The sequence below is a fragment of the Falco rusticolus genome, chromosome 3 (genome assembly GCF_015220075.1).
Source record: "Falco rusticolus isolate bFalRus1 chromosome 3, bFalRus1.pri, whole genome shotgun sequence".
Lineage (NCBI taxonomy): Eukaryota > Metazoa > Chordata > Aves > Falconiformes > Falconidae > Falco > Falco rusticolus.
This window is the reverse complement of record NC_051189.1, coordinates 1,596,613-1,740,791: the sequence shown is the minus strand read 5'-3', so window position 1 is coordinate 1,740,791 and position 144,179 is coordinate 1,596,613. Positions and strand designations below refer to the sequence as shown.

The following is a 144,179-nucleotide window of genomic DNA, read 5'->3' as shown; positions in this document are numbered from 1 at the left end:
TTTCTACTATTTTATGAGATGCTGATTTGGAAAAGGTCAGGAGAAGGGGTTCTTATGTTTATTATGAGTAACTGAAGATGTTATTTTTCAGCTTCTTTCCCTCCTTTTGCAGTTTTTGCCTTCAGGTTAAGGCACCTACTTTGGGAGGTCATCAGCTGTATGAATTATAACCCAGCTTTGAGAAGGAGGTTTAAGTACACAATGTGAATCACTTGATTGATGGCCCATTTGATCAATTGTGCAGTTAGGGTCCTTGCTCTGCTGAAAACCTGACTGCGCAGCCAATACTACAGCATCCCTGGCTGGCAGAAGGATTCAGGGTCAGTAGCTGTACTACAATAAAATCTGCATCACTATATAGCTGGCATCTTGCCTAGCCTTCCCCCCCAGCTGCCTTTCCTTGCTCACGTAAAAGATTTAGGTCTGGGGTCTTTCTTTTGTCCTCCATCCTTTTGCTGAGGCCAGCCTGTCACTCTGTCAGTTGCAATAATTCCCGTTAACTTTTATATCCAGTTAGTTAACCAATAATAAGGTCCCTGTTGCAATGCTCCACTTTCACAGGAGTGGATCTAACCCTGAGCCTGAACATAAGGGACATTAGAAATACCACCAGCAAGATTTGGTCTACTTTTATTTATTTGTTTGAGTTTTGAATGAAGTAAATTATTTGGAAAATCTGTGTCCTTTCTGCAAAAGTTTTTATTTTTTTAAACGACTAAATAAAGGCATTTTCATTTTTCAAACAGCAAAATTTCCTTTTCAAAAAAGTAACACATGACTTATTGGGAAAATTCAACAATTAAGGAAACCGCAGTGCCTTGTAGGGAAGGAAACACAAATAAGGGCACCAGCCTGAGGAAGAGAGGAAAGTTCCAGACTACTCCTGTGAGCCACCACATCAACTTAGATAGACATCAACCAATGCCAAATATCTCTGAGCAGTAATAATTTGAATCGGCTTAATAAAATGAAATATTTGGATGTGACGTGGCTGGACTTGAAAGGCAATATTGCATTTCTGCTCTGCAACGTTCACTCCAAAGGCCTGTTCTCTGGCCTCCCAGCTCTCTGACCCTACTAGTGAGTGGACTTTGTGGAAAAGCAGCATTGACCTCCCCAGAGGAAGATGTGGTTAGGGAGAACTTAAGCTAGCTGAAAATGTTCAAGTCCATGGACTAGGGTGCTGAGAGCTGGCTGATGTCATTGCCAAGCCACTCATCAACCTCTTTGAAAGGCCATGTAGGCTCAGGGTGGTTCCTGATGCCTAGAAGAATTCAGGAATCGCTCCATCTTCAAGGAAAAGAAAGAAAAAGGATTCAGTGGAACTAAAGGCTGGTCATCCTAACCACAGTCTCTGGAAGGTCATGAAATAAATCCTTCTCGAAGTTTCTAGCCACATGAAGGACAAGAAAGTAATTGGAAATGGCCACCATGGATTTAACAAAGGCAAATTCACCCGATGAAGCAGGTTGCCTTGTATGATGGCACTGGCCGTGTGGACAAGTGGAGAAAAAGCGGGTGTTGATTCTGTGTGTCCGCAGCGGGTCTGGGGGCCTCTGTGAGGCGAGGCCGGGGCTGCCCCGGTCCGGCCCCAGCCGGCCCCAGCGCCCCCCCGCAGGGCACAGCTGAGCCCCTCAGCCAAGCCGGGGGCGCCGGGGAGGGGGGCAACAGGTTTCCGCAAGGGCCACAGGCGGCCCAGGCAGAGGAGGAGGCAGCCGAGGGGGGAGCAGCAGCAGAGGCAGCCCCAGGCCGCAGCAGGAGGAGGGCAGGAGGTGCCGCAGGCCCGGAGCAGGGCTCCCCTGCAGCCCTGGCGAGCCCCCGCCGGGGCAGAGCCCCAGCCTGCAGCCCGGGGAGGGCCCCAGGCCGCAGCTGGGGGCTCTTTCCTGCAGGAGCTGCGGCCCTGGAGAGCCCCGGCGGGAGCAGGGGGTCCCTGAAGGGCTGCAGCCCGGGGCAGGGCCCGCGCTGGAGCAGGGAGACGGGGCAGGAGGCAGGAGCGGGGCTGAGGGGCTCACACGGGCCGGCACACGGCCCAGACCCGCCCCGGCCCGGGGGACAGGGGCCGGGAGCCCGGGGGGCAGCTGGGAGTGGGGAGAGTGGGTGGAAGGAACATGTTGATTTCATTCGCCTTTTTTCTCACTTTTTTATTTGGCTATAAATTAATTTCATTTTCCCCAAGTCAAGTCTGTTTTGCCCATGATGATAACTGGCAAGTGACTGCCCTGTCTGTATCTCGCCCCATGAGCCATCCTGTTTTCTCTCCCTGCCCTGTTGAGGAGGGGTGTGAGTGATACCCAGCTGGGTGGGCATCAGACTGCAGTCCGAGTTCAAGCCACAGCAATGTTGTATATCTTGGATTTAGTAAAGCCTTTAATATGGTCTCCCCACAGTGTTCTTATAGCCAAATGGATAAGCTATGAGCTAGGTAAATGGATGGTAAGGTGGGCAGAAAATTGGCAGGACATTCAGCCTAAATCAACAATGATCACTGGTACAAAGTCCAACTGGCAGCCAGTTACTCCTGACTTTCCTCAGGGATCAATATGGTTAGATTATGTATTCAAAATCTAATCACTATATTCTATGCTATTTCAATCACCATATAAATAATTATCCTTAAAGGACTGGAATTTCTGTTTAGCAGCAATCTCAAAGTAGAACTCAGACTAGACATCACAGCACTGTAAAAAAAAGCAACTCTAGGATGCATGTCTTAAGCGCCAAGAGCTCAAAATTTTATGTCCTTCCATTGCTTTCACTTTTATATCAGCTTGAGAGCTTCTTTAGACCTCTTTTGATCTATTTAGTAGAGCTAGCCACTACCTTTCTGGACTGTCTCTGCTTTTGTAGTTTTTTTTTTTACTTTTTGCTCTTATCTTTATAACATCAAGGATATTATTTCTAAGTTTATTCTTCATATATACCCAAACTGTTAGAGCCATCACTCTATAATACCATTATGTCTTATCCTAGTGTTTTCCTTATTCTTTTTTCTCTGCATTCTTGAATTTCTCTACATACCTTCAGCCAACTAATTTTTAAGTCAATGTGTTTTATCAAGTTTTTCTGTTCCCCAGCATTGCTATCCATATACCAATGTAACATGCTAGTTAGCCCATATATGCTGATTTTATGGTTATTCTTGCAGATACAATGGAGCAGTATTCAGAAAAGGGGAAAAGGAATCCCTTGATGCAGTAGATTAGGGGTGGAGGAGGTTCACAGAACCGTGGGGGCTTAGTTCCCAAGAACAACCTGGGAGCAGGGACCTACAGCAGAGGATGCTTTCATATTTTACGTAGCAAAAATTTACCATAAAAGAAAAATTGCAAACTAAACTACATCCCTCCCGCTCTGCACTTCACACCAGTGATTCCTCCATCCCTTTGAGGGCAAAGGTGTTCTCTACTTATGCGGTCCCTGTCTGGTAAAATTACTTTTGAACTCTGTATAGTTGCTCAGCTTCAACAGAAGACTGGATGGAGTTGATCACTGCCACGTTCCCTTCTCTGGCCTTTCGACACTGAGAGGGCAGATCACACCTGGAAACAGAGAATAGAGACTGGAACACCAGGCGAGGATCTGTTTCACTGATGGATCTTCCAATCACCTGGGGGGAGAGGGTGGTGTGTAGGTTTTATAGTATATTAAAATATATTATATTATATAAATATTGTTCTTTTTATACAGTTACAGAGGAATTTGATATATACTCTTTGTTATGAATGCCTATGTATTGTGTTCTCTCTATATAATGTATGTTACATGAAATTCATAGCAATTTATATGCAGACACTACAGAAAATCCTTTTTATAGACATCTAAAAATGTGTTTATGAAGTTGGCTATTACATAAAACCACCAGCAACAGCTTCTTGAGAAACCCAGTTCTGTCACTGTATGTTAGGTAAGATCTGATACACTGCACCGAGCTCCTCAGGAGACGTTGGCCTTGCACTGCCTCGTTCCTGCTTCCTGACTACATTTAGACAAGAGGCAGGGGCTCAAAGCAGGCTGTTTTGAGCCCGAGGAAATTTGAAGAGGCAGGAGAGTTCAAATGTCCACAGCTTTGAACAGTGCCTGAAAAAGAGATGGGGGAATGCAATTTTGGATCTAGACACATCAGTCTCAGTTAGACCTTGCACAACTTGTCGCATCCATGCCCAGATCAAGCCCCTAGGGTATTCCTAGATCTCTATTCCTAAATCCAAAGATCTGTCCTATGATTTCTTTCAGGGCTGCACACCTCCAGCCACTCAAATATTACTTAACAGGCATGTTTTGAGTCATATCTCAGTTAGCAGCTGCTTGTGTAGCTTGGTGACATCATTGGATGAAGTATCTATCTCTAGAAATAAAGTACTGTTGGTTTGTACCAAACCTCTTTGCAATCACTGGAATCTATCCCACTTGTTAATGCAGAAGAGGGAGGGCTGAGCAACAGGAAAATACTCTTAATATAAAAGATTATTGCTCCATGGGGCAATTTGTCAGAAACAGTTGGGAAGGTTGTGATCCACATTCACTCCTGCAAGATCACAGCAAGGGAGAGGACAAGAGACAGCAATTTCTGGAATGAGGAGCAGGGAAAGGTTGCGAAGATCAGGATAAGCAATTCTCAGAAGCTCTTTGGAAAAATATAAACAATCTGGTAAGGGGGAGGAGGTGTGGGAGCTGAGCAGAAGCAAATTAAAAGGATAATTAGAAGAGAAAAAAAAATGACTTGCTGAGTTCATTTTAGCTGGTGAAGCCACGGATTTCAGATGTATTCACAGCAGACAGATGGTAAAAAAAGGAGAAAAAAACCAACAACCATCAGCACACCCTATAATCAATTCCTTAGCATGAATATTAGGAGGATTTAGTTAGGGATAGGGAATAAGGAGTTAGCAGCCTTTAATACACAATTACTTTGTTTTGTATCATTGCAACAGTGGAAGAGGGATCAGAGCACCCAGAGACAAAAGCCACAGCTCTGGTTTGTTGTGGGGCGTCAGCTGGAACAGTCACATAATCTTCACCATCCACCTAGACCGAAATTTTAACTGTAGTTTTCATATTTCCCTATGCAAGTGGTTGGGACTCCCCTTTTCCTTGGACACAAATGTCTTGGGCACCTGGAGGTGTCATTAATAGTGTTTATATATATATATATGTATGTATATATATATATATATATAAACATATGGTTTAAATAGATAATTCATTTTGCCATATCAATAATCAACGCATCCTAAAGAAAAAAAGAGTAAAAAAAGAGTGGAGATAAAAAAAACAAATAAAAAAGAATCCAAACACTTTATTCCCCCCTCTCTGATAACATCAAATAACAGAAGCTCCAATAAGCAAAACAGGAAAGAAGGAAAACCATCTCCTCAACATGATGAGGAAAGCACATGTCTTCCCAATGCAACAGGTGAAGGACAGAGATTTGCGAACAGCCCTGACTGCAGTGTACCTTCATGGCATGGGGAAAAGACCAATGAGGTGAATTGCTTTGGCTCAGCACCACAAATAGCGTTGTCTTGCCCTGGATGCAGAAATGGTCCATACAAACCAGCTTGGACATCTCTACGCAGTATGCTCCACAGCCTTGGGTATGTCTTAACGCTTTGGGGCCAGGTAAGGTGTCCCTGTAACACACTCTTTGGCAGAGATGCTTCTCTTTCTGAGTTGCTTCTTGGTTTTTAGTGGCTAAACAGAGATACTTCATACAGTATCAGCTTTCTTGAGTGATGTACTTCAAGAGATGACATTTCACCTGTCTAGTCTAAAGCTGAGCTCAACATATAGTCAAGATGAAATGTGTCCTCCTGCAGACTTGGAGATATCCTAAAAATATAAACATTTCACTAAAAAATCCAATTCCCACTGAAATTACTAGCAGAACTCCCATTGATTCAATTAAGAGAAGAACCACAGGGTCTACAGTCCCCAAACCTGCTGATACATACGGAAATCTGACTCATGAGGACAGCAACCAGAGGCAAGCTATTCACACACTTTATTATTGATGGAATCATGACTCTGGACAGCATAGATGAGACCAAACTGATTTTAAATAGAGAAGCATTTTTACAGAAGGCCAAAATTTTCAAATAATTTTGCTGATTTCAACAATACTTGAAATTTTCACTGCCTTGCTAATTGAGGAGATTTACAACAGAAGAATTATTTAATTAAAAAAAAAAAAAAAGAGTAAGGGTTTGGGCTTTTTGATGCTTGCTTTAAATGGAGATGAAAGACAAAAAAAACCCACACAACGTTTATGATTCCTCTAGTGTAGTCCCTCCTATGAAGATGATTAGATTCTGAAGTGTTGCAGCATGCACGTTATTGACTCATGTCTGGAAACACATTGTGGTTTGTGTGGTTTGGTTTGGTTTCTTTTGTTTCTACTGAGGTACTGCAATCTGTACAAAAAAAGAAAAAAGATTTTCCTAAGTGTGTATCTCCCAGACATGTGAGATCAGGAGGGAGGGTTACCCACCCCAACTATGGATCTCCCATATTTCCCCTCACTTCATGCTGTGCTGCTCATGAGCTGTGAGTCTCTGGACACAATCATGGCTACAAAGACCACCAACTCTAGGAGAGAGCTGCAGCCTTCCTGGCCCTGGCCAGGGGGGAGGTAGAGACTGGTCAGACTCTCCCTCCATGGTCTTTGCAAAGTCCATGCTGGGCCATAGCTTTCCCAGGAACCCTCTGGCAGCTCCCCAGTCTCCCCGCTCCCTCCAGGCTAGCTGGAGGAATAACCATAAAACCGGTATGAGTGGTAAAATGAGCTGCATTAAACATCAGCAGCTGTGGAAAGTTTCCTGCAACAGCTCTGATGCAGGTCACGTTTCCTTCAAGCCTCTTACCCTCTTGGCTGATGGACGCCCCAAGCTCCTTTTTTGCGTTGCCTGAAGTACAGAATAAAATGGCCTGGAGGACCTCCCACAGAAAGAAATGTCAGAATATGGTGAATAAGACTGGATACACTGGAGGTACAACCTTCCTTTCAGACAACTTCTGAAATATAAAAGCCTCCATTTCTTCCTGACACCAGGCCTGGCTTTGCAACAGCTATTTCTATACTTCACATGTTTCATCTTGGAGGCTGTGATTCCTTCGTAGACCAGAACTTGCATCACTTCTTCTCCCACTTAACTAATTCGATGAGGAAAATGGAACTGCTGTGGTGGCAATTCAAGTGTACTAAAGAAAAAAAGTTAATGTAAAATTTTGATTCACCAAATTTAAAGTCCATTTCCATTACATTTAATAAGTTCAGCCTCTCTTAGTTCATCTGTACTTATCTTTAAGTCTGCATGGCTGGGTGGCATTAGAAATAAGAAGATTATTCATAGTAGGGTGCTCTGCCTATGAACTTTTTCTTAGCTCTCAGTAGAGATAAAAAATCTTTGCTCAACTGCATATCATTTCATAATCACGAGTGGTCGGCTTTTCTGTTCTTATAAAATCAAATCTCACACCATCAGCCACAGACCTTTCAAAACATACCAAAAGAGGTATAATTAATTCAAACAGAGTAATCATTAAAGTATGAGGACTGTCTGACACATGCTTTTTTATTTCCCTCCAAGCATACATGAATTATGAGATCCAAATCACAGTTCCTGTAAAGGACTAGTTCATGCATTTGGGGGGTGGGGGGGTGGGGGGGGTGGAACTTGCTACATGAATTCTCACCCTTTCGCTGTAAATCCATGCACAAACCCTTTGGGTCTGCAGGCCTGAATCGTGATGTAGTACACCACATCAAAGAGAAGTAGGTGAGGAAGTGAGGCCAAGGAAAAGGCTCTGCAATGACTGATGTTAACATGCTGGGGAGGGACCATGCCAGAAGAGTGCCTCTGGGGTGGCAGCAGGTGCTTAAATTCTGAAAGACTGAAGGAGTGACTGGCGGGGGGGGCGGGGGGAAGGCAAGAGAAAAACTTCTACACAGTCTTGCAGCAGCAGCAGCAGCTGGTGCTTCCCTGTCTGTGGAGTCAAGGAGAGAGAGAGAAGCCCTTGGAGCAGGGAAGGGAGCAGGTGGGAACTGTTATTTGCAGCAGACGTTCCTTAGCAACAACCTTCAGCAGATGGAAGCCCAGGTACCACTGCACAGAGGCTTTCCATCAGCAGCCCCTCGTTCTGCTCAGCCTCTGCCCTGGGCAGGGGGAGGCAAGACAAGACAGCAAAGTCTACCAGAGAGCTTTTCTCTAGATAAAAAGAAAGAGATAAGGAGGTCACCTTTGCTTGTGCTAAGTTGGAGCCCAAAGAGACACAAGGAAATTTCATTAAACAAGTTTCATAAGTACCAACAACATCGTTGTAATTAGATATATAGTAGTGAAAAGTAATTATGGAAGTGTCATACATACACATAAGTACATACATATAAACATATTTTTTTACTGTGCCTAACTTGGATTTCTGAGTATGCTAAGAAATCTTGAAAGCTTAAAGAACATGTATGTGACCAAGAGTATCTTAATGCTATCCTGGACTACACTTTGGGGAAAAAAAAAACAAAAGAAAAGAAAAAGGGAAGATACCAGTTTTAATCTGCATCTGAAGTAAAATATGTAGTGATAAAATATAAGTATATATATAAAAATATAATATGATGGGTATATATATATATAAATCATAAAATATAATATGATGGGTATATATATATAAAAAAATATAAAATGATGGGTAATCCACAGTTAAAAAGGTTATTTGAAAATGGACAATTCACAGATGAAGAGTTCAGAGAAACTCTGCATTGACAGATGGACATATTACCAAATTAAACAAAACAGGAACCTTCTGTGGGATAACTAATTAATCTTGTACATGGAGAATGTGGAGGATCATTAAAGTTGAACACAACTAACAGCAGAGGTGGAGCTGCCTGTGGATAGTGTCCATAAAATTGTAACAAATGCCACCAAGTTGAGCAGGCATCCCTTCTTTCTTCAAAATCAGGTATGCAGCATCTAGTATCCTCTCTTATGCTATTGTATATGTAAACACTGTCTTATTATCATTAAAGGAAAAAAAAAATCTACTGCCTGCATCTGATCTGGCAACATGCCCTTGAGACTTGGTTGTAATCTGCATGTAAAAGCCAGGGGGAATAAAAGCACAAAGGCCATAAAACTTCACAGTCTATAAAGAGCCATAATTGTCTCTAGGGGGAAGGACAAAAGCCCTCTTTTGAGAGTTTCCACATAACAAGGAGTGGTGGGATTTCTTGCACCTTCTCAGGGGCAGGATGCTGTTTGGAACACATCTATGGCCAAATTAGGACTGTATCAACCGTACTTGTGACCTCAATGTCTCTTTTCTATTAATATTACCAGTGACAAAAACCTGATAGATTAATTGATTTATCTTTGCTGATTACATTGATTAATCACGACCTAGGCAAACATCTTAAAGACCAAGGAATAGCTCTGTAGCCAGCAAAAGCAGATAAGCAGTTGATTATGTATTCTGGTGAGTCAAGCTCACCCATATGGGATCTCATCTCCTGTGTCTCCATTTCCCTTCTGCTAATCTAACCTCTTAGCAGCATTTTAGCAATTCCTGTGGGTGATACAAGCAGTGAATAGAAATTGGAAAACTACAGATGCGTCTGAACTTACTTCCATTAAAGCCAATGGAGGCTTTATTCCATTAAGTCAGGGACACCAGTCTGAGTGATAATGGTATTTAATATTATTTCTTTGGCAATGTCTGGACAAAAGGAGAACTCCTTTTTCTTGCTTCTGTAGAGGTATAGACCAAAAACTGTGTAACCAGAGTAAGACTGAAGTTTTCTTTCTTGTCAGAGTTCACTGATTAACCAAAACTGGGCAATTTTGAGGAGATGGTTAGTTTTAGAAGCCTCTTGTGTACCTTACTGGTTTGCCTACTTCAAACCTTTCGGTCCACTTGCTCGTTCACCAGGTTACCAAAGTTTCTGACCATTCCATTTCTTGACAGCTCACCTTTCAGATAGGACAAGATCAGAGCATAGAGCTGCTTCGTGGATCCTCAAGAGCCAAAACTCCCTGTCTGTCAGCTAGCAGACCACTATGCTCAGGGTCTCCAGGGGTTCCACAGCACCTGTTCATCAGCTCCAGAGCCGGGGCTCAACACCCCTTCACATATAATTTTCAATTGCTATTTTTCCTTGGAGGACCAGTTAAATAAAATTTCAAAATATCAGATTTTATGGGAAAGACTTCCCTACCCAGACTCCTTAATCCAAAACCTGGGAGCAGCCTGAACCAGCTTTGGTACACAGGCAAGGTGATATCATTTTGTTAAGGATGTGGCCAGACAAGTGTGATCACGTGGTCTCAGATGTGGCCATTTTTAAATTTCCCAATTACTGTCCTAATCAGGTTCATTTCAATGCCATATGAAGCGAACTGGACTAAACAATGGGGGGTATGCAGTGGGGTGTGTGTGATTATTTATTTGTTTATTTATTTATTCTGCACTGTAACAACCAAGGAGGTTTCACAGAATGAATTGCACATCTCAGCTAAAATGGCAGCAAACTTTAATCAAGAGGCACTACCGTCTTACACTGCTCGGATGTGAGCCCTTGTACAGATCTGGCAACACCTACAAACTGTGCAGAATCTATGTATATCTGCATCGACTTCTCTACTGTACTGCAAAACAGCAGTGTTAGCATTTCACCAGGTACTATTCCTAGCTGCCTTAATGTGAAATAAGTTTGATTCAAGCTGATGTAGGAGTGTCCATGTATGAATTTGCAGTACTTTTGCTGTGTTGCTGGCTATCACTTCTTTACTTAATAGCTACAAGTAGTCCAAGTGGGCAGGTGAAGAAAAGATACAGCAAAAAAGCAGTATTATTATTGTTGTTGTTATTTTAGCACAAAAAAATTTGTGGCTGTTATCTTTCCCGTATCAGTAGCAGCAATTACAACCTACCATCTTCTTAGCCATTATCGGGCAACAGTTCTCAAAATGTAGTAGAGGCAGGGACTAAAGTTAGTGGGCAGTGCCTGTATACAACATCCTTGCCTCACAGCTGCTGCCAGCATGTCCATTTTCCTTTATTTAATTAGGTAATTTAAAATAGTGTCTCCCACCCTTCTTCACACACACAAAGCAAAAGCCACTACTGACATTTCCAGGACAAGAATATGTAGTTTTGTATTCTTTACCATTTTATCCTCGATCAGGGCTGATTCTTTTAAGTGGTAGGAGAGCCATCTTCACGTTTCAAAGAGTATGCCCTTTTTTATGCAAAGCATTAGCTAGAATGACATTTCAGCACTGATCCTGAGAAAAGGACATTGCAAAGTGTCTTTATGGTGAGATAAATCCAATGTAGCATGAATAAAAAAATTTCTAGTGCATTTCCATTCTGATTACATATCTACTTGGAAATCTAGATAGCTTGTTTAAATCATCAATCTACTGGGTTCAATGCCATGGAAATTGCACAGAAGCTCTGCTTTGCAGGACCTCCTGTACTATATCTTGTTGAACAAATTCGAATGTGCCTATGTACAGAGCAGAAGAATTTGATTGTGACATTTCTTTGTATGGATTGTGTCAGTTCTCATACTAAACTGACTTTTTCAGGCTTTAGTTCAGCAGGTTATGTCACTTGACTCCAGAAAAATTATTTTGAAAAGGATTTGTTTTTTCTTTACTTCCATAGTGAATATGTTCTGTTTGGTTTTGGTTTTTTTAAAAGGGTTCATAGGATCCCTTTTGTAAAGGATCCACATATTGTATAACTTACCATAGTCTTATTGTGCAAATATTATTACTTCTATTTTCCACTCATAAAAGTAATAACATGGGAAACAATGCCTTACTTCATTTTGTGAAGGTTCATCCTTTTCTAGAAATTCTGGCTAATCCCTAAAGATAAAAAGGAAATTTTCCTGCCAATGGTATAGGCACCAAATAGCAAGTGAAGTATTTCTAGTGCAGTCATTTTAATTGCCATCAAGCATACAGATGATGACCTATGGGGCAGGGAAGATCTTGCAGATTTCTCTAACCGGCCCTTTGGCTTACAAGTTACTTCTTTGCTTTCAATGTACTTCACTTGTTACATAATGCCACAGTCTTTACAGGATACACAGGTACAATGCTGAGGCTGAAATGAACAATTGCAGAACAAACTTTTATATTTACCTCTGATTTAGAGGGAGGAAGGAATATGATCTCAAAACTGCTATTTAAAAAGAAGCTTTCAAAGAAAGATAAAACCCAAGATGGAAGGGGTCATTCTTGGACACCTTTTCTTTTCTTTTTTCTTTTCTTTTCTTTTCTTTTCTTTTCTTTTCTTTTCTTTTCTTTTCTTTTCTTTTCTTTTCTTTTCTTTTCTTTTCTTTTCTTTTCTTTTCTTTTCTTTTCTTTTCTTTTCTTTTCTTTTCTTTTCTTTTCTTTTCTTTTCTTTTCTTTTCTTTTCTTTTCTTTTCTTTCTTTCTCTCTTTCTCTTTGTCTCTTTCTCTTTCTTTCTTTCTTTCTCTCTTTCTCTCTTTCTCTCTTTCTGTCCTTCTGTCTTTCTGTCTTTCTCTCTCTCTTTCTCTCTTTCTGTCCTTCTGTCTTTCTGTCTTTCTCTCTTTCTTTCTCTCTTTCTTCCTTGCTTTCTTCCTTGCTTCCTTTCTTCCTTTCTTTCTTCCTTCCTTCCTTTCTTTCTTTCTTTCTTTTTTTCAGTTCTGACATTTCATAGTTATTTCATTCCTTTTTGATTTTGACACAGAAAAATCCCATTATATGAAACTCCCTGTATTTCACTTACAGCTAAGGATACTTTAAAATAGTCTTTTTGTGTGTTTTCATGGCATTTCTTTGAATATATCTTCTTCCTTATTTTTAGTTTTAAAAGTTGTCTCACGCTAAATATTTCAGATGTTCTGGCACACTTATTTCAAGCCTCCTGGCACTTCTGCAGAGCCACCTCCTGCAGGAGTGGCTTATGCTTATCCAGGTTTCACGCTGGATTGCCTTACAATTTCTCAGTGACAGCTATCCCTCTCCTTGTTTCCCTTTCTGAAATAATATAATGCCATCTTCATGGTACAGGGGCAGATTAGCAGCTGTGTCCTATGTCCTTGTGTAACAGCATCATCTCTTCTGTGAGGTAGAGACAAGGTCCACCATAAAGGCAGCACACAGAGGGTAGGGGATAAGCCATCTTAATCTCTTCAGTTAGCTTGTGGCATGGCCTGAAAGAAGGTTGCACATAACCAAGGTCTTCTCAAATCCAGCTTGTCTGGGTACCACTGCAGCTGTAGGTCCATTCTGAGCTCTGTTCCGGACAATTTACACATCGAAGAGGAGTCATCCCTCCATATTCTCCACCCAGATATTAGTACACCTTCACTCCTTTTCCTTAGAGCAAAACTCCACACCTGTGTCCAAGCCTCCCACCACCTAGGACCCAGAGCTATGCCCTCATGAACTACTCTCCCAATACTGTCCCAATACTGTCCCAATCTGCACTTGCATCACTAATTTGATGCTTCCTGCCTTATCCTTCCTCACCCGTTGTCTCTCATTAATCCTCTCATATGCTAATGGCCAAGTAGGTATTTAGCCAGAAGTGCACGTGTTCTTACCCCCCAGCTCAGTTATATCTCTTCCAAGAACCCACCAGCTGCCTTGTTCCTTTTGCATTTGCTTGTGCACTATCAATGATATGGGCACAGTGCTTGATCACCTCTGGAATAAACTATTCCAGACTCCTGAGCTGCCTGTCTATCTGTCTCTTCACTAACAATAAGGTCACTTAAAAATAAAGCAAGGAAAATTCTTCTAAATAGAAGGATATGACCTTTATTTGTTGCACATCTAAGTAAACTGCATAAAAATAACATGAAGACTGTGACATGAGATAACCAAAGATGGTAAATTTAGGCTGACACTTTGTCCTTAACTTGAACTGTTCAACAAGAAAGTATACAGTAAAAAAAAAGATATGATCCTAAATCAGATTCCCTCGGAATGTGTCATTGTGCTATATGCTTAGTGTATTTTCAGGTACTTCCTGACCTGTCTGTTGTATGAGACAGAATCACTGGGAAAGCAGGAATGCTGAAAGACCATCACTGGGGTCAGAGTCCTTTTTAGGACCAGATGCTGGAAAGCTAAATCACAACAACAGTCCCTGCCCAGACAACTCAGAAGTTAAATGCCAGAAGGGATGCAACAGGGGAGCCATTCAGACAAACAGAGGGAGGGAAAAGAACAGGAACTAGATGAATTAATCTGATAACAAAAAGAATGAAGGTCAAAAGCAAAAAGCTTGTGAATCTTGACATGGTGGTTTCTCACACATGCAGAAGCTATGGTAGGGAAAGCATCAGTAAGCTTGAAGAAGAGTTCAAGAGAAACATGCATGTGGGGCTATCTTCTGTTAGTCATCTACAACAGTCTTTTGGGTGACTGGGTTTTTTTATGGTCTATCCAGTTTGAAGCTAAGTGTTTTGAGATTAAAAGCATCTTAAAATATAAAATGCGTAATGGGACACTTGGGCAAAAAATTCTGACGCTCTGAGTAGTCAGGCTGCTTTCCAGCCAGGTAGATAATGTAGGTATTTATTTCAGTTCATATTTGGACCCAGCTGAATCCTCATTTCATTTTTTTTTAATATGTAATGGCTACAAATAGTCTATGAAGTTCAAGGGAAAAAAACCCCAAACACCACAAATTTAAGGCACTGAACTGCCTTAATTGGAGGCCACAGTTTTTATTTATATTCTATGTGAAAATATACTCAAGTTATGAATTACAATGTATTGTTAGCTACAGGGTTGTCCCTTGTAATTAATACTCCAATAAGGCTCAGTGCCCCCCAGAAACTGTCTTCCCAACCCTAATAGTTGCATACCTAACTGCTGGCACACTGGTAGCTCCTGAATGATTTGGTTACTGGAACTGATGCTCTTATTTCTGGCCCTGGGAAACAAGGGGAAGACTCGTGGATGATTTCTCAAAAGGCAAAGTCTCACATTGATCACCGGTGAAGCAGTCATTTGTCATCTGATTGTTCCCATCCAGCATGGCAGAAGAAGAATGGGTAGAAGTTATCTATAGAGGCTATGCCAGCTATCTTAGTACCCCAGGGACAAACTGTTGTGGGTCAACACTGGTGGGCAGCTCAGCCCCACACAGCCACTCACTCAAAAGACCAGAAGTTAGGAAATCCCTGGTATACTTGCGCTCACCGTGGCTTTATTGCTGAGTGGTATGGGATATCCCTGTGGTCAGCTGGGGTCAGCTGTCCCAGCTGTGTCCCCTCCCAAATTCTTGCCCACCCCAGCATCCTCACTGGTGGGGTGGGGTGGGGTGGGGTGAGAAGCAGAAAAGCCCTTGGCTCTGTGTCAGCACTGCTCAGCAATAATGGAACATCCCTGTGTCATCCACACTGTTCTTTTCATCACAAATCCAAAACACAGCCCCGTACTAGCTTCTAGAAGAAAACTAACTTAATCCCAGACAAAATCAGTAGACAAACCAAGACTCGTATCTCTGTAGAATTTTGAATCTTCTTATTAGTACAAGTTTTTGAAATTCAAACGTTGATAACAGGACTAGGAATGCAAACTCAGGAGCTAAATGCCAGGAGGTAGTATACTCCCCAGAGATGGTCTTCCTCACCTAGGAGAAAAAAACACAGCAGAAAACATAAACTGGGGGTGAGGGGTGGGGTGGGGACACAACACAAATTTTAATGTAAGAGGTAGTGAAACATTAGCATATTTTACCATGAGAAAATTTTCAGTCAAAATGGTAATTTTTTGTTGAAGTTATACTGCAGATTTGTAATTTTGCACCTCAAGATGCAACACGTGGATCACAAAAGTGATTCTTTCTGGCCTCAAAGTACATAAGAAGTTGTTTATCCCAGGTAAAAGTATGCATAAAGTTCAAAACATTCTTTCTACTTTTTTTTCTGCAGCATCTACTTTTCTCAGATACCATCTTTTCTTCATTGCTATCTTTGTTAGTCCTTGGAAACCCCTACCAGGATGATGTCAGTATCCTGTTACTCCACATACTTCACAGATAAATAGACAACAAAAAGGTATCCTCTACCCCAAACCTCCTCACAGTAGAGCTGAAACTGAACATCTGGGTAGGGGTGGGGAAACCAAGAAAACAAAGGCAAAAAGTCAGGCTGCAGAGGGGGTGGCTGCATAATGTTAAGTTCTTTGCAGGGTTCCTGATGAAGGTGGACTTTAAGGCTATGAATTTTGCCTTTTGTTGTGGGAAATGCACACCAGTAAGGGAGAGGGCAACAACTGGAAGCTGGCAAGTCATGGGTGGAGGCAGAGGCAGGAGCTGACATTGTCATACTTGTCGAAAGAGACTGGGTGGATAGTTCAGTTACAGCAAACAGGTGCTTTGTTTTGGTTTCCTTGTAATAAGAAAAGAGAATCCATAGGGAAGTGACAAAAGATGTCACGAGAGGGGAGACGTGGTCAAAGTAGCAGCCTGGGAGAGCACTCCTGGCAGGAGTGACTGACACAGATTTGAGGAAGGCAAGCTTGTAGATGATGGGGTGACAGAGAAGTATCTTGCTTATCAGAACAAGACCTGACCAAAACCTGGGCAGGAATGTCAGAATGGCTGCAAAAGCTTTTAGTTTAGAAAAGATGAGGACCTAAATTTGAACATAGCTAAGGACCTGCAAGCCCAACAGAACAGCGGGATTAGGTGTAACATATAATTTCAGACAATGATTGGAGACAGTGCCTTTAATAAGAGCAAGAGGGGGACATAAGCTGAAAAGCCAATCAGGTGTTTTTTTCAGGTTTGTTTTTGTTTTTCTTTTTATTTTTTCTTTGAAGATAAGTGAGATAAAGGACCAGATAGGTCAGAGTAGAAATGCTTGCAAGACAGGAGAGATACTGGGGCAAGAAGAGAATGAGTAGAGTGGATTAAATTCTTCTGCCTCTCAGACTGGGGTAAGGAACCTACATCTACACTACCAAATTTGTTCTTGTTTTGTAGAAATACACAAAGACCCAAGTTAGTGTTCTCCCAAGGAATGGTTAACCCCAACCTCAACTACAATTTAAGCACCAGAGAATCCACATGGGAGGGGAATGCTATGAATTCTCCATCCATACAGACACTTAATAAGAGTAATTATCTTGACATGAGAGTTCACAACAGTGGGGACTCCACCATGCCTTTCACTGCTCACAGAAGCACTTATTAGAATAGACTCAATTACTCAAAATCTTCCTTGGTTCCATTTTTGTATTGGTGCCTTTCTGTTAAAGTGAAAGAGAGATATAACACAAACAAACATACAAAAAAACCCTTGCAACTGATGTTTTTAATCACAGTTCTCTGGGAGGCATGACCAGTGATCATGAGTTATTACATGGTTTAACTCCAGCCAGCAACTAAGTACCGTGCAGCTGCTCACTCACTCCCTGCCCTGCTCCCCTCCCTGCCCCCCCACCCCCCCCACTCCACAGTGGGATGGGGAGGAGAATCATGAAAAAGTTGAATAGGTTGAGATGAGAACTATTTAATAATTTAAATAAAGTAAAACAATAATATTACAATAGTAATAATAACAACAACAATTGTAATGAAAAGGAGATAAAGAGAGAGAGGGAAGAAAAAAACCAAACCAAAACCAAGTGATGCACAATAATTGCTCACCACTCACCGACCCATGCCCAGCCAATCCCCAAGCAATGACCAGCATCCCCTGGCCAACTTCCCCCAGTTTATACACCAAGCATGACATTCTATTGTATGGAATATCCCCTTGGCTTGTTCGGGTCAGCTGTCCTGGCTGTGTCCCCTCCCGGCTTCTTGTGCACCTCCTCACTCACAGATCATGGGAACCTGAAAAATCCTGGGTTTGGCTGGAATAGAGTCAATTTTCTTTTCAGTGGCTGGTGCAATGCTGTGTTTTGGATTTAGTGTGAGAATAATGTTGATAACACGCTGATGGTTTTAGTTGTTGCTAAGTAACATTTTACTAAGTCAAGGACTTCTCAGTTTCTCAGGCCCTGCCAGTGAGAAGGCTGGAGGGGTACAAGAAGCTGGGAGGGGACACAGCCAGGGCAGCTGACCCAAACCAGCCAAAGGGATATTCCATAGCATAGAACGTCATGCTGGGTATACACAAACTGGGGGAGCTGGCCGGGCCCTTCTGATTGCTGCTCAGGGACCGGCTGGGAATCAGTCAGCGGGCAGTGAGCAATTGCGTTGTGCATCACTTGTGGGGTTTTGTTGGGTTTTTTTCCCCTTTGGGATCATATTCCTCTCTCCCTCTCTCTCTTTTTCATTACGATTGTTGCTGCTATTATTATTCTTATATTTCATTTTATTTCAATTATTAACTTGTTCTTACCTCAACCCACAAGTTTCACCTTTTTCCTGATTCTCTTCCTCATCCCACCAGGGGAGGTGGGCACTGAATGAGCGGCTGTGTGGTAATTAGTTGTTGGCTGGGGTTAAATCACGATACCCACAAATGAGTTTGCCTTTGTCTGAGGCAGGAATAACCAGACTTTTTTCCTCAGCATATTTCTTATGTGCTACAGGAACTTTATCGCCTTCTACAGTATGTAAAAGCTTTGATTGGGCAGGGCCAGCTTGACTGGCAGATCCTCTAGTGCTGACTAACCATGTGGCTTTTGCTGAATGTGAATCACAATGTTTGAAATTCGCACCACCCACTGCTGTGTAATCTTTAACAGTCTATTGTATCGTTTGGGTTTTTTTCAGAGGCTGGTTTCATGACAGGGGATGTGATATACTCACTCAATGCCATTTCGCCCAGGTGTCTATGAGGTTGCCTCAGAAATTATTCCCACCATCTGACTCAGTTCTTTCTGGGGTGCCATGTTGCCATAAGATTTGCTTTTCAAGGCCCAGGATAGTGTTCCAGGCAGCGGCGTGGGGCACAGGATGTTTCCAGCCATCCGGTGGTTGCTTCCACTGTTTTAAGCACGTGGTGCTTGCCTTGGTGGGTTTGTGGGAGCATGATACAGTCGATCTGCCAGGCCTCCCCATATTTATATTTCATCCATCTTACTCCATACCAAAGAGGCTTTAACCACTTGGCTTGCTTAATTGCAACACGTTTCACATTCATGGATAATCTGTGCAATAGCATCCATGGTCAAGTCTACCCCGCGATCACAAGCCCACCACAAGAGTTGCATCTCTTCCTTAGTGGCCTGAGGTGTCATGGGCCCACCAAGCCCAATAATTCACTCTTATGTTGCCAATCCAGATCCACCTGATTCACTTCAGTCTTAGCAGTCTGATCTACCTGCTGGTTGTTTTGATATTCTTCAGTGGGCTGACTTGGGTGCGTGAGTATCTATGTGACATACCTTCACAGCCAGGTTCTCCACCTGGGCAGCAATGTCTTGCCACAATGCAACAGCCCAAATGTTTTTGCCTCTGTGCTGCCAGTTGCTCTACCTCCATTGCTGCAACCACCCCCACAGGGCATCTGCCACTATTGATGAGTGGTATAGAGACGAAGCATTGGCCGTTTTTCTTGTTCAGCAATGTCTAAAGCCATCCTGATAGCTTTTACTTCTGCAAACTGACGTGATTTACCTTCTTGTTCAGCAGTTTCTGTGACTTGTTGTAGAGGGGCTTCATACAGCTGCTTTCCTTTGGGTTTTCAATGCACTTCATGACTGCATCACAGTGTCACTGGTATGTTACTAACAGAATTGTGCTTGCTTCCTTCAGCAGAATGAGTCCTGACTGAAAAGCCAAACATCTCTGGTGAGAGTTCACAAAACACATCACAGCTTCCTCCCAGCATGAATAAGAAAAAATAATACTGAATGGTCTTCTAAATTGACTGAATTACTTTCCGATCTTATTTGGAACACGGTAGAAATTTTACTTTACTGAGTAGATGGCTTATTAAAGTAATTTTGGTAGATAGTTTTGTACATTTTGACAGTGTAAAAAGCTACTATCAGTTTAAATTTATGAGTTAAAACCAAACCATGCTGTAGATAAATTCCCTTATGAGTACTAACACATAAAGGATTATTCATTTTTTATTTTTATTTTTCCATTTTAACACAAAAGTTTTAATGTTTTTTCCATCCATTTAGGCCCAGCTCCAGTTTCAAAGTAAGATGTTGGAAAATATTGTCACTGTGTAAAAAGTATCAAAACAAAGTGGTAGTTCAGCATGACAAGACAACATATCACTGCCCAGCTGGGATGCCAAGAGGAAAATCAAAGCAAGCACTGGTGTTTGTAGGCTCCTGCACAACATGAAAAATGTTGTGATCTCAAGAGAAAGGAAGATGAGCTCAGGAAGTGTGTAATGAACGGTGCTCTGTCTTTGACAGTCAGCAGCACTAGGAACGACTGTGGTTCCAGTAAAGCTCTGCTACCTAAAACACTTTTATATTGAGCTGTTGTTAATCAATCGCAAGAACTCCTGTTCCTGTATATTCTACAGGAAAGACTCCACACAGACCTCCTACAACAGGTTTATGGCTGATGAGGGTCCTTGAGCCCCTTCCGAGAGCCAGCAAGGAAGGGCAAAACTTTTGGGTCGGATCCATCTTGCCTCATCTGCCAAGGAAAAGCTGTATCTTCTGCAGGCTCATGATAGATGATCCCCCATTTCCAGTGGAGGGAGGCAAGAGATATTTGGTGGGTGGCCAGTCCCATCCTAAGGTGACTCCTAAGGGAGTTGTTCAGAGTCTTGGTGCACTGGTGGGATGTAAGTTTGGTTAAAAAGGGAAGAAAGAAAGGAGAAGAGAAAGGGATGGGGATAGGTATAGGGTGACATGGTTCACTTGTACCATTCCTCCTGGGCTACGCTGGTGCCATTGAGGTCCCTGCCTGTCACAGTGTCCCAGTGCAAACAAGAGGTAGAGGAACTGTCATGCATTCACTACACTGCCCTGTAAAAAGTGTCTCTGATCAACTCAGAGGAAAACATGTACCATGTCACTCAGTTGATCACCAAAACGGCAGAGTGCATGAGGAGATCAGCACTGAGACCAGCCCTGGAAAGGGACAGGGGAAGTGGGGAAGGAGGTCGTACCTGGCAGGTAGCTGACTTTCTCATCCTCATTCTGTGCCGTAGGATGATAATAGCTCCTGTGATTGAAAAGGGGCCTACACATAAATATAAATAAATAAATCAAAATCCCTTGCACAAACATGAAAACTGGGAGTGTTTAATTCAGGCTTGACTGTTACTTTCTTCTCCACACCAGGACTGGACCACTGTGAGATATAAAGAAGCATTGACTCGATTAAGTTTTAGCTATTTACCATATTAATCATAATCCAGCTCACCTTTCAAAAAGTAAATAACATCTTTAAGATTATCAGACTCAGTTTCAAGCAACATTTTTCTTATTAAACAAGCACACAGGACTGGGAAAAATCAATAGCAGAGTTAGACTAGCCTCCACATAGATGGTGTTTGTTATCACCCGTAAGTCACTGTAAAAGATGACAAAGCTGCCACATCATGGAGAAAAGTAATTTTACAGGGCTCAGGTGGGTTCAAGTTTCCATCTTCCCCCCTCCTGTAATTCATTGCATCATGTGTTTCCACCAGCTAAATGAGTCTGCTAGCCTGCCTGACACAGATGGTCACCACAGTGACAAAGCTCCCCGTGTTAATTTCCATTTTATGGGCCATGTTTCCTTACCTTTTCTCTTTAGCAATAAAGAAAGGAATTCTAATTCTTCATGGACAGTGCAAGTTGGTGTGATTGGGTGGGTGTAACAGCCCACAGTTGCAGGTGGCTGGCTGACCACATCCATCTGTGGAAAGGAGGGAATTCTCGTTTCAGCTGGCAGAATGAGTGACCTCCACCACATTCATCACCTGGGTGATCACGGTCTACCTCCCTCTCTGCTCCAGTTACCTCAAAGAGCTGCAAGCAGCAATGTAAAATCAGTGAAACTGGTATAGTTTAGGCTAAAGTTATCAGGTATAAGAGACATTTTAATTTCCAGATGGCCAGATTTTTCTGTGCAGTTTCATAAATATTAAACTTTAAAAATTAATTAGTGATGGTAAGTTGTGGAGGGAAGGGATGGTTTTGTTGGTTTTTTATTTGTTTGTTGTTAAGGGATGAGGTTGTTTTTTACCTAAACGGAAGTTCATCTTAATTTTTTTCTTGGTGTGTAAGAGCTATTATTTATGAGTATTATAAGGCATTAGAGTTTGCAGCTATAGTGGGAAGATCAGTTGGAACAAGATGAGGTAAGTAGCCATTCCAGATAAATGTTTCTAATGCAAAGGAAAGGTGATAAAAGGAAAAACAGAAGCAGAAAAGGATTAATCAAATTGCCTGTGGTTTTAGAGCATATTTGTGTAAGAGAGAGAATCCTTATATTCAACTTCCACTCAGTAAACTACTTGTAGTGGAACTTACTGTACATAGGTGAAAACAAACATATGTGTGTTAGATGTTAAGGACACTGAGAAAAATAATGATAGCATTAAGAAGAAAATATGTAGTTTGCAGTAGTAACCATTGCAGTACCAATCTCAGACATATAAGAAAGATACTACTTTTCCTTTTCCACTCTGTAGTTACTACATGGGTAGAGTAAAACTCTGTTCTACTAGTGACTTTCAATTTCAAATGGGCACTAAGTTTCGCAGTCCACATCTGTTACCTAGATTAATGGGCTATTATTTCCTGTGTTTGTCTCACCACCTTTGTTAATTCTGACTTGAAATGTAGCTACTGATGATCAATAGAGCCTCTAATAGGCACATATTTACATTATTAGAAGTAATAAGTCATGCACAGAACTCTTGGCTGAAAGTTTACTTTGCTAGCTGTGTTTTCCAGACAGTTTCATGACCTTCACCTCTCCTCTGCACATATTTTGATAACTAGTATTGAGTGACTCTCCAAAGTGAACACTGTAACCTGTATCATGAAGGGGAAGGATTGGGCAGGAAGGAGGATCTGGGGAACTACAGGCCTGTCAGCCTGACCTCGGTGCCAGGGAAAGTTATGGAGCAGATCATCCTGAGCACCATCACACGGCACGTGCAGGACAACTGGAGGATCAGGCCCAGCCAGCGTGGGTTTACAAAAGGCAGGTCCTGCTTGACAAACCTGATCTCCTTCTGTGACAAGATGGCCCACTTACTGGATGAAGGAAAGACTGTGGATGTTGTCGACCTGGACCTCAGTAAAGCCTTTGACACCATCTCCCACAGCATCTCCTGGAGACACTGGCAGCTCATGGCTCGGATGGGTGTGCTCTGTGCTGGGTTGAAACCTGGCTGGATGGCCGAGCCCAAAGAGGGGTGGTGGATGGAGTTACATCCAGCTGGTGGCCGGTCACAAGTGGTGTGCCCCAGGGCTCAGTCCTGGGGCCAGTCCTGGTTAATGTCTTTATCAATGATCTGGACAGGGGCATTGAGTGCACCCTCAGGACATTTCCAGACAACACCAAGTTGGGCAGAAGTGTTGATCTGCTTGAGGGTCGGAAGGCTCTGCAGAGGGACCTGGACAGCACTGACTGGTGGGCTGAAGCTGATTGTGTGAAGTCCAACAAGGCTCAGTGCCAGGTCCTGCACTTGGGTCACAAGAACCCCAGGCAACACTACAGGCTGGGGCAGAGCAGCTGGAAAGCTGCCTGAGGGGAAAAGGGTCTGGGGGTGCTGGTTGACAGCCGGCTGAACGTGACCCAGGTGGCAAAATTACCAGTGGCATCCTGGCTTGTATTGAGACCGTGTGGGCAGCAGGACAAGGGCAGTGATTGTCCCCCTGTACTTGGCACTGGTGAGGCCGCACCTCCAATACTGTGTTCACTTTTTGGGCCCCTCACTGCAAGAGGGACACTGAGGTGCTGCAGCGTGTCCAGAGAGGATCAGCGAAGCTGGTGCAGGGTCTGAAGCACAAGTCTTATGAGGAGCAGCGGAGAGAACTGGGGTTGTTTAGTCTGGAGGAAACTCAAAGCGCATCTTATTGCTCTCTAAAACTACCTGAAAGGAGATTGTAGGCAGGTTGGGGCAGGTCTCTTCTTCCAGATAACAAGCAATAGGACAAGAGGAAACAGCCTCAGGCTGTGCCAGGGGAGGTTTGCATCGGATATTAGGAAAGATTTCTTCACCGAATTGGTGGCCAGGCATTGGAACAGGCTGCCCGGGGAGGTGGTGGAATCACCATCTCTAGAGGTGTTTTAAAAATGAGTAGATGTGGTGCCTGGGGACACAGTTTAGTGATTTACTTGGCAGTCCTGGGTTGACAGTTGGACTTGGTGATCTCAAAGGTCTTTTTCTACCTAAATGATTCTATGAAATTAATCAATAACACTTGCTATTCTTGATATTATATTCTGAGGACATTTAATTGTACATCTCTGGAGCACACGGATGTTTTAACAGCATTAATTTTTACATTATTATTATTATTATTAATAATAGTATTAATAACTGCTTGACATTAAAAACAAACATTTTGATCCTTTTTTAATGATAAAAAAATTGGTCCTCATTTAATGTAATAGAACTTCTAATCCATAACTACACATTCCATAAAAATTGAATTATTTGCACAACCTTCCTAATTTTAAACTGAAATTCTAAGTATTTACAGAATTACAGAATGGTCAGGGTTGGAAGGGATCTCTGGAGATCACCTAGCCCAACCCCTGCTCGAGCAGGCTCTCCCAGAGCAGGCTGCACAGAGCCACATCCAGGTGGGTTTGAATGTCTCCAGAGCAGGAGACCCCACAGCCTGTGCCAGGGCTCTGCCACCCTCAAGGCAAAGAACTACTTCTTCACATTTGGAAGGATCTTCCTGTGCTGCAGTTTGTGCCCGTTGCCCCTTGTCCTGCTGCTGGGCGCCACTGGCCCCGTCCTCTTCACACTCACCCTTAAGATACTTGTAGACATCAATAAGATCCCCCCTCAGTCTCCTCCAGGCTAAACAGCCCCAGCTCTCTCAGCCTTTCCTCAGAAGGGAGATGCTCCAGCCCCCTCACCATCTTTGCAGCCCACTGCTGGACCCTCTCCAGTAGCTCCCTGTCTCTTGAACTGGGGAGCCCAGCACTGGGCACAGCACTCCAGATGCGGCCTCACCAGGGCAGAGCAGAGGGGCAGGATCACCTCCCTCAGCCTGCTGGCCACGCTCCTCCTCATGCACCCCAGGGTCCCACTGGCCTTCTTGGCCCCACGGGCACACTGCTGGCCCATGGGCAACCTGCTGCCCCCCAGCACTCCCAGGTCCCTCTCTGCAGAGGTGCCCCCCAGCAGGTCACCCCAGGCTGTACTGGTGCGTGGGGCTGTCCCTCCCCAGGGGCAGGACCCTACACTGGCCTGTGTTGAACTGCACTGGGTTCCTCTCTGCCCAACTGTCCAGCCTGGCCAGGTCTCGCAGAATGGCAGCGCAGCCTCCTGGGGTACCGACCGCTCCTCCCAGTTTTGTATCACCAGCAAAGCTGCTGAGGGTGCCTCTGTCCCTTCCTCCAGGTCACTGGTGAGTAAGCTGGGCAGGACTGGAGCCAGCACTGACCCCTGGGGAACGCCGCTGGCTACAGGCCTCCAGCCAGACTGTGGCATTGGCCACAACTCTCGGAGCTCTGCCTTTAAGCCAGTTTTGCTGCAAATTTCCTGCCAGTGAACTGAAACCAGAGTAGTTTGCAATATTAAGATAATTGTAAACCAACATCTGCATTTGGTGTCAAGGCTAAAACATCCGTATGAAAGTATGGTTGATGCACACTAGGAGCAGGCTTTCATTACAAGCAATTGCTATTCAAGGGTAAATATGTGGTCACCCAGAAAAGCAATAAGTGGAGCTGTGTGCTGGTTTTGACTGGGATAGAGTTAATTTTCTTCATAGTAGCTAGTATGAGGCTATGTTTTGGATTTGTGATGAAAATAGTGCTGATAATCCAGGGATGTTTCGTTATTGCTGAGCAGCGCTGACACAGAGCCCAGGGCTTTTCTGCTCCTCACCCCACCAGCGAGCAGGCTGGGGGTGGGCAAGAAGCTGGGAGGGGACACAGCTGGGACAGCTGACCCCAACTGACCACAGGGATATCCCATACCATATGGCATCGTGCTCAGCATATAAACTGGGGGAAGAAGGAAGCGGGGGACATTCAGCATTATGGTGTTTGTCTTCCCAAGTAACCGTCACGCGTGATGGAGCCCTGCTTCCCTGGGGATGGCTGAGCTGACTGGAATTAGTGAATGAATTCCTTGTTTTGCTTTGCTTGCATGTGTAGCTTTTGCTTTACCTATTAAACTGTCCTTATCTCAACCCACGTGTTTTTTTCTCATTTTTCCTCTTCTTATTCTCTCTCCTGCCCCACTGGAGGGGAGTAAGTGAAAAGCTGTGTGGGGCTTAGTTGCCAGCTGGGGTTAAACCACAGCAAGTCATAAGCATGGGAAGGCTCTCTAGGTCTTCTGAGAGAAGGAAAGGCCTCTGCAGCAAAACATCTGCCATCTGATTAGACATAAAATCCCACTGGGTACAGTCTGCTTGAATACCCAGAAAATCAATCTAGGTAAAGCCATATATGATTGTTTCACAAAGACATAATTTATATCTCCTTCTCCTTTACACCTTTTTATTATGGAGAACAAGTTAAGGTTGCCTTTTTGCAGCCGAGCCTGAATTTGCCTACGACCTGCAGATACACACAATGGGCACTGCTCTGCAGTGCCATAATAACTTAGTAGAAGTTTCCACCTTAGGCTAACCTACTGGCTGAGTCTCTTGTGGAGCATCTCCTGGGAGCTCTGCACTGGGTGGAGGAATAATATCCAGTTCTTCTGTTTGGTATTCAACTAATACAGGCAAGAAATCCTCCCTTCCCTCCCCCTGCTCTCTTTACTTCCTAATTGCTGCAACAAGCAATTTTTCTAGGCAGTGGAACACTTTCACTACACAGTTCTTCATCTGTGGAGCAGGTCCAACATATACATGCAATATGTGCATGTATTTGCATAAAAAATGGCTGGAATATAATATATATTTATGAACAGCACCAATTCAGCTGTCACAGAAAATGATAGTTCTAGTGATTCCCAGTTACACATTCCCAGTGTTACACATGTTAAAAAACAGGTAAGTTTTTTTAATTACTAAGAGTAATCTGGGTTCTTTTAAGGTTAAAAAGGGAAAGGGTAACACTGCTTTTGGGTTACAATATGGTTAGATAGTTAAGCTACATGTGGCTGAGATTATTCTTTGGCACAGGTTTGCTTGTATCTGTACTGTTAAACTCTCCCAGCCTGTGAAACAGGGTGGGCACATCCAAACTGCTAACTGGGAATGGTCCCTGCTCTGCGCTGATTCCCAAACTGTGTCCAGGATGCATTTGGGAGAGTGCCAGCTGGCTGGGGCCAAGATCATAACAGGAACCATCTAACAGGACAGGCGATCAAGTTCCTGTCCATGGGAACATTCCCTGGTGCCATTCAATTAGCGAGGATAGATCTAGTCCAAAAGTCTAAACTAATTACCCTGAAAAGAGACAGTAATTCTGTGGCGGTGTTTCATTGCCACATGCTGGCATCTTTTGGGTCTGGAGAGAAAATAAAAACATCTTAAGGAAAGCTTTGCCAAAGGAAAGCTCTAAAAGACAATTGCAAAGGGAAGAAATTTCAGACATCACTTCTGAGACTGTGAGCAGAGTGAAGATGAGCAAGGGAAGCGCATAGGAACGGAGCATGATAAAACAGCATTTCCATTACTTCCTTCTACGTTATTTCAATAGATGGGAAATACGGTGAAAAGCTGAAGAAGCAAAATAATCAATTATTTAAAAAGATGTGCTGTTTCATTTCAAAAATACTCTTTGAATGCTGTGTTTGCATTACTGGACTACAAAGTTAACCCAAACCTGTTCCATAGGGAGAGCTCAGACCAGCTTTCATTTAAACCACATTTCAAGATCTGGTATCCTGAGACTGTGTCCTGGACACAGTTCTTGTGAGGAATGTTTACAAGAAACAGAAACACTTTGTTAAGAAGTCTTACCAGAGAAGGCAAGTGTGCCATTTACGCGCTGGGGACTTGTAAAATTCAAACTTTCCCAGTGAAATGGCAATTGTAAGTGATAAATCCCTCTTCAGGTTGAACTGAAGAGGTCGAACAAATACATATATATATATATATATATATATATATACACACACACACATTTTAGAAAGATTTATCAACTAGCCCTCCCCCTGGCACAGATTTACAAATGGGGTAAACAAGAAAGTAACCTACTTGCCACTACTGTTTAGGGTAGCACATGTGTTGGATCATGGAAGAAGACTGTACTGTGACACTTCATTTTACTACTGACTTTAGATCCATACCTGCCAGACCTCTAGGGCCAGCAAATGTCTGGATCATGGGAAGCCACTGCATCAGCAATGAGGCCAACAACTAGTGCAAAGGCCATTTCTTGCACTATGGCTCTGCATAGTATCAACTACTGGATGTCCTTTGAATAAAGACTGATCTCCAAAGGGGAGGAAGGAAGGTAAATTCTTTCAGTGTTTACTGGGACACCAGCTGGGGTATGACAAATGTCTCATCCTACTCTTGTTAAACGGAGAATATTTGTTTACTGAACACCTCTAATACAGCCTGACAATGAAAAGAGGACTGCTTATAAACTCTGTCTTGCTGAACAGAAAATGTACATGTAGGACACAATGGACGCAAAAGTAACTTGGTTGCATCTCAACAAGTTCTCCTTTATCTGAATAAATACAAAATTTGCTTGAAACGTCTGCATCTCAGATATGCCCTACTGCCCACTTGTAGCTTGTTATAAGGAGAAGTTGTCACAACATGATGTATATACCCTGTTAGCTTCTACCAACTTCCATTCACTAAATTGCAGGAGATGGATAAAGGTCAATTGGTGGCTGAGAAAATTTAGTTTAATCACAAGCCACCTAAGTGAGGAAAGACATTACCATTTGGCATTATGTAGTACATTAAACTGACTCTTCTCTGGCCTGTAAAGGTCATTGTGCATTGTATAGCAAAGGTTGCACCGTGGAAATGCTAATTGATTTTTAATATTGGCTTCTGGTTTTCCTGTAGAGAGTGTGAAGTGCCTATTGGGAGTACTTACTGACACTCATTCCCAAGTCAATCATAATTGCCACCCCATGCCATCAAAATCAGATGGATTTTTGAGGTCTAGTCCAGCAAAGCTGGAAAAAGACTAAGGATCCAGGTAATAATCATGACTCTGCCACTGAATGACTAGACCAACTCTGTCCAAGTTGGGTAATACACTTGCATCTCTCATCTAGAAAGCAAGACAATCCCCTTCTCTTGCCCATGGGATTCAGAGATGGAGAGGGCAAGTTATTATAATTCACAGAACTGGTCTGAGCACTTGGTGCCAGGTCCACAGGGTTTAAAGTGGTTAGCTCTTACTATATTTCAGCTGACTTAAATGTGAGTTAAATAGCTCAATGCAGAAAATACATCAAGAAACTAGAACAAGTTCAGTGGAGGTCACTGAGATGATCAGGGCTGGACCGCCCCTGAGGAGAGGTTGAGGGATGAGCATTGTCCAGTGTGGAGAAGAGGTGGCTTTAGGGGATCTTACAGCAGACCCCAGTACCCATGGGAAAGTCATTAAGAAGATGGAGTCAGGCTTTTCATGTGGGGCTTGGCGGGAGGATGAGAGACAACAAGGTCAGAAAGTTTCAGATGAGATAGAAGGAGAAACACTTTTCTCAGTGAGGACAGCCAGGCAGTGGAGCAGGTTTCCTGGGTACACTGTGCCTTCTTCATAGCCAAATGGATAAAGTTCTGAGCAATACTAGAGGATCCCATAACTGACCTAGTTTTGAGAAGGTTGAAACGGAGATGTCCTGAAGGCCTCATTTGACCTGAACCTGATGACCCCATGAAATGGGTATGTTGGTGCTGGATACACCCTTTGTGTAAGCTGTCTGGGAGAATGGACAGATGGGATGATCTGTCATTCTCCACATCTAGCACACACACAAATCATTATGAATCAGATGTATTTCCCGCAGTTTCCTAAAACACTGCTGAAGAGGGATACTAGATGGCGATACTTTCCCTTCTGAAAATAAGCCAGTTGATAATCTTGTTTTGCATTTGCATACACATCCAGTCGCCTGCTTCTGATTGTCATCTTCAATGGCATGAAATGCATTTGGATTACATACAGTTACACAGTGTACGTAAAGTGCCTGTTAGAGTCAGATGCATTTCTAGGAAATCCTGAAAGAAGGAAAAATATAAGATTTTTGGAAGGATGTGGCTGACAAGGCCACCTGGCTCATAATGATGGGCTCCAATGACAGAAGAATCCCTAGCATGGAATAGGCAAATTTCTGTATTCATAACTCCCTTAGTGCTAAAATGAATTCTGGAAGGTTAACAATTTGTATTGGATCACTAGTATGTAGAACAGCAATCAACTATGAGAGTAGGTAGACAAGTTAATGATGAAGGCACTTCAAAAAAGAAAAGACCCACAAACAAAATAACAACAACAAGAAGAAAAACAACAAAAACCCACAACAGGAAAAAACGCCACTATTTCAAAACTGTGTATTTCTAGGAAAAAAAAAGCAAAACTGAGACTTCTTTAAATGGCAATTCCAGTAGTTTAGACAACATTACCATTTACATTCAACTTGCCACAGCTTTGCACAAATGCTCAAAATGAGAAAAAAACACACATACTCACACAAGCACAAAAACGAGATGAAAAAGCACTAGCAGGGCTTAAAAGGAACAGAAGAAAACAAAAAACAGCTCACTCCCAGTGCAATCCATGCTCTTTTTTTTGTCAGATTTAAAGAATTTCATCCAATTTCCCCATTAATCAGCTGATAAAGTAGACCTACATTCTGACATGAAGCATAAGATAATGTCAACATTATTTGCAAACTGCTACATTACAGTGACAGCCTAATGTTTATTACTGTCAAATTACTGTCATTTTATTAAAAGGACCAAAAGAGCTGGCTTTACTAAGCACAGCTTTCAGTCCCACTAGAGTAGTGAAGCTGCTCCATCTTCCCCCGTGCTGTTCTCTGTGATGGAGCACAGCATATCCATTCATCTGCACAGACAGCTCTGTGAACATGCTAGCTAACAAACAATGCAGGGAATTTTAAATACCAGGACACCTTTTTATCTGAATCATCCTTTGCTTTTTGATAGTTTTTGATGATATTTTTGTTTGGATTTGGGGGTTATGTTTTTTCCCCTGAAGCCTTCGTATGTATTATCACAACCGTTTATTCTCCAAATAGCTGTTCTTCCTGTAGTGCTTGTGTTGTGAGGGCCAGATTCTGCTAGCCTGACTCGGTTTGAAAAGCTTTCTCTGCCGTGTCATTCCTGGCCCTTGTGAAGTGACACGATATGCAATTTTAGGAAAGATATTGCTATGTCATCCTCTAGATTTGCATCAGCTAGTCAAAGAGAATGCAATATTCTCATCATCTATGCTTTTCCAGTGTAAAATGAAAACACTTGGTATCAGATCTGGGCTAATTCATTCCATGGGTTTGCACACAAACAGCCTAAACTTTAACACTGTTAACAGTTGAATAACAAGAGCTGGAAGCTGGAGACTGCAAAATTCAACCTTAAAATCAGTGATGATTTCCTGGAAACAGTATTGCTGAGAGCTGACACAATGCTTACACAAGGAAAGGAAGAGCAGGCACTGTCTCCTGTAGCCTTTTAAACAAGCTTTGAGATCCCTTTATCCAGCTTTTAGAAAGAATTGCTGAATTTGCATTTTTTAAGGGGGAAAGGACACATGAGCCTCTTCTGCTGAATAGCTACGGGCACTAGTAGCAGGAATGGGATTCTTGTGCTGTCCTCAATGCATTCATAACACAGTAGTTTAGCTAAGGCTTAATAATTTCTTGCAGAAGAACTTAACGTGTCAGATTATCACCTATGAAGGTCAGAAGGATTCAACTACATACATAAAAAAAGAAGGAAAAAATCATCAGAGGTAGATCTACCATGTTCTAGTGGTTCATGGTCACAAAACCACTTTGCTTGGTGTGACCCTTGCCACCACTGTTTGCTTTTAAGGTTAGTAATGAGCAAACTGCAATTAGAGTTGGTTCAAATGAGAGTCAGAACAACCATTTAAACTTCTCAGAACAAATAAAATAAACTCATGACATACCTCTCTACACACAGGTGAATACACTGCAGAAATGCACATTAAATAGCAAGTCTCACAGCAACAAATTTAATACGATAGGTGGAAAATGGAATAAAAGCAAGCTGAAGGTTAAAAGCAATTGGCTTTCATTATCACTAGAAGGCCTGTTAGAAATTCCTGGCTAAAATACTCTCATCCCCAGTCCAGCACAATGCCCAAACCAGGCACCATTCATCTCACTGAATTTTAGTAGCTAATTTCCAGGTAGAAACCCACAGTTTGTGGAATCAACCATTGCAAACCAGAACCCAAAGAAACTTTATTATTAAAAGACACTTGCACAAGAAACGCATGCCTCCTTTCACCACTTCTTATGGCCTGTTCAACTCTGAATCAGAGGGTCTCATATAAAATTTAATTACTTTTAATTAATCTGCTCCAGCACAAGCAAGCTATCAGGCTGCAACAAGGCTTTAACATTGGTCAGATTCTACTGTCTGTGCTGTATCCCCTTCCTCCACAGGCCAGACCACACTGCTCCTCCCCCATCCAACCCCCTCCCCCACACTCCTCAGGGCTATTTAACCACTGAGCAGGAACGAGCTACAGCTGCACATCGTCCATGTCAATCAACCCACTGCCCTGGGGCAAGGCCACAGCTGCATGTTATCAATGCTGATCGACCCACCGCCTTCATTCCCCTACATTAATCTATTCAAATTTATGTCCTTGCTTCATTTTGATCCATTATTTGATGTCCACCGTTCAGGAAAGCGCTTCACTTCGTCCTCCAAGACAGTGATCACCACCCCTTGTCCTGTTCACGAGACGCAACTCTTCTCTCCTGTCAGATATCCATTCCACACTGTGGAGATTCTTCCAACCCCTGTTTACAGCAGCCCTTGCTTTAAACAAGTAAGGTTGCTGAGATGAACAGGGCTGTGGAGACTACAGAGCAGGAAAGAGCATCTCATATGCAGAGAACCTTTGTGTGAAGAGATTATCTTATTATTTTTTTTAGGTGAGCTGTGGGTACACAAAGACCAATCCTGAAGGTCTTGGAAATTAGCATCCCTGAACTCTGGAGAATTTTCTAAGTTGTCTTGGCTAATACTGAAAACCAGAAACAGCTCATGACTGGATTTTTCTCTGGAACAGAAAGGAGCAATCTTGCATACCACACAAGGCTAATTTGGAATTAAATATCTGCAGCAAGGTCACATCTTCATTGTCCTCATTCTGTGTTATGTGCAATTGTCAAAATGGTGTATCTTCCTTTTTGGAAAAATAGGTACTTTGTGTACATTTGTGTTTTGTGGTGGATTTTTTTTAACATCTCATTTGCATCATAGATTATTTAATTTTACCAAAACACTTAGATCAGATCTTCTGGTATAAACTGTGGAAGTCAGCTGGAAAACTACAGTAGGAATAAACACATACTCAAATTAAATATAACTCACTCCAAGAACAGGCACAAAGAACACATCTGGTAGAATCTTAAGGCTTTTTTTTTTTTTCCATTTCAAATACAAATGACCTCCAGTACACTAAAATTTAATTGCAAACATTTAGTCTAATTTAGTAAGCCTGAAAGTCTGTCTCTTCTAGAAGAATTTAGTAAATTATTTTTATGGGTGGGGGGGACGTGAAAAGAACCAGTCCTCTGCAGGGATATAATAATTTAAGGACACAACCCTACCTATATCCAAACCATGGCTCTTAAATCTGCAGAAGTCTGAAAAAGATTTTAAAGTCAAATAAGGCGGAAGATTAAGAGCTCTTCACTCCTAGCTCTTTACTTCACACGCTTGAAGAACAGCATTTGCTTTGTCTTCTGCTGAAATGCAGCTATCTCTGGGGTAAAGAGAAGCAGCTGTGTAACACCACATAGGGATGCCACACAGGAACTTGACAGGGAAGGAAAAATCACACGTGAAAGCACGGTGGCATCAGGAACTTTGCTAGACAAACTCTGCAGTCATTACCCTTTCAGTTTATTGGGATAGATATGGGCTTCCTGTACCACAGGGCATTTAAACACCCTATGTGGCAAAACTTGCAGTTTGATATCTTATTTGAAACCTGGCAACTACCACCTCATAGAGTCCTTTGCTCTGATACTGCTGCTGTGAGTGCTGTTCGAGTGTCATAATGGCAGATACATTTTCATTTAGGAGCAACATTTTGTTACAGACTGAGTATGCTGTTACTAGTATCTTGGGCTGCTTCCAAAAAGGGTTAAAAAAAATGGAAGAAAAAAAAAAAAAAGAAAACAGGAAAGGCAGCGATCCAAATATGAATCAAAAGCTGTGCAACCCACAGAGTCAATGGGGATCTGATCTGAGGTAATAAATACCTGGCTCTGGATGAATGTTAGAAGGCTTAGCAATATGGTTCACCTGCTTCTCAAAGTGGGAAATGAAGGGTGAAAAATTAATGCAGTTTCTGGAAATACAAGAGACAAATACCAGAGGTTTAGGAGGTGGTGATGGGTTTGCCCATAAAGGAACTTTGCTACACCTAATTAAAGCATTGGTAAATGTAAAAGGCATCCAAAGAAGAAATACTGAAGCAGTTCTTGTGAGGCTTACAAATTGCTGCTACAAACAACAGGCTGGTGATCTGTTACTACCTTCCATGGGGTTTAAGGCATCAAAGAGATGCCTGTTTTGCACAGCCAACCTTTGCATGACTTCCTTGAATGGTAGGAGTATGCCACCCTGTCACTAACCTACAGCCTACTCAGGAGAGTAAGAGGTGGCCTTCATACGCACGATTTAGGCTTGAGTGAAGGATTTAGAGACAGGTAAACAGATGCTTTTGAGTCCCACTGGAGGCCTGATCTGTACCAAGAAGAAAACCACCATCTGCAGCAATGAGGGAGTCAGATCCTCTCCTCTAATCCATTGCCTATGGACCCAGGGTCTGGCAGCCTGGAGAACTGATGCATTCCAACTATCCATCCCAAGTTTTGCATAGTAAGTGATGCTTAGATACCTTAATCAGATACCCGTACTGGAGATAGGAGCAGGGGACTTACCCAACCAAACTCCATCTAGAGGTCAATACCCCTAACATTTTTTTTTCACTTTATTTAATCCCCAATATATTATTGCAGTATAGTGTTATGCATTACCATAGCAGTACCATAACTACAGTATTGATCCTGGAGCAGAGCACACTGTTAAATAAAAAGAACTCATGATCAGAAATCATTTCAGAGAGTTATTGCAGAGGACTGAGAAATAATACATGGCCTCTGAGGCAGGGCACTCGTAGGGCTGGTAGGAGGCAGTGACATTTTGGTCCTGATTCCATCTGCCATGTTGGAAACGGAGCAATCAGCTACTGTAGGTTACAAAATGAAAATCACTTAAAGGTGATAATGAAAGACAGAGAATACTATAAATACGTTTCAGACAATGTACTGGGTGTCCCTGTGCAGATATTGGCAGCGGGGCTGGGGGCCTCTGTGAGGCGAGGCCGGGGCTGCCCCGGTCCGGCCCCAGCCGGTCCCAGCCGGCCCCAGCGCCCCCCCGCAGGGCACAGCTGAGCCCCTCAGCCAAGCCGGGGGCGCCGGGGAGGGGGGCAACAGGTTTCCGCAAGGGCCACAGGCGGCCCAGGCAGAGGAGGAGGCAGCCGAGGGGGGAGCAGCAGCAGAGGCAGCCCCAGGCCGCAGCAGGAGGAGGGCAGGAGGTGCCGCAGGCCCGGAGCAGGGCTCCCCTGCAGCCCTGGCGAGCCCCCGCCGGGGCAGAGCCCCAGCCTGCAGCCCGGGGAGGGCCCCAGGCCGCAGCTGGGGGCTCTTTCCTGCAGGAGCTGCGGCCCTGGAGAGCCCCGGCGGGAGCAGGGGGTCCCTGAAGGGCTGCAGCCCGGGGCAGGGCCCGCGCTGGAGCAGGGAGACGGGGCAGGAGGCAGGAGCGGGGCTGAGGGGCTCACACGGGCCGGCACACGGCCCAGACCCGCCCCAGCCCGGGGGACAGGGGCCGGGAGCCCGGGGGGCAGCTGGGAGCGGGGAGAGTGGGTGGACAGCACGTGTTGTTTTCATTCGCCTTTCTTCTCACCCATGCATCTATTTTACCTGGCTATAAATTAATTTCATTTTCCCCAAGTCAAGTCTGTTTTGCCCATGATGATTAATTGATGGCTGTACTGGGTTTATGTGGTAAGGTTTTAGCAGCAGGGGGGCTGCAGGGGCATCTTCTGCAAGAGGCTGCCAGAAGCTTCCCCTGTGTCCGACGACACAGCCAGTGCCAGCTGGCTCCCAGCCAGGCCCACCGCTGGCCAAGGCAGGGCCCACCAGTGATGGTGGTAGTCTCCGTGACAACATATTTAAGAAAAGGAAAAAAAAAAAACCCTGCTGCACAGCAGCAGGGACAGAAGAGTGAGACTGTGTGAAAGCAACAGCTCTGCAGCCCCCGGGCAGCGCCGGAGGGGCCGGAGCTGCTCCAGGCCCGGAGCAGAGATTCCCCCCCAGCCCATGGTGAAGCCCACGGTGGGGCAGGCTGCCCCCCACCCATGGAGATCCTTGGTGGAGCAGAGTGATGGAGCAGATCCCCACCTGCATCTCAGGTAGGACCCACGCCAGAGCAGGTGGGTTTCATGGGGTCACAGCTTCCTTCAAAGAATGACTGTCTCCCATGGGAGGGAACCCATGCTTAAACAGGGAAGAGTGCGAGGAGTCCTCCCACTGAGGAGACAACGTGTGATGAACTGACTTCAACCTATTCCCCATCCCCCTGCACTGCTTCAGTGGGTGGAGGCAGTAGAGAAATCGGGAGCGAAGCTGAGCTTGGGAAGAAGAGAGGGGTGGGGGAAAGGTAATTCTACATTTGTTCTTGTTTCTCATTATCCTACTCTGATTTTGATTGGCAATAAATGAAATTACTTTCCGCAGGTCTAGTCTGTTTTGCCCATGATGGTAATTATTGAGTGATCTCCTTGTCCTCATCTTGACCCATGACCCTTTAATCATATTTTATTCCCCTGTTCCATTGAAGATGGGAAGTGATAGAACAGCTTGGTGTGCACCCAGTGGCCAGACAAGATAAATCCAACACAGCCATATCCCCATCTTTATCTCAACCCATGAGCTTAAGATATCTGCTGCTTCTTTTTTTTTTTTTTTTTCCCCATAAATATGGCAGCCCTGATCTGCAAATATGACAATGGTGAGGGTTGGAAGGGACCTCTGGAGATCACCTAGCCCAACCCCTGCTCGAGCAGGCTCTCCCAGAGCAGGCTGCACAGAGCCGCATCCAGGTGGGTTTGAATGTCTCCAGAGCAGGAGACCCCACAGCCTCTCTGGGCAGCCTGTGCCAGGGCTCTGCCACCCTCAAGGCAAAGAACTACTTCTTCACATTTGGAAGGATCTTCCTGTGCTGCAGTTTGTGCCCGTTGCCCCTTGTCCTGCTGCTGGGCGCCACTGGAAAGAGCCTGGCCCCGTCCTCTTCACACTCACCCTTAAGATACTTGTAGACATCAATAAGATCCCCCCTCAGTCTCCTCCAGGCTAAACAGCCCCAGCTCTCTCAGCCTTTCCTCAGAAGGGAGATGCTCCAGCCCCCTCACCATCTTTGCAGCCCTCTACTGGATCCTCCCCAGCAGCTCCCTGTCTCTGGAACTGGGGAGCCCAGCACTGGGCACAGCACTCCAGGCGCAGCCTCACCAGGGCAGAGCAGAGGGGCAGGATCACCTCCCTCCACCTGCTGGCCACGCTCCTCCTGATGCACCCCAGGGTCCCACTGGCCTTCTTGGCCCCACGGGCACACTGCTGGTCCACGGGCAACCTGCTGTCAAATTAAAGCTGTAAATCTTTTAAGGCTTGCTCCATCCCAATCCAGCTATAATATATTATGGTCAGGCACTTAAAATTCTGACCATTGCTCTTCTGAAAGATACAGATGGACCAGGAGGCCTGTCCTTAAATATAGCTGAGGCTTTTTAAATTTTAAAGGCTCTTAGATGGAGCTAATAGGAACAATACATTCACAGATACATGAACTAATGCAGTGTTGTGTTCTACCCACTAGATATGAAACACTGCAGATGCTTGAAAGAAAGTAACAATAAATTGCAGTTTGCCAGGTTTTTTGGTGTTTTTTTAATACTAAGAAACTCTTTGAAAAATAAATGCCTGTATTTAATTGGAAATGTTGCTTGCTTTCTAGATGTTCCTGTAGTAGAACAAAAGATCTGCAGGGATGATTAATAAGCAGCACTGTTTCTCAAGCACTATCTGATTAACAGCGTTCCCGTTTACACAATCCTCCACTTGAAGTAGCTGAACCGGGTATCGTTGCTGAATGACAATAACGGGTCTGGTGGTGGGGTGGCACAGGGAAGTCAACTCTTCCCTGCTAACATATGCTGATCCCAGGGAAGTTATTTATAATCAGGTCACTGACAGTCTGTGTTTGCGCTGGAAAGAAGACAGAGGAGGGAGCAGACTACATCTTTAGTGTGTTTATTTATTACTAAATTAATTCTATTACTATATTAACAACTGCAATTATTTCAAAAGCTGTTCATGTGGGTCAGTATGGAGGTCTCAGCTGACCTCAGGCAACCAAATGAGGCTTCTAGCATAGACGAGTGTTCTCTTGTTTCTCAGGTGAGCCAGATAATACCCGGCACACCTCTCTCTCCCTGTCTTCAATGTCTTTCTATCACAGCTGCCTGTAAAGGATTCTAGAACATTTACAGTACAGAGTTAAGATCACATTATGTGGGGTCCAGCATAACTGAAACATGTAAGCTTCAATATACACTGGAGACATTTACGCTCCCTAACACGGTAAGTACCTTTGAAAAGCCTGCAGATGCCTACAGCATCCTTCAAGACTGCACTGAACAAGGTTGTTGCAATAGGCCCAAGGCCTGTTGTTTCAGGGAGAAAAAAAAGATATCTAAACATCGCTGTTGTACCATGACCAATTTGAGAAGAAAAGGTAACAACAAAGCATTTAGTATACCTTTAACTTCCTTTTCATGTATTTTTACAGAAAGGAAAGGAGGAAGGACCTCTGTAGGTTCAGGTTCCTCTCAATCACCTTCACTTGAATAAATGCTAACTAACTAGTCCAGTGTACCAGGTAATGAAGAATACAGGAAGATTTGGGAGAAGGTTCATCCCACTTCCCCACCCCTCCCCCCCTCCCCCCCCATGACATATATAAAACTGTATAAAGCAAAAGAATTATGTTCTTGATGCCTGGATGTCATGCCCATCATCAAGGATGAGCATCTGCGGAGCTACAGGCTGGCTGGCCTAACATTGGTCTCTGAGAAGGTTATGGAGCAAATCCACCCAGACTCAAATTTCCAGGCACATGAAGGACAAGAAGGTAACTAGGAACAGCCAACAGGAATTCAACAAGGGCAAATCACACCTGACCAACCTGATTGCCTTCTGCGGTGACTGGCATGGTAGACCTGGAGGAGCGGTCAATGTTGTATACTTTGACAAGTGTGGCAGACTTGCAGTCAATCTAGAGATACAAAGAGTGGTTGGACGGACTTCAAGACATCTGGAAAGCCAGGCTGTATTGAAAAAAATAGCTGGACTCCAAGGGCAGTAGTCACTGTTTTGAAGATTTGGTAGCTTTCAGCTCCTAACAGCATGCCTCATGGATCTATACTGGAGCCAATACTGGACAATAGGATGGAGTGCACCATATGTACACCTGTAGAGACTGGGGGTGGGGGCTGGGAATACATTTAATACATTGCAGGACAGGGCTTTTATTCGGGTAGACCTCTGTCTCAGTGGCATTACTCTGCTATGAAATCACAGAATGGTTGAGGTTGGAAGGGACCTGTTGCGGTCATCATATTCACCCCTGCTCAAGCAAGGCCACCTAGAGCAGGTTGCCCAGGACTATGTTAATACAGAGAACTAAAGTGTGAGAGTTCTTTGTCAGTGTCCTGCTATTCTTGTTTCTACTTTTTTTTGTTGTTGGTTTCCCTCTCAATTGATTTTCTCATGTCTTTTGAGTTGCCTAGCAATACTAGGCATGTCCTGAAAGTCATGCTTTGAAAATATAGTACTTTTTCAAAAAAGGTTTGAAATACTTTATTTTAAAATGAAATAGTAACTCTGTTCTCATTATATGTTTTCCTGCAGACCAGTGTTCTTCTGGGAAAATTTTACTTTCTGAGGAATATTGCACCAATGCTAAATTTCAGTCTTTTTTTTGGCTCTTCTTCTGTATAGTGCAAAATGATCTACCTGTTTCACCTATTCCTTAACACACCCGCACTTCAAAGTTAGTCAATTCCTTAAACGTTAAGAACCATAGAAGTATGAAGTCTTAGACTTCCATTAACAGAAGTGCTGCATATTTTCTGTTTCCTAGTTAAAAGATTTCCTGCAGATATTCTGAAGAAGAGATAATCTTATTTATACAGCTCCGGATAACTGGATAAGTACACTGGAGTTTTTATTTTTCTTCTGCGTAGCATCTAATGGTTATTAGTGAGGTCTGGATACTAATATTTTATACACTAGACTGAAACAGGAAATCTTTTACTTCCTATTGTTCTCAATATTTATGCACAGAAATTTGACTGTTTTTTTCTAGTCTCTAGACTTTCCTTCAGCCAATCCCATTTAAAACTTGCCTTTAAGCAGTGACTAACATAGCATAACCATAAATTCCATCTTGTACAAGTCCTCTCAGCCAATATTCTAGCTAATCCTTAGATTTAAGGTGCTTACAAACAAACAAAAACATGTAGGCATATTTAACAGAAGGCTCTGGAAACAAACACTGAGTATGAAAATGTCCTGATAAATACATATGCTAAGAAGGCTATGTCACAGAAATGTTTGGAGCAGAAGCCATCAAAAGACAGCCTGGCTTTTCTGCTTACAAGCAGCAAGGAAGGATGGAGAGAAGGACAGACAGACAGCAAACATGTTACATACAAATAGGAGTAGGTAAGAGGATGTGTAACAGTCCCCTCTACACTGTGTAGCAAACCTTATCTTCTACACACATTGCTATGAGACCTGTCTTCAGTGACTTTCTCCAAACATTTATCTACTTCCAGACCACACCAACTGCTGCTGTTTTCAAGTTATCACCAAAGCTGGATTTAGGACAGAAATGTCAGTGGGATTCATCACTTTTTTCTTCAGACATCTAAGGTTTAAACTTCCAAGTTAAGTTTAACCACCCTCAAAAGTCAAGGGGGAAGAGCCAGGTGCTTTCAGAGGGCGAGTCACCTGATGTCAATGTACTTCTGTCTCAAAAAGATGAATTATCCTTTGAGCTTGTTTCTCTTGGTTGACTCTAAGGGTAGTGTGGGCAACCAATCAAGAGCTTTTCATCCGAGTTGTAGATACATAAGTTAGAACTCAAATATCCAGCCTGTTTCTGTAACAAAATTCAGACTTCTGTTAACTTCATAAGTAGCTGCTGTTGTTCAAAAGGCAGAATTTGCAAGTTAACAGCAGCAATAGACAAGATTTCTAAATGTTGCTTGCATGAAGAGTAAGAGTTGCGTTGCTATGTTAGCATCAGTAAATATTGATTTGCCAGTATTTTCACTGTTTGTAAAGGCAGTAAGACATGCATAACATATATAAAAAATATATACAGAAATGGAGAATTCATCCTTGTAAATAAAAGGTATTTTGATCATAACTCACAGATTATTAGCCTGCAAATCAGAAAAAGCATTTCCTTGTGATGGGTAGAATTATTATACAACAATCATTGATCCATGACTTTCAAGTTCAGACACAGTTATTAGATCATTCAATCCAGCCTGCGATGTAGGAAAACCAACAGAAGCCCATTCTTCTGTATGTTGCTTGTTGCTGTGGTTAATCACTCTCGTTTGAGCCTAATTTCTCATTTATAACTGCAGGGCTTTTACACACAGCATTAGTTCTTACTTTTTTTCACTACTAGATTAGAGTCATTTAGTACTTGTTATTTTCTCCCTCTGCAAGCAATTATAAACCATAATCAAGCTTTTTAAGTCTCACACAGTAAGATATCTTCTGTCCTTTGAATTATTCTTCTGAAGAGCCCTTACCAAATACTTTAACTTATGTACACATGTATATAAATATTATTCGGGAGTACACAAAGTGACCTTTCAAAGGGGTATTAATTGTGGCATTTACAAAAGTTAGCCGTTTACACCTTTGAAGGCATCACCAAAAATTAATAAGCTATTCCTACTACGTGAGGGATTCCAATGCCAAACTAGCTAGATACAGGGGGAAAAAAATGTTCATTATCATAGACCACGCTTGCGACCTGTTTCTCTCACCCTTCTTAATATTAGGATGCATCACTTCAACTTCCTGGCATCAAAATGTCTAAATCGAGACCGAACCCCTGGGAATAATTGTTAGAATAGTCTATGCATAAAAAATAAAAATAAAAAAAACAAACAAAAAAACCCCCCACAACCAAAAAAAAAACCAACCCCAAACCAAAAAAAACCCCAGAACCCCACAAAAGCAAAAAATGCCATTTTAAAGATTAGCAGCTATTGCACGGCTTCTTAAGCTACCTTAGGGAAGATACACGCTGAAATATGGAGGCTTTCCTCTTCCATTGCAGAATTTGAAATCCCAAATGGCTTTTAGTATTTAGATTGGGTTTTAACAACTTATCTTCCCCACCCCCCATCAAGTTTCCTGTTGTGTAATATGCTTATATTATTTTTCCATTTCCTCAAACATGTAATGAGTGGAAGTGTAACTCATGACCACCACTGTAAAACATACCACAAAACTTTACCACAATCCCTTATGCGTTTATCCCACAGTTCTTTCAAGAGGACTGACTGCCTGAAGGTTATCTCTGCTTTCTTGACTCGTACTTCCTTAATTTTGTCAGTCCAAGAGGAACTCTATTCCTGGATGTAACAATGATACACTCTTTAAGTGAATAACGAAAAGAAGAAACAGTTTTCTTATTCATATGCTATATGAGCAAATCATCACTGGAATATTTGAAATATGTTTGGGCATTTTCTATTCAATTTCAAGTTAGAGCCTCAAATGCTGTAGAAAAGTGAAACATACTAAATGGAATAAGGTTAGTTTTCACATGTGGATAATTCTGATCATAATCATTAGTCAGATGAACTCCATGCTGCACATAGGTAGCATTCACCATACTTTAGTCTTCTCATTTGCTTTCAAGCCTGTCATTAATTATCTTGAAAGGTCTACTGAACTTTTAAAAGTGCTTGTATTACGATATGAACATTTACTAAATCATTTTGCAAAGCCCAAAGTCAGTGAATGTATATTTAGCAGTGTAAATCTGTAGCAGTCTTACTGTCTGAAATAAAAGGATCTTCATCCATGGATTTTTGAACTGGTAATTGCATTATCAGAAGAATGAACTTAAAATACATTTGTGTCTCCTTTTTAAAATATATCCTTAATTACAGTAGTGAATTCTGTGAGATGGAGTCCGCATATTTTCTCTCAGTAAGAAACAGCTACATTCACATTAAGAAACCCCAACTTTTAGTACTAGAATGAAGAAACAAGGCAATTTATCAAGTGAATAAAAAAAGTGTTTGACGAGATGTTTAGGGCATCAGGGTCTTTCACAAACAGAGAAACAGCAACAGCACAAGTTGCCACTTACTCTTCTGCCATAGAAGACAATGGCCTATTGAGTTCATAGGTTGCTGCTTGACTAAGTATTTGGAGCCGCTCACTATGTTTTGTGTAAGAGGGAGAAAAAAAAAAAAAAAATCAGTCTATGGAGGTCCGTAAAAACCCCAACATCACTCATCCTCACAAAGGGGCCAGCATGTCACGTCAGGTGAAAAGTTCCTTTCTTGATTCTAAATTTCAGTAAGATAAGAACATTTAAGCCATGGGTCTAGGCATAAAGGACTGGTTAAGTGTTTAGCTTTGTAAAAGCAGAAACTCGCATCCAAGGACGGATTTACATTTGATTTCTCTCAGGGTAATAAAAGCAGAACCTTGTTTAGTCAGGAATCCTATCTCAGTAGCTTTCCATCTTGAAAGCACACGAGTTATTTTGATTACTGGATATAAAGATTCTCCAGAAACTTTGTCATAAACCTTTATTAAATCTAAATTACTTTAATTTCATAATTTTCAAGTACATCTTTGACTGAAAAGTGGAAGTTTCCATTAAGCCTGTTCTCTAATTTGCTATTTTTAGGAATGTCGACTTTTCATACTTCCTAAATACTTTCCCAGTGAGGAACCCAAAAAAGAACTACACAGCAAAGCAGCTTTATTTCTGCCCTTGGCTACAGTTTCTAAGCATTTTTAAAACCCAAGTTTGCTAGAGATGTTCTCTTGACTTGTTTTTGTAGAGAAAGCCTGCCTGAACACAAGGGTCAATGCACTGCAAACTCATTGAAGTATCTGAGGCTGCACAAACATTTATCATCTTAGTGATATGTGCTTTAACACTAAATACCTTCAATAATTTCCATTACCAAAGGGGTTTTCCTCCCCATTAAACAAATGCAGCTGTCTTGGACAAAACTGCTGAGCTTGTGAAAATAATTCTCTGCCCCTTCATCCAATTAATCTTTTTCATAAACTTAAGTCAAAGATATTCTGATCCTTGGTATAGCATTTACTGAGCTGCAACAGTACTGAGGTTATTGGATGTTGTTAACCTGGAAATTCTACTACAAGCTGGGACTTTTGGCACACAATTGTGAACCTACTACAAAAATCCATCTATAGTGCTAAAACAGTTAAAAGAGACTGCAAAGTTCTGTGTGGAGAAATGGAAGCAGAATCAGCAAGAGCAGATATGATTCTATTTATCGCCAACCATTATATACATTTAACTTCGCATTTTGATCTTTAAATTTTCAGTTCCTTTGCCCAGAAAGATGAAGTTCCAACTTGAAAAGTATGCTCTACAACAACATTTAGAAAGACATGTGGCCTCAAGATTTGTTCCAATTCATAGTCATAAAATAAAATTTCATACCTTTATTATGTACCTAGATGTAAATGTGGTGACATCCCCACAGCAGGATAAACACTATTGGAAAGACTGTGATGCAGACTGGGCAATCCATTTGAAGCAGCAGGCTCATGTCCTTGCTCAAAACTAAGGCAACGTCATATACAACTGGCATCACACAACAGAGCATCATGACTGTCCCACAGCGCACGTTCAAGTCGTCAATGACAGCACAGGCAGGATGCACGTATATGCGTGGTCTCTTGAAGTGAATGACAGAACTATTCCAGCAAGACCCAAATTTCACTCAAAACACAATCACAAGAAATACACAAACCTCTACCTAGTGATAATGAAAACCAGCAGAAACGAAGGCTTCAAAAGACAGAAACAGTCCGTAAATGTTAGTGAAATGAAGCAAAGTACTTGCAAGATGAAGAGCTGGATAGTCTGCAGTCAACCCACTTTGACTGGACCCCAACAGTTCCTGTTTAGAATCTCAGGAAAAATTAGCAGATTTGCTAGATAGTGCTGACAGTCACATATTAAAGTCATGTTTTAGTACTGACATTAAGAAGCTGCTGTTAATGAGTCAAAGGCTTAATACTCCACTCAAATAGTTCATGGCACTCCTCAAATGAGATTGTGTTGGTAATCCTGGTGTCCAGTCCTAATTAGAGCAAGTGAAATTGCATTCTGCCTATCTAAATTCCCCCCACAGTATTTATATACAATTTTTATACTTGCCTAGCATTTAAAATGTTAGGTGCTGTCCCACACCAGAGGTTCCTGCCTGTCATTTTGAAAGGAATCATTATTATACATCTCTTGTGCTTATTCAAAGGCTTCCGTATTTTGCTTTTACTTAATAAATACTTACTATTGCTTGCTGTGGAAAACATTGCAGAAATGCCGTTGTAGTACAGTGAGAGATGACGGCTGGGAAGAACTTTCCAGATTGTGAGATTAACTGATAAATTCACCTTAAATATTTGAAGGTTAAAAATAAATATATATTTTTTTTTTACACTGTCAAAGGTTTTTTCATCTATTAAAAATGCTCTCTTACTCAAGACATTTTGATCAGTGCCAGGGTTAACAGGAATCTTGTTTTTCTCCACATACCCATAAATTTCCATGCCATTCTTCAGTAGTCAGTATACGGTATTAGAAGTTATGAATACATGTCAGAGGAGGCATTCGCAACAGAGGTGTGAAGCTATTAAGTGATATTGCTTATTTTCAAAATAAAATAAACTGAAATTACGCTTTTCTTGGGATGAATATGAAATTCAAAGAAGAAAAATACATCTGATAAACATGTGAGGAATGGGGGACTCAATTTGCAAGCAGGATTTAAGAAAAAGAACACAAGAAATTAAATTATCAGAATTTTATTTCTGTTACAAATTATCACAATCACAATTAATAGAAATCAGCACTGAGGAAACAAGACTTAGATACAAGATTTATCAAGGTGTAAAAGCCTTATCCAAGACTCTAGTACTAGAAAACCTGTGACTATATTACAGAAAACATTTCTATGCATCAAACATCAAGTGAAAGAGAATAAGCAGCATAGTATATTTGACAGGGATTAAAACACCTTCATGTTATACAAGTTTCTGAACAAAATTGGAGTATCATTTCTACCCGAGAATCTTGTTTTGAGTAGACCTGTTCACAATTAGCTATTAAGAAAAGCTTCAGCATAAAACACCAATCTTCATTTTAACTGATCTATGTTGTTCATACATTAGACAAGCTATTTCCAAAAGCATTTACATTCTAGTCATGAGACTCACACACTCTTTACACTTGCTGCATAAGGCTTAAAAAGAGCCACTAAAGGAACATGAGGTTGCATTATTGCTTTGTAACAGGAACTTATATGAAAATTCTTTATTGAGCTCCAAATAAAACATTGTCGCATCACTAAACAATTAACAGTTTAAGTATACAATTATTTTAAAAAGTGTATATTGTTATACACTTTAAGGCTTTAATACAAGAAATACTGAACAGGATTTTCATACTCCGTAGCCTGTCTCGTTGTCTAGGCACACGGATAAGTACAATGCTCTAAGCAGTCCATATTTAACATGGCAGAAGTTCCTGAAAAAGAGCAAAATATCATTTGTATACATCCTGAGACTAGTGACTATTAATTCTCTGAAGACTGTCAAGAGTAGTGGGATCAGGCAATTATGCCTAAAATAAATTTATGTAGATTTATGGAAACCATTGCAGAAACTGCTACCATTGCTATTCAGCGCAAATGTGATAAAGGTTCAATGAAGGCAAATTAATTATATGAGTAATTATAATCATTAACATTACTTGTTTGACCAGTAACATACAGCAATTAACCAGCGTCAGAATACAAAACCCTACTAGAATGGATAAACACTTCTAGGTTAGTTTGTCACAATAAAAGAAAGGCTGCCTTCTACACGGATTTTTTTTTTTTTAAGTTTAGAAGACTTTTTAGATTTCATTCCCCTCTGTTCAAAATCTAATGGATTACATATCAGAGATTACTCCAAAGAAAAAAACCCCACACAAAAACCCAACAAAAAACCCAAACAGAAATTCAATAGCAGAACACAATGCTAGTGCATGTTATTTCAGGAACTGTCAAAAGCAGTTTTGTATTGCAAATGTGTAGTTTCTAAGAATATCTAATACCAGCTGTTTGAACTGATGTAGCTTATTGTACACACGTGTACAGGACATGAGAATTGATACAATCTTTTTTTTTCAAGGACATGAAAACACATTTTCTTAGGGGAAATAAGATGTATCAATGTGGAGCACTGGAAAAGGGAAGACTATGGGTTTAAAATTCATACCACTTATGCTCAATATATGTAGACTTAGATCTTGCAACTCAAAAGAACAAAAATGGACTGAAATGGTTAACTTTTCCATCAAGGTGGGCCACAGCTACTTAACAAGAGCACCATGTGGCTACAGACTACTCCATCTTGTCAGATACACATTGGGCACACGACCAAAACAATCGCTTCTGACCACAGGACGGGTGTGTTCTTAGTCAGGAAGGGGATTTTCTTTTAATGTACTGGTATGACCTTCAACATGCAGTCATTATGCCACCCTGTCACACAATGGTGCACTCAAAACCTGAAACAATTTAAGGGTTTCCAGGACTTCAGGGCAGAGCAGCAGACGTGGCACAAATGCATGATGATTCACCCTCCATATAGGGGGCACCAAGGAAAGATGGCACACCAAAAAAAACCACCACCACCACCACCCCCCCCAAACCCCGGAGTTGGATAGATACAGAAGACTGAATTCACTTCTGATTCACTTTTTTGTCTACTAGCCATCCTTCCTACTAGATATTTTAGTTTCAACCAATCAAGTCTCATTGTATACAGTTAATATAAAAGTTTGTATTTGCAAATGAAAAGTTGTTATGCAACTCATTATGTGATTTAAGATGTGAAGAGAAATGAGATTTAGCCAATACATGATTTTTTTTAAAGGTATTTATATACCCAGTTTTGCCATAGTGATTCTAACAGCTGGTATCAAACCTTTGCCCTTTGAGCCCCAGAGGGAAGAAATCTTCTCCAAGCTCTCCTAATCTTAAAAGGGTCCTTTGCTTTAAATCTCTAGAATACTCTCAGAATTGTTGTAAAGCCATTTCGTATGTATAAAAAGTTACAAAAAGTTTAGCCTGTGACAGCAGTCTTTTAAATTTACCATGGTATACAAAGGCAGTACAACGTATTCAATATTTCAAAGTATAGAGCTCTGTTTATCTAAATCTTGGCAACTAAAAGCACCGAGATCACGAGGTCAGTAGGAAGAATTACCATTCCAACTAGGAAATAAAAACCAAAACCCTGTTCTATTTAAAATATACACAATGTGAACATAACTTTAGATCCTGAATTCACCAGAAACAGTAAAGCTAACTACTCATGTTCCTCTATGGACTTGTTCTTCATTTGTGCCAAAAAAAAAAATCAGTCTGCTCCTTGGGCAGAAATGCTTGACTTAGAAAGCCATCCTACAAAATGCTTTCTTCAGTTTTGGAAAACCATTTTAGACATGTTTGCTGACCAGATTAAGAGTTTTAAATTCCTATTTGAACACTACAAGCATAAAACCACCTTTTCTTTCACCTTCCTCTGCCCAATGAAATACTTAATTAGCTGAAATGTCAAAGCTATGTATAACTTTCAATAAGCAAACAGCCAGAGGACAGTGTCCACACACTGGCACAGTTTAATGATCATTTAAAACTATGACTTTTCCCACCAGAATTGAACACAGCCAATGATTTTTGCTGGTCTTCAGCTCAGTACCTGTGATCATTATGCAAATTAAAGCCTTGTGTATAAAGAATTAAGGACGTGATTGATGGCTCCATTGTTTATCTAATAATTTCACAGAAGAGTAAAGATACCTACCAAAGCATGGGAAGATTAAGGTTTTTGTTCTCTTGGCTGTCCAAGGAGTTGGGTCTCCTGACAAGAGAAAAAAAAGATATTTTTACTAAATTTCAAAGACTTTCAAATATAAAGAAAACAATGTAAATCAAACTATAATAAATACAAACTTAATGATTAACAAAAAGCTTTAGATAACATTTGTAATGTTTAATTTACTAGCATTTATGGAAAAATAATATATTACAAACTATTGGTTATGAGGTTTTACTGTTGTTTAATAGGGAATAGTTTGTCCAAATTTAACTAGCTAAACTAAGGCTTTTTAGATTACTAACACAAATTAAACGTTTTAAAATGAGAATTTAGGTGTCCTCAAAGTCTTTCCTACATTCTAAAAATGAAACTTTCTAAAGTTGTAACCTCCCTGTTTTTATTGGTTATATTAAGATAAATTAAGTGAGATTAAAATCTTATTTGATTTATTTACCTTTGCAAATGAAGACCGTTTTAAGGGTTACAGATCCTCTGCCTCTGAAGAAAGCGACCTCAATTAGTCAAGTCAGAAAGTCTTTAAAAGCTTTGTGTTTATTGCTTCCAGCACGGAGCGAGGTGGTCATTAACGTACCAAAATTCTCATAAAAAATCCAAAGTTGCACTAGTGAAAAAATGCTCAACAAGATGAAACTAGTCACATCTTTTTCAGAAAATTCATTAGCTATTTTAAACCACTTTTAACAGAAATATTTTGATTTAATGTGGCACTCGAGCAGATCCATACCATTTGGATACTTTAAACAGCATTTATATCTACTGTGAATATATATATGTATATACATTTAGGTTTATACCATTTTTTAAATAAGTCGCGCAATGTTTAATATGAGCCTTTTATGCTGATCACTGTTAAACATTTCTCCCTGTTTACTACTATTTATGAAGTTTTATTATAAGATAAAGCATAAAATTAATCTCACACACACTGATTTTCTTTCAAAAGTTTATTTAGTATCAAGCAAGGGTAAAACTTTGCTTAACACTACAGAACATTTCAAGACTTGAGTTACAAAATACCACATTATTTGCATTTGTAATTTGCTTCCCTTTTTACGCATGTTTGCAAAGAGAAAATCTAGCAAATGGCTGAAAATAAAAACTAAAAACTAAATTGTTGAAAACCTTTAAAATAAAAGGTTACGCTTATGTTAAAAGAATGAACTAACATATTTAGTAAACCTATTTTTTGTTTAACACTAGTTAATCAAAGGTTATTTTTTTGATCACCTATTTTTTCAAATACAGTTTGGAAATAACAAAGTTCCTTGTTTTACATATCTTTCTGTCCAGGTTGTTCTTTCAACAAAGTATTTTAAGTTCAGTCCATCCGTTCAGATTTTTATGCGCTTTGATTTAATAAAAAGGGATTGTTCATAGAAAAAATTACTTTGAACAGTATACAGGACTGGTGGAGATTGGATATTTCACAACATCAGACAGTACAATCAGTATCTGGCATATGGCTGGTCTCTGTAGACTCCTTTTGTTGTCCTTGCAGAAGGTGCCTTGTGTCGTGAGTTGGTCCATTCTTCTTGCCCTACAAGAAGGGAAAATATAGTTAGACCCCTTCCAAAGTTCTCAGACACTGTACTGATTTTTTCCTTATTTAACTGGGAAATAGACAGTGACATTTTATGTACTGAAACCAAGGTATGCCAAGTTAAGTCGAACACTTGGAACTACAAAATCTGGGCACAACACACCTATATGAGCTACCCAACAGTGCTTTTTCAGCACATAATAGCAAGGAGTGTGACAGGCTAATATGGCAAAAATATGTAGGGCTCTGGCATTCTGGCATTAAACTGGACCTGCAGAAATGGAAGCTACAGTAGCAGACTTACAAATAATGATGCTAGGATGAATTGAATGAAGGATATGAATTATCTACAAACAACTAAACTACCCTCTGAAATGAGCTTCTTTGCATCAGTACCGATTTAGGCTTAATTCAAATATGCAATCAAACAGTTAAAAACCTCAAGTATCACTACAAACACCTACAGCTTCTAACAATCTAGGCGCACTATTTAACTTCACTGTAAACATACACTTCCCTCTTAAAAGGACAAGGGAAATTGCTGCTTTGAATTTTGACTGTAAGTTTGTGAAAGCCTTGTGCTATATTTGATGCCTCCTAATCCTACCACATTTACGTGCTTCCATATCTGCTTTTGGAGAATTGCCCTGCCCTAAGCAGACAGATGTCCAAGTGAACCCAATGCAATCCAGAAACTAAAGGGTGGAATCCAAATATACAGTAACCTAAAATGTTGGCAGCACTTTGTCTTTTCTAGTCCATTGAAAACAAATAAATAGATGTCAACAGTCAAAGAACCCTTGCACTTTGAATGTTAAGGTCACTTGCTCCGACAGTAGATATCTGAAATTAGGTGTCAAGAATCCTTTTAAGTTAAGGGTCCATTTTCACAATTTCTTCATAAGAGTCTCATTCTAGCTACTTTATTTTTTAAAATTTAGGTGGTTGCCTGCAGAGTCTGGGTTATATATTATACCTAGGTAGTCAGAACATTTGCCTAGGAGGTAAAAGGAACCAGTTCAAATTTGGTGTCAGGCTGAAAGAATTAAACTTGTACCTCAGGCAAGTGCCACAGGAATCTGATAAAAGAACAACATACATGAGAAGCAACCTCTTGGGCTTCTTCATTGCACAGAAAGCAAGGCTTCTATTAAGCAAGGAAAAGAACCCTAACCTGACAGTAAAGGCAGCTGGCAGAGGGGTAAGAATTAAAAATATCTAGCTTTTAAGCACCACTGCAAAGACTGCTTAAATGTAAAAAGCAGTCTTAAGAGTTTAAGGGGAATACTTGCTCCTCTTCAAGCAACTGGTCAAATTGGTAGAGTAAGAGTCACTTTACTTTTTATCAGTTCATTTTGGTGCCACTCAGGGCTCTAAATCCTAAAAAATACTGATATTCTTCCTACATCCTCTGGACTGGCAACTGAGCTTCTCAGGGAAGGAAAAGTTCAGGTCCTTCCTGGGAATCTGTTTCCTCCTGGCCAACACTAGGCAACCAACTGCTCACTATACAGTCTTACAGACTTTAGTTTGATACACCTAACGTTCCTTACACACTCTAAGGGTGATTATTAGCATCTAACTGCATTTAGGGATGTACTGGAGGGTCAGCTAGTTAAGAAATGAAGTGTATAACTCTTTATTTGTATGTGCAAAAACTTCAGTGGCTGCAACCCATAATCATCCCTCAAGGTATTTATAGTCTTCCTCTCAACTTGAGCAAGTACATTACTTAATATTCTGAGTGGCTGTGCTTTGATAAATAGAAAACCAATTTGAAATCCAAAAGCAATGAAAAATCTGTACTTTCAACGTTAAATACTGCAATCCACGTTTTTCCCCTATCAGTCTATCTAAATTAAGCAGTTTCATACTTTCCCCTCCCCCCACCAATTCTACATTCATGGAATAGTCTTAGAAGTATCAGGTTTATAATGGCAGTTTATTTTAATGCTGAAATAAAGTTTTAAGTGATATATCTATCAACACCAATTGGAAGTGCTGTGGGGCAGAGGAATTTCAAGTGACCTCTTTTGATAAACTGACTTTCCCCTTAAGCAAAATGATTAGTTTAAGCAGATAACATTAAGGCATTTATCACAACTTAGTTGAGATCCTTTTGGTTTTCAGCAAAAGAAGCACTTCCAAATGGAGTTCAAGAAACACACCATGGACAATTTCACATACAGCTTTAAAATCATTTAAGCACTCATTACCCAGAATCACAACTCTATTACACAAGTTACTAACAATCCTCGAATGTTTGAGATTTGAGTGATTTAGATTACATTTCTCTGATCTCTAGCCAGAGATTTAACATTTTTCCCTTAATCAAAGGTGCCTTTTAACATGCTTTATGCTTCTAATCCGTAACAGATTTCTTTAATTAAACCTGTCACTACCATACTTCTAACTTAAAAAAATGTGATCTTCACCACTGGCATATGTTTTTTTGCTTCATTACACATTGTTTTGTCTCTGTGTGAGTCACCCAGTGCCCTCATGTCTATTAGCTACCTGAAGTACTTTCATAACCTTTACATAATGACTCCCTGCTTGATTTCCCCAAGACTGATGTATGAAAATGAACTAATAGAAAAAAACATACAAGACTAAAATGCACTCAATTAGGCCCTGATCCAACTGAGAACTTCAGCATATTCTTACGTTGTACCAAGCTTCAGTGCCAGTTGTGTCACACAAAGCATTTGCTTTCAGCTCCAAACAGCTCCTGAAAAAAGGTCCTACACCCCCATTTTTCCCCTTAAATCTCATTGAATGTGACATCAAAAGGGTACCTGAAACATGATTTAGATTTTTTTTTTCTTTGATTTTAGTTTATGGTAGCTAACAGACCACAGAAACTTTCTTCAGTAGTTTTCTCAAACACATCAGGAGCTCTGCGACAGCGCAGGAATCCCTGAACAGCTGTTATCCACTGTAGAACTTAAGCTTGCCTTATGGAAATTCTTCTTTCATATTTTTTCAAGAGTCTACTACTGCAGTAATTCAGCTGAAAGCTACTCACCATAAGAGTCGTACGTTTCTTCACTCAGTCCATGGCCATAGTCATAGTAATCTGCTCCACTGTATGGGAGAAGGGAAGTAGGAAGAAGAACAAGAAATAAAGCAATTACATTTTAAATAGCAATGCCTATCATTACATGTTCTTTGAAAAGAAGAAAGCTTGAAGGATACAGACATGCCCTTAGGTAAGAAAGGTAAAGCATCCATGTGACAGTGACAGCTTAGGTCTTGTTTGTTCATTGATTATAAAAGAGAAAAGAAACCATATTAACTTTCGTTTAGGATTCTTTTTCATCACTGAGCCACTGGTCCACAGTGTATATGTGGATGTGGGCATTTTGTATTTAAAATCATACTTATAGTTGGCAAGGCTTAAGATCTTACAAGTGCCAATGAAAGAAGAGCAGGAGGTGTTGGTACTGAACCAATTCATTTGTTGTATGAAAACCACTTTTCATTACCTACTGTTGTCTAGTAGTTTGCTTTTGCATCTTTGAATTCACTGATAAAAATGCAATAAAGGAGAAGCAACTTGCTGATCAGAAGACTATATAGTTGCTATACTTGTACAAGTTCCAGTGTCTTCAAAACAAGACAAATGTGCATGTATGTAAATGCTATCACTTTAATAGGCAGACAAGAAATGACACCAGGAAGGAAAAGCAGAAATCTGCAGTCATTAGGATTCAAAAGTATGTAAGAACCCCGTAGCCATGGCCTAGAACAGTCTTCTGTTTCCTAACTGCATTTCTATTTGTATTAAGACCACTGAATGGAAACTGAAGAACAAGCCTTATTACATACTACTTTTCCATTATGCTTTCCTATTTCATGTCGGTAAGGCTAAGTATAGTCTTTCACATAGCTGACAGCACAAACGTCTATTAGACATGCTTGTAGGACATCAAAAGCAACTTTTAATTGTTTCTTTCCTTTTCTTTCTAACCACAGCCAGACTCGGGGCTGACTATATCTGGAAAATACTCCACAAACTGATGCTACCAGTCACGACCTTCTGAGTAGAGAAGAAAATCGCTAATGTATGATCATTAGAAAGTAATTACTAATATTGACAAAATGTTTCTAACATTTGATTGCTAATAAAATAAAAAACAGAAAAGAACAATTTATAGCACTAACATGAAATTAGCAGGTAAATCATTTATACGAAAACAACATCACTATCATTTCTAAACTGACACAAGACAAGGGTAATTTGTTGCATTTGGGTTGTTCGTGTTTTAGTTTTTAGTGAAAAAAAACCCAAACCCACAACGACATTTTATGGGTTTTGAAATAATCCAGGGCAGAAATAATACGGTTCTGGCATGTACAAATGTGTATCTAAAAAGTGTGGGTGAGTATTTGTTATTGCTAGTGTAAGGCTTCCTAAACAATTTAACCACAATGTACTATGAAGACCCACAACACAGTATCTGCGTACAACCTAAATGTTATCTGTGGTTTGTTTGTTGGTCCATGTGATGCGGACCCCAGAATAACAAGGGAAAAAGTTCGAAACATAAGAAATAACATAATTTTTCCCTGAAGCAGCCAGTGATAAAATTCTTTATTCTGACAACCAAAACTGACATTCACTATCCTTCCACACACTACTTGATTATTTAAAGCTGTCATTAAGTTTAGAAGCCTATAGCAGCTGAGTTCTATCCCTGTATCTGTTAACCCTGTCAGAATGACTTTTGCAGGGTTTCATTTCATAGATCTAAAACATCTATAAAGCAAAAAATGACTCATTTTATAGCATGGAAACTGCAAAACATAAACATCAGAAAAGAAAAAAAATCTTTTACTTATACTCAAAGTATATCATGACCAATCTTTATTAACAGAAAAACCCTTCAAACGTTAATAATCTGTCCAAAAAGTACAAGTTATAATGGGAAGTAAAGTTGCCTAGTCCAATTCAAAACTCTACTCTGACTGCTTTATTATTTGTGGTTATGAATAATTCCAACGCTCTTGCAATTCAATTGTATGTTAAACAAATTTAAAAGTTCAGATAAGACAACTAAAGACTGTAACCCAAATAAAAGGGTACATACAGATGGCTGTAAAGAAATCAGGGTAAAGAAAACATCAAAATTTGTTTCACCTGTAACAGTCTGAATAGCCCAGAGTTCACAACGAAGTCCAAAGCTAACTGAGGTTTAGAGGAATTACAGAAAAATCTACTACTGTATATGAAGTTAAAGCTTACAGAACTATTTTTTTCAAAGCAATTACCTGCCAAAAGGAAACCTGGTAAAAGGAACCTGCAAACGCCAAACTTCTGAATTATCCGTTTGAACTCACAAACTGCGATAGTTGAGGTCAATTCTGAGAAATCAGCAGCTATATTAAAGAATTCCTCCTCCAGACAGAAGGTATGATTTCAGTTTTTGTTTTAGAAGCATCCTTGACATCTGTGCATTTTTATATAGGTTCTTTGGCATCTTAGCATTGTGACTGAAGACTATTCAAACTGTCTTTCTCTAATGGATTTATTCTGTAAGGGGAGCCCTTTTCTTTGCATTTCTTTCATTTTGTCTCAGAAAGGAGAACAAAACCACAAAACAGGTTCGTTTGCTTTACCTCACGTGCCTCCCTCCTTTCAGAACAAGGAAAAAACATGCCCTGGATCCTTTCCATTTTTAACCTAGCAAGATTAAACTTGGAGTTCACCTTGAGTTCCTATGTTTTCACATGTGAAGTGTCTTCTTCAGGCCACTTTCTTCCATTTTCTCTTTTTAATGTTTCCTTACTTCTTCAGGTGTATACTTTGTAAATGGATAATGGCATTATATGGCGCAGTAGCTGAGTTTTCAAGAATCTTCCTAACCATCAAGTAAACAATACAAGTGCAATCAACACTGGAGTATCAGATGTGATTCAGATCTTTTGTACATACAGAGCCCTTGCTTGTATTTCCTCACCTGTAACGTCTTCTGTATCTCCATTCAGCACTATGTCTTTGGGCTGACAGGAGACAATAGAGATCGCAAAGACAAAAAATGGTGGTTTTCCACTTCAACATAAAAACTTGGAACCACCTAACGTTAATGGAAAGATTAGCAAGCAGCAATAAACTTAAATATGTCACTTCTAATTGCTGAGGGCTGGCCATTAATCCTATAGTGCTTAGAGGAAGTGTGAGGTGAGGCTTAAGTAGTTTAAATAAGGCCGGGGAAGTGCCTGTTTTCGCTGTTCAAGAAACAGCCTGAGATAGAGAAAAGCAACCTCAGATTTTAGCACTGCATCACTGATGAAGAAAAGTCTTAGAGCAGCTTTTTTTAATCTAGTAAAACAGAGGACTGGGAAGCTTCCTGCTGTTTTTCTAGAACTACCGTGCTGTGACAAGTGTCTTAAAATACTTTAATTCAGAGGTATTCAACAGAAGACTTCAAAGGTCTTGTGGAATATGACCTGAATTTCTCAGGCTTTTCTGCTAAGCTGATTGTTTCTGGAAATATCTTGATGAACCGTAACAGAAGAACAAATCTTTATGAAAAAAACCAAACAGCAGTAACTGCTCTTGACATGATGGTTAAGTCTTAAGCAACTCTTACCTTTTATTAACTATTAGCTTATTCTGTCCAGAGAATATTTTCTTGGGACAGATATGAACAGAATGGTTGAGTTTCAACCATGAAGATGATCATGAAGATCTCCAAACAGGTCATTAGGCTATTTCTGGGACAATGCCAGAACAGGCATGTCAACCACACGGTGGAAGTGTTCTGTAGTATTTAAAAAGAACGCATAAAGATAGTCAAAATATATAGTGATTAATGAATGCAACTGCCATGGCTCTTTAGATTTGATGCAAGCATCTTTTAGAATCAGCATTATGCCATTTCTGTGTTTGAAACAAAAGCGGTATGGCAGGGAGCCTGACTGCTAAGGGGAGAGTAAAATGTCTCTGACTGGAAGCTTGTTTACTGGAAAAGCCAACACTTAAACCTGGTAACTAGGCTTGTCAGTGCTTAAGCAGTGAGTGAACTGAAACTTTCTTCATCTTCAGTGATGAAAAACAGCCTTTGCAATCAATTCAGCTCCTTGTAACGCTTACTAGGGAAAACTGGAAAAAAAAACCCCTGCTTTTCCTTTCACATATTAGTATGACAAGCAGTTTTGGGATGGGTCCCTTCAGACAGAAGTCAGGGCAGTTTCACAAAGTGACAAAAACCCCCATCCAAACACTGAGGTTTCCTTCTGTGCGAAGAGCAGCTCCACAAGCATCACCTCTGTCTTTCTACACAGAGGTTGCACAGAACAGCAGCAAAGCAGAAATAACAAATGAGTCTCTCTCTAGCAAGAGGTCTGATATGATAGACCCTGACTGATATGATCACATCTGAATAGAGTTCTTCTACAAGGACAAAACTCTTTCTATCATTTGTAACAGATCTTCATGCTCAGCTGCCTCTGATATTAAAAACCAACCATCAACAGTAAACAGGAAGAAGCATGTCCCAAATGTTATTGTCAAGAAAACTAATTGTAGTGAAGCTGCTCAAAACTCTGTAATTGTCTTGAATATTCGAGTTGAGCATCTGTTTTTAATGCTTCCGTGGATCACTAGAACACCGTATTCTGTAACCCAGCTTACAGCAGGGTAGCAGAAAACCAGCATATCAAGAGGACACCCACATCTTTTCTTGCATCTTTCAGACATACTTTTATTTAATGCCCAGTTCTACCACTTCTTAGCAGAAGTTTTTTGGCATATACCATCATCCCTGCATCTCAGTCTATGTCTGTAAAACAGGTAACAATCTCAGAAAGCAACTGAGACCTATACGTGAAAGCTTTATAAAATACAGAAAAATGATGCAATCTTCCTTATATTCTATTTCATTGTACTCTTATATGGATAGTAACAATAGCAAACCTAATACCTATAATCCTAAAAGGTGACCAGAGTTGCCCCCTCTAGGATTCCCTTAGCTATCACTATTTAAAAATTACTTTTTATGGCAGAAATTGTAATAAATTTCACTTCTGAACAGTGAAATGCCCTTCAGAGGCATCTGCATTCTGGTGTTACCTACCAGGCACAGAATTACGTCTATCTACAGACTTCTACAGAACACAACACAGTTCCCTAAGCTTAACAGTTTTAGCATCCCAAATGTCCAGTTATTGCTGTCTGAACTAATTCTGTGTTGTCCCCATCCCCCACTCTCTACATCCCATCCCTCAAAACAAGAACGGTACATGGCAAGTAGCAGAGGCGACTAAAGCACACAGTACAAAAGGCTTCTGCTCAGGAACCTTGAAAACTATGAATAGAATACAGCAACAGACCATTCCTAAACACGACAGATACTAAATAAAATGCCAGAAATTTGCTAGATCAAACAAGAAATTTTTGCATTGGCAGAAAACCTAAAAATTCAGGCTGTGTGAACATCAGCGTTTCTGTTTGGCCTGGCCTGTGAATTAGAACCAAGCCCCAGCTACCACACATCACATTTGTCTGGTTTGCAAAGTGGTTTGGGGAAAGTGAACTAGATTGCTAACAGAGGGAATCAAACTGGAAATCTTAAGCGATCCAGGTGTGTACCCAGTGTTCCAGCTGTTAAATGGGGAACAGAGATGTGAACCAACATCAACATTAAGATCCAAAAAAGGATGTGCTTTCTTCCCTTTTCCTCCAAACAGACAAGACTACTCAGGACACTGGAAGCAGCAGAGCACAGTGAAGATCAAAGAAATCTTTAGACCATCCATTTCAATACTGGAAAGAGCTGTGGCTATTATTCCATTTAATTCTCTGTTATCCCTTGAGGTCTGCGTAAGCTGTTAAGAGATCCAAGTTGGCATTACTTGTCACAGACTGGAGTACGGGACAATACTGCCTGTAATACATAATCCACAAAAACTGCACAGACGTTATGTCACCATTCTGTAATTAGAAATACTAGTCAGTAAGATATTTATCATACCTTCTTGTCCTTCTAATTTATCGAAGGAACAGTACAATTTTCATCAGTTTCCTATAAATTTGATACCCTGACTCATCAGTTGAAATTGAAAAGCATTTGAGAGGAAAAATATCATTCCATCGCACTCTTATGTGATTATAAATAAAAAATAATAAAAGTGCCATCAAGGAATATATTTGGTTAAAGAAAGATTGCATTTGACAGTTTTCAGGGCTGTATAACCCCAAGCATCTGACAGACGTTACAAGCAATGCACTACCATATTTAATTATCTTCCCAGTGTTTCCCTCATGCCCCTAATGCCAACAGGGTCTGAGCCTTGCCTCTCCAATTACAATAAGGCAGATTTTTTCCTCTTTCGTTGAAGACAATGCAATCCATTTAACTGCAAAGACTTGTTTCCTGGCCTTACGTGGACTCTGCTACTTCTATCAATATGTATTTTCCAAGTGCATTATATACAGCTCTCACCTGACATGAGTACACCATGATACACCTCAAATTCTGATGGTTACTAAACTGTATTTTTCATGATCTGTCATTTGAATGACACCAAAATTGTGCTTAGAAGTACTTCTACTAAAATAAAATACAAAGACAACAAGTAAGACCATTTTGAAGTTTTCCTGGAACATCTTCCTTTTCTAAAGTTGCTCAACTAAACAGGTATTTCTTTATCAATGGAAAGTCATCAGATTTTTTTCCCCCCTTGAAAGCAAACCGAATACTACAGGATAGTTGAAGAGAGAAAACTGCAATTTTCAATTACTGCTAGTAAACAGACATAGTATGTTGACTGTCAACCAGCCAAATAGTGCCCAATCTTCATCTACAAAAATGTGTTCTGTGACAAAAACATGTTCTGAACTGATAAAGCCTTATTTCTCTTGCATCTCTCATTCAACTAATAGTCCTTGTGAATTTCCAGTGAAGTTCCTTCTCCACCCCACACCAGTAAAGAAATCATCCCTAAATATGGTCTTCATTATCTACTGAAGTGCTAATTTACGATGTTGTCCTTTCTCTAGTCATAGAGAGACTATGTAAGTCTTTTCCTTATCTTGGTGTCTCCATGACACTGATAGAAAGTTAGTTATTCTGTAACACATCTGAAAAGTCATTTCTAAATGAATAACTTTAATTTGTAAGATTTGGAAGCCTGATCCTCCAAGTTCAGTCTCTAAAGACCATACATCTAGCAGCACTGCTGCCTGGCAACTGGATACTCTCCTTCCTCTTTGTTACCTCCATCAAAGCTTAAAGTATGATTATTATTTTTTAAAATCCAAAACACTAATTAAATTGAAACCCTCATAATATTTTAAAGCTATCACTAATTCCACAAGTTATCATTAATAACTACAATATAGCATTTAATATTTAAAAAATATTCACCATTAACGAGTTTTTCTTCCTATTCAGGACCTCCTAAAAGATCTTATTTGACTAACCATTTTCTCATGTATTCACCTGTGTAATCAGTCAAGGAAAAAATCCTAAATCCTACCAAACATTAATCATCTTTGATTATATTGTGGGAATTCAACCACCCAGTTTAAGATGCTCTACAATCACTAGGTAAAATTAAGCCAATCATGCAAAATGAATGCTGATTTTTATTAAATAAATATTTTTTTTGATTTCTCAAATACTTAAAATTTCATGTTACTACTTTTTGTACTCCTATACCACCTCTATATGAGTCTTCTCCAACAGGTCTCGTTTTATTTTAAAATGCATTTTTACTTGCTTTCTAATCACTGAGGCATAGTCATAATTAAGTTTACTAGGAAAGCCATGAAGAAACCCAAAATAGTCTTTCTATCTCAAACCATTTCATTAAGTAGTACAGACGAAAAGTAATCCAAACATTTCTTAAATAGTGAAGTAACATACCAATGTCAACATGACAAGGACTCTAAAAACTTCTCCAATTTTATGAGCGCACCATAAGATATACTTGTGGGTTTTCCATCATTACACTTTAAAGTGCCTTAGTCTTATTTCTGTTCACTGATGTTTCAGACCATATTTCTGTAGACCAATTAAAAAAAATTCAAACATGCATGCTAGACTCACAATTACAACTACCTGTGCTATGAGGCACTTCTGAATATTTTGTCTTGTCACATTTTAACAGGTGACAAAAAAATGAAGACATCTACCTAAACCTGAAGAACTAGATGTGAAAAGCTGCAGAAAATAATCTCATCCAATAATATGAGTGTAGAAATTAAGCAGGAAACCACATGGCAGGTATTTTCAGTTAAAGATACATTAGCTTGTTTATGCTAATGCTTTTGAGGATTTATTTGAATAGAATTATAACCTCCAATAAGCTCATACGTACCAGGTGTTCATAAGGAACCACAATTGCAAAATACCAGCCATTTCCATTGTCCCCAGAAATCAAAGTGCTGTGGATTGATTTGATTTATAAGTCAGAGCACGAAATACAAACAGCTACTAGCATTAAAATAGAGAGAATTACATCTTGAAAAACTACAGTAACAGACACCGTTTTGCATATAATGCATATTTATACATCCTGGAAATGCATGATTGCTGACAAACTTAACAATGTAAATTTAAAACACTGAGCATCACAAACAGAATGTTAGCAATTAACTTTCAAATACCAATAGCAACATCTCCATAAGCCAATTTCAAATCCATACGCTCAGCTCTTTATGAAAATCCTCCTCTTACAGGAAGATTGTCATCTTTTGTATGACTACTAAGCACAGTCTCAGAAGGTACCTTAAAATTTGAGCTCCTAGTGGAAAATGGGGAGGGTCTCACCAAGAACTACATACTAGGAATCTGCTTCTCAAAACTAAGGTGTTCAGGAGTGGCATGAATTCAGGGATTTAGAGACTTGAGGGATTTTAGTAAACCAATGTAGCTGTATTTAGGCCTCAGCTGAACAATGGCCACTGCCAGATTCCAAGGTGTTTTTTTTTCCTTAGTTCTCTCTTCAATCTGATATCCAGTTATTTAGTTCTTAAGTAACTCTCACAAGCTGTGAATCACAAACTTCCTCAAACCTTTCAAACCGCAGGGTCTCTGTGCATAGCCTTCCCTGCTTTGCAGAAATTTTATGTCTTGAATCAGTCAGTCACTGTTGAAACGACAGGTAAAGACTAAGGCCTCACTGCATGGCATTCACAACACTGCATTTTTAACATGCTTGGGGATTAAAACATCGGCAGTTACCTTTTTATGCTTTTAGATGAATGATTTAAAGTTGCAGCATGTACTTAACGCAGTAACCAATAAACAGAGAATGAATTGGAGGCGCTGTATAAACATAGGTATACTAAAGAGAATTTGCCAATTCCCTCAGACAGGCAGCTTGCAGTTATTTGAATGTATCACATTTTGGTATGATTTGAAATGGTAGCAATTATTGTCATATACACAAGAAGAGCAAAAGAGAAACACTGTTTTTAAGCCAATGGCACAATGGTTGTTGCCAAGAGAAATCTATAGCATTAAATGTAGAAACCAAAAAACATTGCAGAAAACTGACAAAGCCAGCAATTACTCTAAATCCTTATTTTTCCCCTTCTCTATCAGTGTTTAAATTGAATTCTGCAACAGAGTGAAGATGAGATCACGCTGACTGAAGATCTAAAACAGTTTTAAAATTTTAAGTTATAATTAAACACAAAATGAAACTACTACATGAATGACTTGTTCTTGCCCCTAAACAGACACAGGTATGTACTTATATAAACGATCCCTTGTACAGCTGAGCCTCTGTTGTAGGTAAAAAACAATGCAGCTAGACAAAAGCTTCCCCCACCCACACCCACCCAGGAAAAGATGTATCCAGTTTTAAATGCTAGCAGACAAGCCTAAAGAAGTTATTTGAAACTTCTGACTGCCATGAAGCAGACAGATGGGGTTCTCCACATCGTTTTGTACTACAGTAAGCTGTGCTAGCCATTCTCTCGATAGTAAACTTAAAAGTACCCAGTAAACCTTTAATGCTGTTGGAGAGGTAACAAACCCAGCCCCCCTTCTCAGCAATCTTGTCACATAATCCGAATTTTAGTAACAAACCTCATTCTCTGGCATGTTAACTCTCTGCAGCATCTGTCACTGCTATGAATGGCTGATCATAACTACCTCTGTAGTCATCTCAATGCTATTAAGCAGATGGCAGCGCTAAATCCGAATGATGTAGTACATCTCCCTTGTGGACTTTGTTTCCATACACTACCATTATTCTACAGTTCCTCAGTGATAAATCTTATGTATTCTAGAGAACATTAAACAGTGAACTGACAGAGACAATTGATTTATTAGCATCCATTTACCCTTGCCCTATTATTGTCTTCACAAACACTTGTGCAGATCATGTATGGAGCCACTGAGGGACAAAAGCACTTTTGCTCGATTTGAAACATATTTCAGAGATTTCAAATAAATAGATTTTTCTCTTCATGCTGAAAATGTTTAAACTGATCTACAAATTTGAATGAAGACCCAACTAAACGCTCCTGCTTCCTCCACAATATTCTTGTCTGAATTTTCGTAATAAAACTGGTCTAGCATTAACATCAGGCCATTAAAACACTTGGTAATATCTGCAGTAAATCCAAGTAAAGAATTACAGTTCTAGACAGATTTGGGGAAGTCCTTCAAGCGTCAGCTAGGTTATGTAAGGATGCACACACGCCGGTGAGGGAAGCTGAGAAGTCTACGTGTATCTGACATAGGCAAGCATCAGCACCAGGAGTCATGAGTATCGTTTTTCACACTTGGAATTCACATTCTACCGTAAGATCCCAAAAAGGTTTCTGGCATACAACTGCACATGTTAAACTACTACATATGTATACAGAAGAAATTTTATGAAGGAATTACTGACTGCATCATGTGATATTTGCCCTGCATGAGAACATAACATTCAGCTTAGTCTTGCTGCTCTCCTTAGCTAGGCGTTGAATTATCAACCATAAATGATAATAGCTTTTGACAGCATTCATTATGTTCTATTAGGGTAAAACTGTCTCAGCTGCTTCAAGTGTTTGCTAGCCTTTGGTTTTCAGAAATTGAGATATCTTTTGTTAAAATTTTAGATTGTTTTGTTTTTTATAGCCATACCAAACAGCACAGCTTATTAACCATCCCAGTTCATACTGGTAAAACCAATATCTAACAAACCTCTGCAGAAAAACTATACATATAATTCAGTCACATCTCTTCTAAAAATCAGCTAAGATATCTAGTCAAGCTTAGTATAGCTCCAAGGGATTTTTAAAGGTCTTCTCGACCATTAAAATTAATTCTGTTAAAATATGTCCTGAAGCACTATTTGGGGCTTTATTGCACAAACAAAAACTGTGAATAAGAAAATGTTTTAAAGGAAAACAATTTTTATAGGATTAAAGGGCATTAAGATAGATGAGAATTCGGAGAAAACAGGTTTTAACTACAGCTTCAGATTGCCAAGCACAAGCAAGGATACAGTCTCACACAATGTCAAATAAAGTCCATTAAACTGAAAACACACAGGATTTGGTAGCAGCAAGCAGTTAGATTATAGAAAGGAAGAATTGTTGGTAGGGGCATTCACATTCTCAGCTACTTGAATGCACACAGAAATACACAGTGTGCTATTCTTCATATCTGAACATACCACTCCACCTAGTCCACCTTTGATTTTGACATTTCTGGGAAATACAGTAGAAACATCAAAATTAAAACCAATAAAGGACAAGTCATGATGTGTCATCTTGAATGGACAAATCTGGAGAACGTACTCACTCCTGCGCACAGATATCAAAGATGTGCTCTCATGCAACGTTACATTATACACCTAAAAAAATTCTAGAGATATTTCCAATTCTATTGCAAGCTTCCATCTTTAACAGATGAATCACAAAAATAAGCAAAAACATTTAAACAAAAATGAGTATTTCAACTGCCTCCACTGCATTGCACATGTACATTGCTCACACAACGTACACTTGTGAATGTGAACCAAGACTGATGGGGTGCAGGAAGAGTTCATATTAAATTTGCAGGAGTTTTTCAGCATGAGTAAATACATCTTTTTGGTTTACTATCTATTTCTCAAGTTTCCTGTTTAATACACAGTACCATTAATATCCCAATCTTCTGGAAAAAATAGTATCAGAAGACATGCTAGAAATACTACTACTTTAAGATTACTACTTTCAACTTGCACAAGAGGAAAAGTTATTTACATATGCTAGTCAATAAATGGTGCATTTTAAACACACAAATGCCCTCTATGTGCAAATGTATTTTCTTTCCATGTTTCATGAGGGCAAAACATCAAGAATGACATAAGGCTGAACTATGAAAATATACTTTTCCCTAATTTCCTTCATAGTAAAGGCACTGTAATGCACCTAAATATGGTAAGTATCTCTTAGTTGTTATAAAATTACATTCTGCAATATGGGCTACTATTTGATACTGAGATTAAAGATAGGAATGCTGTTCTAGGTAGCTCAGATGGCTCTTTATAGTTATTAGGTTTTGCCTGCCAGTATAATCCTAAAAATCTTTTTGCTGAGCCAGAAAATATGTCAGAAAATGAGTGTCGATACCCCATGAGAAACATACAAGTGAATCGTTTCCTGTTTTCTTTTACCATGCAGCACTTAATAAAATTAGCGGAAAAAAGTGAAATAATCATTCAGTAGATAATGAATTCAACAAAATCAAACTGTGCATGTATTGTGAAACTATGGGTAAAATACAAAGTAGTGTCAATTTTATGAAGAATCTCCTTCCAAGCGGCTAAGCATATGTATCTGTTATATTTAAGAATATTATACATTCTTATGTGTTAGTCCTTTACAAAAGCAATTTCAATTCTCAGGAGATTGTTTTTGCTAATTTTAGTTCAAAGGAAAAAAAATCTTAGTGAAAACCTTCTTAACATGGAAAAAATGAAGTCCAAGTAATGTTTAGTTTTGGCTTAGGCAAATGACTTTGTAATGAAGTCCAAATGTTTGTGTGCAATAAACCCATTTACCAACACCAGCAGGAGTAAAACAGAACAGAATTACCAACATAAAAGTTGAGGACTATTTTGGTAATTTTCTTTTTGGAGAAAACACCATTACCAGCAGCTGCTCTCTAAATGTAACATTCTATAGAGCCTCATATTTTGGAAGTCCTACACTGCTTGTTTCTTAAGTCATATTATTTTTATTAATTTTCAGCAGGTTACAAGACTCCATAGGAGCCAAGTGTCAGACAAAAGTACTTTCATTCTGTTAGCTCTCAACAATAATGACACCTGAACTTTCCACTAAGCTTTTTCACACTGTTGTTCAGCACAGGAAAATATGCATTTATACAGTAAAATTTAAGTTAGTTGTTGTCATCCGTACAGCAAAGCAGATGGCGTAAACAGCTTTGTTCTCAACTTTGCTGTGAATGGTTCTGTACTATTTCAGATAAGGCTACACTGTAAAAAGAGTCTTAACTATTTAGCAGAAGGTAAAACAGTCTAAGCAGTACTTATTTATCAGTATCACAATATCCACCACTATCTCCCTTTCCTACTGTCATCTTCTTCAAAGTGGGCAAGGTTTGAAACTTTAGTCACCCCAAATAACCAAAGCAGTAATACAGAACTGTAGTATTTTATTTTATCTTTTTCTCAACATTGTTTCTAACATTTCCAGAAATCTTCAGTATTACAAGATCTAATACTGATCAAACTCTGAATGCTTGGTCTAAGGGCAAAACCAGTAAGAATAAATTAGCACTCAGTAAATTGTGCACAGAAGTTCCCTTTCCAGACATGCACATTAGAAGTACCTAATGCTGAAGATGATCATCACCCGAGTTGCTAAAAAACACGTCGTGTGCTATTTGCCATTAAGTTCAGACTACCACTTGTACTATGAAGTACAAGTAGTTTGTACTTCATAGCATCTTTCTCATCATTTGGACACAATATTCCTTGTAATTCATGGAGTTTCCAAATAGTGACTCCTTTAAAGAAAGCAAAATTTTACGAAGATAAATCAGAAGATACTGCTGAGAATGAAGTGAGGCAAGCAACACCAACAGCAAGAGGTTCAAATTTGTCACAAAGAATTCCAAAAAGGATTAAAACAAACTAAAAAGAGGTTACTTTTTTACAGCTAAACAAAGGTAAAATACAGGAATATATGCACGTTTAAGAAAATGCAATCAGCTCTGTTTCAGATTATTTAATACTTTTTATAAAGTGGGTTTTTTTCTCCTCTCTCCTCCCTCCTAAACTAAGTCCAAATTAAGTGTTCCTAAATTTCCTGAACATTTTAAAGACTTTCTGATTTATCACTTGGCATCACAAACTCTGTTTCAAGTTCTCATTTCTGTTTCTTCTCAACCACTCAGTAACTTGACTTTTTAAACTTGTGTGATGCTAGAGACAAGTAACACTGGAGATTATTTCTAATAAGCATCTTATAACATTTTTGCTATTTGAAATTGAAAGATTTAAGTAAAACTTGCCAACTGTGAAATATTTTAAATGTAGTTACAGAAGATTTGGAAGACTTACCTTTGTGCTTGAGTGCTATAGCTGTTATTATAGGAGTCATAGCTTTGTTCATCATAAGCAGCTCCGTAACCATCATCATACTCCTGAAATGATATAAAAAGAAAGGTAGTTTTAACCGTAAGCACACTCCAGAAACAAAGCAGTAACCTAGTTCTAAATATGAAAGATAGTACTCCTCTGAAATGCATATATGACACATGTACACCATGAAACAGCGAAAATATTAATGCTGTTAATAGTAACTGCTTCCACATAGGAGGCCACATACATCTAAGACTGTAATGACTTTGAAGATATTTTGAACTATTGGCAATGTGCTTTGAAAAGCCTTTTTTTAGTTAACACTGGCTTGTGCAGAGACAGTGCAAATGCTCCATGGCTCCGTGTACTTGAATTTGAGATGAGTGAATTACTGATCTTCAAGAAAGCTCGGGGAAGCATCTCAGGAATCAAAACATCTGAATAAATATTGTGCAACTAGCTTAGGCAGCTGACATTTGTGGACAATAAATTCAATATTCTATGTAGACTATGGATGCGAAAGAAATTCCCTGGAGACAAGACTAGTAAGAATGATGGGTTTACTTCTTTGAATGCCCTCTGTATACTCTTCAACTTGTGGGAGTTTAGCATCCATTAGGAAACTAAAAATACGGATTACTTACTCCTCCCACATTATCCGTATTATTTAAGTGTACATTGTAGTAACACCCTTCCCAAAATGGCACTGAATTTAAATACCAAGTTGAACAAACCTTTAACTCAGCTACAAGCCATACACAGAAGTCAAAGATAAAAACAAGTTACAATGATGCTATGCTTTACCAGAGAAGGATGAACTACATAAATCCAAAGAATTCTCACTAATTTATTGTTTCATCCAAAACCAAGCCGAACTGAGCTAAGAATGAAAAGTAGAAGTGGCACTTCCTTTGCACTGATTCCTAGGAAATCCTAATATCCAAAATCTATCCAAATATGCCAAAGACCTCAAAGGATATTTAGGGGTATCATGTTCAGTTTTGCCAGGTGAAAGTGACCTAACGAGGAGACACTTTGATGATAAAGGGAACCAGAAAAATGAAAATCTGGTATCCTCTTATATATGGTGATTGCTGAGTAAGCATGCAGTGAACCCTGGCAACATAAGAATAAAGTCTCATGAAAGAACAAACTCCCAGGAAAAGGAACCTCTAAGAACCTTTCAATGATGACAAAACAAAACCAACTAGTGGTATCAATTAGGTAGGGATGACAAACGATGGATTATCCAACTCTAGTAGAGAACATCTCCAATGACTGGAATATAACAGCTTTCTAGACATTGTAAGGAAAGCTTTCCATAGCAGAAGCTAATGACATCCTCAAAACAACTGATAGGAAACTCATTTTACTAAGAGTTTTTAGCATTTTTTTCAATTATTTGAAATTGTTTATAGGAAAACCAGGCAACTAGCCCATCAATACTGCTTCACCACCACTAGATCAGTGAACACGATTGTTTCCCAGCAGAGGTTAGTAGAAGGGTGCCTATGAGTGACAGCCTATTCATAGGGGTGAAAAGAAATGAGGATACTTCCAGTTGTCTGTTGTGAGGAGATCCATAGATAAATAGTCCCCCTCAAGAAGGAAATGCATTGTTTTCTCTTTCCATAACGCACTGTCCCGAAACTAAAAATTAATAGTCTTCGCACTTTCTTTGCCCATCTGATATATGGATTTTCTTGACAAGACACACACTAAACCCACAAAACCATTGCCTCCTGGCAGTTATTACAAACAAGCACTTTATTCCTTATTGATGCAATGCACAGACATCTGTTAACAATACATTGATCAACAGCAGAAACTGTCTGAGCCAACTTATTTGCTCATTTCCAGAATATTTACATGACATTTGGTCTCCTCCTATAGAATCTCCCAACTGTGAAGCAGGCATCCTTAAAAGGAGCCCCCAGACTTCAAACCATGCACACACAGTAGTGACACCAAATGAAAGCAGAGGACTGAAATTAATCTCTTAACATTTTAGGAAAGCCTTGCCACTAAGGAATCATAGGTCTGATTGTTTAAGAATTCTCCAATTCTTCACATTTATGTTAACTATTTTAGTAAAAAATATTGATCATGAAAGAAAAGTGGCAAACAGACTACTCTGAAGTTATGGTATATCTACGATTTCTTGGAAGACAAAGAACAAAGTAAATTGGAACTAGAAAGACCCTTAACCAGATGTCCAGCAGAACAAAAGGAAAAACTGGGGGAGGTCCATGCTGTATCAGATTTAAGTGTTTCTAGTATTAGCATTTCTCTTCCAGAAAAATTTTGCCCACAACTCATTACTTTCACCATTTTGTGTTAATAAATTGACTACTGCAGAAATTAAGCCCTGCATTATTATATTGATGGTGGCTCTCACAAGTCTGAATGGAAAGATAACTGGTTTGTAGTTTGTATGTGGGACTCCTGCCACTTAGCATTAGAAAGATCAACCTGTGCTGTTGCAATTACTATAATCTGCTTGAACAGATCAATTCTTCCTTTTTATTGCTGTATTTACATTTATAAAACCAAGATAAACTTCATGTGCAACAGCTGCAAATACAGAATACGTTTAAAGAGCTGCTTTCAATGCCTTGCTCTGTTAAGAGATAAGAGATTCAAATTCCACAACATTTGTTTACTGTGCACTATTCCCTTAAAGTAGCAATTAGGCAGGGGCAGCTAAATTATGTTTTAGAGCTTTCCTTGAATTAAGGCTGACAGTATTTTCTCTTAGTCATACTGTATTTGAAAACTTTCTCTTTCAGGAGGTTACAAATACAGTTGGCCGAGGCAGAATGTTTTACATTTTGGATTAAATCCATACTACTTGAGCATTTTCCTTCTGAAACGCAGACCTCTTGTAGCTTCAACAAATGTTTTCTTTAACCTTATTTAGTATCTAAGTGAAATACCTTTGGCCACTGGGCATGTTTCAGTACTATAAAATATCATGCTAACTTAAATGAAAATAATTGTAATTTTTACACATCTATAAAGCAAATGGACAGGACAGATCTTAAATATGCACATGTATCCTGTACTAAAGTACATCACAGATTCACTGGCAAGCATTGCTATAGATTTCTTTCTGTGTACTACAGGAAGAATTACACCTTCATAAGAATATTTTAATCGCATTTTTCCTGCTTATTTTTTGGCATGTTTCAGGTACCTATAAAAATATTTTTTTTTATTTAAAGCCACTATTCTTCTTCACATGCAGGACAGCATTTGCTTTCCTACTATCTACCAAATACAAAGCAATGGACTTCCGTCTCTACTCCAACTGCCTATGTCTATAAATAGCTCTTCCTAAAGATACTCAGTAATCAGAAAGTTTACTGGCAAATGCATATTTCCTCTCTCACTCAAAAAAACCCCAAACCAAGACCATATTTTCATCCCATGAATGCGAGCATTTTGTTTCTGTTAGTCATTATTTAATTTTTCAGGATAACCTAGAAAACTAACTCTCACCAGATTTAGTCTGATCAAAAGAAGGTTAAGTGTGCTGTACAGTTTGAGCTTACAGCAAAAACGTAGACAAAAAATGAGCTGAAAATGGCAAAGTCCTCACATATATTTTCCACACATCATTGGAAATATCAGTTAGGAAGGTATCGGGAACAATTGTGCTCATTTCTGTTAATTTCAGCCTTAAGAATCTTCTCCCAAATTAACAGAACAACTAGAATTACAAGACAGATCTTCCGAGAAGAATATGAAATTATTCTGTAAAAACTTAAACCCTATATTACTAAAACTTCTTTATTAAGCCAGCCTATAAGGCAAAATCACATTACTTCTTAAAGAAAGCTTCTGCCTGCAGTTGTCTCAATGATCATGCATGCAGCTGATGTAAATCCAAAGAGCAGCACTGGTCGCAGTAATTGTTCAGTGCGAAGTGCAGAAATCTTTCATGAACAGATCCAAAGGCAATGTGTAAATATGCACCTTTCAAACATGTTAAATAGTAAGTTACCGTCACAGGTCAAAAGGCAATAAAAGCAATCTTTGTCAAAACCTCTGCGCTACCCAAAACATTTTAAGTCAGGCTAAGCCTTGCTCATCACTTTCTCTAATAATTATGTACTCTAAACATATCTTGCTTGTGAGGAATAGGAAATGGTGGCTTTAAATTATAATCTGCTGGCAGTGACAATGACAGACTAGTGTTTGGGCCCTCTTTAGGGGAAAAACAACGTTTCAAAGAGAACAAGACAGAAACAGGAAGAAAGAAGGTAAAAAGTTCATTTTAACAAAAAGGCCATTTGCAGTGCTGGAAAAAAAAATCATGAAATCAATAAGAAATCAATTTTCCAGCTCTCCAACTAAGGAAATCCATCCAAGGGAAAAAAAATTAAGGCTATTATCACTACAACTAAAAGGTTGTTGTTTCTTTTCCTCATCATTCTCTGAAATTAATACTTACACCAGTACTTTATCACAGCATACTGGCTGAATGTCTTCCTTTTAGATAAAAACTATCACATTAAAAAAAAAAGTCTGCACAGAGATTAACTTGAAGGAGAAGGAACATGAGACATCAGTGCAATGCAATGGAGAATTTTTTTCTTGCAAATTAGAATTGTAATCTTCCCATCATTTAATCAACAGGGAATATGGGGCAATCAAAACAAGTATGGGTAGCTACTACCATCTAAAGTCTGAGTGGTAACATTAAAGACATTAGCAGTGAACACGCACAGACTGTAATCTCTTATTTTGCAGATTTTCATCTGTCTTCATCTAGAAGGAGCCTAGTGCATGTTCAACCAAAACAAATAAGGTTTCTGGAATGAGAGATGTATCAGGGGAGTGTCTTTCATGCACTTCAAAAGAAAAACAAAAAGAAGGAATGTTGCTAATGAATATAGGCAGCAACATTTAAACCAAGTTAATTTCAGGCCAAAACAATTCTGTCTATGTACAACAGCTGGGAGCAGTGTCAGAAGACAACTCAGGCTCATTCAGTAATACCAAGTCATAAAACAGTCATCCTAGATGAGCAGCTTAAACTGAAATACTTCAAAAGAATATTTTATATGCACATTATAGGTGAACTTTCCACTTCAAGATAGACAGGTGGAGAAACTTTTCAGCCTTTCCTCCACAGCCAAGGCTGCCTGAGTTACTGAGAAAAAGATTTTCCATTATCTATCCACTTCATCTTGAAAACCCCAGAGAAGGTAAAAGGCTCAAAATAAAACAAAACAATTGAGGGACTTTTAAATTTAAAACACTTTTTTAGCATTTATTTCTTCTTGCTTGGCCTATTTAGCATGAAAAAGAACATTATAATTGGCAAAAAAAAGCCAAAAAAGAATGCTTTGATGTTATGAACTTGCTTTCCAGAAGCCTTACCTGAACTCACCCTGACCTTAAGAATAGTCTGAGGACTTCTGAAAACCAGAAGTCAATAAATAAAAAAGGCATTGTGGTTTCCACTTAGGTATTACATTATCCTAGAGGGGATACAGAGGGGAACAGAAATGGAACAGCCACATTTCTCTCATTCTTCCAGAAGAAAGCTACCTCAGGCCCTTTTCCAGGAACTCAAACAAAAAGCTTCACACTCAACACAACCAAGCAAGTAAACCCATTTGGAATTAATGTTACATTTTTAGGAAACCATCAACATTCAGAAGAATGAGGTAAATTAAAACATGGTGTGACTCTTGCAAAGTGACCTTAAAATTAAAATTATACTTGAATTCTATTCAGGGAGAATTTAAATTCTTCTCAAATGTCATCTGGAATAGCCCTTTACCTAGTATTTTGCCACCCCAACTCCAAGAAGCATTCATCCGTAAATAAAAAGCTTGGGGTATATAAAGTTTTTGCTCTTTTTTTCCTACAGATTTTTGCTTCTTCAACCATGAATAGCAAGTGAGCAAGTCAATGTTAATGAGAAAAAAGTCTACTTTAAAAACAGTTCACCATGCAAAATCAGCATTGTATTAAAAAGCTCCAAGAAACTACTTCCACATTAATTCTACTTTTCATCTAAACTAAAAATTGTATCAATGAGGAACAGGAAATTCAAGCTCAGTGCTGGCGATTAAACCAGAGAATTTGCACGAGCTTTCTAAGAAGATGCACTAAATAATAGGCTATAGGTTATTCAGCTGAATGGGCTTTCACTTGTAAATAGTAAGACTTCGTCTTCATTCATTTCACTAATGGATACATACATGCATATTTTATAATTATTACTGGATCACGAAATCTTTGCTGTTCTTGGCCATCCAGCCAAATGTTATTTGCGAACAAACTTCCCTTAAGTCTTCCCACAAATCTGTAAGGATTTCATGCAAAACTGAAAGAACAGAAGCCACTGCTCCTGGTACTGTGTATGCTGAGATGACCAGTATCCTGGTGGTCAGCACACCACCTCCAGAGAGAACCAAGGGAATACAAACACCTGCAACAGGAATTTGAACTAAGGGCCTTCGACTGCTGGAGGAATACTGAGCTTTCAACTAAGACAGACATGTAGCACCACATCATCTGCTCAGTGTTTTGGGTGAGATCTTGTTAGATAGTGTGTTACAGTAATGCCTTTTGCATTTTCCCCATTACTCATGGAAAGCAGTATAAACATAGTCTTACACTATTGTAGTATCTATTTTATATATATATGTACATCACAGTATACATAGTGTAAGTATATACTTAAAATATAGACTCAGTACAAGAATTAAAAACTTAAGTCTGAAGCACTGCTTTGTCCATCAGTAAAATAAACCTATTTCTGGAAATATCCAGAAATGTACACTTAAGGAAATACAAAGCTTAAAAACATAGCAATCCCTAAGCTTTTGGATCTTCCAGAATCGAGCAGTAACTAAACACAGATTTAAAAAAAATAATTTTGAAGTTTTGTTATCAGTATCTATTTTGCATCCAAGTGTTCTGTACGTAGCCTGTATCTGTATCTTTAAGTTAAAAAATATCTTGCTATGTAATTGGAAATAGTTCATAAAGTTCTTTTTCAAATTCCAATTTACTTAACATTAGAAAAGCTCTCTAGGTCTCTTACTGGTAGACATTCCATCTTAATTCAATTTCTTATTACACAAAGCCATCTCACTGAAGCATTCTAATTTTCTAATTGAAACATTCTAATTGAAGCATTAACTGCTAGAAATTATACATGTGGTCACTGCATCAGAAAAATCTGCCACTGAGGTAACCCTTGTCTGAACACAAGACAACATTACCAAAATTGCCAGGAATAGAAATAAAGTTCTGCCACAATCTTCCCACGACACGCACTTGGGAGGAAAATTTAGATCCATTTCGCTTTCCAAAGTAGTGTTGAAGCAAGTCTTGGCCATAACTTCCTAGAATAATGAGTTTTATTTTCCAGTGCAGACATTCCACACTCACAGCAATGGAGTTCAAATCCACATTAAAAGGCCAGTGCCTAAAAATTTGATTATGAACTCAGATGAATTTCACTTTGCATATAACACACTTAAGCAGCCAAGATGGGACTTGACACAGCATCACCACAAATATGGTGATACAAACTTTAATATTGAAATATTTACAGAATATTTGCAAAACATCTACCTTTAAATTGAAGATAGCAGCAAATAAAGATCTATTCTTCAAAGAGCTTCATTCACATTGCTGTGTTACTAATTTGGAAAAAGCATCAAAGGTTTGAAGCTGGTAAGAAGAGGACAACACAAGAGGCAGAGCAGCAACTGTTACTAGACAGTAACTAAGAACAGTTATGTTCTAACCTATGTATGACTGAACATTCACTAAGTAATTCATACTATTAGAGAGTAGTGAATTTCTCACATACTCTTACTAATTTCCTGCTTATTGAAAATTATGGAAAAGCTATTTCCAGCTAGTAGTTAAATACAATTTCCATTTCTTACCTTAATGGAATAAATTGCCAACTTAAAAGTACATGAAAATATTTTTGTCTACTACACAGTTTGCTTCAATGAGAAAAATTCTCATATAATTAAGAGAGCGATGTGCCTGAAACTATCTGTAAGTGCTTCAATAAATCTAGCAACCATCTAGTATGATTTCCCTTATTCAAGTGTTATAAAAGTAATCCTGGCCAAGATTCACTAGTCTAGATACTAGGCTTTCTCCTGACCTGAGCAGCTGAAGACATAAAAATGGGAGGCACGTTAGCCTTCAGAGAAAGTTTATCACACTGAACAGAGCAGCGAGGTTAGAATAGTGATTATAAAGCTAGCTGGCCATAAGGGCCTGCATTTTTCCTATCATCTAAGGTGATGCTACAGCTATTAAAGACACAATGTTCAAGGAAAACGATAAGGAACTGTCATTTAGTGGCTTCAAAAAAATCATAGTACTAACAATATGGTGAGGTTCCAGGAAAAACAGGTCCTGGGACTGAAAGATACATGAGTGAGACTAGCAACAGTGGAGTGGGAAAACAAGTTATATTGAACTGGAAAAATGTACAGACATTGCTGCTAGTCCAATATGCTGCATGACTACAAGCATTCAGAGACAGCATTAGAAGCATCCCAGAAAGCTGACAGACAACAGAGATTGCCTACCTCTATGCAGAGCTTTCTGTAACAGGCAAGTTCTGGACAACTTCCCTAGGGGCTTCAAGCACAGGACAGCAATGGCCATCTACTTTTGTTGATCTTGAGCCTACATTAAAACGCAACTACATTCAAATTAATGATTTTTTTGCCTGTGGCTTGATTTTCCCCATGTACCTCCAGAATGTACCCTTCCAGCTTTTCAGAATGAAATAGGTATTCCCCTTCCCATTTTGATATTACCTTTCAGAAAAAAACTTCCTAAAAAAATCAAGAGGAAGACGACAGATTAGGGTAAGCAGGAAGCAGAGCTGAGTAAATTCCACATAGATGTTAAAGACTTACTGGTCTCAAGGACTGCAGAGAAAAGGTAGCGAAGAGACTGAAGGCAAAGAAGGCTCTTGTGACTCGATGGCCACATTTTCTGCCACAAGGTATGCATAATAGTATTCCACAGAGGAAATGGGCAAGGACATTATGTACTGAAAGCACTACTTCATCTTTGAGATATGTACAGAGTTACACAAGGAAGTGGCTGAAGGCTTCCATCCAGAACATAGTTTCTTTCTGAACTTGCATAGCTTCACATTAATGAGTACAAAGCAGAGGCTTGGAAGCTTAAGCGAATTAAAAGCTTCACGAGTCTTTGCAGACTTTCCAATCCTCAAGGGAAAGCCTTCTTGTGGCGGGCTGGCCCACGCCGGAGGGCAGGTGCCCCCCTGCCCGCTCTGTCCCTGCCCTCCTCAGCCGGGCAGGGGGCAGAGAATGTAACGACAGGCCCGTGGGTCGGGGTGGGGGCAGGGAGAGATCGCTCCCCAGTGACCGTCACAGGCACAACCCAGGTCTGCCCCGGGGAAAGTCAGAGCGGGCCAGTGAGAAATAAACCCGACCCTCAAAGCACCTTCCGCAGCGCTCCCTTCTCCCCGGGCGCAGCTCGGCTCCTGCCCGTCCCTGCCCCCTCCCAGCAGCAGCACAGGGCTACGGGCACTGAGGGCCGCGCTCAGCTTCTCGCTCCTCGTCTCCCCCGCTCCTCGTTCCTCTCCTTCCCTGCCGCAGCGTGTCCCCCCCGCGGGCGCAGCCCCCCCGGCCCAGCCGGCCCCAGCCCCCCCGCCCCCGGGGGCACAGGCCCTGCCCCAGCCCGGCCCCAGCCCGGGCTCCTCCCCGCGGGGCCACAGGCCCTGCCCGGAGCTGCCCCGGCGCCGCTGCCCGCGGGTCACAGCCCCCTGCGGGCACCCCCTGCCCCGGGGGGGGCCCTGCCCGGGCTGCGGGGGGGGAGCTGCTCCCCCGGGGGCTCCGCGGGCCGGGGGCGCCGCGGGCTGGGGGGGAATCTCTGCTCCGGGCCGGGAGCGGCTCCGGCCCCTCCGGCGCTGCCCGGGGGCTGCAGGGCCGCGGCTCCCACACAGCTCGCTCCTCTCCCGCTGCAAGTTGCTGTGCGGGTTGTTCCCGCTTCTTCAATACGTTCTCTCAGAGGCGCTGCCGCCGGCGCTGATGGGCTCGGCCTGGGCCGCCGGCGGGGCCGTCCTGCAGCCGGCTGCGTCGGCTCCGTCGGACACGGGGGAAGCTTCGGCACCTTCTCACAGAAGCCACCCCTGTAGCTCCCCCGCTACCAAAACCTCGCCACACAAACGCAGTAACACTTCTAAAGGCCGCTTTGTAACCTCTCTGGATATCCCCAGTCTCCATGGCTCTGAAACTATATGCTGCTTAAAGTAACTTCTCACGATACCCACAATCTCACTGATGTTCTCATTCTACAGACACTTCCCAGCAAACAGTGACGCCTTACCCTGCTCAGATACTCAGATTGGCAAACCGGCACTTAATACTAGATACAGCTAAACAGCAATTAATAGTATTTCTGACCTTTCCTTACTAACGACTCCTATTATGTGACCTTAACCAACCCGTAAAAGATACAGTTAAGGCACTTTGATAATGTACTACAAATGACCAGGTAAAAAAAATACCATGCATTAAATTTAACATACAATACACTAATGGTTCATGTTCTAGCAAAACTTTATTCTAATGAATCTCCATTCACAAAGGAGACACAGGAAATATGGTAATTGTAAAATGGACCAGCTAGCATTACTTCATCAGTTATAGCTTTAAATACATATATCCCAGTTTGGAAGATAAGTGATTCAGTTCTAGAAAACATCCTTTTTCTAAAGTTATTTAGCATAGTTTAATACTATTTTCTAATTATTCTCTCTCAGAAGTGAAGCATACATCAGGATATTGATTCAAACAGCTGTTATTTCTATGCCACTTCCATATACACATGCTATAAACAGCAGATATGTATCTAAATATGAAGTTAATAGATGAGGTTTATTTTCTACCACATCACCACATGTTCTACAGTGTATGATCTGGAAACAGGCTGCTTACTGAGGACTAATACCTTTGAAAACATTGTGAAATAACCACTTATTGCAGTACCCGCCTTGACTAGTCAAGTCAGGTCAGGTATATAGCCAGAGGACATTAGATACATTGTTCAAGTACTAGTTCCCATAAAACTAATAGACTACATTAATTTCCTTTGAATTTTTCAGGTATGTTTATAAATGTTTGTACTAACAAACTAACAACTTCTTTCTGCATAAAGCTGTAAGTTATATAGAAAACTACCTTTCTGATCAAAAAGGACAAAGGCTGGGGTTTGATTTAGAGGGGTTAGGGGAGCAGTGAAAGAGAGGGAGAAGGTGGAGGAAAGGTTGAAAGAAAAGAAAAAGTGTCTAAACAGCAAAACCATTTTCTGGAACTCAAAAACTCCTTTTTTGCTAGTCTGAGTAAGAGACACAAAAGTCTAGACAGACATAGCTATAAAGAGGGCACGCTAAAAGCTTTAAGATACATAAAGCATTAAAAGCATTGTCCTTGAAAATGTTATTTTTCTGCAAGACTAAATCCATTCTATTACATTATTTTGATTTAATAAGCTTTTTTCTTTGTCTCACTGCTCTGTAAGTTCAATTTCTGTTAAATTTACCCCAACAATTCATAACTGTCTATAATTTTCAGTCATTTAGAATACAAATTATTTTGGTATTTTTAATTTTTAATATAATAAAATCAAGTATGTACGGCTTACGGAGATAAACCATACACAGTTAAAATTTTAGTATCAATTCTGAAGTTTTCGTAGAAATATTTTTATTATCTAATCGTTGAACAGCTATATGACCACAAAGATAGGTTTAGGAAGAAGAGTGGAGTATTATTCTCAGTTTTAGTTGAGAATTAAAAAATCTACTGACAATGTGATTTTTCAGATTTTCGTAAAGCAGAAACCCAATACAATATTTTAAGAGGTACACAACTGTTTTGCCGAATGCACTATGTCTATCGTAGTACATATAACCTGAAGTTTTATTGCTATGAAACACCAAGTCTGAAAAGGTGAGAAGAGATGACCACATCTGCCATAGAATCTGGGTGCAAGACTTAATTAGGTACTAATTAAAGAGATTCTACCAAGTCCTTAAGAGATAGTCAGGATCACCCCTCCAAAACTAAACACTTTACACCTGGTAGGTCAACAGATCAACTTACATATTCACCATAAGTCTCCTGTGCTGGAGGTGGTGGAAGGGGCCGGTAGCCTGCCGGTGGAGGTACTCCTCTTGCTCTGGGTGCTAGAAGTCCACGGCTACGACTGACTGGTCCTCTACTGGGAGGCACTCCTCTAGGTGCTGGTGCCCCTCTTGGTACTCCTGCTGGTGGTGGAGGCACTCCTCCACGGCCCCTGTGAATATATGGATCACTTACCACTAAATATGACACCCATGGCCTCTTTTTCAACAGCTCCCTCCCCCACAGCCAGCAAAAGTCTAAAAGAGATTTGTAGTTTGTCATTTTTCTTTACATTTTAGTGCAAATCCACACTATGCAAAAAATGCTGAAAGATACAAACTAGACATGATTCAGTGAACTTCTCACTAGCTTGAGTCATTCTCACATATAGAGACACCCAAACCAATTTGCTGGAATCAGTCAACTTCACTAGAATTTGACTTACAGTATGTGAAATCACAATCATAGAAGAAGAGGTTAATTTGAAGCTGTCAGGCTATATCATACTCAAACCCTGCACAGAGGAATCAGTTGCAGCTCCCTTCTGATCCTGTATAAGCTTCTAAATGCAATCCAAAGACCACACTGCATGTAAGAGATTGAGTGGGTCAGAAAAATTACATTTTCTTCTGCTTTCAAGGAAGAGATTTCCAGCTGCTGCAGGAAACATTCAAACATGTAATAAATGTGCACGGTGATTATAGGATATAACCTGATGCTCTGTACACACTTAAGAACAAGAAATAAGAGTATATTTTGGTTTTAAATTTCTGAAAGAATGATGGGCATTAGCTTGCGTTCCATTACTTTGGAGACTTAACATATGGATGAAAAAAATCAGAGCTAAACCAAAACAGGTTTCAAAATTTGATCCATTTAGAGGTGGCATGTCCCATCCCATGTCTCCCCACCCCCCCCCCCCATGGTAAAGGGAGAGACCTAGAGGTACAGTCTGTGAGACATTTGCATCATTTACTCTGTTTTTAACAGGATGTCTAAAGCATTGCTAATAGAGATCACCTTTTTAAAGGAGATCATTTCACCCCATGGACCATAACCGAGTTTAAATGACTGCTCTGTAGGCAAATAGACTTGTTCCAAGGAAGTCACACCCTTACTGTATACTGTAACAGATACACAGAAGAAAAACAAGTACAAGCTCTACACTACCCTATCTATCAAGCCATCATCTAAATATTCTTGAGAGTACTGAGTGAAAATACTCTGTCCCAATTTCAGTAGAAATTTCCAATTTAAAAGATCCAGATTTGGCCTTAAGATTTTCTATCCCTTTTCAAGTCAGTCACATAAATTCTCATTGGCAAACTTATCAGAAGAAAATTGAATCATTTTATCACAAATAAATATATTTGAAAAACTGCATCACTAAATGAAGAATGCAAATACGATCAGGATAGACTTTATTAATTCTAATCACAGATCAAAACACGGTCACAAAGTATTTTAAACAAGCCTAGAGAGTAAGTGATGTAAAACTGTGCTTATTACTTGGTTTTGGCTACTCTGTAGAATGCCTCCTCAGGACAGGGTACCAGCTGCTTATTTGACTTCATTGTAGTGGGGGCAGGGGTGAGCAGTGAAGTTCCCAGACACAGCCTGCTGAAGTAATATAAAGAAATAGCAAATGTGATACTTTCCAAGTGAAGCCAAAGAAAGGGAAATGCACCTATTGGCATAGACAATAGTCAATACCAAGTTAAAAAAAAAAGTCAGTAAAAAGATTCAAGAATGACTAGCCATAATCTTCACAGCATCCTTCAGACAGGGTGCAAGTGAAAGCAGCAGGAAATGGGACACGCTGAAAAACATGGGGAAAAAAACATTTGAGGGAGAAAAAAAATACATTTTTTAGAGTCAGCATAGATTTATTCTTGAAGAGTAATTAGAACACCAGATCCACATGATGAGAAAGTCTTTTCCGCATTTCAAAAAACAGTTAATAAGATTGCAGTGGTGATGGGTGGGAAATAATCTCTCCTATATTATGAGACAATTTACATGCTTTTTTTAAGAGTTAGTGTAGGAAGAATTAACAATCTGAGATGTATAGTTCTGTACTGCAGCACTCAGATGGTTACTGACCCAGGCTGGAGGAGACTAGAAAGGTGCAGAGATAGGAAACCCAGTAACAGGAGAATTCAATTACCACCATGTAGATTTGAGTCATATCAGGGCATGATGCTAAAAGCAGATTTTTAAAAACAGTAAATTGTTCTTAATTCATTAAGAAGTTCTCAGGGAACTACAGAAGTTTGATTTACATGAATGATGAACAGGAACTGACTCAAAATATTGAGGAACCACTTGAATAGGAACCTTTGCATACCTTTGTAAAAACAACAGATCAGTTCCAGTATTGCTTAATTTATATAGCTTCCCTTTTTCAAATTATGTTTTAAAAGATTTAAAAGAGTGAAATGTATATACACAATATAGGAAGACATTTAGAGAAACCTATGGGATGTCACAGTAAATACATAACTATTGTCAAAAAAGAAAAAGCCTGAGAAAGGGCAAAAGGAGCTCAGTAAGGTGAGAACAGCAGGGTAAGGAGAGGTATTAAAAGAGGTATTGCTTGAAAAGCTGAACCCACATCTAACCTCAAAGGACAAATGCTAATAAAACAAATGTAAAATAATCAGAAAAGCAGGTCAGAGACAATTTAAGGAATTTGTCAAAAGCCTAAAAAAAAAAAAGTCCTTCAAACATTCTAGAATTGGGAAACCTGCCAAAGTGAGGCTCAATCACCAGTGAAAAACAGTAACATATGTATAGATGTATGTATACATTAAGGTTTTTGCCACACAGTCAAGAAAGCCTGGACAGGGTTCTCATGGTAGAGCCTTTCCTTTTGGGGAATGCATTGGATGGTGCTGCCAACTGTCCTAGAGACAAACTGCAGAACAAAAGGAGCAAATAGAAGTAATTGCTTTCTATAAACTACAACAGGACTTCAGGTGCCTAGCTCTTTCATCTGTAGCTGAATCCCAACCTGAATGAAAATAGCAAAAAAAAAAATTAAAAGCAGCAAACTATAAGAGGGGACACTCAGGAGTTAATATACACACATATATATAAACTTGTATGTCCTAACATTGTATGAAGTAATAGATGTTCTACCAGTAGTGAATAGCGCAGAACCTGTAATTAAGATTGGCCCAGTGGTCAGGATAGTAAAATCTAATATAGTTTTAGAAATACAGAGAACAGAAAACTTTGTTACTTCTAATTTGGAAAGAACATAAATGAACTGGAAGTACATCAGAAACTATGTTAAAGATGACTGACAGTATAGAACAGCTTACAAATAAGGAAAAACTAAGTAGATCAAGGCATTTCATACTGCAAATGACAACTGAGGCTTATATGATAGAATCCAATGGGAACCATCAAAGGAATGGAGAAGGGTGAGGGGTGACCTCATTGCAGTCTACAGCTTCCTCAAGGGGGGCAGTCGAAGGGCAGGTGCTGACTCCTCTCTCTGGTGACCAGAGACAGGACGAGGGAACGGAATGAAGCTGCTTCAGGGGAAGTTCAGATGGGACATCAGGAAAAGGTTCTTCACTGAGAGAGTGGTCCATCACTGGAACAGGCTCCCCAGGGAAGCGGTCAGGGCACTGAGCTTGGCAGAGTGCAAGGAGTGTCTGGATGACACTCTTCATCATATGGTTTAGTTTTAGGTAGTCCTGCAAAGGGCAGGGATTTAGTCTCCAGCCTGAAGGGTCCCTTCCAGCTTGAGATATTCTAAGGTACAAAAGGAATTACACAGCAGTCATTTCCAATGTAAGAATCCAGGGCTATCAACATGCAGGGATAGAACAGACTGCCTTACGGCCTCAGCCACTATGACTGCTATGACACAATCACCAAATGACAGACTGGTTTAAGTTTGAAGGGACTGCTGGAGGTCACCTGATCCAACCTCCTGCTCAAACAGGACCACCTAGAACCAGCTGCCCAGGATCATACCCAGGTGGTTTTTGAACACCTCCAAGGATGGAGATTTCACAACATCTGCGGGCAGTGTGTGCCACTGTCCTGTCCCTGGGCACCACTGAAAAGAACCTGCTCTTCTCTAGGTTGAACAGTCCCAGCTTTCAGGCTCTTGTCCAGAAGAGATACTCCAGACCCTTCGTCATCTTTGTGACCCTTCACTGAACTCTGCAGTATATGCCCATGTCCCTTTTGTACTGGGGAGCTCAGAAAAGGAATCAACACTCCAAGTAAGATCTCACCAGTGATGAGCAGAGGGGAAGGATCACCTCCCTCAGCCTGCAAGCAACACTAATGCAGCCCAGGATGCCATTAGCCCTCCCCACAGCAAATGTACATTGCTGGTTTATGTTCAACTTGGTGTCCACCCAGGTTCTCTCCTGCCAAGCTGTTTTCCAGCTGGGTGGCCTCCAGCATATTCTGGTGCATGGGGTTCTTCTCCAGGTGCAGGGTTTTGCACTTCCCCTTGCTAAGCTTCATGGGGTTCCTATCAGGCCATTTCTCCAGCCTCTCAAGGTCCCTTCTGCATGGCAGCACAACCCTCTGGCATATCACTCACTACTCCCAGTTCAGTGTCACCTGCAAACTTGCTGAGGGTACACTGCCCTGGACCCAGCACTGATCCCTGGGGTACACTGCTTGTTACTGGCCTCCAGCTGGACTTTGTACCACCAATCACCACCCTCTGGACCTAGCCATTCAGCCAAATTCCAATCCACCTCTCTTCATCCAGCCTACACATCAACAGTTTCTCTATGAGGATCTTACTAGAGACAGCCTTCCCAAAGTCACAGCAGACAATATCCACTGCTCTCCCTTTACCCACCAGGACAGATGTTGAGCAAGTATGACTTCCCCTTTGTAAATCCATGTTTACTCCTCCTGATGACCTTGTCATTTATGTGCCTGGAAATTTCCACGATTAGCTCCTCCATCACCTTCCCAGGGACTGAGGTGAGGCTGACTGGCCGTAGAGTTCACCAGGTTCTCCTTGCCATTTTTGAAGGGAAGTCTCATTTACTTTCCTCCAGTCCTCAGGCACCTCTCTCAATATCCAAAATTGTTCAAAGATTGAAAGTGGCTTCACAATGACATCTGTCAACTGCCTCAGCACTCATGGGTACATCCCATCAGAGCCCACAGACTCGTGTCCAGTCTGCTTTGCTATTCTCTAAGCTGATCCTCTTCCAGCAAAGGTAGTTTCCCCCCCCATCTTTGGGTCCTAGGATTTCAGAAGGCCCCTCTTATTAGTAAAGGCTGAGCCCAAAAAGTCATTAAAGTACCTTAGTCTTTGCCATGCCCTGTGTCACCAGGGCCCCTGTGCCATTCAGCAGTGCGCCCACATTTTCCCTAGTCTTCCTACTGCTACTTAAGTATTCATAGAAGCACATCTTGTTGGACTTTGACATCCCTCACATCACTTATGACTCCTTTAACCCATCTCTACTCATGCCCATCAGCAACGTGTCTATCCATGGGGGCAGAACCAATGACCCTAGGGTGGTTTAGTGCCCACATATCCCACAATTCTCGTCTTCTGTCTATGCTTAGCCAACACAGCTCTCAATTCAGATCCATCTTGTCTACTCTTGTTTTCCATTTCAATTCTTTATAATTTCTGTATTTCTCCAGGTGTTTAAGGTTGAAGTAGTTTATTTTTAAGTAAAAGCTTCACTCACACATACTCGAATGTAAGCAACCACTACTACCATTAAGTTTAGTGAATTGTTAATAGACTTTTCCCTTTATACCCAGTGGTGTGCAAATATACACCGTATTAGAAAGCACTTCCAGTAGGTATCTAATGACTTTTCAGCTAGATTTCCTACGAAGTTTTTCCACATAGTCCATGTTGTATTTACCATTTTTGATCCAATGACATTTTCCTTTTAGAATCTTGCTCTTTCACTTTCCTGGGCTTTCCCCTCTCCTAATGAACTACTTTTGAGGGGTATCCATCAGCTTCTCAGGTCTCTGAAAAAATTGCAGGCAGTCTTTTCTCTACCTTTTTCTTCCACTCTGTCTCGCCTATCAATTCAAAAACCTTGGTGCACCTACTAACATTTAGATTCATTTTTATACTTATTTCATCCAAATCAAGATATCGCAGCTCTGAGCTATCACATTCACAGATACACCTTACCATCAAATTCATCATGACTCCCAGTCCTTCCAAGTCTTTCACTGCTTGCTGGTTTGACCAAGGACATCATTCTGCAGGCCAAATTTCAGCTGCCATCACCAACTCTTGTCTTTGCACATGGCCTACAGACTTTTTTCTTTATAAAACCACCTAAAATAACTTTTAGTTTAATTTGAAAAGAAAGGCTACTTGGCATGGAGATTTCAGGTGACATAAAACTTTTAAAACAAGGAAGAGTTCCTCTCCCAAAACCAAATACTCTATCATGTTAATTACAGGTTTAGAAAAGTAGATTTTGAAACTCAAGCATCAGTGATTAGATACCAAATTCCCGCTTAAAAATATAGCACATTTGTTCAAATAACTATGAAACAGTCTTGACCCACAACTTTGGTTCAAGTACGTAATTCATGATTTCACTACAAGCAGCATAACTACTGGAAGTAACTTCCTTTTGATAAAGAAAACTGCTATATTAGCTCTCAATTAAAATGCTTCTGAATCTGAAATTTGATCAGTTAGCCCTCTTAATCCTTCCACTATTTCTTTGTTACAGAAGAAAAAAAATCTTTGTTTCCACTTCTACAGGCCACAAAGCATTATTCCCAAACCTTGAACGTTGTACATTATCAAAACTCATTTGTCAGCCCATGTCAGACTTGACCTGCTCATATTCTGAAGTACAAGAAGGGTCTTTCTGCTTTTATTTTCCTTCCTCCCTACCATGCTGTCATCTCATTCCCTTTCAGAAGCCTTTTGAATATCCTCTTTACCCTGGTGCTCATATGAACATATTTTATGTATTCTGACTGCCAACATATCCAGGCTAATTGTGTGCACAAATGGGCACAGAACCTCCCACATACCTGTCTTCAAAATTTTTGTACACACTGATTGTGTAATACTTCGAAACAGAGTTAACGTGCCGTATTTTCAGGACATGTGAAATAAAAAAGGTCCTTGCTGGCAATTCCTCAGTTTTACAAGACTGCAAATACAGGAGTACTGAAGCATCACAGAAGAAACTAGTGTTTGGTTTTCTTTTTGCTACGGTTCTAATTAAAACTCTACTCTTCTGAATATTAGGACAGGATACTATTCAGAATCTCACAGATTTCTTTGGATGAGGGCAGCCCTACACTTTAAGTACCTATTAACTGTATTTTCTACTAAATATGCTTTAAATAGGCTTTACATGTCTTTAAATAGACAGTACTTAAACATACTCAGCATATCCTAGCTTCTAGCCAGGTGCCATTATTGTCACCTCCAGACATGCTTTAGCAACTGTGATTATCTGTGTACTTGAGACCATTGCATCCTATTCTCAAAGAAACATTTTACTGCTGTAAACCAGATTATTCTGGCTACAAGAAACTTTGAAATTTTCTTACATCTTTATCATTTTGGTTTTGATTTTCCTGGATTTATTAATTTGGCAGCAGTGAATCCAGTGAAGGAAGTTAACTCTTCCCCATTAAATACACAAGTAATTTAGGTGGTTAATTTAAGAATAATTTTATTCCCAAAGCTGGGTAATCACCTTACAGGCTCTTCATTGCAGAAAAAGGTCTTTTTCAATCTGGTTACCATGGACTAGACTAAATAAAGCAAATCCCAGTAACTCATTTAATATCTTTTGTTTCACTACACAGAACAGTGTACCAACATAGTGGGGAAAATAATAGAATTTAACTCTATGTCACAGCATTCCTTTAAGATAATGTCATGAAAACGATTTCTGCTGGAACCTGACTCTTTCCCCCATAACATTTTCTCATTACTTATACTTGCAATTTAGTATGTGAGAAAAAGAGTAAATTAAGTACTTAATTTCTGTAAAGGTACCATAAATACCTCACAGAATGAGAGAACAAGCCTTTCACAGAAGTATTAGAATGCGCCAATGTGATTTGTAAATCCAGTATCAAAATTATCTTCTGTAATTACTATATACAAAACCTGAAAAGTGTACCTTACTGTGTACAGTTAAAGTACTACTGAAGCACTGCATTTTGTGATTGATCAACCTCTCACTGTTTGAGTAGTTTAATGTGTGGAAAAACATTCTAAAGAAAATCTAATACCATTTAAAATCACATTATACTATGTTAGAAAGAAACTCAAAAAATCTGTGAATGTTTAGAAGTACAATTGGATTAGTACCTGTGAAGATTGCCAATAAAATAGTATTTTACCAACTCATACAACTAAAATGTTCCTAATGTTCCTCAAACAGTAAATACTTTTGTTCAGGTTTTGTATTAAACATGTGAAACACAGACCTGTTATTTTAAAATGTCAGCACCAAAATACCAAACACATCTGGATACCACTCAGAGCTAGGCTTCCTGCCTTTTAATTTTTTTTAAAATGAGCCACTGTTGAAGTTACTCTTATGCAAGTTTTATTTCACATTTTTAACTTAGAACAGTCATATGTATGTCCATGTTTCAGTTTTGTGAGAATTGGGAGATTTATCACAAGACTAAAGACACAAAACACACCGAGCATAATACCTGCCTTTGTCCTGGATCCTGAACTGGCTTTGCCAGTTCAGAATCTTCTGCAGCACAGTACCTACATGTTCAACAAAAAGTTACTCTTCAAAAAATAAACCAGTCTATTCCAGACATGACAGGAGAACAACTGGAAGCTGTGAAGAACTGCAGCAGTGATCCACATCACCTCATATTACTTCTGACATGTAAGACAGCAAATTCTAACCTACAACAGTTATTTTTCCCCAGGTAGGGTGACAGTCATTCAACCATTAGGATTCCAGCCATGCACACACTGAAATATGAATAAAAAGAATAAATGGAAAAGTAAAAAATCCACACACTCATGCAAGCATAAAACAGAATTTTGTTATTTCTTTAATTAGACTGTACCTACATGTTGGCTTTGTAAGCAATTACCTTTTCCTTCCCCCATCTTTGTGAAAACCAAGTCTATCTGCTTCCAAATACAATTCATCTCAATCTGGGGAGTGAACCCAATCAACTCTCCCTTACTGTGGCCTTTCAATATTTAAGGAGTGCTGCTTATAATAAAGATGGAGACTTTTAGTCAGGGTCTGCAGTCACAGGACAAGGAGCAACTGTTTTAAACAGAAAGGGGGTAGGTTTAAATTGGACATAAGGACAAAATTCTTTACAATGAAAGTGGTGAGGCACTGCAACAGATTGCCCAGAGAAGCTGTGCATGTGTCCAAGGCCAGGCTGGATGGGGCTCTCAATCTTTCTTTAAAAGATCCCTTCAAACCCAAACCATTCTATGATTTTAACAGTGATGTCTAGCTGTAAGTAACATGAGCTGTTCCCTCTACTCAACCCAAGGTAGCGAGGAAGATTATCCATATGCTCAGGCTTATTATCATCATCCTCTAGAATTTCACTTTCCCAGTATATCTTAATTTGAGTCACAATTGAGTGAGCCTTAAATTTTATGTTTACTTATGCTTGCAATAGGAATGTGAATTTTTAGAGAGGAAAATGCTACTTTATTGGCAAAATGTGCTTAAATGTGCACATTAATAAGAATGGTAACACATGTTTATTTTGAACCTGTAGTTAATCCAGAAATAGCAGAATAAAAAGTTATCAAATTACAACTGTTAGGAATTTACTTACCATACCTGTGCACAAGCTAGAATTTGGTATGCAAGCACAACAAATGTATTGTTTTCTAAAAAGTAAAATTTTGGTATGGAGCTAAATATACACGTAACAAGTCTTCTTAAAAGAAGGCACTTGATAAGATGCATTATCTCCAGTTTCAACATGTCTAATAAGGAGTAAAAAAAGGCATAAATTAGTACTTTTTTAAAGTGAAAATATTCAGGAATAATATAGGCTTAAAAAAATTGGGAACTTAAAACACATTCAGATACTGCATCCTCAACAGGACGTTACATGTATCAAGGTTGATACCTTAAAAGTATTCTATAGATTATAAAGGGAGGTTAGGATCAAGGTTTTAGGCTTCACTTTACAAGGCCAGGAGAGGTTAAAGCAAAGCCTGAGAAATCTCAGGGATGCTCGCTATTAAACCGTTTTAATACTAAGACAAATACTTTAACAAAGCTTTCCTTCAAGAAAAGTATTACTTACTGAAATTAATTTGTGCTAAAAAAGCATCAGAGCATCACAACTGAGTTGAGATCTTTAACTGAATGGCTGTATTATCTCAGTAGCACTGAATTTCACTTAAGGATTATGCTAACAGAGTGCTTCAGTTTCTGAAGGGAAAAAGTCTTTGAGTTTAAGACAAGCCTTGAAGTAAGGACAAGTCAAACCAACAACGTTTGAATTTTCTTTCAAACATTTAAGAAAAATGGAGATGACAAAACCACAATTTTTAGCTGTCACCTCCAAGTCAAATACTAATAACATTTAAATTTGCCTTGAAGCCATTTCAATAGTTGTAGGCCAACTACAAAGGATTTTGTGAACTATGTAACAGCGTATGTGTCTTGCATAAATTGGAGATTGAAAAAAATAATTTACCAAAATCCAGAGGATGGAACTAGTGATGTTAGGAATTCAGTCCTATAAATTAATTATGCATTCATGTACTAGATACTAGTAGTGGAAGTTAGGTATCAAGCTTTAGTGGTAAGATCAAACCAAACAACTTCTATATCCCAGAAACACTAGCTTAAGGACATGAAAAATGAAAACACAAATTAGAACTGTAAGTGTATCTGTAGCGAATGTCTGTAACAACCATTACAGGCATCTATGGCAAAGTTAAAAACAGATATTTAAGAACTGAAGTCAGATTAGCAAAAAACCAACCTCCAAAATCAAATCAGGTCTCTAATTCGCAAGCACTTTTGTATGACTGATTACAGGGCTAAAGAAGTGAGCCTTGGTCACTTGGAACCACTGCTCTGAACATTAAAAAAATCAAGAAGCAGAACAGATATATTACACAATTATTACTTCATAGAAGAACAAAAAATTGTTGATTTAGAGAAAATAGTGATATTCTTACAGGACAACCATCAGTAAGTAAATTCTCTAGATTAAGATCCTTCTGCATTGTGTTTGCAGTCATGATCAGGATACATGTAACTGTAAGTAGATCTATATAAATGGAGTAATTCCTCAGTGCCTTTTTTCCCCACCACACTTAATCTGAGTTAAAACACTTCAGAATACTGTTTTGAAATTTGAAAACCTGAAATGCAGGTTTCAAGCTTGCATTAGTAAGAACCATAGCTACAACTGAAGGAAAATAGTTTACTGTAGAAAAGTTACACTTAGCTGCTGCAGCCACAGTCTCTCTGTACTGTAACAGAAACAGTTATGCACTTTGTTTTCACACTTCAGTACTCAAAAGAGTTGTAGCTGTCATCTCAGTACTGCAAAGACAGGGGATGCTAAAGTAGAAACAAAACATCTCCTGTGTCAAAGAGAAACAAAGCAAAGCAGTAGACTTGCCTATTCCTGAATCAAAAGCCACTTTTACTAAGTGCTACTCAAATGAGACTAAATCCAAATTCTACTACCAAAGCACTTCTGTAACTTTCATCATGACTACAAGAACTTAGCAATACAGTAAAAAAGGAATGTGTATTCCATAGGTTAAAGAAATTGCTCTGAAATTTGTATGTCAATCAAGGCAAGCTAAATTTACCATTTTTTTTAAAGCTGTGAGCTTCACTGCGCCCACACATAGACCCTAAGTGCACCTGAAGGAACAACCCAGTTAGAAGTCAAGCAGATGCTCACATTAAGACTGAACACCTTGTGTGATGCACACCGTTTCTTAACATAGGTATCATTCAAGTTTCATGCCACAAAACCCACCACCACTGTTAATGCAGTCTAAACCAATTAGGCTATCTCCAATGACTCGACTGTTTCCCTAATCTTTTGCTCATATTATGCGAATCCTTCATGTATTTCACTGGGTACTTGGGGGTGGGGGCACATGGGTAGTGTTGTGTTTAAAGGGAAAAGCTTAAAATATGTACATTCAAATGAAATTCCACTGCAGCTCAGATACTTACCTGGACAAAGCAGGAACTGGCACTCCTCTTGCTCGAATAGATGCTTTTCCACGAACTACTGGAACTTCTGCATTTTCTGAGCCACCATTTAAATATGTTAATTCTTGAAGTTGTGCCTGTCTGATTTCATCATTGTAATCCTAAAACAGGGGGGGCAGAGCGAGAAAAACAAACTGTTCAACCACCACACCAAGTTACTACCAGAATACACTGCTCCTGAAAGTTTCCTCTTAAAAAGCTGAACATCGCACTGAAAATTTTAATATTCATAATATAATAGGCATATTATTCAGTCAAAGTTTCTAAAAGAATTCTACATATTAATTGCAGGTTTTGCTGAGGCATTATTTTCCTTCCCACTGCATATTACCTCCACATAGCTTTACCAATTAAAATGCCAATGTTAGAATGCCGTAACTAGGGTGAAACAACAACAAAATCAAGGTGCCATATTCTGAGCTGAGATCTGGTTTGTAGTTCCAGTTGTAGAATGATGTATTAAGAACAGGGGAAATGTTGTTGCCTGGTGTTGCAAAGCAGTAACAGAACCCACTCTGTTGAGAACAGCCCCTCAAAAAGAAGGAATAGATTATAGATAGCTACACTTTTAAAATCAGGAGTTAAAGATTAAACAAGGAAATTCATTCAATACACACATGCACTATTGTCTAATAAAAAGGGCACCAAAAATTTAAATTCTACAATATGCAACAGTAAACAAGCTGAAGACACATGCCTTGTCCCTTATTCTGCACAAAACCTCTTGAGGCCTATGAAAAAGAAAGCTGAAGTTATTTACATGGGATATTAATATGTTATTTCTCAAATAAGCAAGAGTTTTCAGGAACCCTGAGCCAACCTCCAAAACGAGCGCATCACAGTAACAGATACAGCAATGAACTCTTGACATTCCACTTTCCTTAGACTTCTATGAACAGAAATAAGATTTCCTTTACATGCCATTGAAGAAAATAGTTACTAGCATTAAAAAAGTGGCACTCTAAAAGCATTTTGTTCAAACTGTCTTGTACAGGCTCTTAAGTTTAACCCACAACTGCCCATGTAAGATCATACTTACTTAGCAGCAGAAAACCAACCAGTGAACAAGAAAAAAGTCTGAAAGATGAATCAATTGTTTCAAACTGACTGAAGCTTTGGAGAAACAGATTCCATTACAAAACTGCTTGTACCCAAAGCACAGCGAGGCCATCACAAGGAGTAGAACACAATCAGGCAATTGAACACTACTCTGGCCAACTACTGTACAGAAACTCATTTTATATTTGTAATCTGTTGCTGGACCACAACTGACTAAAAATACAAAATTTCTATGCAACAAAAATTCAGCTTTGAAAGAAAATGCGAAGGAACTGTACCACAAACATACAGGTCTCAAAGTTCTGACATAACATGTATGAGGGATGCCCTTTATATCTTCTGAGAAGAATGTCTTGGGGAGAATTGGGCTCCTGGAAAATCACCTTTGATCATTTCACAATAATTACATTTGATTTCTTAACAAAGATGTGCTTAGGTTGCCAGTACGCATGTTAAGTCCTTATTCTTTTCTCCCTGATGCTTTCTGATTTTTCCAGTAGCATACTACCAGACATACCAGCCGCCTCAGTCACAGACAAGGACTCCACTGTGTAAAGGCAAAGAACCGAAAATATGGTCCATATCACACACGCCAGAAGCTGCAAGAGGGTACAGAGCAAAGGGGTAGTACAAGGAAGCCATGATAAGTACTGTTAATCCATTAGACTGAATTGGATTCTTCAATTAAAAGTAACAGATGGTCAACTTCTGACTGCCCACTACTGGAAAACAGTACACTTCAAGTCAACTGAGGAGACAGCAATCTTTTCCTCACCTAGAACACAAGATGGACTTGGAAACCTTTAGACTGTACTCATCCCTGTACAGTTCATGCTGAGGTGACACTCAAATTTCAGTCAAATGTTGCTGACAAATTTCAGTTTAATAGATGTACTCTCTTCTTACGAATATTGCCCATCCTGACTGACTACGGTCTTCTCTGAACATGGAGGATGTTTTCTTCTGTAGGAGTGACTGAGTCATCAAGATACATGCAAGATATTTTCTCCCTACACAGCATTAGGAACAGGACTGAACTAAGCAAATAGTAGTTCTATAGAGAAGACAAAGCTGCTCCTTATTGCTTCCTGGAGCAGCTGCTGCAAGGGCGAGGTGGGCAGAAGAGATTTAGGCATTTTTAGAACCATTCGGCTAAGATTACATTTGAAAAGCCAAAGGGAAATTAAGAGTGCTTGCTTGATTCCATAGTTCCAAAAAGATTATGTAGAATCAGTTCAACTCAGTACAATAAAAGCGCAATGATCAAATGTTGAGATGGAAAAGTGTAAAACCAATGAATGGAACTGCTCATTACCAGTCTAATTCTACTGGCTTCACAGCAGCAGAGTAATGGCTAGGTTTTGACAAGCTTACTTCATTTATTATGATTAGGTGAATCAAGCCTAACAAAGACAAATAAGATCTCTGATGAAGAAGGCATGCAAATACCAGATATATCCTTACTTCCAGTGCATGCAGAAAAGCACTCATCTATAATTGATCATATTTCCATCTAAAAAGAAAGCAGGTATTTGCTCACTAGAATAGCCAAGAAGTTAATTCTTCCTTATCACTTCATACAATTGAATCACAAATCATGCAACTACAGTAACCTTCAACATCATAACAGGCCAGCATTCCTTCAAATATTCTGTTCAGTATCCCCAGATCAGTTAGGATGTTTGAACAATATGTTTTAAATTTACCTATTCATAAACCTCAAGACAAAAGCCATGTGGAACCTGTAGAAAAAACTATTATGCAGTGCTTGCTTCTTTATAACATGAGAACATAATGCTCAAGACATTTAGTTTTTAACCATCAAAAGCTGCACCTACATTAGTGCGTTATTTCACATCAGGATGTATTCCTGAATGAACCTCCTGATGATCATTACTTACCATGCTCTGGTTCCTGTCATGGAGCAGTACTGGGGCATATGAATTTACTTTCATTGAAAGAAAAACATGCCAGAAGAAAAAACTCAAGGAGCACACCATCAACTCATTGACCTGGGAACTTCAGTTTCATGGGTCTGGACTAGGTTTAGTACAAATTAAAGTCCCCAAAATGCATACATACTGTCAGGTCATCAGCACCAACTGTTTCAGCTCAAAGTAGAGCTGGCAGTTCTACCCACAACAGGCTGTAGTGGCCAAACAAGAGGCATCCATCCCCAGCTGATCCTGAATACAGCTACATTGACTATACCCTCAAACATTTTGATGCTGCTGTCACTCAGATTACACACCTTAGCAATGTTTGCTTAGCTAGGTCTCCCACATTTCCAAGACCTGACACAAATAAAGACTAACACTTGGACAACATTTTCAGCAGTAAAAATAAATATTAGTCAATGCACCTTGAGAATGCTTTGCTTTATTCATTCATTTGATAACCAATAAAAAGTTAGGAGCTTCATGCCTCACCTCACCTTCTACCCCAGCTTCCACTCAGCTGTCCCAGCTTGACAGTTTGGAATTTTCCAAGCAGTTTAACATCGCAAAGCAATTGAGGTCAGTCCTTACATGAGAAACAAATAAAGGAATCTTCTGTAGGACACTGAAAACCCTGCCATACCACTGCCTATACATATCCCAAACCTGCAGTACACCCTTATGCTGGAAATCACATCTCCTTTTACCATTCATACATCACAAGCTGAAGTATACACCAGAAGTATAACCCATGTATCAACTAGCTATGTGAAAAAGATAAAGTTGTATTGATTCTCAGCACTGAATACTAAACCAGGATTATGGGTGGAAGCAATACTACATTGTCAGATTTATTTATTCTTAATGAAACATCTGAAGCATCAGCATAGGGTTCTGTAACAGGAACACAGAAAAGCCATACCTTAATCGAACAAAGTTGTTTTTCCACATTTTACAAGTTTTTACAATTATCTGTAGACTTAAAATATTTTGCACATAACCAGTTAAGAATAAGTTGCTCTTTTACTATAGGTCGTATCATGAGATGCATGTATATGGACAGTTATGCATTCACCCAATAACTGCCTATATCACAGGTGAAGGAAATCATGCAACATGACCTGACCAGTATTGTGCAGTAAGTTAGTAAAATACACAAAATTTCTCACTCAAGGCTACCAAAATTTTTATTCAAAAATTAAAATACTAACAGGGATAAGGAACTTCTTGATTTCTTCCAATGCATGTCCCATTCTGGCATATGCTTCTGCTGGTGGCGCAAATACTTCAATTAAAACGTGTAGGTCATCATTTAGGTGGAAGTACTTTGCCTCTCCACTTTTTCTCAACTCTTCCTCCTAGGAGATGAGAAAAAAGTTGGGTTTTTTCCATCTTATTTTAAACATATTATAGAGCTGAAATTGTGTCAGAGGCATTTGTACATACTGTTTACTCATGGTCAGATGCAGCAACTAAAAAAAATGTATAATTACTTTTCTGATACACTTCAATCATGTTGCTAAAATAACAGAATAGTATCAGTTTGCTTATCAACATTAAATGATCAGTAACACACAAAATAGGACCCATCAGCTTCTGTTCACATGAGGAAACTAGCACAGGGGAGAGTGTTCCCAGGAGTTTTCCCCAAGTGCACCAGTTTCATATAGAAGACACTGAGAACCATAAGTTAACTTGAAGCCTCTTCTCAAAAGTAGTCTTTAGAAATAGGTTTGATCTAATATTCTGGAAGAGCAAGATTCTTTTACCAATATTATTTTGATCTTAGTGTTACTGCACTGCTCAGATACCTCTGTTTTCCTATTCTCACCAAGATTTCTACCCGACAAGTACATCCTTCACAGAACTGCGCTACGTGGACATGAGAGTAACAGCATGAGACAAAGGAGGAGGACATTAGAGGAAAGAGCTCACTAGCTATTTCAGAAGAGATTTTCTTTTATTCATCCACTTCAATATGACTGAGAAACTATGATTTCAATGTAGTGGAGCAGAGCTCAGTTCTCAAATACTTGCATTCACATGCAAAATGTTCACAGACCTAAAGGACATCATTCATTAGTGTCAGATAGGTTGCCCTCCTCCCATGTGTATGACAGGTGCACTCCAAAGAGACTAAACATCATTAAAAATTTCATTGCATCACCAGATAACATTGTATCAAATTCTTAGCAGTTCTGCTATCTGAAAACAAAAGCCCTAAGAATTCTCCCCTGCTGCTTAGTGTATGTAGCAAGAACCAGGTAAGTACTTCATCCTTTAGGTGACTAAAATTATAGTTTAACAGTTGAAATCTCCCCCCATGCACATCCCTTAATTATGGGTTGAGGTTTATAAGTAACAATCCTTTTCTGCTTCTCATAAATAACATTTTTGTCATCATACTTCACATTTAACTATATGGATGTTTAAAAAAATAAAACAATCTAGTTAGCTGTTAGAGCATTCACAGCAAAAGTATTAGAGGCCAGAGTCAGCAGGATTAGACTTTGTCAGCAAAATCATTCCTTGTCAATACAAGTAACAGATCTTGGAAACTGGAAGTAAACATAAACATTACAGCTCTTAAACATTTTAGTTTTAATAGGAACTGTTTCTCACAACTACTTTAAGACGAACTTATCTATATGAACTATTATCTAGCACTGGAAGCTAGATGTTTTCATCAGTGGAGTTCCCCATATACATTTTCTTTGGCTTTTTAGTACATACATTCTGTCAAGCACTCCCCATCCCTCTTTTAAAGGGAAGAAAACACTGTGCATTTAGATATGCAGAGAACTGAGAATTAAGAAAATCCATTTCTGTGGTTATCAATCAACTTGCCTGGTAATAGCAACAAACAATAGAAAAGTCACAATTTCATCTGCAATCCCTGGTGAAAGGGTTTCAATCAGGAATCTGAACAAATTATGTAAGAAATTTCAATGCAGGTTGTTCTAAAATCTTGCCCATAAGCAAGCTTTTTAAGTAACTTTATCCTTTTATCTTGCTTCACTTGCGAAGTTCACTTTATTATTTTTTTTTAATGCTGTAACATGATTTGGCAACACACTACTCTCCACAACTAACACCACACAAATTAGTTCACTCACTGGCCTACACATCCCAACCTTGGGCATACATGAAGCATTTCAGGTGTTTTTTATCCCCCATGATGACCAAGACAAAAGCCACAGCTTGCTCTCATTCCAGTATCCCTCACTGACAATATTTTTAGCTCCCACAAAATCCCCTGCCTTCCATTACCTGATGGCACATACATTGCCTAGGCTTGCCCAGTGCATGTGGATGCTGCCAGGCTGGCCAAAACAAAGAACATTGTTTTTCCTCACTGTAAGGGAGATCTGAGAGCTGCTGAAAGGATGAAAGCAAACCAGATGTGGAACAAGTGAGCTGAAAGACAGCAATGTCACCACCCCACCTTTTTTCCCGAAAAAAAACCCCAACAACTAAATCCACAACCCCTCCCCTCAAAAAAAAAAGAAAAATGAATAAACCCCTGTCCTTTAAGTTTCCATCTTCTTGCACAAAAGTTATCACACTGAACTATTCATGGTTTGGACAATCTGATTTAACTTTGTGTTTTCCGTACAGACACATCACTACAGTACGGGGCTCTGGAGGCCTTACAGGAACGCTTACCCTGTTTGCTTTGTACCACGTGCTGTTGTAGTTCATCCCTTCATGGTCCAGAACAAAGCACAGCACCAGCACGGCTTACAATGCACAGCGGCACAAGGCACCTGGCAACATGCCTAAGACAGTCAATACACACTTTGCTGTGTGTTCCATTGTACCTATAGAACCTTCTGCTTTTCATCCTACTTGTCAAGCCATCAGGAACCAGATACAAGCCCTAGAAGTCTACTACTTTAAATCAGAAGTTGCATAGCAGTATTTATTAACATATGCTCGCAGTACTGTCCATTTTCACCTTCACTACATCTTTGATTTAGGTTTTAGATTTCTTTAGGTACTACCTGATACCTATTTTTAATGGTATCTTAAATTTGGCTTCTGTCAGATTTTATAAACCATTCAGAATATTTGAGTTGTTGAAAGGCCTGTACTAGTGTCAAAGTATTGGTAACACATGAATAACCAATTAGTATGGAAGGCTTTAAGTTATTTCTTCAGATTTACAATATAAAAGCAACCTTTTCATGGAATAAAGAAATTCTGAAGCAGGTCCTTTTTATTTTTTCACTTGCCTATAGACACATGAAAGCCTGAGTAATCTAGCAGAAGGTATCTCAGTACCGACTAGTGAGAAGTCAGCAATAAAGTGACAGCACAGAGAATTACTGAATTTAGATACTATATATCACAAGTAGATACATTAAATGGTCCTCCAGGTGTTGACAAGAGATGGAAATAAAAGCCTAGACTGATTCTGGAACTCAGTTGAAGGAATAAGGAACAAAGATACAGAACAAAAGACTTTCCTGAATGTGCTCTTAAACCAAAATGTCTTATTAGGGTGTCCACTCTGCTTCCTAAAAAGCCAATTACAAGTCAAGAGCTAGAGAAATACTGTTGCCCAAAATGAATTTAAAGTCAGACTGGTTTATCTGTATCTCTCATACTGGTTTATCCAAATCTTTCCTTAAAGAACTTGCACAAAATAATGGTGATCTTTGCTGCATGTTCTTAACCTTTCGCACTAATTAGCTTTCTCCCAAAAGCCTTTGAAGTTCTCACAAAAGTTCAAAAAATTTGAAGAAAAAAGTATTTAGAAATTTAGTTGAGAAATCTGTGAAGCTTACTTCCACTGTTTCTCGGAAGAGGTAACCATCATTATTCACTTAGAACTGGTGATATAGCAGGTATATGAACATGTTAAGTGTTTAGGAATACCTGACAATCTGATCCGAAGCCTCCACCAACTGGTACATCCCAGAACCTGTGATGACCATCACTAAGCAGCTATACAGCATATGCAGTCTCACTTCCAGTGACAGCAAAGGTGCTGCAATGAACTTGTTAAAGAGACAACAGATCAGATCCTCATCTGTTTTGCGGGGCAAATCTGGCTTCAGTGTAAAGAGTACTAATTTATCAGCTGAAGTTTTTTATCTGTGACAATGTAATTCCAAAGATTTTGCTGTCTAACAAAAATTCTAACCACAACAGTGCTTTGAAACTGAAAATAGGGTTTTTCCCCAGAATTTTTTTATTTTTAAATGACAGTTTGTGCCATTGAACATTGTCTTATAATAACGATGCACTTCTGAAAACAAGGTTTGCTCCAATTTTCTGTTCACCAGGAGCAAACAATATTGTTCAGGAGATTTCACTTTCATCTGACCCTTCTATAAATCAAAACCTCAATGAGAATTAGAAGAAAATCCTACATAGTGGCAATTACACTTTTTAATCAATTTCTCCTGTCCTCTAAGATGAAAAGTAGCAGGCTAGGAACTTGTGGATTTTCTGTTTGGTCAGAGAGTGCGTTAGGAAACAGGGAGAAGCAGCTATGCTGGAGAGACTGCGTGGTAGAGCAGGAGCCACATGTATCTCCCATGTGTGTCTCTAGGCTGGCTCATTGCCTTGGTTCACCATTTACCTTCTCCAGACCAGTGCTCTGAGCACTGCCAAGGCAGCACTGAAATTGCCTGTTTTGGCACCTGATTATTTGCAACCAGAAAAATTAGTGTACACTATTTACCTATTATTCTCCTATAGGAGCAACTCAGGTTTCTCTGCAGATTTGAAATGTATCAAACAGTGCAAAAGTAGGGCCTGTAGCAACAGGACAAGGGCTAATGGTTTTAAACTAAGAGGGTAGGCTCAGGCTAGGAGTAAGGAAGAAATTTTTTACAGTGAGGGTGGTGAAACATCAGAACAGGTTGCCCAGAGACATGGCAAAAGCCCCATTCCTAGAAACATTTAAGGTCAGGCTGGACCAGGTTTTGAGCAACCTGATCTAGTTGATAATGTCCCTGCTCACTGCTGAGGGGGGTTAGACTAGATGACCTTTAAAAGGTCCCTTCCAACCCAAACCATTCTATGATTCTAAGAGTGATGTACTTCATTACTTGTCAATACCACACTAAAGACTCAACTAGATTTTCCAAGTAATGCAAAAACTGTTCATGTGTGAGAGCTTGCCAGCCTTTCTGAGCAGAAGTTTGCTGACACCATGTAATTCAGTCCTGGGCTTCTTTTCAGCAAAGACCACTTCTTTCTCATAGAACAAAACTGTATAATTAAGGTTAAATAAGGTTCTCTTATTTGCTAGTTGTCTAGACAAGTTTAATGCAGTGGTTTCAAAATGCTGAACAAGAATGTACGAAGATCAAGGCAAAAATTTAGTTATGTTAGTGAAAGAGGTATGGTTGAAACAACTAGTACACAGATAATCTACGTGAATCCAGAAAAAAATAATCTTAAATTCTTATTGGTTAAGTTCTCCACATACAGAGTGTCTCTGGCTTGCTGAGCCATGTCCCCAGAGAACTAGGCATGAGTGCAAATTCATTTAGGATCCCTGTGCGGCAAGAGTACTTTCTTGCACATATCCTGTAGGTTCAATTGAGTACTCAAACCAGTGTCATTAATTTACTTTGCTTTAGTTCTGAATGATGCTTTCTGAAGGACTAGTCCAAATAGGTACGCAGAAGCTATTCCAGCTGTATTGTTCCAAAGTATCCAACTGGTTCCTCTGCACTGTCCCTTTCAAAAATACAAGCAGACCCACAATGACAGGAATCTTACTGTTTCTGAACTCAGAATTAATCATATTTAAGTTCTCTGCAAAAAATAGCTTAAACTCACAACTTTATTGACCACAAAAAAAAATTTAAGCAGTTTCAGCTAGCATCTCAATCAAGAAAAGTCAAATAAAAATGTGCTAAAAATATACACAGTTTAGGAAATTCAGTAGCCAACCCTCTAAGTCACTCTTCCATATGCATGCCTATCAGTCTTTATAGTGCACAGTATTTTTTAAGTTTCAGATTATCGCATAACCACAGGAATATTTCACCAGAGGCCTATAAAACATGGTATGCTACAGGCAAGAAATAGTTCAGTGTTTTAACTTGCATCACTAGGAATGCTCCAATTAATGCAGCTTACCAGACAGGTGATACCTCCTCACTGATATACACTTATCTGCTACAAATATTGCTAGAGATCTAGGTCAGTAAAGAGTGACACTGATTATTAGTACCCCTATCAAGCTAAAGGTTTCTCTTCGGCTGTCTACTTCAGTTCTTGTAATGGATATGTCCACTCTTAACTAAATACTTCCGATAGAAACAACTGCAATTTGTCAATTGCTTAAGTTGCACAAGTCATCTTCAGAGCTGTGACTTTTCTGGGTGTATTTTATCTCCTAGACAGATAAAAACAGATGATGAAGTGTTATTAAATTTACATGTTTGGTGTAAATTTTTTTTTCCTGTCAAAAAGTTTGTTTGGATCTATCTAGAACTCAGGTTCCTTCAAAAGTGAGGACACTGCCATGCGCACTTGGGCATTACTCAAGCTGTACAAGACCAATCTAGAACATGCTACTGGTAATGCCCCACTTAAGTCCCCAGGATCACAGTTTGGGTGCTACGCAAAATATGGGTGGTATGTCAGTATGGCCGAGTCAATCATTTTACCTCATAAATAGTGGACAGCCCAGAGCTTGTTGAGCTCTCCTGCATGGCAGTGGGCTGCACACCAAGATCTCCCCTTGAGCAGGGACATCTCTCAAGGTCACTCATTAAGGTTGAGAGATTCCTTGCCACAACAGGTTCTCGGTAAGTGATTAACAGCATGCTAAACTTTGAAATCCTAGCTAAGTGGTATAAAGGATTGATTGCGCATATATAATTCTTTAGCTAGAAACTGTTGACCAAGTCTGAGAAGTCTGGATCCAGGTGCAGCTAAACTCCCCCCTGAGGAGTTGAGAAGGCAAGGGGGTCCTTTCTGAACCTCCCCCATGACTCAACAGGAGGATCGTCTTTACAGTTTTATCTGACCCTGTCCTCTGTGCAGTAAACAATCCAGTGGACCTTGCCACTGAAGCTTGTGTTGCTTTCACACTGTTGCATTCACTATCAAACTTGGTTAAATCTGTTCTACACCAATAAACATATTGCTGCTTCTCTTACCAGTGAAATGCATTACTCCATTTTGCGATTATGTACAGCTCATGGTAGCCTCAAAACACTCACTAAAAACAGAGACCTTAGAGAAAACAGACTATCTGAATCTAGCTAATGAGAGGCTAACCTATGCTTTTTATTTGCTGCAATTTTTATCACAGTGTTTGTTCACCTCCCCAGAAATATTAGATAAGTTATGAATTTCAGGTATCAAACACTCCACTAACATACTCAGGGCTTACCTTTGTCTTGTCCCTCATAGAACCCTTTCCCAAAATAGACATTTTTGTCAGTGTTTCTTCCTGTAAGCGCTTTAGAGAATTGCCACGTGGACCCAAAAGTTTTCCCACAAAGTTGAACTGTAAGAAAACAAAAAGCCATTAAGCTCAGTGGATTTTTAAGCATAAGTACGCAAAATGGAGTATTTTGCTGAAACAATTTTGTTCTGGGTGCAAACAAGTATTAGATCATAAACTACACAGTCATTAAGTACAACTCTGTAGGACAGTAACAGCATGTTAGCGGCTCCACCAGATGTCAACAGAAACAAGTATCTGAACTCAAAGAAATCAAATAGTATGAAGAGAACTTTGTGTTTATCCCATTCAACATTGAGAACAGATGTGCTCAAACTGCAATTCAGGTTTTCAACAATTGTTACCAGGTACATGACCATAAAAAAGCTGGCAATCTCACAGATACAAAAAGCTATGAAGAATAGAGATAACAAAGCTCTGAAGAAAAGTAGTATCTTAATTGCCTTGTCCTCCCTTGGAGATTTATCAAGTAACAGAAACAAGCACAGAATTAAATCCGGAGAACATAAGCATAAAAATCCAGTCCCAAACCAGAACTGCTATCTTGTCAACTGCCACTCATACCCCATTATCACTGAAGTTTACCAAAGCCAGTGGTGTTCATACCCATGGCATTACACCATTAAGGTAACTAGGGAGAAGAAAGTGGTGAGCCACAAAAACAAAGACAAAGAAACCCCAACTGTTTCTGTTCATACAAAACATCAGAACATACAGCTGGGTCTCTTTCTGCCCAGAAGGTGCTTCAGAGGGAAAGCAGGCTAAAGAAAACAGGTATCAAAAAATCCATTCATTAAAAAAACACAGAAAGGGAGAGTCTTCCTATTGTCATGTCAAGGACACAAAACTGGACGTAGTAGAACGAGCAGGTGTGAAAGTTCTCATGAGCACTGCTCCATAGGGCACATATTCCCAGTCACATACACCGGGAGAAAAGTTGTGTACATTCAGCAGTTCTCTTCTGTTATTGCTGCACTGCATTTTGGAAGGTATATAAAATTTGAAGGCTAGCTAGATAAGGATTCACCTAGTATGCAGAGAACTATTTTAGTTGGGGGAAAAAAAAAACACAAAAAAAGATGATAATCATGAACTATACTTGGAAGTTGGTCTGGAATGCTGTAAACACTTGCTGAATGTAGTAATTTATTCCTGTATTGGATTTACACAGCAAAGTTTTCATAAACACTTGCTGAATGTAGTAATTTATTCCTGTATTGGATTTACACAGCAAAGTTTTCGTAGCAGGAGGCTGCAGTGGTGACTTCTGTGAGAAGATGCCAGAAGCTGTCCCCATGTTGGATAGAGTCAGCTCCAAGACAGACCCACCATTGCCCAAAGCTTGGCCCATCAGCTACATAGCACCTATGTGATAACGTATTTAAGAAAGGGTAAAACCACTGCAAAGCTGAGACAAATGAGAATGTGAGCACAACAACTCTGCAGACACCAAGGTCAGTGAAGAAGGAGGGGGAGAAGGCGCTCCAGGCACCTGAAGACCATGGTGAGGCAGGCTGTGCCCCTGCAGCCCATGGAGAGCCACAGTGGAGCAGATATCCACCCTGCCACCCATGGAAGACCCTACACTGGAGCAGGTGGATGTACCCAAGGAAGCTGCAGCCCATGGAGAGCTCATGCCAGAGCAAGGTTTCTGGCAGGTCCTGTGACACCATGGGGGACCCACACCAGAGAAGTCTGTTCTACAGGGTACAGTTCTTCAAGAAGGGACCCCCATTAGAGCAGTTTGTGAGCAACTGTATCCTGTGGGAGGAACCCCAGGATGGATCATGGGAAGAACCTGAGGAGGGCAGAGCAGAGAGTGTCATGAGCTGACCAGAACCCCCAATTCCCTATCCCTCCATGCCACTTGGGAAGGTGGTAGAAGAATGAGAAGTGAATTTCGGTCAAGAAAGAACAGGGGGGTGTAGGAAAGGCAGTTTTAGTTTTGTTCTACTTCTCACTATCCTTCTGTTACAATTAATAGGCAATAAAATCATCTTCCCCAAGTCAGGTCTGTTTTAGCCATGACTAATTTGTGAACCATCTCCCTATCCTCATCTCAAGACACTGATTTTTTCATCCTGCTTTCCCCCCTCATCCGCCTATTGAGGGGGGAAGTGATCAAGCAGCTTGGTGAGCACCTGCCAGCCAAAGGTCATCCCACCATAATTCCTGTCAAAACACTGCAATAGAGATTATTTATCAACAAGCAACTATTCAGGAATATTTACTATCCCAAATGCAAATCCGTAAAACTGGGTTATTCACAGTGTTGGAATCTATAGTGCCACAACCATGTTAACATAACGATAGTTCTAGGCACAAGTAAAATATAGTCACAGAATCACAGAATGGTTTGGGTTGGAAGGGACCGTAAAGACCATCTAGTTCCCACCCCCCTGCCATGGGCAGGGACATCTTCCACCAGACCAGGTTGCTCCCAGCCCCGTCCAGCCTGGCCTTGAGCACTGCCAGGGATGGGGCACCCACAGCTGCTCTGGGCAGCCTGGGCCAGTGTCTTACCACCCTCATAGTGAAGAATTTCTTCCACTTATAGACATGTATGTATATATTCACACACACATATATATTCTTCCTAATATATACAGTGATGCTATAGAGCAAACAGGCTTAAAGTACTTGTTTCATAATTTTTGGGCCACAAACACTTTGTAAGCTCTTTGACTGTTCTTCTACTACTGTTTCACTAAAGGGCCAAGATGGGCTTCTTTGATCTTCCTGTTCCTCTGGAGGAATCTGAAAACACTTAACAATGGGGTAGCTGCAGCTCAAAATCTTTTTTTGCTACACTGGAAGTGCTGATGGAAAACAGGCCCAGCTGCAGTCCCCCTACCACATAGAAAGCCTACAGCTCCAGTTCACCTGCTTCAGCTTTAACCAAAAGGCAATGCAAGCATTAGGCCTACTAAATATGAAAATACAGTTTTATTACCCTTAGTACTTGCAATTTCAATTCCCAATGTAGGCCTGAGTTAGAACCAAGATACAATTGAACAAATTGCTTATGGATGACTGTAGCCCACAGAAGCTTTTAAGGCCTTGCATGAACTAGTCTTTTCTGAAATTATCAGGCCAAATCTCAAGAAATCCTCAGGCAATTTCTTTATATATACATTCTTTTTTCTAGGTATATTCCTTTTTTTTCTTATAGGACCTAAGACACAGTGAAGGAGACCATTCATCAGAAATAGGTTGCCCAACAGAACTGTAGAAATCTCCCTTGCTGAGAATATTTGGGACTCAGGGTTGCTGATGGGCCCTTGTGTGATCTAATTTACAGTCATGATTTCAACAGAAGCTTGGACCAGATGTTCTCTAGAGTCCCTTCCAACTTGAACTTCTGATTTTATTATTTCTGGAGGTATAACTGCAAGGAAAGCAAACAAATTGAAACAATTCATAACAAGTCCAAACTTCGAGAATTCAGTAACTCCTCGTCAACAGTCTCCTTAAATAAAGGATCATTACCTAGGGAGTTCATAGTTAAGCTCAAATGAAAGCTTTCATAGTGGAATACCACACCAATTTTTCAAGTATTACTTAAGATTACTTATGTTTACTTTAAAATAGCCTTGTAAGTTAAGAATTAAAATAAACACTGCATACTTTAAAATGAGAGGTTTTCCATTTACAGTAATGTATGCTGAAATTATTTCAGAATGTTGAGTACCTGCAGTATGATACAGTCTAAATTTCTAACAGTAATCTTAGTTAAAATATTCAGATGAAATTTTACTCAATTTTTGACTGCAATTTAGGAGTAGGCAAGCATGTGTTTAACTATGTGATGCATAGCTCTGAATATCATTTCCTAACTGGAACAAACAACTACCTGACAATTAAAATACAAACTACTAGTCATAACAAATGGAAGTGCATAGCTGCAAAAGTGAAATCCACTTTGCATGTAATCAAAGTAAGAGGTTTCCGTGCTCAAAGACGACTCAGGTGTTCCAAAACACATTTGTTTATTCCAGCTGTATTGCTTATTTTAATTAATAGTTTAAATGTTGTGCATATCTAAAACTTGACCTACAAAACTAATACCACCAAAAGTTGTCATCTTTTCAAAATCGAAAAATCTCTAGCATTGAAGCCAAGACATTATGGTAGCTATACAAGTAGCTGCACAGATGACATGTTCTAGACAACACATTTAATGAACATGAAAATGTATTAGCTGTATCCTGAGATCCACTGAACCATTCTTTCCTGTGCACCGAGGCTCCAAATATTAGATTTGACAAGTCTGAAGCACGAGAACCCTTGCTGCAAGTCTGAAATTCTGCTGATTTGAAAACACAGTACCTCTAGATGTAGCTTAAAAACACAATGAACACTGAAGGTTACTAAAAAATTGCTTACAATGCAGTCCCAAAGCCTTTTTGTTCCCACATAACAAAGCTGAAAAGCTTTGGAACATTTCAGTTGATTATTCTATAAATAAAACCCATTTATGATATTGAATTAATCTTTCAGTAGAAAACATTTACTTTGAACAGGTACCGAATTTTGCTTGAACTATTTGTTTATCTCCATTTTACATCAAATTGTAAACTTCTGATCAGCAAAGGTTTGTTTAGAAATATTTCATAGACATACAGGAACACCTAAAAAAAGGTATCAGCCACTAAGTTACTATCATTGATTGTAACACTATCCCCTGTGATCAAGGAGTGGAAGGACTCAAACCTAAAGGTACAGAACTACCACCCATAAGAAATTTTCTTTACAAAATTAACAAATCCAGCCTATCTGCTGGTGAAACAGAAGCAAATAAGCCTGATAGCTCATGTACAGGTTTCATGGGTGCTCCCCATGCTTCACATTCACAGTTTATTTGCCCAAGAACACAAGAACAAAATACAAATTCAGGCCTAGTAGCCAACTCAAGCTTATTAACGATCTCTGAATTAAGAGGCACTGGATAGTAACAAAGACATCTGAACAGCTCAATACCAACCATTTCAGTCCCATTCACTAGCCTGGCTCAGAGATACAGCAGACTCTCCTCTTCGCTTGCCCTTCTCTCACCCTTCTCCCTAGTACCACATAATCATATCCAAACTGCTGTAAATACCCAAAACCATCCTCAAGTTCACTAGTTTCAGCTTAACAGTGCCTTAAAGCAGTCATCCTGCTTTCCAGCACAAGCTGGTCTGGAAGCTGTTGCCATAGCCAGAGTTCAGCTACCCTGCAGAACCATGAAGAGCCAGCCATGAACATTATTCTACACTGGACAAATCACTACATTACATCAAGAGTTGCCTCTACATTAAGACAGCTTCTGATGTCTTAGATAAGAATCAGGATACTATGGATGACAGTATATAAAATGGAGGATAAAGCCCCCAACTTAAAGTTACTCCTAGACCACCTCTGAAGGATGCACCAAATATGGTACCTCAAACAAAATTACAGCAAAACATTTAAGGCAGCTTTGCAAAGACAGTATCAAGATTCAAATTAACAGACCTGGGAGGAGACAACTGGAGAAGATGGGGAAAATTTTTACCTCAGCAACAGTTTGAGCCAAATAACACTCCAGTAGTAATGAATGGTACCCTCTGCAGTCCTACATCATATTGAAGTAACACCAGATACACTTTAGTTTGAGCAGAAGGATGCAAGATTTAAGAGGTGCTCTTTCCTAAAACTGGTCACTGAAAGCGCATCCTTCTTTATCTACACCACCAACTTACTGTACAGGTAAAGATACACCACAAAGTGCTGCAGTGCCTTCCCAAACTCCTCAGATATGGGATTCTATCCCTTGGCCATGGTGCCCACTAGCCCACAAATACTGGTTGACTACACTGAAAGCATCTATTTGTTTCCCTTTTACAGATACCTAAAGTACTGTGTAACTAAAAAAATCTCCATCTGAAAACAAAATTTTTAATAGAAAAAACCTATCCTAATAGAAACAGAAAAAATAACCAATAATCATGTTTTTGCTTGAAAACTGTTTCCTCTCTAAATATTCACAAATCCTTATTTTAAGAAGCATTTTTGCAGATATAGTACAATGGAGATTATGGACATCACTGCTTAACACCCATTTCTTCAGAATCCCCAAATCAGAATATGACTTTTAACAGTTAAGAGTTTTATTTCCTTACCAGGTTGCTGCTTGAAACTAGTCCCTGAAAACAGTCCTGGAGAAAACACAGCTACAAAGAGTATACAAGTGAGACATTCTCTTCATAAGGATTAGATCTACTATATGAATTTCAGCAAAAAAGGAATTAATGCCAATGCTACAGCATTTTTAAATGTATATATTACAGGAAGGGGGATATAATACAAAAAGTAATCCTTGTTCATCCTCACCAAGAAAAGTCTGCTGCAAATGGCTCATCCAGCTTAAAATACTTACTGGAAGTATAAAGGTTTGACCAAATGCTTTCCTGTAAAGCTCTAAGCAAGCCATTGTCATTAAAGCCATAGAAAGCTTCCTTGGCATATTAGTTTTCTGCAGTAGCTGCTCTGTGATACAGTCACTAGAAAATATAAAAATAGATACAGAGCACTTCCCCTTACAATGACCTGAAACCATGAAAACCTCCAAGATTTTTCTTCATCATAAAGAAAATGTTCCTATAGAAAGGTAAATACTTCAGGCATCTATGCTGTACCACAAACTATGCTCTCCTTCATACAATGCAGTAATAGGTCTTTAAACATTTATTCACAACAGAAAGCTTAGTCAATTACTTTGAAGTCACCAAAAAGTTATCCCTGGTATTACATTTAATGCTTGCTCTTCCATGTCACTTATGGTTATACAACCACATTTTCTCATTTCTACTCTTAAGAAATCCTTAGAACTAAGCTACTATCAAAAATTGTTTTCTAACTAGATATGTTATTAAAAAGTTAATCTCTCCATGACTTTACATAACAACTGCAGATATACTGTACATGACAAATTTAAAAATAAATATTTTCACTTTAAACATTGAGCTAAATTACTTAAATGTTGATACCAGTTCCATAAGTCATTAACTTTTGAGAATATATATTTATGTACATACCACTGAATATATATTTATATATATACCACTTCAGGGAACACAGAGATCATTTCTCAGTGGCTTCTAAGATGTACACAGTATTTAAATGTATATCTGTGAACAACTTAAAATGGTAGCCTGTCACAAAACGGAAATTGTTTCCATATTTTTGATCCATCTCATGGAAAACCATCATCCATAGAAGTTATTTTTTTTCTCCCAATTCATAAGACAAGTTCCCTAAATGTCAAAGCAAAATCAGATTTCTGAGAATAAACTACTTCACAATGCATATTCATTAAGTGCGTGGGAAGGAGATAACACCCTCCTGCCTCATTTGTACGTATCTAGGAAAACACCTTTCACACATGCTGGCATTTCATAGCAGCGTCAGGATAGATCTGAAGAATCCCTTCACCAAGACAGCCACATCATGACCTTCCACAGCCAGCTCACTACTTCTGCTAAAGTTTGTACATTTTCAAGCATGAAATGCAACAGAAGTACAGGTTTAAGGGTCATATTTTCACGCTTGACCTAGAGTCAGTCGAGGTATTCAGCTGATCAAATAGCAAGTCACCCTGAATTCCATTGCCTAAACTGACGAGATCTCATTCCACTAACTACAGTTTAGACGTCAACACCCATGTGGACTCCTACCTACAGGCAACTTGATTTAGAACTGAATCCTACCTCAGAAAGTCGGCCCTTTTCCTATAAGCTTGCATAAAATCCCTAACCTTTCAAATCCTTGCTTGTAGCACGTCCCAGTTACAAGACTACAGACAGCATTACCAAAGCATATTCAAGCCCCACCTAAATACCTCAGATTAATTTCTGCATCACAGCAATTCAGGCTTTTCAGAGGAATCTGTAGAGCTGGACCAACCTGAAAAATTCATAACAAGATCATATACAATCAGATTTTGAACCTGCAATCTATAGAAAAAGTTTCTGTGGGGTTTTCTTTTACCAAGACTATGTCACCGTATCAAAACATTAATTTACTGTTTTTTCATGTGTACTGGAATCTAAAGAACAAATGAAGAAATTCATTGAAATGTACAACCAGCCTCAAGGAGAAACTGAACATAACTTCTGGGATTATCTTAAATTATTTCACAAAGCACACGGAATAACCAAGACAGCCTGAATTTTATCACCTTCTACCAAGGTTCAGATGTAAAAAAAAACCACAATCAACATTTAGGCCAACTAGCTCTAGCATGAGATACTAGGTCTGTTAACACTGCCAAGGTTTGAGCAGGACAAAAGGTCCCAGCTAAAGGATATAAATATATAGCACCACAGGAGGCAAGTTAAGCATATGACCACAGACAAAACTTTCTGTGCAGTAAGCAGAAGACCAGAAACTCCCAAGGTTTTTCGCAGGGAGAGCAAAGATGCCCATAAAATTGAAATACCTACTTTTGAATCTGAGGTCTACCAGATTCTTTTCCAATAGAAACCCAGCTGCTCCGAACTTCAGTTGCATAGCTTTCTGCTGCAGTTAACCTGTCACCTTCCAGGGCTGTCAGACATAACGAGGCTGTATTTGAACAGGACCCAGCTACGAGCCCATGAGAATGTGTCTGTCAGGACAGGTAATGTGAGCAGGCATCACCCAGTGCCAGGCTGATCAGATCAGAGCTAGGACTGCCTGACCCATGCTGAGGCTATTATTTATTCAAGGAGTCACTGTTAGAAGTTTGAAAGAGGAAAGGGGCAATGAAATACTTAAAGGAACTGTACTTAACCCCATGTCAGGTTGGGTAGGCTGCCTGAATGGGGGTAGTGCACTGGTGGGCTGACTTGGTCCAGAGACCTCATTTATCACCGAAATAATTATGATTGATATTTCATTAATCCTATCTACCTGAACAGCAGAGGCATCTTTGCTTGCCAGAGCCATCACTGGCAAATTTAAACAAAGGAAAAGTTTCTGCTAGCAAATTCACTTACATTTGTAGTTAGTTTCATTTTCAGAAATTAAATCCTGTTAAGGATTTAATAACTTTAGTAACTTGCTTTTTTGATCCTGTTTAAAAGCAGGATCATTTATTTGGGGAAGAACTATTCTATTCATAAAGTTGAAACAAACTTAGTTTTTCCTAACCACTTTCTGGATAACCAAGTATGCCAGATTCAACCCAAACTGGTACCCCAATACTAGTTTCACAGATTTAGCAGTTGTAGAGACTTGGTCAGATTCAGACAGCAGATTCTCCTTTCATTAACACCAAAAAGACTACAACTCTTGAAAGACTGGAGGTATCTTTTTGTTCAGGATCTTACATAATACCCAACAGCACTAGCGTGGACTGCAGGCATACAGAAACAGATGCCAGCTTGCTAGGAAAACTGCTCTGAATTCAATATTCACATGCAGAAGAGCTTTTTGCACAGATTTCATCTGTATTTAAGTCTTAAGTTTCATTCTTCTGAAGGATTTGTTACCAATCCTGATCAGTAGGAAGGAGAAAATTGCTCATAAATGAGAACTTAATCTTTTAACCATTTTTCTGAGGAACTATCACTTGGCACCTTCCACAAATTACACATTTGCACTAATACTAATACCTTTTGTACACAAAATGGTCTAGGAAACTGCACAAGTGCACAGAAAAGAACCACAGAGGCATAAAGCATTTATGTGCATTATCATTTCAGGTTTTATAAACACCACATAAGCAGAAAGTATTAAATTCTACAGAACTGAATATACAATGCGTGCACTCTTAGTTACAGCTCAGTGAAACCAAGATGACTGGAATAATTCCCTATCTACCCCAAAAGACAAATTATTCCTAATTTCTGAGCCCTCCTCTGAACACATCTAACAGGATGAGGAACAGTCTTTAGAGCAAAAGCTAGGATGCAAAAATTAGGATGTTCCCCTGTGTACAGGCATTCAAAACTCAAGTCACTCACTGCAGACTACAGTACACGAGGATAAGGCTCTCAGTTTGCTATGTTGAAGCTGTATCACTTCATATAATGTGTTTAAGTTCATTAGATCTCAGAAATAAAACCACAAGCATGGTTCTAGTAAACAAGTTATACTAAACTGCAGTGACTGCTGGTGGTTTAGGGTGGGTGTTTTTCAGAAATGAAGAGTACCTGTCATAAGTCTGAATTCATATTCACCTCCCAGACTACTCCTATACAGTGAGAAATTTTAATTCCTTTTGACTACACAAAATCTTTAGTAATTAAGTTTTAACATAAATATCCATTTGTATGTAATAAAATGGAAATGCCTAAAAAAACTGAGCCCCTGTATCCTGGGGTAAAATATTCTTAAATAAAAATACTTAAGGTTTTATTCACTGTGGCACAGAGGAGATGTTTGAGTAGCAACACCAGTATTCTGTGGAGAAAGTCATAGTGGAAACACAGGAACTCACATGGCATGTCTATCCTGCACAGCAGTTTTACTCTGTGCTCCATGGATCCTGGTGGTCTAGACAGAGATGGATAGGATTATAAAGCTCTAGCTAGATATAAATTCTGGTTTCTTTCCATAGCACATACCAGGCTTTATTCTAACTCAGACAATCAAAAATTGTCTCCATGCACCAGAACTACTAAGCACACGGCAGAGCATGCCTGCCCATTCAAAAATGGCAAGGGCTTTCCTACTACCTATGCTAAATAAGAATTGTACTGTTTAGTCCTTTAAAGGAAGTTGACAGTACATACAGAAGCAGAAGCATTTCTCAAATGGCAGTTTCCCCTTTTAATACCCATTTTGTCTTTCTTCACCTTGAGCTCAAGTACGTACATCTCAATACTCAATCCTGATTACAAACAGTGACCATCTAAGTTTCCCCTTCCTTTACCTTCCCATCTTTATGTTTCTGCATATTGCTCTTCCCAGTCATAAAGATGACTTCACTAAGCGTTCCAAAGAGGTGCCCACATAAATGGTATGCAGTTTCAAATTCACTGAAGCAATATTTCATAAGACTTTGAACAGCAGTAAAGCAATCCCTGAAAGTTACCCAGTACAGTCTTATGAGAAACACTGACGGTGTGGGAAAAAGTATTTAGAAAGTCTTCCTAAACAAGTGGTGGAAGGAATGAAGGAAAAACTTTCCTCCACGAGGAGGAGCAGAAGCAGTCTTGACATTTCTAGTAGGAAGAAAAAGCCATTTCAAACAAGTAAAAAATGCTAATCTGATTTTCATAACACTAAGCTTAAAATTTTAAACGGGACCAAAAGAATAAAATTCCACAGCTTATTGGATGTTGAATAAATGCTTCCAGGCAGCAATATTTTTAGTGCAGGCTAATACTTGGCAGTAAAGAAATGTTAAAAATTCATGGTTGTGAAAGTTGTTATTAAAACAGTCCCTACTCCTCCAGAACAGACTGCATGATTTAGTAGCGTAGATACAACTAATTCAAGACTAACAATGGCTGAAACTTAAGATGAGAAGAAAAAAATTACACAGCAAGTTCCTTAATGGTGCATTTTAAGCCACACTACCTACAATAAGAAAGTTTCAAAGCCTGGCATCAGAATCAACTTAAATATATTTCATTCCTTTTGATATTCTGAAAAGGAGGATCCTACTATCCTGAAAATATGATTCATTTATCATTTGTTCTCAGCATACTGTTTTATGTGATTGACACCACTTCCCTGCACATTCACTCCAAGAACCATTCCTACCTTAGAACTTCTATAGAAGAGACTGCAGAACAGCATCAGTAGACTTAATAGTTTAAACTGTGGGGTTTTTTTAACTGTTACATTTAAGATATTAGTGGAATATCTTTTGTAAGCACTCAGACTTATCAAATATGAAAACTGGGCTTACCTTAGGGAATTGTTTTACTGGAATCAAAACTTTTTGTCCCAACTTCATATTTTTATTGATGACTACATCAATATACTTTTCTTCTTCCTTTCCTTCCCCTTTTTGGAATTTTTCAATTTCTGTTAAAGGAAAAAAGTTAGTTATTTTCTTAGTTGAATACAACAATCTAAAGGCTGAGAATCTTCAAAGTCAGTATATATTAAAAACTTCAGAACCACTGTATGGCATAATACATATGGTATATTGTGTAAATACATATAATTGGTTATATAGGTCAACGGGGTAAACCATGTTTTGCTTTTCCAGGCTTTTTTAATAGTCATGTTCATATCAGTACCTTGAATTACCATTGCAAGCATTTTTAATGCTAACTTTTAACTTAACACTTAAGATACATTTATGTTTTATATGGCTTAAGCAGTAGAAACTATTCTTAGATACCATTATTTAAAATTCAAAAACTTGCAACAGTTTAATACTTGACTTTTATTCCTCTACACTATAAACCAAGTATAGACTTTTAATGGTGGTTGTCTACAGTACACTGATGAGTAAGCATCAAATCAATGTTTGAAAGTTTCAGGAATGTAACTGAAGCACATAGATCAAACCCAAAAATCTGAGATTAGTGTTACACCAATGACAACATAATTAGGAATTATTTAGAAGTTCCAGATGAGGCTGCATGACTACTTATTCCAGAGATTCTTGATTATAATTCTTTCCAACTACTGACTCTCCAGTGTGCTAATGAAAAATAGCAGATTTCATTTCTTTGGTGGGGAAACATGGGGAGCACATATGGAATCTAAAAATGAAGCAGTGCTTCAAGTCTTTGCTGGTTGGGTCCAGCATGCTGTGGGGGTTGCAGGGTTAAATATGTCAGCACAGGACCACCAGGATCCAATCCATTTCAGAAGTGCAACAGAAGCTCTTCTACAGACATCTAGCATTTGTCCTCCACAATTGCCTTCAAATATCTTGTTAGTTTTTAACAAGAAACACCCTTCTACTCAGCCAGTAGAAGTTAATGACTACAAGACCTTGGAAGTTTCTTTAGTGAGAATTTAATCTTACATGAAAAGGAGACAGTAACAAAAACTTTAATGCCAGGAAACTGATCAGAAATATAGATGGATAAAGCATCCTTTAGGTACGCTGTAAAAGGTAATTTAGTTTGAAATGTCCAATGAAAAAACAGTAGTAGTATAGCAACATATTTCTTACTACTGAAAAAATCCATGCATCATTAGTAGCTTTGTTTAATGCATACCAGTCCATTCCCATTTACTACAACAGCAATGAAGATGCTAACACCTTTGCCAACGACTGAAATGCCTGTCTTCCATGCAGGTTTCCACCTCGCTAGCACAGAATGAAAAAAAACCCAACACTAGTTTGAATAAATGAATTGTGACTGAAGAACTAAAAGCCAAACTAGCCTTCAGACTAGCTGAAGGCTTTGTGAAAGAAAAGCCTTCCCCAGCTACACTTTCAAGTCTTCTTGATAAATCTCTAAAAAGTTTTATTTGTATGGATTCTAGTACTGTAAACATTCCGGAGAAGCCCTGTTAAAGCAACCTTACTCTGGAGTGTCCTTTATGTTGCAGCACACTCAGAAAAAACTCCAAACCCCTCAGCCCACAGGCTGACAACAGCTGAGAAGCACATTTTAACAACTGAATCCAGGTAAGAGTGGAATTCACATGTTCTTTGCAGATGCCACTTTATGGACTAGAGAATGATGGGCAATTAAATAAAAGTGAAATGACATGAAAATTAATTTCTAGATCACATTAAGACCAAAATTTTATAGGGGCATGACATTCTTACTGTGAAAGCAGGTGACTGGTATTTTTAGAAATCAAAGTTTCTGAATATCACATTCAGATGTAAGAGTGTAGTACTATCATTAGCACTCAAATACAGATAAACTACTTTTAACACCTCAGCTTCCTGATATAACAAGGGCAGTTATGATAAACCTCTGATTTCGCTTGGAAAACAAGACTAGATACCTAGAGGTTTGTATGTTTAACAAGTGGAAAGCGGAATCATGACACTGACTCCTAATGCTGCTGTTTGCATATGCTACTAACAGCATAAATATTCAAAGCTCAAAACTGATCAAAAGTATGCTGTTATTTAGCAAGATTTTATACCAGCAAGTACTGAATATTAAAATTGTTATAAAAATACACCTTTTTTATGAGTGAAGCAAATGCAGTTACAACAAAAATTTGACTTTAAATGTTAGTAGAATTTGTTCAGAAAATTCAGAAAAGCAGAGTTAACTCCATTCAACATTAAAAATTAAGGCACTGCGCTGTAGTATTTTGGAACAAATCAGTGCAGAGACTCCTAGTAGTTAGACAAAAGATCTTTAGGAATTTTCAGTAGTTACAATCACTGTTACAGCAGACTTTCCTTAAGTAGTCTAAACTTAAAAAGTTCTTCTGACATCAAAGCCCACCACGTTTTTAAGAGCTACTGAAGCAAAAGATTTGGTTTCTCCTGTTGAGTTGTACGCTATTGTATGTACCTACATAGTATGGCATATACTGCAATCCCCCTGCCTACCTGAACATTTAATTTCATAAAAACTGTATTTCCAGAAGTAGTAAGGAATTTTACTTAAAGCGAGGGCTTTTTCAGGAACATTCAGATGTCTCAGACTTGCCAATGTTAACAAGTATTTGGAGAATTAAGAGTAGAGTTCTAACTTCAGTAACATTCCACAGATGAGCCAGCTGCATAAATTCATTAAAAGATCAATACACTGTTATTTGACTTTCCTAAATATTTTAGCTTATGTTATTTCAATTTAGTATTTGAAGGACCTGACTGCAACAACTTTATTAATGCTAGACAGACTCATAATTCTGTAGTACTTTGATTTAGTTAATACAAAAAATTTTAAAATATCATAGAAATATCCTCCTTCTAATAATCACTCAACTTGAAGTAGCAGAATTATTAAAAGAAATACATTCATTACAGTGGAGATCAGTTTTCCTACCCCAAATAGGAAAATACTTTTTTATTGATCATTATCAGAAAAACTATTTATTTATTCTTTAACTGTCACTGTTTAATCAGCTTGCCATTTGCTTGAAGAAGCTACTGAAACACAGAAGAGGCTGTTGATCAACTCAAAGTAGAATGGATCACCATTTTCTCTGTTTTAAAGTCAAATGACTTGTTTTTCCTCTAATAAAAACAGCCATAGCCCATTGCCATAGCACTACAAAATATAATAAAATAAATTCTTCCTATTATGATCCTAAGTAAAACAAACTGACTTAAGATTTCATGCATATTCACCAGTATCATATACTTTTATTTTGAATTAAAGTCAAGGCCACAGAATTACTGAAAATTTATCCTATTTTGAGACTACGTTTTATCTCAGATTTTTCTTGTCCTTTCTTTACATTCAAATCCAAGATGTACATGAAATAATGTCAAGCATTAGACTTTTTCCACATCTGCACAGTTCATTCAATATTATCACTCACATACATCAATCTTTAGATAATTAGGGAAAAATCATGCCAGATCACACAGGAAATCCAATCAGATTTTCAAGGTCAAATGGATAGCAAGATTTGCCTCTTCCTAATCCTCAGATTACATTCTGTACTGCTTAGCTACATGAAGCAATGACATTTTGTAGATCACAAATAGTAAATAAACATGTGATTAAAGCTTCCCATAATACTAGAGATTAAAATCCCATGTTCTCAGACGAAGATGCAGCTAATGCAACAGTCCAGGAATTTAACTGGATGGAGTAATAACAGCATGGATTTTTTCCCTTTACGTTTAATCACGGCAGAGCGATCTAAGCAATGATTACTCCTCAGCTAACTCACCAAATAATGTTGCTAGATACATCAGATAATGACAAAGTTGAATTGTTTCACATTAATCTTCAAGCAGAATTAATCTGCCTGTGGCATAACTACAAGTCAGGATCACTCTCTGCTAAGCCAATACAATACTTACGTTTAATGCAGAACAAAGTGATGCTCTGCATTTGTCTGTAGTAAATAAATATAATCAACGTACAATCAAATGTCAAATTCAAAGTAAAGAGAAACGTTTATTGAATTTTTCCTTAATACCATTTTTCCAAAACACATGATCAGGAGGAACAGGAACCAGGTAAATTTGTCTGCAAATTCTTAAGAAACATTCCGCTAATATTCCTTAGATGCAGAAGTTTTATCAGACATCCTATTAAATCTACATCGTTTCATACTGTTATGGATGGAGTGATGCCCTTCACTGGTAAGGGAGAAGTAGCAATATTTTTATTGGTATAAAACAGATTTAACAAAGTTTGATACTGAATGCAACAGTGGATGAACAACGTTCAGTGGCAAGGTCCACTTGAGTGGGTACTGCACAGAGGACAGGGTCAGACAAAACTGTCAGGGGGACCCTCCCGGTGAGTCATGAGGTTCAGAAAGGACCCCCTTGCCTTCTCAACTCCTTCTCAGGGGGGAGTTTAGCTGCGCCTGGATCCAGACTTATCTCAGACTTGGTCAACAGTTTCTAGCTAAAAGACTACATATGCGCAATCAATCCTTTATACCACTTAGCTAGGATTTCAAAGTTTACCATGCTGTTAATCACTTACCGAGAACCTGTTGTGGCAAGGAATCTCTCAACCTTGAGGAGTGGCCTTGAGAGGCATCCCTACTCAAGGGGAGATCCTGCTGTGCAGGAGAGCTCAATGGGCCCTGGGCTGTCCACTATTTATGGAGTAAGATAATTGACTCATATTCGCACACTGACTACAGAAGTTAGTTTCCTTCACCACTTGAGTGGGACCTTGACCAGCACTGTTAAGTGGGCATGTTGTTCACAGTAGCCCTTGGCTACTGTGTCATTATGTCCCTCCCCCAGTACAGCCATCCTGACCTGGATCCATCCATCATAGCCACCACAGATGGTTATCACTTGAGCATAGTCACAGAAACAAAGGTCAGGATGCGGGGTGGGGAGCACGCTGCCACACAGGTTTTTTGTACTTCATATGGGAGAACAAATGAAGATCCAAGGCTCAAGTTCTAGATTAGATTAGAGCTTCAGAAAAGAGGGTTGACAACTGCACTGCAATTTCACTAGAAATATTTTCCACATTGATTTTGAAAATATTTTAACACTAGCCTTTATAAATATTCCTAAATAATGCCTGACAAATACACTGTGGTTTTGGAAATTACTAACACTATACAACAGCAATATATTTTGTTTTATTTGGACAATGTCAATTTTATTAGCTTATAGCCAAAAGAAAGAAACATCAAAATTAAATTAAGTCAACTAAAGTTTGTTATACAACTGCTGAAGCATGCCCCAATAACACTTGTTTTCAGTAACTTCTCAAGACTTCATAGTTGACTTACATACCATCTTCAACTCAAAAAGCTCTTAAGTCAAATTGAAGACTGTGGAAGAATTTGTATATACTTTTCCTGTCCTTTTACTTCTTAAGAAAAAAAAGACTGCTGCTGACCATTGCAGGAGAAAACACTGAGCTAGATGGATATCTGGTCTGACAGTATTATTCCTTATGGTTTCACATTAGAAAAGAAATCAAAATTAGTGCGGTATTACAAAATATAACTTTGGCTTATTGGTTTGCATTTTATAAAGATCTCCTTTGAGGAATGCACCCCAGCTTTTATTGAACACATGCTTCCAGAGGAAGAGGGAGACTCCAAGTCAGTCATAGCAGAATTTCAGAACAGTTTTTCTTTAATGGAGGAAAAAATGGATAATAGCATTTCCATTTTGTCAAGCTTTCTACAACCCTTCCAGTTCAGAGTATCATTAAGTAATTCTGAAACAGTCTTTGGAATTAAAACATTACTTTTATACCATGGGTAAAGTTCCCCAGCATTTTTAATGTTTTCATTGTGGCAAAATCCATACTTTATCTCAGAAGGCATGTATTAAGCACACCTATCCTGAAAATACTGGCAGAGTTTTTGCAATGAAGCTTTATTATAGAAAGTCTATGCTGGACAGATTTAATGCTCACAGTCCTTCCATGACTTGTTCTGGTAAATCCAAAGAAACACAACAGTTCTAATTTTGATGACATTTGATGACAGCTTAATCTCATTCTTGTCATAGTAAAATAGTCTCAACTGTGCTTCAGATTATACATATCTTACACTGGGCTCCTTTATTCCCAGCCCCACTAATGAGATGACTAGAAGTTACCTGAAGCTACCTCTCCCACACGTATTTGTCTTCTCAGCTGAAAGTAGTACTACATACTACCTTGAACCATGTCAAAAGGCTTTCTGAAATAAACCCCACAGACTTCCTGAAAGCAGCCTCTAATGGACCTACTACTCAGTCTCCCTGTCGTCTTTATCAGCATGAACCTGGACAATCCTTCCAATTTTTGCACTGAACAGAAGAGGTAAACAGCCTCTTGCCTTTGAATATCTTAAAACATGGTCTAGTTAGCTTTAACACAGTTTCACTGTATATATATATATTCACAAAAGATGCAGAACTCAGTTTGAATTGTATATAGCATCCCAATCCCCCAGGAAAACACAAGAGCAGCAACTAAACATTTTCTGATCTAAGTGCTTGGACACATACCCCTTTCCCCACCCCACAAGGCATTTCCAAAGCAAGTACTAGTGTATCTTCATGAAAAAGGCAAATTAGAGAAGTAATAAGAAACAGCTTCAAAAATTTTAAAGTAAGGGAGCTAAGTGTATGTGGAATGGCTATACCTAGCTCCATCCTTAATGGGTCTGTAAGATAAATCAAAATGCAATATAAATTTTTAATGCAGCTGCTCTATTACTGCACACATCCCCATTCTATAAACTTCAGAATATTCTCACCTATCCTCCTCAGCCATCATTTTGATACTTTAAAAAAAGCCTTTTTAAAATCAAATTTAGCCTCCACAGTAGGTGCCAATTCTAAACTGGCATAAGTAGTAACACATTAAGAGCATGAACTGTTTATAAGAAACAAAGGACTTTGTTTCAAATGCACATTATTACAGAAGTTGAATTCAGAATAACTGTCTTTCATATGCCACCTTAATATTGTGGAAGCAACTGACAATCTAATTTGAATTTACAATAAAATGAGTGGTTCATGCTAGAATGATGTGTCTAACAGTTGGCACACTCAATAATATCCCTGTTGAAAGATTCAAACCAATCTTTATTTAAATTGCATTCACAGACATTGTAAGTTTTGTTTTACAGTCTAAGTACTACTGACTGCACTGATCTGAAAATACATTTCCATCACCTATATGACAAATATTTTGAATAGGCCTTTATTTAAGCAATTCAGAATTAATTGAACACTTATTACCTTCACATCAAAAATGACTCCACTAAGATCTGTTTAGATTGATTAATACTAGCAATAAAGTAGGAAGTACCACAGTAGAAACTGTCAAAAGTAACGTAAGATATTAACAGATGTTCAGTCAGTTTTGCTCAGGAAAAAAACAAGATGTAAACACAAGCTTCAGTCTCATATACCCACCTTGCTCCACTGGATATTACTATTTACCTCATTGTGAAAATAGCTTCTGAACTTACAAAGTTTAAGGTTTCCTATATAATCTACAAACTGTGATTCTTTAAACACGCTTTAGATTAGCAAGGTCAGGTATCCACCAACTGCAAAAATGGCAACTCATTTGTTTTGTAACTTAAAAATTAAAAAATTCCAAAGGCAACTTATACATGTGAAGAAACAGTACCCGGTGTTCTACACAAGCAATTCAAACTTGGATACTACATCCTATCAGGACAAAAATACTTGACTGACATGTTCTTTCCTGCTTCAGGAACACCTAACCTTGCTGCTGAAGTATCAGCAGGAGCATTGGCTTTTGCCCTGTTTTGAGCAGGAGCCCGAACCTTCAGAGGTTTCTTAAAGCCTTGGGCATCTTATGAACCTTTCCATAAGTCTGTATGTGAAAAGGGACCCCCCTTCCTGGCCTGTTTTTACCTACTGTATCTACTGCACAACAGCCTGTAGATAACATGATTCCCTTTCTCAAGTACCTTTTTTGTGCTTGCATGGAAGAGCACAAATAGCCCCCAAGCTCCAAAGGCCAAGCTTTGGAAGCCTTCTAAACCTCGGTGGTATGGCAGGAACAAAATGGAGCAGTTAGTATCAAGTGATCTTTATGCTTAGAAGCCATTCTTACGGAGTTTTAAACATAAGCCTGAAGTAGTTATCTCAAGAAAGCAGCATGAGCAAACAACAATTGGCAGTACAGATGTAAAGACTTTGGATGCAGATTTGAAATGTACAACTATGACCATTTCATAAGGGGATCCAACATACAGATCTTACACTTGGGGCATAGGGCTTAGACAAAATGAAGTTAGTATTTTGTATGAAGAGCCCTTACAACAAGCTGTTATATCTTTTTCATTTATGTGTATGAACACTATCAGGTAGCCCTTACATGGGATTTAACCTGTTATCTTAGCAGTTCGTCAAGAAGGGTCTGTATCTTTTCTTCCTTATGTACACTGCACTAAATTTTCTGTGATTCCTTTGACAACTTTCATAAGGAGGAAAAGCACAAATCAGATCTTATTTGAAAAATGGGTACCACTTCCAGCTCTTTATACATATATCACATTTTAATCTATTGCCAAGTTGAAAGACTAGCCACAGCACATCCAGTTATTGAAACCCAAAGCAGGCTGACTTGAGCACTATTGAAGACCATACTTAAAGCTTTAGGGCACTGACACAGAATCTAGTCTAAAAATCAGCTGACAGATTCAAATAAACCATGTTTAATACTGAAAGATACTTACACTACCAAAGCATGGTAGTAGTGCATCTTCCATCCCCATATTTTTTATAGTTGACAGTTACACAAATAAGCATACAGCTGTTTACACAGCATTATGCAAGATTTATATAGCCATCCGCAAAACAAAGTAGTGTTCTCTTTCCTTATTTCTCTGAAAAAGTCAACTTGAGCAGCTCTAGAGCTCTGCCAGCACCATCCACCCCAGCTAACAGAAGGCCAGGGCATAGAGCCTCACACTGGCAATCCTTAATTCAGTAAGGTGTCACATCCTACTGATAAATCCTAATAAAACACAACACACCTGTAAGTCACAAATTACTTGGAATCATCACTAAACCCAAAATTTCACACAACAGCCACAAGTGCTGAGGGAACTGGCTGATGTCATTGACAGGTCACTCCGGCTTCAGAAGATCATGGTCATTGGGGAACGTTCTTATAGCTGAAGCAAAGCAAGTATCACAGTTCTATACTGAAGAACAAGGAGGAGGATCTGTGTAACAAGATCATAAGACTCACCTTGATGTCTTGGAAGGCGATGCAGTAAACAGACCTGGAAAACCTTTTCCAAGCCTATGAAGGACAAGGTGATTGTGAATAGCCCACACAAGTTTATGACAGGGAAGTCACACCACACTGAACAGCATTCAACTATACAAGTACCTCTGTATCAACAATATGAGCAGCTCCACAGATGGGAAGAGTCATTGATGTCCACCTCATCAGTAGTAGTGCTTTTGATACTGCCTCCCTTGTAAACCCATGAGGTACAGGCTACGGACAGCAAGGTGGACTGAGATCCAATTTGCCTGTCTCAAAGGGTTGTGAATATGGCACTACAGCCAGTCCAGCTGGCGGTCAGAGTCTCGTGGTGTGCTCCAAGGGTCACTATCATTTATTATCATCAATTACCTCAATGAGACAGTGCAGCTTCAGCAAGTTTCCAGATAATAGAAAAGCAGAAGAAGTGATTCAAACACCAGAGGGTTGCGATTGCAGTCAGAAGTACCTTGAAGAGCTGGAGGAACCAGCCAACAACCATCTCATGAAGTCCAAAGGGAAGTGTGCAGTCCTGTGCCTGTGGAGAAATAACCCCATGCACAAAAACAGACTGGCAACCCAACAGGTAGGAAGCAGCTTTGCAGAAAACTACCTGGGAGTCCTAACAAGCTGAACACTAGTGAGGAATGTGTGCTTCCAAAGGCCACCGTTGTCCTGGGCTGCACTACAACAGCACTGCCAGCACTTTGAAAGTGGTGATCCTTCCTATCTAGTCAGCATTGATTCAAGTTTTAGCAAGCTGCTGTTCTGCAGAAGAGTTCTGAAAGGATCTTCTGCAGGTAAGATTTGTTCCACCTTTGGTATTTTTAAGAAATACTATTTCTAGTGAATTCTGTCCCAACCCCACAATTTATTTCTTATGAAACACTGTAGCCCACAGCACCATGATTTGTTATCTGAAAGCATGCTAGAAATTCATTTGCATTAAAGACTATTGTTCAAATAGTGCAGAGAATCAGATTCAGATCTAGAGTACAGCAGCCCATGTTTCCCCCCCACCATTGCTCTGCACAGCACTGGAGTATACACATTCTTCCAAAGTCACACATCTCCTCCCGCTGCTTCCCAGAACATCAGGCTGCCTATAATACATTTTCCAACAAAAACTCGTCATTGTTCATATTTCACAGTGTTAGGGGCAAGGAAGAGAGATGAGGCCATCACAAGTGCCTGCAATGGTACCCAAGTTCAGTGAAACTCAAGAGTTGGCACCAGACACTGTTAGGACTCAAACTCGTACGCACTGGATCCAACACAACCATTACCACCATGCTTAACCTCACTCTTACTACAGAAATTGATAAAAGCTTGTGTGTTCTGTCACATTGCACTTAAGTGAACTAGGAAAGTGAATGCTACCCCTGCTTTGGAGCCTGTAAAAGATTTACTATTGAAGTACCTTCACAGTTACCTGTCTATCCAACCTGCTGTTCATGATTTTCTCAGCTTGACTAACACAAGTTTCCTGGTCCTTTGATGAAGTCTCATGAGTCTGAGCAGTTTACGTGTCTGCAACTTCGTTTACCATAAGCACAAGCTACTGATGTGCAAGTAAGCTGTGTGAAAAGGTCAATGTACAGAAAGAACATGAAACCACAGGTGAATGTGAAGGGACATAACACCATGGATAGGTCTTATTTTAATCCATAAAACAAAAACATAACTCAAGTATATGAAAAATGCTTTCAGAATACTTATGAAAAGGTAACCACCCAAAGATCCTAAAGTATTTGTGTATTCCAGTCCACAGATGTATGAGCCAAGCCTACAGAGGTTAATTGGTGCATGTAAAGAGGACCAATTCCAGCACACTATTCCCAATTACTTTAACACACCTCTAATCAGAAAGCCATTACTCCCACTGCTGGTAGATAAGGGGCAAACCACTACTTTTGATACAGTTATTGTAGGCAGTACTTTTTGTTTTATTCCTTATCATCCATTACAGTCCTTGGCTGCAGTCACATAGATTGGCAGGAAAAACATCAAGTCATCTTGTACACCTACTGCCCTATGGGAAAGGGCAGCTTAAAAAAATTGATGTGGAAATTTTATGTACGAGCTTCAACATAAATTGAATGTTAAAAACTCTTTAGCACCCAAGTTAAAAATTAACTAGCAGAGGGATAACATTAACTACTATCCTTTCCACATGCTCAGTAGCAGGTGACTCCAAATACCTTTTCTGTGTATAAAGATACATATTACACAGAATTAAGCAGATTGCTAGCACATTCAATTGTTTCCAAATACTATTTCATTAAACTTCTCATGAAATCAGTTTAATTACTTCACAGAATTTTAAACAGAGATCACTTTCCTGGAAGTGTGATAAACCTTGGAAGTCCAGCTTACAGACTCATTCCAGCTGCAACTCAAAACATCTCTGCCAACAGACCAGTTTCTCCAGGAAAGTAGCAAGATCCAAGTCTGCAGCAAGCCTGCTCTCTGTAGGACCACGTGCTTATCCATGTCGTACCTTCACTGAGGAAGGTACTTCCTTTCAACTTTGATGGCATCTGTCAGTTTCTTAAAGTATTTCTAGCATGCACTTAGTAGAACATTACTCAATTTTCCAGATTTAAGCAGCAATGAAACAGATCTTCATGACTTATGCCAGTAAGCTTTTGCTGAAACATACCTTATAAAGAAAGTAAATATACAGTTTCAGTGGCATTTATGGTACAGTTTTACTTGACATAGGAAACAGTTCTGAATTACAATTTTATCTAAAGAAAGGGTCTTCATGTTTAGCTTAAGTAAAACTAGCAGTTACTTCTGAATAAGTCATATTTCAGGTTAGCAAATTATTTATAAAAAAGCATCTTCAAGTATTTTTAAAAGCCCAAGGTCAGGTTTCTTCCAATATACATGGTTATGTTACAGCTGTAAGCAGCATAATACCTGCATGATGTTCTGTACACCTACTCAGCAGTCAAGATATCGCAAATTCATTTATCTTACAAATTTGTTTTGAAGACAGTTTAAAGTCAAGTGCTTTTATAGAAGTGGAACATTGATGCCTCAGTTTTACTGCAGTTTCAGAAGCCACATTATCTCATACAGTTATGTGATGAATTCATTTTAGAAATGTTACTGTCTTCATTTTAATCCAGCCAATTTCAAAATCCCAGTTTACACTGAACGCTACAACTTCTCCCCAGTGATGATTGTGTGGTGTGAATTTTCATATGAAAGTAATTCCTAGATTTACTAGTTTGTATTTCACTGCATTTCTACAGATTTTACACAGAATAGTCAACTACTAGTAAGTGTCATAAGCACAAGGCAGCTGACATCTTTGAATGGAACAATTCACAACCAGGGAAGTATACCTACATTCAAGGTGAGACAGCAAAACCAAAACTGTTCATATTGATATGAGTAGCACTAGGGAAAATGCAAGAGCTGCTCTAACCACAGCCACCTGCCCTGCCTGCTCCCCACTGGCCTTTGTAATCCCGTATGTTCAAGTTTCTGCTCCACCATCACCTGTCTGTCAAAAAACAGTAAGAAAACTGCCAACACCAGAACCCTGAAGTGCCATTATCTCTTGGTTCAGCGATGTCTGAATTCCTTCTATATGGGAAAGACTCCTGATGCTCGGCTTTCCAAAATCATAGAATCAAGTTAACTTTCTAGATGTGGCAGAAGACAATGGGGATGCATTTAAAAAGGTGCAGCTGCCTAAGAAACTGAGGTTCTGGGTACCCAGAAGAAGACAGCTGAGACAACAATAACCACTGAATACAGCAGACTATCACTCCTTGCTACTAGAGAGAAGCAAAGCATAAAAGTGCATTTGGGAAGAACAAGAGACCAAAAGTGTCATAATGGGTACTTACCATCCTGTGAACGTGTATTCCTAAGGAATGGTTCATGTGTATATTAAGTTTCAAATTTCACTTCCCCGTCTTGATTCATTGATTTTAGAGCAACTGCAGGAATGACTTAAGTGGTTACAAACAGAATAACCACCTAAAATGCTGGAATGTCCTGCTCTGAATAAATCCAAGAAATAAAGGTGCTTAACTGGAAAAGATCTGACTGTCCACTAAAAAAATCTGGAAAACATATACCAAGAAAGAAGTTAATTCTTCCTCAAGCCATCAAGAGAAATACAGCCAACAAATACCTCTACCAAATTTGACATGAGGGTTAAAAGACCCAGTGTTTCACAGAGCAAGAACATACCATAAATGCTGAAATGAATCTTCACCGACTAGAAATGGAGCTACATTCCCAGGATCTCTTTTGTAGCATCCCTTTCTGAAGCAACATACAACTAATTTAACAGGTTACTATTCCAATTTACTATAGCTGTGTCTTAAAAATATGAACATGACAATAAATCAGAGCTGGGAATGAGGAAAAGCTTTTTTGTACTAAATTTGTACAGCTTTCATTTTACCCTTGCATAATTACCTATTGGCAGTACCTCTTGACAAGAAGCAAGGGATTAACTACATAGCTGGCCAGGAGCATCTATTCTCTTTAATCTATTTTTCTGAAGGGGCCATCTGCTCTTTATTTCTTCATTTCGTGGCCTAGCTTGAAATTGCATTCACTGTTCTGCTGGGATTTCAATTAGTTAAGTGTAAAAATTTCTCCCATGTCAGAATAGAGGTCTTGAGGATGAAATACTGTAAGGTGAAGAGGGAAAAGGGGTTATTTCCAAACACAGATTGACTATAATTGATACGGCTCAAATAGCTAATTAGTCATCAATAAAATGAAGGGTTTCAACACAGCTTGACATCCATTACTGACAAGTATGCACAGCCATGTTTCAACATGCTGAATGGGAATAACAGGACAGCATCTCCTGCATTCTCTGCACTCAACTCTTTTCAGGTGACTCCACAGAAAAACTTCCTATCTCAGATCTGTCAACAGTACCAAAACCTTCCAAATGAGGTGCCCAAAACTACATCATACAAATGCTGACAAGAAACCTACATGATTTGCATCATTTGCACAGACTTATAAATAATGAGTACTTCTGAAAAATTTACTCACTACAAGCTACAGGTTTGAGCTCTAGACAGGTTTTACTCCAATACAAACATATTAAGCAAAGGATTCTGAAAGTACTGTATAGAATGAAACCTATAGTTTTACATCCTACTTCATCCAAGCGGGAAAGAAAAGTTTCAGATTCATTTTTTTCTATTTCACTGTTTGCAACAGCAGAAAGACCAAGCAGGAAGCTATCCAGCCAGCCAAGTACCTTCAGTTAGTGCCTAGAGTCACTAACTTCTCAGCATCATCTTCATGCAAGCCATCATAACAGGTAGCCTTCTAGCCTAGACAGCCAGCCACTGAAAGCTTCCATCATTGCTTTCAGTAGATTGACAAAAATAAGGGATCAGTGCCTTGAGAACCTACAAGCCACTCAGAAAATACATTATGTCAGCATACTACTGAGTTCTAAAGAAACTGATTTATTGGTTAAAGAGATGATACCCATTGTCCTCTATTAGGGCATTAATTTACAAGGGATAATTTGTCTAGAGTTCTTTGTAGAGCTGATCTCACAACCAGCTACTTGCCACTTACGTGATAATAAAATATACATTTTTAATTAACCTTATATTGCACTATTACTTAGTATTCCAAACTGCTTATTATTTCAGTGGATTTGTAAATTCTTTAAGTGCATATATGAACAAATAGTTTATAAATATTACGGTAGTTTCCCTGCATTCTCTATTTAATCAGCTGATAGTGTGAAGGTCGAAGAGCCTGAAGTTTAAAAGCCTGGCAAAGTGTTTTTTTCAAAGCTTCACTCACTTATCAAATTGACTTGACTGACAACAGTCTTACTAGTTCAAGTATGTGTCAAAAGAACAGCACAGGCAAAGCTGTTTCAGGTCCCATCCGTATCTCTAATTGTAGCTGGAAACCCTGTGTCCAAAGGTAATTCAGTTCTGTTACAGCTGCAGCATTCGGTCTGTATTGGAGCCTAAGCTTGTGATCAAGGTATGAGCAGTGAAGAAATACCTATGAGATGGATGAACAGAAAGATGCCAACCAGAGAGAGTTTCAAGCAGGCCAGTTACCAATTAAAGCCTTTACACTGTAGGCATCAATTTTTTATATTCGCATAGTGAAGCTACATGAAAAGCAATATTGATGAAATAGGAATAAGCCTCAGTTAACTACATACTGGCTTTCAGGAGGTACCTCTGTTTTAAGATGCAGACAGAACAGACCTAGCTGCAAGAATTATTGTGAGAAGCCAACACTGATGGTGCACAGCACTCATGCAGCTCCCACAAAAGCAGCTCCAGGCTTTCTTTTTGCCTCCACCACAATGCCACCCCCCAGGAGCCCTGGTACGGCCGGCTCAGCCAAGCACCAGCACCCACTGCGGGTACAGCACCAGCACTGCAGTCATAGGGATGTCACACTGAAAGCATGGGCTGTGTTGTGTTTTAAGTAATTCTAAAAAACTGTCCACAAAGCCCTTCAGAAAAAGCTCCACACAAAATTAAAAATCACATGATTTCTCTAATACTTCGTGACCAACCATAATACAATAGAGTTTCCCAACACAGACACAGCACTCAAACCTTTGTGAGTAAATTATGTCTTCAAAATTTCAGCATAGCTGTATTTAGGATGCTCTATCAAAGTATCTTACAGGAAAACCCACTGTGGAATACTTCCACTCTTCCCAGAGTGTGCTCATATTAATACTTCATAGTTGTACAAGACCCCCAAATTCACAGAAAAAATAAGGCTGGCAGAAGTTTTAGAAGGTCATCAATTCCCTCACAAGCATTTTATGTGACTACACTTACATAATGGCCAGCATTTGTTTCACACAGTATTAACAGACTTCCGTGAAGACCAAGTGCCTGAGAAAAAAAGTCTGAAGAACAGATACAGTAAGCTTTAAAAATGTGATAAATCTTCCCTTGTATGCTTTTATACAGTAGGCCAATAAAAACCTAATCATTTTTCCAGACCATGGTGTAATAAAAAGGTCAAGGGTATATGATAAGTGAGAAGAATCTTTAAGACAAATTTGTGTTACAAAAGACAAGTTAGACCACAATAGTCCTTTCCAGCCCTAAGACTTGGTACTAAGGTGCCGTATTTCACCTTGCAGACTAGTCTGCCTAGGGTATAGTTAGGGTATCTCTAGAAAAGCAGCAAGTATTAACTAGAGCTAAAGATATCACTGCAACCTATCTGCTGTGAAGCAGAAAGCAAGGTCTATTAGCTCCTCCACACACATCAGAATTTCAACAGAGAAACTGAGTCAAGCCATTAGTAAGAAACTCTTTCACTGAGTAACTCTTCTACCACAACAGTTTTGAGGAACCCCTGTAAAAAAGAAAACTCAGCTGTGACACTACTTCCTGGAAATTAAAACTTCTGGATCCTAAAAAACAAAAGCAGGCTGAGAAGTGGTCATGAAACAGCCATATAATTAGTAAAGTGAAAAACCACTCTAAGCTTCTGAACTTCCATGACTGCACAAACAGACCACAAACATTGTACTCCAACTGTGTTAAAGCAAGTCTGAAAGAAGAACCTGTTCTCCTCGGAACTCCAGAAGTATAGACATAATTACCCATAACAAAAAGCCATGAAAGAACAAACAGACATGACAGGCCTTAGTGTTTTTTGCATTTGCAAAAGTGGAATTTATCATTAGTTCAGAAGTAGGCAGAAGGGTGCTTTTTTTATTCACTGGTTTATCCCGTAGAGCTGTATCACTCAAGTCTCCATACACAGGAGCACATGATTCCTGCTTGGTAGCAGGAGAAATAAGAAGCTCCTTAACCCTCAGATACAGAGGATCTGATCTCAGAGATCAGAAACTGGGCTGCTGACCAAAGACACATCAAGATTGGTGCTTCATTGCCACCTCTAGTTAATTAGGGCAGATCAAAAACAACCAGTAACAAACTTTTGTCCATTATCAGTAACTGGAAAAAAATGTCACAGGAAATGAAGAATGACTACATTAAAAGTAGTCCTCCCATTTCTAAGTCTTTTCAAGACATCATTATTATCCTAAAGCAGCAGGAAAAATTGGCTGAAGATATCTAGTACTTTTTGCTTTTGAAAATATCTGCATTCCAGGGTACTGTGACTAGATAAGAGGCAGTAAGAGACTACAGGTGCACTTACCGCCCAAGCAATCAGTAAACACTAGCAGTATCAGAGCAACAGAAGCTATTTTGACTTCTGCCTTGTCCACAAAAAGGCATCTTCCTCTACTGACTATTCCGTTTGTACAATCCAAATAGATTAATAAAGTTGGAAGAAAATCAGTGCATCCTCAAAGGATTTGCAACTTCAGATTTTCATTGTCACTACATTACACCAAGATCAGCACAGCAGCAGTTATAACCAATTTTCTCTTGGATTAAGTGAAAGAACAATAGGTTTACTAATATGATATCTAATCTTTTAGGTTTCCAGTTGTTAAGAAATTCCTAGAAAATACAGACATATAAACACACCTATACAGGCCAAAAAACCCAAAGATTTACAGTCTACAAGAATTAAACTGACATTTGTTTGCTGTTGAGCTACTACCTGAAGCCTTAAGCCTGATAAACACATCAAAATAAGAAATGGAAGGCAGCCAACAAAACAGCAACTGGAAGCAGAGAACAGGAAGGAAGGGAATCCATTTAACTTTCTAGTTTCTCATTAATTTTTACCTTTACAATAAAGATAAAAAATGACAGCACAAAACTGAAGAACAGTAAGTGATAAATATAACAAAGCTGCGTTCAAGCAAGGGAGTATTTTAAGATAGGATAAACACAAAGAAGAAAGCATACACTGCTCAGCTGTTGAGACACTCAAAAATACAGCTTTCTCAGCTTAAAATGTTTCTCCATTCTACCTCTCCAGTTGCTACTTTATAATTTGCCCCTTGACAGAAACAGCCAGCCTACATCTAGTGTATATCCGAAGTCATTGACAGTTCAGTAAAGGGCCTAACAATTTAGTCAACATCAAATGTCCATAAATGCATCTTATGCTGTATTGAAGATGTCAAGAAATGCAAAATCTACCAGTTCTTATATTTGATTTAAAAGTTAGTCATCCATTGTTAGAGCACTGTGCTTTTTTTCATCTGCACTTTTTGGCATGACATTTCATCAGTTTAAAAGGCCTCTTAGTACTTTTATTTACCTTCTGAAGGCAGTAAAGCACCCAAACCATAGGTTAATGATCACTTTCACAAGCCAGTCAGACTAGCAACAGCCCTACAGACCTTCTCAAGGTTGCAAAGCATTGTATTTTCTCCATGTTCTTCTCAAAGATTAAGACAGAGACTTCCATACCTAGAATGTCACAAGAAAATAAGATTCCATAGTCCATACGCCCTTTATGACCTTAGATGTTAATTTTCTAGCTAGTGTTGTACTCAGGAGTCACTACTCTGCTATCAATACATGCTTTAAAGTGATTCCCAGAACTATGACCTCCTCACCATGAGGTGAGACACCTTTCCAGGTCTCAGGGGGTAGGCAACCCCACTTTATCAAGATACTCCACTCAGTGTAAGTGTCCTGTCCTTTATCATTTTCTATTTGAAAAGCAGTATTAATAATGTAAACATTAAGCTTGCCAGACTCCTGCAGAGCTCAGCTAAGAACAGTCAGTTAATTCACCATAAAATATTAGGTGTGTCAGTTACCAGTTAATCCATTTAAACATGCTTTTTACTGAAACTGCTAAATACTAACTGAACAGTCATGCAGTACCACACTGGATACTTGAGAGAGGCTACCCAACTCTGAACTTCAATACCCAATTCTTTCAAATCCAAGCACATACTAGATTCTTTTTTTTCTTAATTATACTTGAAGTCAAAGGGAGGGGGGGGAGGGGGAGAGAACTCAGAGGGCAGAACGGTTGCATAGATTTAAGTACAAGCAAGTTAAGCCAAACAAGCCACAGGCCAGAAGAGCAGCCATTCAGTGCTGCGACCTTCTCTCCGATTCCTCCAGTAAATAAGTACTCAGAAGGTTACAGTTTTAATTTGCATGGCTAGTGTCAAAAACTATTGAAAGTGACAAACCATGTCAGTCTAAATTTGAAACCTTTAAACTCGATCTTCCTCATTGACTGCCAAAGTAAGTGTGCAAGTGAATTAGGAGTCAGCTTCAGACTCTATGTGATCATCAGTGAGTGGCTGCAGGCTACAGACATGCTTCAGAGAAGATGAGCCAAGGGTGAAGTGTGTATGATTATCTTCAGCTGCATTTCACAGCAGCCCTGTTAACATGACTGGAATACCTGATAAATCACTTCCCCAGCCTTTTCAGAGACCAAGACTGGAATCTACTTGTTAACAAGTCCTATGATTTTTTCCAAAATCGTTTCACTGCAGTTAAAGCAAAGAGCAACCATTAGAAAAATGTGAACTTCTGAAGTGTTCCTGAAGGAAGGCTGAGAAATGAGGGACAATCACTGAAAAATCCCTTCTTCACTTCAAATCTTATTAATATTTCCTTAAAACAGCATGAAAAGTAATAGAACCAAAGTCAGCCTTCCCTGCTTTTATGGTGCTACTGTCACACCATATCCACTCCTATTACTGTCACCTACATTTCTCATCGCACTGAGCCTGCCAAATAACCAATTCCTCCCCCACATTTTCATACTGTTTTGAAGTCTGATTACTAGACGACAACAGGGGTTTCTTCTTCCCAGTTAACCACTAAGAAAAGAACTGAGTGACCTTCTATCTGAAAAAAAAAATCTGTCTGAAGGGCATATTAAAAAAATTACTATTTCATTCAAATCAATAGGATAATCCAAGTAGTCTTAAAACCCCATCAGCTTTAAGTTGTATCTGCTTTACAAAACACCTATGACCTTCATAAAGTGTTTTACTAGCCTCTAAAAGCAGTATACTTGTTTCAAGTGTTGCTTATATGATCGAGACTATAATGAGAAATAAAGAAAAGTCTGAGGTTACACAGCAGCAGAGCACATGTAACACCATTAGGGACCGGGCAAGAGCAGCACCACACATGCCTGTTCCATGCCATGAAACACCTGTCCTCAGAGAGAAGAGTTATTAAGTAGCAAACTGATCATTTATATCACAGCATATATAGGGCACTTCACAATCAAGTACGTCCTTTTAGAGTTGTGAAAATTAGAATTTATGAAAAATTAAAAACCCTGCTAAGCACTCAAGCCTTTGCATACCAAGACAGATAAAAAAAATCAGTAACAGCTATGTAAACTTTATAAATTAAGTTCCTACTTCAATCATTTCTACGAAGCTATCCCTTACCTGCTAAAGAATCACAGTTAATATCCTCCACAACGCAAAAAGTCAGCAACTCTTCTTCACACTCCAGTTTCCCCAATATTTAGGAAGGTACTGATCACCAGTTGTTGAACTCCTACTCAAAATGTGACACAAGAAACAGCAAGCCTCTATTGATCACTACTGACACATGGCTCAGTGAAGTCATTCTGTATACAGCTAGCACATACAGCCATCTACTGATAGGAAGGCTTGTTACTCCTGTACATCATCCAGTTGGCAATTTAAAGGAAGCCTCAGTTTAAGAGGCTACCTCAGATCTCAAAGTAGATAAAATGAGCTTTTAAGAAAGAATTCCACAGTCTACACAAGTAAAAGTTGTCTTTCAAACTCACTGCCTTCTGACAAGGATTTCAGCTACCCTAACTTCAATTACAGGGCTCTCGCCTAAATATTTAACATTACACGAATCAAACAAGTGCCATGCACTCGCTTTAATGTTTCCCCTGTTACAAAACATGTCTGGAATCAACATGTTTTATTTAGTCAGCTTCTTCCATTGCAGTTTCACAGAGTTTTACCCAACATTCATAAAAAAATTGTCATAAATCAGTAATATCCATAGTTGTGAAAAGTATTTCTCTTACAGATCTCCCAGTATTTTTTACAGCATCACTTGTGAACCAAGTTAGGACAATCAACATTGCACTTGCACATTTACCAACATTTATATACAACCCCAAGTGCAGTCAGCCTTCAAAATAAAGCTCTAAGATTGAAAAGTAAAGCTGCTTAGCGCCTTGCAGTGATAAACAAACCTGATTTCAGAACAAACATCACTTCAACATACAAAATTATTTTTCAGATTTTACATAAAGATGAGCACCTAAGAGCTGCAAATAGGAGAAATACAGACACATGCACTGAGCTTTTGCTTCTTCACAGAAGCTCACCTTCCCCAAGGTTCTTTAATTACAGAAACTAAGATAATAATTGGGAATAACATTCCAGTTCCCATTATCTGGTACCAGCTACAAATTAATCCTATTAGCATGGTCACCTTACAACACATGCAAAATAGATCTACTTCTAATATCTAACATATTTAAAGATTTACAGATAAAAATACCCCTTTTTAAGAGGACTTAATGTTCAGTATACAAGTAAATCATCTTAGAGCAAAGCATAGTCTAGCCTGCTGCAAAGGATTCCTACTGTTCTAAGGGGAGAAGCTGAATGTTTCAATGACTGCTTAAAGCAAAATTTAAGCACTAGGGTTTATATTTGTGTCCCAAATAGACAGGTTGTCAATAGTTGAGCAGAGTTTAACAAGAAAAATCAGCACTTCCATGTGCTACACAGAACAGTGAAGGATCCCGATTTATGATTTTAATGCTTTCCAAATGCTTAAACCAAGGTTTTATTAGGGCAAATAAAAGATGCTGTCATCTCTTAATTCTGAAAGATAGATCCGCAACACTGGCCACAAAAGTACTCTTGCAGGTTCTTAAGTTATCTCCACATTGTTCTTTTTCAACTCAGAGGCTACCCTGGAACTCAAAGCATGTCAAGCTCCACTTTTTTCCTGTATCATTTAGAATTATGCAATTTGTGTGCACCCAAATTACACTTTGTAATTATAAGCATAATATGCAAATGTGTCTACTTCCATTTCAGAACTATAATTAAGAGATTTTGGAAGTCTAGTCACAGGACTTTTCCCTAGAAAACAAATTTCAACATGGTTAGAAATTTGTTGGCAAGTTTCTAGTATATACACTTCAATTCCTCCAACACCTCAGAAGGATTTATTAATTGAACCGTACAATTCTTACTAGTCAATCTTGAGTTTCTGAAGGAAACTGGCTGATCTACAGTATTTATGTTTAAATACAGATAGTAAATGCAATACTATTAAGGCCTCAAAATGCTATTACATAATTAAGATTGTTATTTTAAGCACTTAAAACCCTTGCTAAGACATTCTCACATATGCTTGGAAGAAGCCAAACTTAGAAACATGTTTCATTCTAATTTGAAGGGCTAAACAAACCCACTTTAAAAACATTAGATCAGCCATTTCATTTACCTGCTTAGTAAACTATCATAGAAGGAACTCAATGGACCTAATATATGAAGTACAAGCCAGAACTATTACAAACACATCTCCACTAATAATTGCCTTCATTTAACAGCACAGAATTGTTGCAATTTAGAAAAAAGCCACTGATAGCATCATGACAGACTGGGTTTGTAAACCAGCCCTTCCTGAAGTCATAGATTTCCTACTTTTATTACAGTTACTTCATCTTATTTGGTCTTTGGTGACTCTACAACTGCCCGAAATACCCATTTCAAATCAGGATTATACAAACTTGCATTTTCAACCACAGCCAATCAGTCACCCTGTTTAATTTTGTATGTTCAAGAAGTGAAATACTTCAGATGTAATGCAAGACTTCACTTTCAAAGCAAGCAAAATATCTAGGGACATACTAGAAAAAAGAGGTTGGATCCATGTCCATCTACATTCAATTTTTCACTGACAATATAATTTCTTTTTGGAGCTGTACATATGCAGATATCGAATATTGTGTTAAAAGCATGCAAAAGCTTGTCTGTCCTCTAATTTCTCATTGAAATGAGAACCTCAGAAAGTATCATAGTTCCAAGGAATCACAGTTTTGATAACAGCCACAGACATATCTATTTCTGTAAGTGGTTCGTAAAATAATAAATAGCATACTTCTGTAACTTCCAAAAATAACTTACATATGCAAAAGAGATCCTTCCTTCCCTGTCTGGAGAGGAATTTCACTAATTTAGAGCCTGATTTCTCAACCTTCAAGCTAAGTTTTAGCAATATTTCTATTTACAGCAAACAATGCCAATATCTATTTATTAACACAATTCTCATTCTTCCACCACCAACAGTGCAATTTTTACAAAGTTGGGAAAAAATGCAAAATACCAACCATCCAAGGACACAGCTACAAATCACATGGCACACACATTCCACAGCTGAAGCTGCGACAGCTACCCCTGACTCCAGACTGCTGCAGACAATAGTTGATGCTCCCGATTGAGAGATCGGCATTCGCAGCCTATTACACATCGAAAAGTACAACAGTGCATTAAAAGAGGCCACATTGATTTAGACCTATTCCTGTTATAGGAAGCAAAGTCCACCAGCATGGCTTCGTAATCGCTTCAATTGAAGATACAATCATTCTGGCTGTCTTTAAGTTATATTAGAAAAATCAAATCATAACTTATGTCACTTGACCATGCCAAGCACTGTATCAAGTCTTTGTCTCTCCAGATCTGTACTTGGAACTCACCTGCCAATTATACAGTATTTCCAAGTTTACATTACATCATACCGTAAGTCACACTGATTACTTTTTTATTCAGTATAGCATCACTGAAACAAAGAGCTAGCACTAAAGCATACCCGACATGTCACACACAGAAGGGGTAGGAATCATTTATTAGTTGGAGTTACATAACCGCAAAAGAAAACATGCTTCTGGGTTGTTAAAGGATTTATCAAAACGTACTGTCGGTTCCCTAATATTTAAGTTACAGAGCCAAAAGTTCCTACGAAAGGGCATTGGTTGTAGGCTTCTTTTTAAAAAGGCTCCCGCATCCGCAGACAATAAGCCGTATTTACTGTTCGGAAACACGCTAGCGGTGTAAAACAGCAAAACCATTTGGGGTTTTTAATCGACTTAAATCCCAAGCAGAGCACAGAAGACCCCAGCCGTTCTACACAGCAATTCAACTCCGAATAATTTATAACTCACAGCAGCGAGCGTGCCCTCGCTATCGGAAAACGGAACAGCACCTGTGAAGGAACAGGTATCTGGGCAGGCAGTCCGGCTGCTGCTGCTGGGAGAAGCGGGGCCTGCCGGAGCGGCGGGCACCGGGGCGGGGGGGGGGCAGGACCCCCCGGCCCCTCCGCGCAGCTCAGCCAGGGGAAGGAGGCGCTAAACACCAGCAGCCTGACCACAGAAAAAACCAACAACCCACCAAGCGGTGCAAAACTAGGAGTTAACCCCCTGCCTGAGCATCCTCGGCGGCCGCCGCTAACTCCGGCTCGTCCCCACGGCTGGACGAAGCGGCCCCGCTCCGCCCCCGCCGGTCCTCACCTTGGTTGACCAGCCTCAGGGCGTGGGTGAAGGACGGGTCCAAAGAGTCCTTCTCCGCCATCAGCTCGGGCAGGTACTTCTCATCCATGGCGGCGGCGGCCTGGAGCGGCAGCGGAGCCGGGGCGCCGGGTACCCCCGCGGGGAAGGGGGCGGCGGCGCAGGTCCGAGTCCCAGGCGGCGGTAAATCCTTGGAGGCAGCGCTTCCCCCCGGCCGCCTCCCGCCCGGGGCTGCGGGGACGCATCCAGAAGGAAGCGCCGCAAGCCCCCGGCAGGCAGCGGGGAGGGAAGGGGCGCGGGTCGGGGGCCGACCCCCCACACCGGACAAGGGGCGCGGAGAAATCCCTCTGCGGAAGCGCACGGGGCCGGAGCGAGTGAAGGAGGAAGAGACGCGCCCCCGGAGCGCTGACCCAGGCGGGACGGGCCCCCGCCTCAGCCTACTGCACACACGCGCGCGTAGAAGAAAAGGGAGCCCGTGAGGGGGCCGGCGCACACCACACACCCACACCTCCAGCGGCGCCGCGCCGACTGAGCGAGAGAACCGTCCGCGCCAGGTTTAAATACCTCCACTGAGGCCAAGCCCCCAACCCCCGGAGCCTTGCCCCTGCCCACCGAGCCCCGCCCCGGGATGCTGCCCCACCCCTCGGCTCCTCCCAATGGGCGGTGAGAGTAAGAGCCTCCCTCCCTGTCGCCTCGCCTACTCGAGTGAAGACTCCTATTGGGTGCTGTGACTTGTCAGTTAGGGGTGGGCTGCAGCTTCGGATTGGTGGCTGCTCTCCCCGCCTCCCGCGCCCTCCCGCCCCTCCGCGCCGCCACCGGTGTGGCAATGGCGCTAGTGCCGGGCGGGGGCGGCGCTGAGGTAACGTTCACACAGCGGCGCCTGACGGGGAGCGGCTCCGAGGGCTCCGGCGAGCCGCGGAGCGGGATCTGCGGTTAGAACGCACAACGAGACCTTCTCCTGAGAGGAGGCCTGGCGCTGTTCCCCTCCGGGAGCCGCGAACGCCTCACCGGCGCCGGCGGCTGGCGGGCGCTCGGCCTGAGGGGAGAGCTTCGCCTGGCGAGGGGGCGCGGCGCTCGCTCGGGACCCGCTCCCCGGGACAACGGGGCTGTGAGAGGGCTCCGGGGGCTAGGGCAGCGTCCTGGGGCGCCCTCTCGGCTCTGAAGGGTGCGGGGGACGAAGAAAGACAAGATTTGTTTTCAAAGGAAGAGTAAAACCGCGGTTTAAACTTTTTTTTTTCTACCTCCAAACAGCTCTACTGTTTATTTATCCAGCATTTTGTACTTACGCCTCTAGTAATACAAAGCATTTCCTAAGTACTAGCCAGAAAATCTTATTTACAAAGAATTACACCGATGAGCCATTGTAAGTGGGTTTGTGATTCTGTAGAACAGGAAAGAGAAGCAAAGTTTAAAAGACCTTGTTCAAGCCTATTTTCCTATTTTTTCAGCGGATACACTTGGTATATTAGATCATTATTCACTTTGATCTTTAGCTTTGAGGCTTTACATAGCTTCCTTATTAGACCTTAGGTGTTTCATCAATGAATCTTTCTTGACAAAAGCCCAAAGGAAGCAAGACCTACTATTCTCTCTAACAGAGCACAAGGGCAAAACAGAGAATTACTAAATCACTGAAGCCAAAAACATAACGCTAAAGTAACGTTTTAAACCAACGTTTACTGGAAAAGACAGTAAGGAAATTTAAGTGACAACTACAGTGAAAAGACTACTGAAAATATTTCTTATATATGTGAATTGAATAATCACACATTTACCTCTGTATTCTGTACCAAAAGAGAAAAAAAATCTTCAAAAAAAAGCTGGCATGAGAAATCACTCACTCAGAGCTTGGAAGTACAGGTTAAGGCTCCCTTCTCAGAATTACATGTGCTCTTTCACCCTTAAAACAGAAGAACCATATATTAAGGTATCTTATTTCTTGTTGTATTTTACAGACTGGAATATCTCATAGAACAATGTCTGATATGTTGCAATATGAAATACACTTGATCTATATTCTCTCTACAGCTGTTCCAAATAAATCTTGACCCAGGATGAACAGAAACAAATTTATAAAGTTGTATTTTAAAAATTCTCCTGCATGACATCAGGCTTGATGGATACAACTGAAACATGCAAGCAACTGGAAGAGGTTGGATTACAATGAATGTTTTATTTCAACCTTCCATATACATCTTCTCTGTAAAAGTACTGAAATGCAGCCATCTGTTGTGAAACAGGCAGACACATACAACTTTGACACAGAACAATATGTAGGAGTGTAATCTTTATTAAACGACCTGGAGCAAAATAATCCCTATCTTTGCCGGTAAAGCCAAAAATGTATTTGAAGTCCCTTCACAGCATACAGGACTTCAGACAGGAAGGTAGCTATATTGTTACAAATGGTGTAAAATACAATGTACCTTTCGTGGAAAGAGTCATACTTTTCCTGGTAACTGATTAAATAAACATTTGGTGTTTCATGAAACCAGTGTCTTCCCAAATTATACCAATTCCCTCTGGTTTACAATAGAGAAAAACTTAGTGGAAGTCTGAAGACTTGTTTCTCACCAGCTCTATAACAATAAAGGAATTATAAAATTATCCACATTTTACCCTATTGTTCAAACTGAAACCTGCACATAACAAGTGCAGTATATTGTTTTCTTCAATGAAATTCACTAGGATGTAATAAAAGAAGAGGAGGACAGAAAGGATGGGAAATTAGGAGCCTCAGGCCATAAAAAGCAGCCTGGAATGTGTTTAGCTGGGAAAAGCCTGCTGAGCATAGTTCTTACTATGCAGGAAAGCCAGGATACACCACCTTCTTATGGATTCATTGCTTTCTTGCTACTGAAATCTATAAAAAACTTGAAAAGCAGCTTTATCAAGGAGCTGCCCAGTAAGTATTAGATTTGGCATTCACAAATACTTAATAGTCATGAGCCCAAAATTTAAAATTCACAATTGAAATGTGTTTATCACTACTATCCAACACTAAACTAAAAAGGCATTTTTACACATCTCCATTCTGCTGTCTATACGCACATGGTA

At 39.6% G+C, this 144,179-nt stretch overlaps 1 protein-coding gene across 4 annotated transcripts; it reads right to left on the bottom strand.

Annotated features, from left to right (window-relative positions):
• Positions 1-46,434: 46,434 nt before the first annotated feature.
• Positions 46,435-141,670, bottom strand: KHDRBS3 (KH RNA binding domain containing, signal transduction associated 3). 4 transcript variants are annotated; one of them, XM_037379550.1, is made up of 12 exons: positions 141,126-141,670; positions 116,306-116,424; positions 104,368-104,484; positions 97,211-97,357; positions 92,965-93,104; positions 82,295-82,405; positions 80,765-80,957; positions 68,604-68,686; positions 54,106-54,164; positions 49,971-51,074; positions 49,502-49,558; positions 46,435-47,171 (listed from the first exon to the last, which is right to left on the bottom strand). In XM_037379550.1, exons 1-10 carry the CDS (start codon positions 141,211-141,213, stop codon positions 50,983-50,985), a joined length of 1,149 nt encoding a protein of 382 aa, XP_037235447.1. In that variant the 5' UTR covers positions 141,214-141,670; the 3' UTR covers positions 46,435-47,171; positions 49,502-49,558; positions 49,971-50,982. The 4 variants fall into 4 exon arrangements, with proteins under 4 accessions (XP_037235447.1, XP_037235448.1, XP_037235449.1 ...); XM_037379551.1 differs by having other exon boundaries at positions 50,925-51,074; XM_037379552.1 differs by having other exon boundaries at positions 82,295-82,402.
• Between the last annotated feature and the right edge of the window lie 2,509 nt (positions 141,671-144,179).

What these genes read in the sequence shown, in the direction of transcription:
- KHDRBS3 (XM_037379550.1), bottom strand. Translation starts at nt 141,213, where the DNA reads ATGGATGAGAAGTACCTGCCCGAGCTGATGGCGGAGAAGGACTCTTTG. An exon ending in TCAAGAAGTTCCTTATCCCT is followed by an intron (nt 93,105 to 97,210) that starts GTTAGTATTTTA and finishes CCCCTGTTTTAG; the next exon opens with GATTACAATGATGAAATCAG. An exon ending in AGGAGACTTATGGTGAATAT is followed by an intron (nt 68,687 to 80,764) that starts GTAAGTTGATCT and finishes ATATCATTTCAG; the next exon opens with GAGTATGATGATGGTTACGG.